The sequence below is a fragment of the Takifugu rubripes genome, chromosome 20 (assembly GCF_901000725.2).
Source record: "Takifugu rubripes chromosome 20, fTakRub1.2, whole genome shotgun sequence".
In the NCBI taxonomy this organism is placed as follows: Eukaryota; Metazoa; Chordata; class Actinopteri; order Tetraodontiformes; family Tetraodontidae; genus Takifugu; species Takifugu rubripes.
Window position 1 is genome coordinate 1158712 of NC_042304.1, and position 120983 is coordinate 1279694.

The following is a 120983-nucleotide window of genomic DNA, read 5'->3' on the forward strand; positions in this document are numbered from 1 at the left end:
AATGTAGGGGGCCTTAAACGTCTGTTCGAGACATCAACTCTGCCGTTGTTCTGGATTAAAGTCATGGCAGAATACTCCGAGATCGCGACAAAAGCACTGAAAATCCTGTTGCCATTTTCCGACATCGTATCTGTGGGAAGCAGGGTTTTCTGCAGTGACGGCAACCAAAACCAAATTACGGAGCAGACTGAACCTAAGTAGCACACTTCAGGTTTCATTGTCTCCCATAAGCCCAAGATGGGACCATTTTGTTGCAGCAAAACAAGCTCAGGGCTCCCACTGATTCAGTGCTGCTGTGAATAGCAAGTATTTTCATGCACTTTGTTTTTGTGTTGTGTCTTATTTTGAAGGTATGTTTAAACGTTACCATAGCGATCAGAGTGTGTTGCATTGTGTTGGGGCAGAAATGATGTTGCTCTGTTGTTGGTGCGACGTTACGAGGACGCCGCTAATAAAGTTGCACACGATTACATAGTGGATTTACGTTCATTATTATTATTATTATAGAGAAAATACCACAGTTTTTAATGCCAATATTGTCATTTTATTTTGTTTTTATCTGCTACACCTTAAGATTGGGCCACGACAATATTGTCAGACATTAAACCGGTCCGTGGTACAGAAAAGGTTGGGGACCACTGGTGTATACTACCATTGAGACATGGCTGGACACTGAGACCTCTGGGGAGGCCAAATACACTGGGATCATCAGGATCCATGACCACAGAGATTGCCCCAACCCTGGCAGAAAAGAGGCTCTACCCAAAGGCTCAGGGCTCTCAGGCCACCTAAGCCTGAGCCATCTGTGTGACAGCATCCCTAAAAAGCTAAAAATAGGCTTTAGCTATTTCAAGTTTCTTTCACCTTTTTGGTTCTGTGTGTGTTCCACATTTATCTCCAGAAGTTTCTTCCATAGCAGCTGCTCAGCAACACGGTTTACAGTGTGGGTGGGGACCTTCTAACCTCAACTGGGGATATTGTCAGGCGGTGGAAGGAATATGACGATGGAATTGAAGAGCTCCTCAAATTTGAAGGAAGCAGAGGCTGGGGACTCCAAGGTGGACTCTGCCTTCACCCAAGGTGAAGTCACCAAGGTAGTCAGCGATCTCCTTGGTATCAGCACGTTGGGGGTGGATGAGATCCACTATGAGCACCTCAAGTCTCTGGGTGATGTGGGGCTGTCCTGGCTGACACACCTCTGCAACATTGCATGGCAGTGCATTGCATGGCATGGTACCTTGTTTTAAAAAGGGGGAACGGAGGGTGTGTTCGAACTATAGGAGGATTATGCTCCTCAGCCTCCCTGTAAAGGTCTCTGCCAGGTACTGGAGGGGACAATTTGCCCGATAATCGAACCCCGGATTCAGGAGGAATAATATTTTTTTTCATCCCAGTTGTGGAACTCTGGACCAACTCTATACCCTCCCCAGACTGCTTGTTTAAAGCTGCAGCTTGGTGACGTGTCAGTGCATCTCATTTGAGAACCAGTGAGCACTACGCTGCAGATGAAAGGAGAACTGGATTGAAGTTTTAACTGGAGTTCATTAACCCTGGGCACCAACTTAATGTGTGCCTGAGGGACTCTCCAGACACGTTGTACTTTTCCAATCAGGATTAAATCTTTTATCTGTTGGCCATTTTAAGAGCGTCAACAGTTATATTTGAGTGAAGGTGTGGAATTTTTGACCTTGTCATGGACTACACCGCTCAAGGTTTATGTCTTCTCTTATTCTACATTTCACAAGTCTCCCCTGAGATGCTTGGACTGACTCAGTGATACCACTATTGTGCTTCACGATGACACCTGTCAAGCAACGTCCACTGAAGTCCAGACTCAGAGCTGCTCCTGCTGTCCTCACTCTCCCCACTCCCACTCAATATTCCACAACTGCAGCTCTGCTGTTTCGCTTTCACGGCTTTTGATATCTGAACAAATTCTGTGGATTCTGTTGACACCCAGGGGTGACATTAAGGAAACAGACAGATAATTATGTGAATGAACACAATTAACAACTTCTGTACTAATGATATGATTATTAGAGTGTGTCACAGACAATGGCTCCACACGTTCATGCCTCCTTCCTGTACCGATCACAGCAAATGTGTCATTCGGATTGCCTGGCATTAATTTTTATTTGTCCTATTCTTCCTTCACCTCCCACCAATCACTGCTCATTGTTCATCTCTTTAAAAGCTGTAGCCCAGGGAGCGGTTAGAACCTCAGCGACAGATTCCCTCCCCGCTCAGATGGCCAATGCGCAGGTGTGCACGAATCAACACTGCCCCCTGCTGGATTTACACTGATTGACTCGAGGTCTCCACAGGCAGTCTTCAGGGGCCGTCAGACAGCAGCGAGTGTGCGGGAGCTGCAGACGATCCATTCGATCTGTACTGGAGAACAGAAACAAGTAACAACTGCCAGTAATAAAGTTAATGTATGAAGTGAATTTTTCATCACGTCACTGCAGACTTTTGATGCTTAGAATCATATCAAATATCGGAATAATGTTCTTAGTTTCACATTTGGTGAGCCAGGAGGCACTGTAAGGCTCTGAGAATTGGAGGGAAGATGAATAAAGAATTTGCAAGAATAACAAAATTATTTGAAGCATTATTGTAAACTGTAATCATAACATCAGTCTACATGTTACTGCTCTATGTTTGGGAGGGGTGTAGCTTTGTGAGCTCTGGGGTCTTCTGGTTCCCTCTGGTGGGGCTGATAAAGTTGGAGGCACCGTGTGTGATGCTCAGTAATCCACAGCACCAATAAATACTCTGTTTTGTGTGAAGTTGAGGCTTTTTGTCTTTCCTGAAGGTCTCCGGTGAAGGATCTGAAGAATGTGATCAGAGATTTGATTTCCTAGGGGTGTGAAACAGACATTCATTTTTGTAAGCACAACACAACAGGATCAGTCCAAACATATCTGGACTACATTGCTCTGCCTCTCCAACCACAACATGGTCCATCTCCTCCTGACCTGCAGGCAGACATGAGAAAGTGCTGAGGCTGTGCTGAAGTGTGAAGAGGAGGAGGAGCACTGAGACAAAGCTGGTATGTCCAGGAAAGCTCCCACTACAGCTTCAGATCTGGATGAATTCACAGACATGACACATCTCACACACACAGCTCTCTTACATCTCTCTACTGGTGGGTTGGTCTGAAAACTACAATAAACCTCTCAAAACATGGACATCTTCAGACTGGGGAGGATGCTGATGGATGTGGACAGAGCCCTCTACCAGCAGGCCAATACACCCAGACAAGATCAGAGCACAAACAGGTGCTACTCTGAGGAGTAGGTTTTCATTCAACAAGCCTGCGTCTGTGTGGAGAGGCCTGCAGGACACACTCACAACCAGCTCACAACCCTCAGCAGCTCTCCCACCACTCCCCACTGGCCCCCAGCTTCACTCAGGATCTGCCAGCTCCTCAGGACACAGAAGACCAGGAAGGTTCCAGGTCCAGATGGCATGACACTCTCCTGTCTGAAGGTCTGCACTGACCAGCTGACCAACATCTTCACTCAGACCTTCAACAGATTGCTGTGTGGAGCTGTGTGAAGTCCTCTCCTGCTTCAGAACGCCTTAATCGCAGGATGGAAAGGCTACAGCTCTGCCGCCCTGATGTCTGTGGTCCCAATGACCTCCCAGGAACCCTGTTGGACCGTCTGCAGTTTGCATATCAGGAAAACAGATCAGTGGAGGACTTGTTTCAACACAGGACAAGACTACATCCTCCAGATTTAGCAAATGATAATCTGAGAAAGCTATTCCATCATCAGACAGAGTCCCTGTAGGCACATGAACATGATGCAGAGCAGAAGAACTGTTGCGCTCTCAAGTGAACCCCTACAAAAAGCAGATACACACAAACAGAAAAGACTCAGGTTTGGCTTTGGGGTGTGAAAAATTCCATAGTAACATTTATGGACTTCCTAGACTTATCCTTGAAACGGACCACAAGCCTTTGCTCGGGACTTGCTAAGAACCTGTGTTGCTATGGCTACAGAGACTAATGATAAAACTGCAGCCTGATGATTATGAACTTGCATATGTGCTGGGAAATCAAAAGTCGTACACAACTCTCAGTCAGAGGAGGACGTAGCTCTTCAGGTGGACAAGGTCTATGCAGCATTGGCAGCCACACAGTGGCAGCCACACAAGTGTTCAAGTTAGCCACAGAGATAGCAAAGGATGCCAATGTGAAGAAGGTGATGAGAAATTTAAGAGAAGGGCGAAAGAAGGGGCCATGAAAGCAATATGATCACATTCAGTCAGAGCTCTCGGTGGTGGACGGCCCTCTGCTTAAAGGAGACAGGATTGTCGAACGTGCATCCATGTGTAGAGAGATGCTCGCCAGGATACACGAAGGGCATCTAGGTGCGGAAAAATCAAGGACAAACATGAACTCTGGCATTGACCAGCTGGTTCCTAGTTGTGCTACACGTCAAGAGCATCATTACAAGCTAACAAAGGAAGTGCTCGTTAGCACAGAGCTCCCATGGAAAAAGGAAGAAAGGAATATATTTCACTGTAAGAGCAAAGATCATTTGCTAGGAACAGATTACCTTTCAAATGATCCCAAAACACCAGGAGCTGTCAAAAGTCAGTGAAAGGCAATCTTTTCCAGGCAGGACATCCCACTAACACTGGGTTTTGGCCAGAGTGCAAGTTCAATCAAGTGACCTCCAGTCCTCTTTAAGCGCAGGCAAACAGAAAGGCAGAAAAGACTATAAACAAAAGCAGTGGATAGCAATAGTGTCCCACCTGGTCCTGATGGCATACAGAGACAGGAGGCACCAGAGGATGGTCTGAAGCTGGATTACTGGTCAAATGAGCAGGGGCACAAAGAGACAAAGGAACCCAAGTTCCATGCCATGAGCTGTGATGGTAGGGAACACATCCACATTCGGAATGTTCACCATCCTTAAGACTCACCTGATGGACAACCCCATCCACTGGCTTCTATGTCTAGCTGGCACGTGTTAACCATAGCTCTTCATGATAACCCCATGATGGGCATTCAGCCCCTTCATACTGTACTGACCCAAACAGGTTCAAGTCCCACTAAACCAGTCAGAACTAAAGAAGCCTTTATCCATCTTCCAGGTGCTGTTGACCTTCATAGATCACCTTTAAAATGCTGACTGTACAGGAACATCAGAAAGTCAAGGGCACTGACAAGGGAACTGCAGGTGAGCCAAAACCGATCCTGCTGTGGTGGACTTATTCTGGAGCTGCGGCTGAAAGGGTCCGCTCTTATACCAGCAGCTTGTATTATTGTATAATGTATTTCCCTGATCTCTGCCTATTATCTCCTCTACCTGTCCTCCCCCTTCTCCTCTCTCTCTACCCAGCCAGCCATCAGCAGGAGGGTCCCCCTACATGAGCCCGGTCCTTCTCAAGGTTTCTTCCTGTTAAAGTTTTTCCTTGCCACTGTTGCTTGTTGGGTGTCAGGCCCTGGGATTCTGTAAAGCTCCTAGAAACAATTTTGATTGTAACAGATGCTATATAATTAAAGATTGATTGATTGATTGATTGATTGATTGATTTCCAGGAGAAACCTGGCTGCTATTCTCCTTCAGCAGGAAGAAATCCAGATGAATAATGGATTTCATCTGTAAACTCCTCCAGTGAGACCAGCAGTCAAGTATCTCATAACAGCAAGAGGGTCGGAATGGTTTTTCACTGCAGGTACGACGACAGATACAGGAGGCGTGGAACACAGAACCGCCATTCACCTCCTACCACTGTAATCAACTTTTGCTCTCGTCCAGCTCTCAGCTGGCAAAGGTCCCAAATTGAACTGGAGCGGAGACCCACCTCGTTATCATAGCTGCCGTCTCGTTTGCTCTCTGGGGGGGTCTCTATTGTTATGGAAGAAACCATCAGCACATTTGCAAAAGCTCGACTCTTTCACTCACACACAAATCAACATTTGAAAGTCTTATCAAAATATATTTTATTCTGGACTTTTGTTTCATTTATCTGGCAGAAAAAAGAACAGATGGAGGTGATGAATCTGCAGACAATCTGGAGAAACTGTGGGAGGGGTACACTGACCCAAACGCCTGTTGCACAGAACACTGTGCTGTGTGATGTCATTTCCTCTCAAGCTAATAACACAGCCATGTCAGTTCCTTACCGTCAACCCAGAAGATCAGAAATCTCTCAGAGGTGTTCTGGACACACCGTGCAGGTTGAACTTCACATCTGAGATAGGTAACAACTTTTCATTTGGTTGGCTGGGCAACATTATTACATTGTTGGATCATCAGTGGAGTTAACAAAACCCACAAAGCAACAGTTGGATCCTGCTATTGTTCTTTGGTAGAAACCAGACTAATAAAAGCAAAGAAAATGTCCTCCAGATGTGAAATTATCACTCTGGTGTCATCGGTAAGGAACTGGCAGGTGAGTGAACACGTGACCTCCTGCACTGGTTAGAAAACTGATCTGACTGGAATGAGGGTTTCATATTGCTTTAATATTTTTCTTTCCTGTGTGGAAATAACAAACCTCTGAAGGCAGCAAGTAAGAAAGTTTAAAAATAGTGTTGTGAGAAACCGGTCACGTTTGAGCCGACAGGCAGGTGTTAGTTTACTGTCTGACGAAAGCCAAAAAATAGGACCTTTATTAAAAAACAAAAACCCTGAATTCCATTATCAAACCATTAATCAATCCTCAATGAACAAGTGGATTTTCTGTTTTGTCTTAGTGGTAGTATCAAAAGTATTTGTAGAATAGTGAGACCATCCAGAACCACAACAACACTATTCTTAAACTTTCAGGGGAGCAGAGCCAAGGAACTCAACTCTTCTTTCATGTTTCGACCCAGCGGCACGGCTTGGATCAGAATCTATAACTAAAAGAGCAGGAGCCGGAGAAGGGCCCTCTGATCACACATGCCAACCTTAACTGTAAACACGAACAGGCCGACTGTCTGACACTGGTCGTCATGGTACCCTCCTAATTTCTTCACAATAGAAGTGTAAATCTTCCCGTACTGACTGCACCAACATGTTCATCAAAGATACAAATGCAGTCCTGAAGACGGAGCAACATTTTAGAGCCACAGTGGAGTTCAATATGTTGAAACATGTAAGGATGAAAATATTCAACCTTCTATCTTCATGACTGGTGACAGACCTTCTCTTTGGCCACGCCCTCAATGATGGAGCTTCTGCCATCTTACTTTTGCACATGGTTGTCTAAACTATTTCATTCCAGAAAGGTGAGCAGTGGGTCCGGACCATCACAGGTAGCTCAGATAGTGCAGTCTTTAACATCATGGTGGAAGTGAAGAAGGCTTTCTGGTCAAATGGCCAGCCTGGCCCCTCCCCCAAAGATAAAAAATATAAAAATGTTGAGATTTGAAATTTAAAAAAACTAAGTGCCATCCTATTTCATGGTGATATGTCTGCACAATGAAATCCATTTAGTAACAAAAATGAACACTTTTATCATTGTTCTTCATTTCCATGATGACAAGCGTTTGAGGGTCAAAAAAGCAAAATAGCTTCAGATTTTGGTACATATACACATGTTTAATCGTCCATCTGTATCGCTGGAAGAGTCTCTCATTTAGAGGGGGTGTCCCATCTGTTCAGCCCAGTCTGGACCTGCTGTGCCGGCTGCTTCTTGTTCCCCTTCCCTGCTGTCTTTCTGTCGGTGAACGGGGCCAGAGTCTAAGCGCAAGTAGCGCGCTGAGCAGGTGAGGAGAGTCGTTTGGCTATGTACACATTCATGGTCGGTCCATGGCTTTGACACACAGCAGCACTATTTCCTCAGGTCCAGGACACACACCTGCAGGGAAACAGAGGAGCAAAGAGACGGGTTGGGACAAGCTGAATAAGACGGGGTGGGGAGCCGAAAAGGAACAAAGAAAGGAAGGCAGGATGGACAGAGAACTCAAGAAGAATCAAACCTCAAGGCCTACTGGTACTTACTGATCCATCCGAAGCACTGGCACCCACTTTGTCTCCTGCAGCGTTCCAGCAGACCTCAAAGATGCCCCCAGTTCCTCTGTAACTGTGGACCAACGCTCCAGTCTGCAGAAGGACAGGAAAATGAGAAGGAACACACCTTTCAACACACTGCTCAAACTGACCAGACTGTGCGGTCTTGTGTGTGTGTGTGTGTGTGTGTGTGTGTGTGTGTGTGTGTGTGTGTGTGTGTGTGTGTGTGTGTGTGTGTGTGTGTGTGTGTGTGTGTGTGTGGTCTAAATGCAGAAAGTTGGACAGAAAAGCAGACAACGGTCTGCTGAAGAATAAATCACAAATCCCATCTGCTTAAGAAACATGTTAGCAGTGCCAAGCTGCTACGCAAAACCACAACAAGGGCCTTAAAGACAATTCAGATCACGACCACGGGCAGTCAGGAAGTATTATTCCCATCACTGAACAGAAGCTGAGATGAGCAGCTTCAAATTAAGCTGGCCTCAAATTAAGTTATCAGTAATCTCTTATGTCACCAGACTTCATCTGATGTCGGATGACAGCCTGGACTAGAGTGGACCAAAAGCCTGCTGAAGCAGGAGTGAGAGATTCTTCACTCACTCCCCATCTTCATTATTCTCTGAGCTCTAAATCTGCCCTGGGATGACACCCTGACTGAAACTGGGCACACTTAAAAAAACAGCTGTGATGAGGTGGAAGCAGCCATTTCCCCTGATTGGACACACTCTGCCTACCTGCGTGTTCCAGATGTGCACACATTTGTCAAAGGAGCCACTAGCCAGATGTCGGCCGTCTGGACTGAAGGCCACACTGTAGACTGGCTCCTGGTGCTTGGTCAGTGTGTGGATGCAGATTCCCCTCTCCACATCCCAGAGACGGACTGTGGAGTCAAATGATGCGCTGTGGGTGGACGACAGTGAACATGCCATTAAAACCAGTAGAGTGCTCATGCGCTCACTCTGTCAGATCCAGTGAGACAGGACCAAAGGAATCATGTGGGAGGGTTTTATGTTTCTGAAGGACATGGAAACACAGGTGCCTTTCAGCTCACCTAAAAGTCAAGTCAAACACAGAGACTAAATGTAAAACAAACAGCAGAGCAGCACTTCAGTGGTTTGTGTGCCCCCCCCCCTTTACCCGTTGAGCAACGCGTTGCTACATTTAAAATACTCTCAGAAGATTGAGAAGCATCAAAGACATAAAGAACAAAGAGAATCACAGCACTACTCTGGACACACAACTCAATGCTACTGTTTGTTACATTATAGTATCATATAGTATATCTCAATGATCAAATATCTACAGTAATCTGATTTTCTCTTCTAAAGTTACTGAAAGACTAGAGAAATGGGGACTTTTCTTTAAATAAAGTGCTTTAAATCATTTTTCTGTAACAGTCATGATTTTCACAGTTTCCCAAAACTGCCATCCCACACAAAAATGGCAGGAACCCACTGGCCCCTCCAGCTTCATGGCTGTGTGTACCCTCACCCACTGGGGCGCCGCGGAGCTAGATGATAAAAGCTGCTGCTACTCCCAGAGATCCTAGCACCTCAGAAAAAGCTGACAGGATCATTAACGTTGAACTTAACATTCATACAGGAAGTGCTGTAGTTTCAGTCTCTCCTCAGAACAAAACTATTGTGTAACAGGATGTGACGTGATTTGAAAAAGAAAATAAGAGTTTACAGGCTGTCATCGGTAGCACCGGTGTAGCAGAGCGCCGTCACACCAGTGTAGCGGAGGGCCGTAGCACTGGTGGAGCCTCTGCTGGGAGGCTCCAGAGATGCCGCGCAGCGCTCGCTGCAGACATGCAGCTATTTGCTAGATCCTACTACATGGTGCACGGCGCTGATGCTTCTGGGGAAATCAGGGGTTGGCTAAGTCCCTCAGAATCAGCAAAATTTTGAAGGCGTAGTTTTGGGCCCCCAATTGAAAAGCACAGCACTCGAGAACAGTAGAGCAGATAGAATTCAGAAAGTCCACTGAAAAGATGAGGATTCAACCAGCGGAGGATTCAACGACAGGAGGCCGCCGTCACAGACTGTTACAGCCAGCATTAACCCTTATTACTGAGGGCGACACTCACCTGGCTAGCATGAGGTTAGCACTGGGATTGTTGGTTCCAGGACCCGTGGGACTCCATTTGATGGTGTATATTTCTTTACTGTGGGCCTGCAGGTCATGTACACATGAGTCCTGCTTCATACTCCAGATCTGAAAATAGATGAGCCCCACAGTCTGAACATTTGAATAACACTCAATTTGACTTTTGCATGATTTTCTTCATTAGTTCGTGTAATAAAAACAAAATTTAACTGGTTTTTGTTGAAGGAGGCTGCTGGAGTCTATCCCAGCTGAATTTGGGTGTAAAGGCAGGTCCACCCCACGGCGCTCTGAAGGTGTTCTGGTACCTTCCCCTACCACCAGAACACATTCCACGTTTTGTCCACACTGGGGCTCGAACCGGGAACCCTCCGTTCTACAGCGCACTATTTTTTGAAACCTCCAATGTACACTTCAAAGGTTTCCTTACATTTGAAGAACTTTTGAATCACACTAATATTTAAGAGTAATTCCACTGAGACCAGATGTGAGAAGATTGATAAGTGAGCTCTGCCCACAACAGTTTGACGTTTGGGCTTCACTTGGATGCACTCAAAGAAGTCAACATATCTTCCATTTATGCTCATTTAAACTCCACAAGCATCCAACAAGGCCAGACGTTGGTTTGGGATGACAGTGAGTGCAGTGAGGCACACGTTCAGACTCACGTCAGCTCACCTTTAGTGTCATGTCATCAGAACAGGAGGCCAGCAGGTTCCCGGTGGGGTCCCACTTGATTGCATTGACTTCATTCTAAAGCAGGAGAAGAGAGAACAAAGAAAAGAGAAAGTTCTACTGAGAACAGATCAGAACTGAATACAGAACGTTCACACATGCAGTGTACCGTATTTTCCGGACTATAAGTCGCACTATTTTCATAGTTTGTCAGGGGTGCGACTTGTACTCCGGAGTGACTTAAATAAATACATTATTACAGAATTTCACAGGTTCGTTATTTTCACACTGACAACCACAAGAGGGCGCTCTAGGCGTGTGTACCTGAGGAACGAGTTCCTTTAGCGACGCAGAAGAAGAAGCGGCGCTTCATCTATGGAGTTAGACTTGATTGTTTGGTAACCTTGCTCGGATGTTCTTAATGCTATAGTTATCTGAATACAGTGATCCCTCGTTTATCGCGGGAGTTGCGTTCCAAAAATAACACGCGAAAAGTGAAATCCGTGAAGTAGTCAGCTTCATTTTTTTTAATTATTTTACAATGCAATACTGAACTATAGAATGAAACCAAAAATCAAAACCTGTTTTAAAGCCCAAAATTTGTTTAAAACAATAATTTTAATATAGTAATACAAGGTTGGAAACATTGTCACTCGCGTATTTCAGTCCCAGCTGTGCCTCTTTGTCCTGACTCCGCTCCGCTGTAGCGTCTGTTTCTACTGAAGGCGCAGGAGTCTTTCTCCGAGAGAACATTGTTATGGGTAGTTGTTGGCGCTCTTTCTTTTTCTGAGCAAGAAGATTTTTATAAACGGATATGCCACCTTCGATTATATTTGAGAACTGCAATGAACGACTCGCAAAAAAAATCCGTGAAGCAGCGAAGCCGTGAAAGATGAAACGCGATATAGCGAGGGATTACTGTAACTGTTAATATGTTACGTTAACAAAGCAGACACGTACTCAGTTCGTTGTGGGTCATGTAGCTGAATTTGTTACGTTAGCATACCGTAACCCTATTGCTAATCCATGCTAATTGCCTTTCAAGATGAAATATATGTTCTTGGTCTCGGATTTTATCAAATAAATTTTCCCCCAAAATGCGACTTATAGTCCAGTGCGACTACATCTATTTTTCTTCTTTATTATGCATTTTTTGGCTAGTGCGACTTAAACTCCGGAGCAACATATAGTCCAGAAAATACGGTAATTCTGCCTGTATTACAGGAATCTGAAGGAGCTCTTCTTCAGGTTTGAAGTGTTTCATCCCATTTAAACTGGCTGAATTGTTGAGCCAAGGCTAAACACTGAAAGAGTCTCCACCGCTGATGTGTTGTTAGGAAACCAGAACCTGACAGAGAGGAACTGTGGCTACTGACATGAAACACTTGTGATCTGGATATTGTCCTCTATGTTGAACCTTGAGCGTGCATAAAGAAATTTTGAAAACCTCTAACTTTATAAGAGAGGTTGTAAAAAGAGCTTAAGCTAATTATAATTCTGTCCTTTAACGAACAAAGAGCCACAGTGCAGATCACCTGTTTGAATGTGCACAGGTGTAGTGCAAAGACATAACCCTGGTATATCAGGAATGATGCCCAGAAGCAGCTGTCCTACAGCCCCTCTGGTCAATGCAACATCAGCTCTTTGATGAGATAATTGAAGGAACCATGTGGAACCACAGTGAGATGCTGTGTGGAAGACATGAGAGAAGCACTGACTGTGTGTCCCTGGAATGTCTTGATGGGTCGGTCCTGTCCCAGTTTACAGACATGAATACACATGTCTGTGCTACAAGAGGCAAATGTGTTGTTGCTCTGCCAGTCCACATCCAGAGCTGGAGCTGAGGGGAGCAGAAACACCATAAACACCTCGTCACACATGTTAACTGGCTAAAAGCGCCAGAGGACAAAGACACTTCTCTGTACCTGAATGGAAGGGGAACTGTTGTTTGGCTTCTCCCGTGTGAGCGTCCCATATGATGGTTGTCTGGTGAGACATCAGCACAGTTAAGAGGCAGAAGCCACTGTTCTTTTGTCAACTATGGCACATTTAAATGGCTACCTGGCTACAATTTCATGGCAACAAGGCAGGTAAGAAACTAACACTTCAATAAGGACGCTGTTAGTTACCTTGTCTACCCCTGCACTCAGGATAAAGTTGCCCTTTTTGTTCCATTTCAGAGCAAAGATGGGACCTTTGTGTTGGCCAAGCGTACTGGCCAGGTTTCCTGTGGATAAGCAGCAAACAGGAGCAAAGCTTCAGCACCAAAGCTTTAATAACAAGACAAGTGAGACGGCAACAACTGGAGGTGGAGCTGTAAAAAGAACCTGGAGGTGGCAGCATCACACAAGGACCCCAGCCACAAAGCTCAAAGAGGAGCGCTACATGAGATAATGGCTATGGAACACTGAGATGTGTAACATGACAAATAATTTCAGAATCAAAAATATTTCAAAAGAAATCATATTTCTCACCATCTTTTGTCCATATTCTGGCAAAGCCGTCATAAGAGCCTGTTGCTAGCAGTGTGCCTTCACTCTGTCCCAAACACAGACAAGTGTGTAAGAATGTTATTGTTGCACTCAGATGTCTGGAGCACCTGCAACAGTCAGGTGAGTGAGAGCTGACAGGGTCACAAACACTCCTGGTGTGTGTATTCCAACAGGTCTGACGTTCACACTGAAACACAGAAATTCACCAAATGTCTTTGTGCGCATAAATGAGGAGATGCTTGCTTACATTCCAGTCTAATGAGGTGACGTCTTTGTTGCTGGGGACATCCTGACCCCCCTCTCGAATGCAGTGTCTCAAAACCAGCTGAGTGGAACTGCTGCTACTGTTCTCACTTAGGTTCCATATTCGAGCCGTTGAATCTCCAGACCTGATGGCGAGAACACAGCCTGTGATGTATGAGGATGTTGAGGGCGAGCCAATAAGTGTTTGTTACCAGATAAGTGCACAAGTCTGGCATGACTGCTTCAACCACGAAGCTAAAACACCACTGGGTCCTGTCCATCCCACTCCCAACCAGAAACGCAGCTAGAGACCTGTGTCGAGAACAGGCAAGGTACCAACCCGGATGCTAACAGGTCGCTCACTGGGTTCCAGGCACAGATGAAGACCTCTGACTCGTGGCCTCTCAGGACCATGGCCTTGTTTTGTGGGATTTCAACATCTCCGTCCACCTCCATCAGGTCTGAATGATTGTCTAAGATGGGCACCAACGTTATATGGTTATTAATCAAACATAAACTTCATCAATATTGGAGAATGAAATAAGCTCTGACTTATATCATCATTACTGACTAGCTAATGTGTGGCCTCCATTCTCCTCTCCGTTGGCAGTGTTCTCTCCATTCTTGGCATTACTAGTCACGCTGCCTCCTGTGGCTGAAGCTGGTGCTGCACCAGCTGCCTGCTGCTGGGCCATTTTGTCCCGGTAGGCCTGCTGCCTGGTCTGGACCACATCAGGCATCACGGCATCGATCAAAGACAAAGACTCAATAGGCCGACCATCAAACAACGTGCCATCCTATGGTGGACAGGAGAAAGGTTAGAGAGGAGCATAGACAAGAGAAGAGGAGAAAGGGAAAAAGCAGAGAGGAGCACCACCTCATTGATGCTGACTTCAGCCTCAACATACTGGAGACCCTTCTGGATGATGCTAATAAGGGCAGCAGGAGGAACCAAAGCTCCATTGATATTAGACTGACTGATGTGACTCTCTATACCAAATGTGAAAGCTGAGTGGGAGAACCCTGGAAAAGAGAAGAAAGGAAGAACATCAGAACATCAAAACATCAGATTTGAACACTCATTTAACTTGTTTACAGACGGGATAGAAGCATGTTCAAACAGAAGCCTGCTACATGTCCCACGTCACATCCACACCCTCCACCACTGTGTCACATACAAATGGTGTCCATGCGCTGAAGAACCCAGCCACATTTAGGTGGTACTCAGTGGTACCAACCCAGGAGGTGATGTTCTGGGTCCTCTGGACTGTAGCAGGATCAGAATCTGCGAAGACTCCACACCTTCTTGTGTGCCTCAGAGGGTGCCTGGTCTTCAACTGAGCCTGTATGTGCTGGTCCCATATCAACCAGTCACACAGCACAGACTGGACTTCAAACACAACTTGCTCAAATCATTTACATTTTAATAGCACAAAACATGGATCTCAACAGTCCAAGTTATGCCCCCTGGCCTCTTGGCCCCGAGCTGGCTGGGGTGACAGCACCATGCTCCACGCCAGCAGAAGTCCACCCCGAGCAGCCTCGGCTTCACGTGGATACTGGAAATGTGGAGCAACTCTCTGCACGCAGTGACTTTTAGCAACGATGAAACACAAACGTCGACTTCTAAAATATGCATTGACTCTTTCCTGAAGAGAAAAAATTTACATCAACTTTTTTACAACAATAAAGTCCAAGTCAGTTGCAATTAAATCTGCTCATGTGACCTTTGACCCAAATTAACGCACTGCCAGTGACAGCAGCTGATGGACCCGGCTTTAGCACCCAGCACCACACGTGCAAGGCCCAGTTGTGATGGGAAGGCCTGGAAGGCCCAGTTGTGAAGTGGAGGGTTGTCGGTTCGAGCCCCTGGGCAGACAAACCATGGAAGGTGTGCTGGTAGTAGCGGGAGGGGCCAGAACCTCAACACAATATTGGGCGAAGCTAAAATATCAAAGACCGAAGGACCGAAGTGGGCTGAATGGAAAGGACCGGAAGTGGTTTCGCCATTTCTAGCCCGGTCGGGAGGGAAGGTTGCCTCGACTCGGCAACAAAGTTGTTGGAAACTTGAAAGAAGGTCGGAGAGCTCTGTGACTTTTAGCATCTTTACGTTGTTGTTTGGACACACAGGTAGATTGAGAATGTAACGCTGTTGTTTCTCTTATGTGGACAATGAGCTGGCTAGTTAGCCAGCAGTGCTAACTCCATCTTCTGCTGTCTTCTGTCCCTTTGACTCAATCCTTATTGAATGTCTGTGTTTCTGCTCCTTTTTTGCCTTGAGGACGTAACACCACATTTTCCATTTCTCTCTTCCTGCCTCAGGGTTCATTCTAACGCCAAAGACACCTCTTCAGATCGGCCGACCCCTTCACTCAAGATTATTTTACCTTCACTTTTAGACATTTAAGGTTTGCTTCTTGCCCTTGATTTAATATATGGTTGACTGCTCTTACTCTTCTGTACAGGGTTCTTGAGAGTTGTACAAGCCGCTCTTGAATAAAATATAAGATGCAACATATTATGATCATAGAATTATTGAACAGTTGAGACATAAGTCTAATAGACGTGAAGGGAATACCTGACTCCTGTAGGTATCTGTAGACCAGGAAGTTGACCTCATCACTGCTAATGCTCATCTTTAGTCCTGTTACACCATGAGGTCAGAACGCATACACCAAGCCTGAAAACAGAGAAGAATAATCATGCACAAGCTTACAAGCACACCAACCCTTCTTCCTACGCTGTTCTCTCATCGACAGGAATTTTGAAGCGTTTTTTCTTCACTACAGTTATATTTGTGGTCAACATGACTTAGACACTATTGCTGTCTCTCTGTCAGTATCCTTCCAGTTCACTAGCAGGGGTTCCGTTACCCTAACAAATGCACAAAATTGAAAATTGGTACTGTGAAAACTTCTCAAATATTGCTAAAAGCGTTTTCCAGTCTCACGAGAAATTTCAGATGTTTTGGGATAGAAATATATGGCAACAGAGCAATGGAAACACTCTTTTCATATTTAGATCACACAGGACTTGATGCAAATGGTCACATGACCAGTTATCTATGTTGTGAATATGGACAGAAGAGGAGAATATTCTACTAGAGTCATAAGGGAGAAACATAAAAGCAATGCAGATTGTAACACTGAAATAGAGAAAAGTGAAGGCGAATTGGGTCAACAGGCTGGGGCGACTACTAACTACAACAGTGACTACAACAGTACCAATAGGTGTGAAACATTCACCTTTCTTCCAGGGATTCTAGAGAGATTAATGACAAAGCTTGTGCCCAAAACAACCTTCAATGGAAACGTGTACAGAGCACACGTGCGCTTTATGGAGCGTTCAAAAATATCATTGTAGCCTTGCCTAAAACGGACCTTACGGTTGAAGTCAGTAAAAGGGAAGGGTTAAACCAGTTGGAACAGCTTTTTCAGAAAGAAGACAGGAGGTAACGGCTGCTGACTGCACAACCTTAAACTGGTGTTGCACGGCAGAAATTCCAGTAATATAAATCAAGTTAATCCATTGTATCTGAGCTCATCGAACCGTTGTCAATGTCATAAAAAAATCCATCCAGGAATTGTCTAGGTCCAGGATCTTAGCATATATATTACAGATAGTCTGGGTTGACAAAATGTCAGTGATAATGTGATGAGGTGACACAAGATGCACCATGAGCATCTTGTGTTTGGCCAGGGCAGCAGCAGATGCCCCCTTGGGTGTCACGAGTCGTTCAGAGGAAGGCTTTACAACCTCGTAGCAGCAAAGAGGAGCCGCCGCGGTGACATTAGCAGTTAAGATTCAAAGTCCTTCTGCGTGTTTTTAATCCAGGATTATTGCAGATCTTAGAAAGTAACCTTTAATTGCAGCATTCAGCAGAGATTTTTGTAGGCCCAGCAGTGGTCTCAGGGGTTATGTTAAGAAGCTTGATCAACAGTCACATGACTGAGAAGTGCAGCGCATAAAAACATTCCTGACACACTTTTGCAACACTAACCAAAAAGAGTGTAATGTGAAATGCAGCCACAAATTGACTGTCTGACTTTGTGAGTCACCAGATCTCCTGAAATGGTGTGAATGTTTGGTTTGTTGTTGGAAGGAGTGGAGGACTGCATTGTATGTGGGTGATAGGAAGTGCCTTAGCCCACCACCTCTGATTAAGGATGGCTTTTCCAATTTGACATGGATAGCTTCCTTGACACCTTGACACATACCGGTGCAGTTTAAACCCAGCAACACTCTCAGACAGAGGCTGGTACACCCGAAGGACAAGACACCAAGATATAAACAAAGTAATGTTGTTTATGCTGTACAGTGCCAGGAGGAATGCAAGGAACTGTACATTGGTGAAACCAAGCAACCCCTCCACAGAAGAATGGCACAACACAGACGTGCCACCTCTTCGGGTCAAGATTCAGCAGTCCACTTACACCTAAAGGAGAGTGGGCACTCCTTTGAGGACAGCCAAGTACGGATACTGGCCAGAGAAGACCGCTGGTTTGAGAGGGGTGTCAAGGAAGCTATCCATGTCAAATTTGAAAAACCATCCTTAAACAGAGGTGGTGGCCTGAGGCACTTCCTATCACCCACATACAATGAAGTCCTCCACTCCTTCTGACAACAAACCAAACGTTCACACCATTTCATGAGGCCTGGTGACTCACCACCATGTGAGCCAGCAGACAAAGGGGAGACACCTCAACAAAACTAGGTGAACGACCCTATCAACGGCTCTCAGGTGACCACCCAGATTATTAGCATGCTAATGGTCCACAAGGGCTATATATTTTCAAGGTCTGTCTCCAGTGAATTCAGAACTGAAGAAGCCTTCTGGATAGAAGGTGAAATGTCTTCAAAGAGAAGAAACACAGTCCAGTTGACACAGAAAACTACCTTGGATAACCATGACCTGAATGATTGAGAATCTACACAGACATTTCTTTCTGTCAAAAATAGTTCTTTTTTTTTTTGCCCCCCCCCCCAAAAAAATTAAAACATGAAAGTGCAATTTTTTTTTTATTAACTTGCTTCCCTGAGCAGCAGAATTAATCAGGCGGTTCCCATCATGTGATGCTTAATTGCACAAATGGGATTCCCAGACTTTAGGCTTCTCCGAGCAGGAAGAGAACACAGAGTCCATTCAGAATCGGCTCATCTCTCAGTGTGCATGCGCACGTACACGCACACACACACACGCCCACACGCACACACACACACGCTCTCTTACGGCACACAACCTCCCTTTGGGACCGAACCTTCCAGAGCAACACAACATGAAGTGAATGGATACACATAAATAAATTTGAATTTCAAAACAAATGAATTTCAAATATTCTCCAAATGCTTCCTTGTCATGGACATTTTTCCTACCATGAAACACTTATTAATTCTAATCAGTTGTTCATTCTTTGAGACATATATATTATTTCTAAAGTAAGAATGGCTAAAGTTACAATTGCAACAATTTGACAGGAATGGCACCAGCGCTCTTTAAATAAGAATACTGCATCACCTTTAAGAGACTATATTCATGGCTAATATTGCTGACTGGAAATCAGTCACCGGTTCTTCTGGTCATAATTGAGGACGTGGTAAGGACCAAAAAGCTTTCAGCTCAAATGAGCCAGAAACATTTGAGGCCTGGACCCACTTGGTCCCCTAAATGATCCCTGACCAGAGACGACTGAAGATTAAACACAGGGAACATCTGCAAACCTGTCATGAATGAACCCATATTCAAACCAAACGTCTCCTTTCATCCCAGTCCAAAGAGTTGGGCCAGTGTCCTGCCACTCTACTGGTCGGTGCTGTAGGTAGAACTCGGCCACACTTCACTTTGAATGAGACATGCAGTCGAGAATCTTTCAGAGGACAGCAGGTAGAATTTGTTCCACACTAGAAACGAGACTAACGTAGCGCTGGCACTGAAAATACCAGACATATTTGTGAACATTCTATGGCTCAGGGCCACACACGATGACATGTGACGGTAAAGTTCATTATTAACACAAATGTGTCTCCCTGCACACAACATCTCGAGCAGATTTGACATAGTTTCTTTCAGCCTTTCAGATTCTCTTTCATGATCTGGTAACCTCCCTTATTCTGTGGTTTTCCCTAACTTGGTCATTTTTGCATAATTGGATTATTTCCTGGCTTTGGTGGACAACTTCAGTGAGAATGTGTATTTCCAATCAAAAAGAGTGTTGGTGTGTGAGTGGAACACATAAATGACCTTCAATATTCTAGAAAGACATTTGCTTTTCATAGTAGAGCAACACCGGTGAGTCAGTTCATAATTCCAAGCCCACTGTGGACGCACACACAGGACAAGGACTGCTGGGACAGGCTGCAGCAGCAGTAGATGATGGACATATGGATGAATGGAATATGGAATACTGCTACTGGGAACTTCGCAAAACCAAAACCAACATTACTGGTTGCTGTTTGAATTGATTAGTGATTAGTAAAATGATTAGTAAGCAGTGTGCTGTCTATCTTCCATAGTGTTGCTGCTCTCGGAGCCTCACACATAACACGCCTGCTCCCTATCCAGGACTGTAGGCCTAATGTGGCCTTCCTTCTGGACCCTACTAACCTGCTGTGATGGGACGCCCCCCTACAAGTTGTTGAGTCAAGGATCAAGTCCCTGACATGTATCAGCGGCTCAGCCATTCACTCATCCAGGTTTGTCACTGGAATATTTCCTTGACATGATCACAGAAAGACATGTTTGTTTGGATTTAGGTTGACATGATCATTATCAACGCCCCGGTTCTCAGTTCAGCACAAACCAACTTTCCCCCAATCCAAACGAGACCAATGTGGCTTCTTACACCGTTGGCACGTTTAACTGTATTATCTGGTTGCAACTTGAAATAATTCAGGTTATTTATTGCATTGGAAGAAGGCAACAACAACTGCGCTGGAAAAGCAGCATCGTGCAGCCTGTTCACAGCAGACTTTCCAGGCTTTTCCCATTGAAACCTGTTTAACTCTTTCAAGAGGTATGAAGCTCAGTGTGTATCGCAGCACAGATACTCATAGCTGTCACAAAATGGCATAACTGCCGTAAACATGCCACAAGTTCTCCAGGTCGGAGTAGCCAAAACCTCAATCAAAGCCAGGATACTTGAGTCCACGTAAGCAAGTTCTGTGATGTGAAATGAGAGACTTATGGCTCTGTGCACATTCTGGATCAACTCAACCCACCCAAGGTTGAGTGGCAAAACAGCTGCTACTTAGCTGAGATGTTCCTCACTAGCAGGGGTCGGCAACCCAAAATGTTGAAAGAGCCATACTGGACCAAAAAAACAAGAAACAAATCTGTCTGGAGCCGCAAAAAATTAAAAGCCTTATATAGGGCTTATAATGAAGGCAACACATGCTTTAAGTGTCTATATTAGCTGTATTAGCCTACTTTCCAAATGATAAGTAGGCTACAAATACATAATGAGCATTCATGATGAAATGTTTATTTTCCCCGCAGCGCATCCTGGAGAGAATGACGCACCACGTGGCCACTCTGCTGTACGATGGCGCTTTAAGTTTAACTTCCATTATAATGAGATGTTGAAATTAAATATTTATTATACACATTTATACAGGATTTGAAAACTAAGAATGATTGTCACGTTATTCCTCCTACTGAAATTATATTAAAACAATTTCCATTTTCATATTTTTAAAAAGCTCCAGGGAGCCACTAGGGCGGCGCTAAAGAGCCGCATGCGGCTCCAGAGCCGCGGGTTGCCGACCCCTGCTCACTAGGGTTGCCACCTCAGAGTGAAGGGAGGGACGTTGGACCACCGTTTTCCAAAATCACAGCATTATGAGGAGAAAAAGGTGATGCAGCACAAAGGATTCGGTATTCCACGGAGGGGAATATTAATATCAATGCAAGTGTTCATGCAGGTCAATGACCCCATGTGACCGGTACACACGTGCACATGCACAAACGGCCTGGGGCTTTTGTAATTTGAATGTGTTTTTCTCTTCAGGACAAAGGAAATGGGATGAAATTCTTCTGAGCATCTGAGTCATGGGAGAGATTTTCTTGTACTGGGACAGCTGTTTTTTTAAAAAAAACAGGACAATTCAGGAAGAAACAGGAAGGAGGGCAACTCTCTTCTACACTGGCCAGCAGCAGAAATGGAAAAAGGCTTGAAGCAAAGAATAAATGGATCAATGAACCAATAAAAACAACAAGAGCAGGGGTTTTTAGGCTTCTGGGGTTTCAGCAAAATAAATGACAACAGTAAGAAAGTATCAAACCATCAAAAGCAAAAAGTTTGACACCACTAAACAGACACAGGAACTGGTTTGAGAAAAGCACACCAGCGTTTCACAGGGAGATGTTCTGGATTCCACATCAAAGCAAAGCAGCATTGTTTCTCCAGAGGGCCTGCTAACATGTTAGGAGGCAACTAAAGAGCTGTTGAGAGGGTAACTGGGGTGTAATGTAAAGCATACCAAAGGTTTCCAAAAGCCTTTAGATCACTCTGAACTAGGTCTCCCAATCAGGCACATTTATAGTTGATGAAAACCTGGAAACAAACACCATTTAGAGTATGTGTACTAGAAAATTCAAGACATACATAGGTTGGTTTCCCATTCAGGTGTTTAGCCCCTCCTCTGAAAAGTGACTCTCTCCAGTTCGAAGAGAATCTAATCGCACTCTATGCTAAAAATGTTGGCGTTCTAGTGGGCATCTGATGTGAGGAACCCTGGTCTCTCACTGGTACGACACAGAGACAGCTTAGAAGTCCTTGACTGAACCAACTACCGAGTGAACGGGTCTATCAACAACACAACAAACCCAAATCAATGACAAAAAGCCTTGTAGGGGCACCATCTAAACATTAGTGGCCGCGCTGTTTCCCCAAACACTCCTATGAGAGCTTTCATGCACATGTGAACACGTCAATAAGGAAATACCTTTCAATGACCGTTCTAGCACAGAACAAGAACATCAGCCATCCCAAAATCACTTCACAACAGGCATGTTGCTCTCTCAACAGGCATGTTGCTCTCTCACTCTCTTTGTATTTCCTATTCATAGTCCATATATTCCTCTATATCATTTAGCTCTTAATGCTAATTCCATCAAAGACTTTTATTTTCCTGCTACATGAAGGCTTATTAAAGTCTTAAACTGACATACTGTATAAACACATATCAGCAGAATACTGGAAATAAAAAATATAGTCAAATTATATATGTAAAAAAAATAAGAGTTGCACTATTTTGACAATAGAAACATTGACCAGATATTTTGAATCAATATTGTGTTATAACTTATAACAACTCTGCCATCAAGTCAGCTCACTCAAACATAGAAGCTGTTTTGTAGACAGCTGGTTTTAATGCTAAGAAAGATGAACAATGTGCTGTTGTGTTTCATGACTTCAACATGTGCAGCTGACAAACACTTCCAACACTCACCACAGTGTAAGTTTCTCTCCAGCAGCACGACTGATCAGTCAGGAGCTTCAACCATGAGTTCAAAACCTACAACACAAGGCAGAAAACAGTTACTGCTTTGACTGACTGCTCTTAACGACGCTCCATACAAACATCATTGATATGAAAGCCCAAAACAAAAGAATGAAGAGATCAGTTTGAATTATCCACTTTGTAATACACCAGGAATATACATACACGGATTTCCACATTGAATAACACTTTCTGAAAGAAATGGCATGTATAGAACAACTAATGGGAACTACATGATTTATAAAAGACAAAGTGAGTTGAGATGAATGCCTCCTGTGACATCAGCACGTATTAGAGGACTTTAACAAGGACACGTGGGAGCCTTACTGCGTCGGGACATCCCCGATCCAATCAGGTGATTGGAAATCGGGGCCATTCACTTAATTTTTAAAGGATCGTTATCAGTGGAAAAGATCCATGCTCCATGGTTGTTGGAAGCACAACACATTTGCAGAGAGCGGGCGCATAGAAATATACAGGTGACCAGCCCGAGTCATGTCACCAAGGATTCCGGTACCCTGAGTGGACACGGTTCAGATCACATGACTGGCAATGAGCTGGTCCCTGGACAGGCCAGGTGAGTCCATTTGAAAAGATGCCAAGATCAAATAGTCAAAAGTCCATGATTTGGATATATTTCCAAGTCAACCGCGATGGCCAGATGGGGACTGATTGTGGTGAGAAGGAAAAACAAACCTGAGAAACAAGCACCGGTTCCATTCCACTGCAGCAACTCAGACAGACACAGAGCCAGCCAATGTATTTATATCTTCTCTGAAATAAATGATACATTTTTAAAGGGAAATCCATTATGTGGCTCTTTAGTATTTTGTTTTGACACTGTTTCAGGAATAATTCAAGCTAAAGCAACGTGGAGCGGCCCACACGTTCTCCTCAGGCTGTAGCACAGTTAAAATGTCTCATTAACCAATATTATTCTTGTTTTACTGCACTACCAAAGTATCGGATTGGGACTCGGTATCGGTGGATACTCAATATCAATAGATTTGGACTCAGGGGCAAAAATGTGACCGGGACATCCCTATAGCCTAGAAACCATGCGTGTACTGTGGCTGGCCTCGATAATTCACCGGTTGCATTGCATTTCAGCTCCATTCTCCACCAAAACACACGGGCTGCGGCTCCAGCAGGCAACCACAGTAAAGGGATTCACGGACGATCACGCGACATTGCTTTGTTTATTATTTTGCCCATCCAGAGCTGCGGCGGAGTGAGAAGCTAACAGAGCTGCACACATGCATTCATCTGAATCTGTCTCAGGCTGCTAATAGCAACATAAATACACATGACCAGCACACAGTTAGACTCAAATATGCTGCTGAATTCTTCTCCACAGAAGCTGAGCAGATCACAGATCTCCTGATCTTGACAGTTTGCTGCCATGATGGATAAAAACGTGCGTGAGGAGCTGCAGGTATAAAACGCTGCTGTGAAAGTGAAGAGGTTCCCTTGTTGAATTTTGCTACCTAACATGTGCAGAACCACAAGGTAGCAAGATGTCTCTGTGGATTCTCAATCATCCAGGTCATAGTTATCCAAGGTAGTTGTCTTTGTCATCTGGACTGTATTCTCTTTGAAGACGTTTCGCCTCCTATCCAGTTGACAAAGAAAACTACCTTGGATACACGAGGTAGCAAATCTCCAGCGGGGCTGAAATTCAAATCAACACAACCAGACAGGGTGTAATTCTTTTATTAAGAATAACTCGAAATTGTGCTGGATTATTTCATATTTAAATTGTTGGTAACATAACCGTTTTATTAAAGAGACACATCACATCAGGTGCTATATATGCGCTCATTCTAGCACAGCCAAGGGACGTTCTTCAGCCGAACACAAAGTGGAGGACCAAAATATCATGGCCCATTGTGACGGACTGTTGAAATGAGCAACACCGACTTAGGTATCAGCTGTCTTTTATACAATCAAACCACTGGTGAGCTTCAAGAAAAATCTCAAGAAAACAATTGCAAAATTCAAAATCCCATTATTATAATGACCCCAACACCCACATAATCAGTTGTTAAGGGTTAAGAATGGAGGGACAGAATGTTCTGAAGATCAAATAAACAGAGACCCGCAGCCAAGTAGCAACTGCAGTCAAGCTCTTACATACACCTCCAGGGAGGAAACTGCTGACCTCTGACCTTCATCAACTGTCATTCAAGCCACAAATGTATAAATAATCTAAAATGTTAATTTGTCTGGATGAGACCACGAACATGACTTTGGGGTGAATATATAAGCACAAAACTCCTCCCTGAAGGCTAGAGTTGGGGTTAGGGTCTATACAATTAAACCCCAAAACATGTAAATGGAAAAGAAACACACAATACAAAAGCCATACATTACAGCACTCAATCAGTATAAACTAGATACACGTTCCAACACCTGCTCATGTTTACAGCTATTCCATCAAGTCAGTGCTTCCTACAAGAGACGTGTTGCTTTCCCACAAGCACATAAATACTGTACAATGTGCCCCCAATGTAACACACAGGTTTTCTCCCTTACTTTCTCACACACACACACACACACACACACACACACACACACACACACACACACACACACACACACACACAACAATGCTGATTCCACCCCTAAATTGTGCAGAACATATCATAAAGTTATCCAAAGATTCCACACCTTTGACACGGAAGAGATCGCCAAACTGTGTGTAGATTATAAGCTAGTGTGCTCAATTACACCTGTTGACAAGCTCACTGTTAAAAATATAGGTCATTGAATGTAACCCAGTTTATAAACATGGCATAGCCCTGGGGTCGGCGACCCGTGGCTCTTTACCATCGCCCTAGTGGCTCCCTGGATGTGTGAATATATTTGTTGTTTTAATATAATTTCTGTAAGAGAAAAAACATGACAAACATTCTTAGAGTTTTCCAATGCTGTAAAAATGTGTATAATAAATATTTAAATTCAGCATCTCTGTTAACGAAGATTTACGTCATAGCCTGCGACACACCTTTTGTTCAGCTCAACGTGGTGCCAGACAGGAGGCAGTTGCAAACAAAAGGGCGAGTGTGTCATGGGCCATGGATACCAAAGGGAAAAAGAGAAAGATAGCTGGGGAGAACAGAGTTCTTGGACCAAAACATTTGGAAGTTAAACTTAAAGCACCATCGGAGTGGTCACGTGGTGCATCATTCTCTCCAGGATGCTCAATATGTATTTGTAGCCTTAGCTAATATAGCTAATATAGACAATTTGTCGTCATTATAAGGCTTATGTAAGGCTTTTAATTTTTTGCGGCTCCAGACAGATTTGTTATTGGTTTTTTTTGGTCCAATATGGCTCTTTCAACATTTTGGGTTGCCAACCCCTGGGCTAGCCTAATTGAGAAGGCACCAGACCAATCTATAAGTGGTCATGGTTTAATGAGCGAGTCTAAACCCTATAAATAAAATGAATTAATTGAAAACACAGCCCGTTTCTTAGGTCTGTGGTTCCTAGTTGGTTTTGATTTTTTTACTTTTGGCACACCAGCCAGCCCTGGAAGTACCGCAACGCAAACTGGCCAAGGTACGGAAGAAGTTGATACTATATTATCAAAATGAATTTATTGAAACCATAGCTTATGTCTTAGTAATATCCATGCTGGTTTATTGCAATAAATATAAAAATATTCCCCCATGATGCCGAGAGAGTGGAGCTCTCCAGAACAAACACAATATACAAGATTGTTAGAATAGTTGAAATGTCCAAAATAGCATATACCGTATTTTCACGACCATAAGGCGCACTGTATTAAAAGGCGCAGTCTCAGTTATGGGTGCTATTTCTGTATTTAAAACATACATAAGGCGTACCGTATTATCAGGCGCATGCTGAAACATACAGTAAAAAATGACAACGGAAGTAAAACAGTGAGTTTCGACACATTTATTGAACAAAATATTCATTCTTCCGCCACAAAACCATCAAAGTTTTAATCTTCTGTATCTGAATTAAACAGCTGAACTATTTCAATGTCCAACATCCCGAATTCCTCTTGTTAATCATCTGAACCGGACTCACCGACCGGTTCCGGTTTAGCATTGATTTTGTCAAAGCTCTTACAATACATGAAGACGGTATCATAGCCCATGCGTCTACAATCCACCCGCATATGGTGGCATAACTTGCCCGCCGCTGCCTCATAGTCTTTGTGTCTGCCTTCCGTCATCCAGCGCTCTGTCCGTTTCCGTGACAGCCAAGAACCACGGTGAACGACGACTTCTCGTGCCCCCTTGTGCGTATCGCCACCATGCTGGTCCCTTTTTCTCCACTTTGTGGGTCAAAGGGATGTTAAAAGTCAGAGGAATCTCATCCATGTTGGTGATGTGGCTGGGCGCGGTTATCTTGTCGCGGCAGTAGGTGCGGAAGATGGCCACCCTCTCCTGGTAATCCGCTAGCAGCCGCTGCGCAACAGTTGTCCTTGCGCGTATGGAGAGATGCCGCTGCCTCATAAAGCGAAAACATTAAGATTGCTCGATTGCCATTTTCAGCCGCATATTCAATGGCCTGCAGTTTAAAGTAAGCCTCGTTCATACGCGTCTCGCTTGACCGGCACCATTTTAGGGGATCTTTGCGCGTAGGTGTGCCGCTAATCGATTGGTGGAGCGTTTACTGTAGTGCACCCACCAAAGGCGCACAGCAGATTTTGGAACTCAGTCCACACACAAGGCGCACCATATTATAAGGCACACCGTCAATTTTTGAGAAAATCTCAGTGTTTTAGGTGCGCCTTATAGTCATGAAAATACGATGACTGAAGGAGGAGTGCCATTGTGTGACTTGGAGGCAAAAACATCCCATAACAGACGGACTTTGAAATCCAGTACCCTAAAAAAGTGACTCAGCCAAAGGCCAGCATGGTGGAAGAGGAGGACGACACAGACGTCCTGGTAGTCAAGAGGCAGAACACAGTGTTTGCAGGCTCAATTTTTGCCTAGACATGAAAAACTGGACCAAATACCCAAGCTAGTGGAATCAGTGAGAAAAAAGGTCAATTAGTGGAGCAAAAAGAAGAAAGTACACATTGGTGAACTGTTGCTTTCCCAGGTAGATTAGTTATGCAGCAGAGACTCGAGAGACATGACCCCAGCAGTGATCAGTTAGAGGTTACCAAAAAGCTTAACATGTGTCTCCCACATTTGGTACAAGTGTGTTCAGCTTTTTTGATAGGTCCCCTTAAAGAAAGTCGAGGCGCAGGATATTTTCCGACAACAATTTGGTAGATGAAGAGCACAGGGAATGAGCAGCCATTAGAAATAAAAATGCCCCCCACCCTACCAACTTTTAAATCACATCTTAAACCGCACTTTTCTTCTTTGGCTTTTAACTCAGCATGAGAGATGGGTGGTCACTGCTCGTGTTTGTCTTTTACTCCCATTTTTATGTGCTATCTTTTATACGTATTCCTTTTTATTTGCCTAAGTGATTTTTTAAACCCGTATTGTTAACTCTTATCACGCTTTTTTCTTAAGTGTGGTCTTTTATATAAATCACTTGGTTAAACTTCCTGTTCTGGAATTGTGCTGTACTGTGAAAGTGGATCGGATTGGGTGAAACTAAAATGAGACTGGGTGGGCCAAGTTTATTACCGGTTGCTCTCCTCTCGTAGCAGAAGGGGGGTCACGATTTTGATTGATTCTATTTGTACTTAGTTCATGTAAGGGAGATCCTTCGAGGGCAGATACACTTTGGTCCACATAAAAATTTATGGCATGCAACTAAGAATGCCGAACATTTACCACCATTTCCACTGATGGTATTGGCTCTACTCTTTTACTGGGTGAACATTTCCACTGCAAAATTAGTGCCCGTGGGGTAATGTTGGGTGCAGTTGTACTTTAAATTACACTGTAGGTCCTCAGAGGCCTAGCTCCATCCTACCTGGAGGAGCTAGTGATGCCTTATGATCCCAATAGACCACGGGTTCTGCTGCTAGAGGCCAAGACTGCCGGGGTCCACAAACATGATCACCTGATCACCAGGCTGATGGAACCCTGCTGGGTCATGACTGCCTCTCCTCTCCTCTCCCCTTCCCTTCTTCTCTCCTCTCCTCCCCTCCTGTCCTCTCAGCTCCTCTCCCCTCCCCTCCCCTCTCCTAGTTCTTCAACACAACCATTTCTAAAAAACAATTATTCTCTGAATTAAGACCCTGATAACAACAACTACCTTTAGCAATCTGCACTATATAACAAAGCATACAGGCCTTGCTTTCAATCTATCCAGGCAGAAGTAAGGGCGTGTCAAAATCAGAAATCACAGAAAGAGCCTCAGCTGCTGCTCCATTCAAAAAGCTGTTGTTGCCCAATATAAATGTGGAAAAATAAGAATTCAGAATTTTTAACAGATTAGAAATCACATCATTAAAAAAACATCCACAAAAAGTGGAAGAGTTCTCGTCCTCTGGCTATTGTACAGTTTCAGAATTACACTTGTACTTTAAGTTGTGATTTGTTTTTATTTCTAGTCTGATAATCATTTCATTCCTTAATTACAATTTCTTGGCTCCTCTGCAGCCAACAGTCTTCTGGACTGAAGTTACAAATGCACCACAGGCAGGAACTCCTCAGAGCCGTGATTACAGTCGCCCAGGTAAATAGTTAAAAAAATGCCCCATCTTTCATGCATGTAGTAATGTTGGCCCTGCAGCACCAGTGCATGGCATGCAATCACGCACAGTCAAAAAGCAGCGACAGCTGCATGATGTGCTATCCTTGGATATTGCGGTGAAAGTTATTGACGTCTTCACAGCAACACTCTTCATGCTGGGTTGAAAAGCTAGGTTATAAGGTAAGGCAGCAGTGCCGCTCACACTGCATTTCCAGGGACACACCTGCTCAGCAGCTATACAGCACAACCCACTGCTGAGAGAGGACCATGGTTGTCTTCAATGGGACTTGATCTGACCCCTGGTTCATCGCAATACCTTAGCCTTACTTTAAAAGAGTAAATGAGTACCAGTAAATATAAAGATGTCCAGATCACATTCTCTCCTAGTCATGTGATTTTGAGCACCCGGTGATACTAAGTACTTCAGCAATGCAGTTAAAACCAAAGAAAGAACACATCCAAGTTGATCCTTAAGGGTTGTTATTTTTTAATAATTATTGAAACAAAGAACAGATCTACGAGTATCTACTGGTACTTACAGCACCACCTACTGGTGACAGGATGTTACCTGCTTTGACGTACTAGTGCAACAGTTGTAAAACTTTGTACAAAGGTCGGAACTGGTGAAAAATTCAATACTATTGAATGGGTCATCCAAAGCAATAAAGGCACCTTTTTTTGTCCATTACAGTGATCCCTCGCTATATCGCGTTTCATCTTTCACGGCTTCGCTGCTTCACGGATTTTTTTTGCGAGTCGTTCATTGCAGTTCTCAAATTTAATCGAAGGTGGCATATCCGTTTATAAAAATCTTCTTGCTCAGAAAAAGAAAGAGCGCCAACAACTACCCATAACAATGTTCTTCTCTCGGAGAAAGACTCCTGCGCCTTCAGTAGAAACAGACGCTACAGCGGAGCGGAGTCAGGACAAAGAGGCACAGCTGGGACTGTGAAATACGCGAGTGACAATGTTTCCAACCTTGTATTACTATATTAAAATTATTGTTTTAAACAAATTTTGGGCTTTAAAACAGGTTTTGATTTTTGGTTTCATTCTATAGTTCAGTATTGCATTGTAAAATAATTTAAAAAAATAAAGTTGACTACTTCACGGATTTCACTTTTCGCGTGTTATTTTTGGAACGCAACTCCCGCGATAAACGAGGGATCACTGTACCAACATATACATACCGTATTTTCACGACTATAAGGCGCACCTAAAACGCTGAGATTTTCTCAAAAATTGACGGTGCGCCTTATAATATGGTGCGCCTTGTGTGTGAACTGTGAGTTCCAAAATCTGCTGTGTGCCTTTGGTAGGTGCACCACGGTAAATGCTCCGCCCATCGATTAGCAGCACACCTACGCATAAGGATCCCTTAAAATGGCTCTGGTCAAGCAAGGCGCATATGAGGCTTACTTTAAACTACAGGCCATCGAATATGCGGCTGAAATTGGCAATCGAGCAATCTCAGTGTTTTCACTTTATGAGGAGGTGGCATCTCTCCATACGCGCAAGGACAACTGTTGCGCAGCGGCTGCCCGCGGATTACCAGGAGAGGGTGGCCACCTTCCGCACCTACTGCCGCGACAAGATAATAATATGCGGGTGGACTGTAGACGCATGGGCTATGATACCGTCTTCATGTATTGTAAGAGCTTTCACAAAATCAACGCTAAACCGGAACCGGTCGGTGAGTCTGAGTCAGATGATGACGAAGAGGAATTCGGATTGTTGGACATTGAAATAGCGCAGCTGTTTAATTCAGATACAGAAGATGAAAACTTTGATGGTTTTGTGGCGGAAGAATGAATATTTTGTTCAATAAATGTGTCGAAACTCACTGTTTTACTTCCGTTGTCATTTTTTACTGTATGTTTCAGCATGCGCCTAATAATACGGTGCGCCTTATGTATGTTTTAAATACAGAAATAGCACCCATAACTGAGACTGCGCCTTTTAATACAGTGTGCCTTATGGTCGTGAAAATACGGTACTATAGACAAGAATAATATTAACTCTTTTTATTCCCAGAGTACAATGTCTGAAAACATTAAATAATACAAAAATAATGAACAAGAGAAATAAAACTAGTCTAGGACAGAAGAAAAAAAAATTTGTCCCGCTAATTGGAGCAATGACCTCTATATTTGTAAAAGAATAGCAGAGGACCCCCATAATGACATTCTAATTTTCTCAAGTTTTCTCCAGACAGTACAGGGTTAGTGCATATGGGAACGGGGCTGTGGTGACTTCCAATTTGGTCACGAAGGCTAAAAAGTCTTTCTGGAAAGGAGATAAAGATGAGACCACTCCAAACAAGGCGCACAGGAGGGTTTGGGGCAAGTTTCCATTTTCCAATTTTCTTAACCCTAACCCTAACCAATCACATTTGAAACAACAGAAAATGCATCACTCCCATAGCTGTGCAGTCGAGGGCACTACCACAACATACGCATGCGTTCTCTGATTGTAAAAGACATTGTTGGTCCCACATAGAGTTTCAGTGTCTTTGAGTTGCAGCAGTGGACGAATCATATTCAGCATGTGTGCACATTTACCTTCCTACCGCACAAAATCGCCATCTTGCAAAGGTTGTAAATTGCACTCCAGAAGCTGATGACTTGACCTGTCCTCCTCCTCTCAGCATTCAGGTTGTCCTGACATTACAGAGCTAGAGCAACCTTGTTCAAAATCTCTACCACTGGACTCCGCTTCATCTGAGCGTGAAAAGGAAGGCACCATGCCTGCGATTTCAAGAGGTAAGTCTATGTTCAAAACAATCCCGCCAACTTCCTTATGTTTGTTAACGTTCCTGCGACTTAATGCTTACATTGAGTTAAACCGAGAGCCATGTAACGGTGTGTAGCTTTATGTTATAGATATGTGGCTAGCTAAAGATAAGGTTTAGCTTGTAAAAATGTGCTCATCCATTGGATTGGCTGGTGAAAGTGCTCAGCTAATGTTAAACTGTTATGGTCGCTCCTCTGATGTGAGGAGGCCAGACGGAATGGATAAATTCACACTGGCAGAAATAGGAAAAATAACAAAGGAAAAACAAGATGAGTACCACAGGGTAACAACAAACACTGTTGTTCGTGGTTTGCTGCCTTTGTCTAAAGTGGAGGCTCCGTGGTGGAGGTAAGTATGCTGTAAAGGATATTGTTGACCAGTTAAGCCTTTATCAGTCAGCCTTGATAATGGGTTTTGAGCAATTGCAACGCAATTGTTATTGTTCTGTGTTCTAATGACAAATAGGGAGATGATAACAGTCCTAAACTCTGCGAGTCAGAGACATGCGATAAAATACACTCATCTGCATGAGATGAAGTGGAGAAAAGAAGTTTCAAGAGCCCATTTCAACACATCAGCGATGTGAACATGACCACAGATGGGTGGAAAAGTGTGGTAAGAAATGTCCTGTAATGTAGTTTTCCTTTTGGTAGAATTTATCTTATAGACTTATACAGTAGTTTTCACACATTAAGTTAGTAAAGTCCAAATACTGCTTCATGATCATTTGGAATCAGCCATCATCAGTGATCCTGAGCTTTTCACCTGTGTCCAATTCTTTGTGTTTGCAATACAGGTGCACTTAAAACTTTTGAACGGCTGGCTCAGAGTCGCGCTCCACCCGGAGCAAAGGAGAGGTATATTAATAGAAGTATATTAATCTGTGTTTCATTTTGCATGAGAAAACATACTCGGAAAGAAGGGAGTGTGATTTGTTATAAACTGGGTGATACATTAGCCGAGGTGCTAACAGAATCCCAGATTAAGGCAAGCTTAATGTGGTATTTTAAGATAGAAGTGCTTCAGCGAAAAGAACTCCTTTCTGCACAGTGTGCATAATATTTTTTGTCAGTGGTGCGAAAATTCTGCCGATTGTGGAACTGACACACAGGAGACTCAGGTGACTTGAGTTGAAATGAAGTTTACGGATCAGGGGGAAGTGACACCAACACAGCAACAGCGCCATCATGCAGTGCCAGCATCAATTCTGATAAGACATTCATACCGAGATGTTTACGAAGCAAATGGAAGGTCAATGGCTAGCAGAAGATGCTAACCTTGGACCCAAAAGAATCATCTAGCCTAGGTAGCAGAAGATGCTAACCTTGGACCCGAAAGAATCATCTAGCCTAGCTAGCAGAAGATGCTAACCTTGGACCCAACAGAATCGTCTAGCCCAGGGGTGTCAAACAAACGCCCCGCGGGCCGAATCCAGCCCGCCTGGGGGTTTGGTACGGCCTGGGGAATAAATCGGCATTATTAAAAAAAATATATATATATCTTGAAAATGTGTGATTCATATATTGTCTGCTAGGGGGCGCAGCATTTTAGTACGCACAGACAACATGAAAGCAACACTGCGGCGGAACTAGGAGATGGTAGCATTGAACGTCTGTTCAGCGTCTGTTGGCGGCAATTGCATTATCCACTTTTCTGTTGGCCTCGCACCCTCATCAGCGAAATGTCTTTGTCAAAAAGGAGAAAAGTGTGTCGGATTTTTCAAGAAAAATGGACGTATTCTTATATGTTCACGGAGGTGAATGGGAAACCCGTATGCCTAGTGTGCCAGCAGCAAGTTTCGGTGCTTAAAGAACACAATATTCGGCGCCATTATGAAACTCAGCATGGTGAAAAATACAGCAGCTTGCATGGAGAACTGGGAAAAAAGAAGGTAAATGAAATGATCGTGCATCTGAGGATGCAGACAGGATTTCGGAACTATCGGCAGATTTGGACCACCAACTGAAACGCAAAGTGGAGTCATTTCTGGCATTTTTTGTTGCGATTGATGAGAGTACTGATATTACGGACATCGCTCAGCTGGCCATATTCATTCGTGGAGTTGACAAGACTTTGACTGTCAGCGAGGAGTTTCTCGAGCTGGTGTCTATGACCAACACCACGACAGCTGAGGACATTTTCTGCCCCGTAGTTGGAGCGCTGGACAGAATTGGGGCGGACTGGTCACGCGCCGTAAGCCTGGCTACTGATGGTGCGCCGTCAATGATCGGTAAAAAGGCAGGTGCTGTGGCAAAGTTCAGAGATAAAGTAGAAGCCACAAACGGAGGGGGTAATTTTTGGACATTTCATTGTATTTTGCATCAGGAGGCATTATGCAGCAAATCGCTAAAAATGGATCACGTCATGGAGGTGGTTGTCCGAACTGTTAATTTCAGGTCTCAATCATCGTCAGTTTGACAGCCTTCTCAGTGACTGGAACATTACCCATGGTGTGCCTTACCACACGGAAGTACAATGGTTAAGCAGAGGTGCTGTGCTGAAGCGCTTCTTTGATTTACGTGGCAAAATTGGTCAATTCATGGAGGAAAAAAGTAAACCTGTTAAGGAATTACAGTGCCATCTGTGGCTGCAGGACCTTACGTTTATGGTTGACATCACTGAGCACTTAAATAATCTCAACAAAATGTTGCAAGGATGCAAAAAAAATCATAACAGTATTATGACAGCATACGTGCATTCAAGTTAAAGCTCAGTTTATGGGAGATGCAGATAGCAAGCGGTGACACTGCTCATTTTCCCTGTTTAAAAGATATGTGTGCAGCAAGCATTAATTTTGATGCAAAACGGTACAAAGACAAGATTTCACAGTTGTTGAGGGAGTTTGAGAAACAATTTCAGGTTTTTCGAGAACTTGAGACAGAATTTGCCGTTTTTCGCTCACCATTCACAGTCAGAGCTTCTGATTTGCCCGTTGACATGCAATTTGAAATCATTGATTTGCAGTGTGATGTAGAACTGAAGGACAAATTTCCCTCTGTGGGCTTAGACACATTTTACAAGTACCTCCTACCAGGCTATCCTACATTGACAGCACTGGCTGCAAAAATGTTGTCTATGTTTGGGACTACCTATCTTTGTGAGCAAGTTTTCTTACTAACTAACATTAATAAAACGAAGCTGCGCTCAAAGCTCACACAAAAGCACTTAAATGAGATTCTGAAATTAGCTGCTTCTCAGGACATGATGCCTAATATTGATGCACTTGAGCAGGATAAACGATGCCAAGTTTCAGGGGCAAATACTAAGCAAGACGAGTAATTGCTGTGAAAGTTATTCACTTGTTCAAATTGCTTTCAAGATGTTGAAAAAACTGTGTTTTCACAAGGCTGTGACTAAATGTTTTGCAACATTGTTACTATCACTGTGATCAGTTTTATGCATCACGCACTTAAATAAATGTTAAGACTTATTTAGTTACTAAGTAAAAGTGTTGCTAAAATTACTTTTTTAAGTCCTTAGGTTGTTCATAATGTATTTAGTAAAAGGAAAATTCATTTAATCAAGATTTTTTATAATTGATTTCTTCTTTGCACTAATTATTAGTATTAGTGACTAATACAAAGAAAAAATGGTGCTTATTGTTATTGTTATTGTTCGATGTAATTTTGCAATGAGTTTACTGGCCCGGCCCGCTTGAGATCATATTAAGCTATATTCGGCCCCCAGACCAAAATGAGTTTGACACCCCTGGTCTAGCCTGTTTGTCTCTCCAGCATTGCTTTGTCTCTGGGAAGAATGGAAAAAAAGATCTGGTCGCGGAGAGCTCAGAAGCTCTTTCAGGAGACTAAATGAGAGGAAACGTCAAGTCTAAAGTTCAACTTAGAACTTAGAGAGAAGTAGCAATTTTCTTCCAATCTTTGGGTCCTTTTGTACATCTAGAGGGGCGACATGCCGTTTAGCATTTTCCATCTTTATTGGTTGCTTCTGTTGCCTGTCACAAACAGTTCAACCACCTACTTGCACACATGTGTGACACTAACTCTACCTGGAAAATCTGCCCGAAATGCATTTCCGGATATAATATTCACATTTACAGACAGCATATGACATGCAAGAGTACATACATATAAAGCTTTTCTGTTGGTATGTGTAATCAGCTGATCCATGCCCAAACGCAATCACCTCAGTTTGGTCTGAGTTAAGAAGAACAAAATTTGCTGTCCTCAGACTCTGTCTTTAAGACAAGATTGAAGTTTAACTGACTGTTCGGTCCCTTGTGGTTTCATGGATAAATACAGCTGAGTGTCATCGGCGTAGGTGTGAAGATTTATGGCTGCTGCTGAATAATGTTTCATAAGGGAATCATGTACATCATGAACAAGACTGATTCAAGTTCAGCACCTTATGGAACTCCATGACTGACCTACAGAAAACATGAGAAAGACTGGAATCTCTGATAAATACAGTCCAGTTTAATTCCAGTGACCTGCTCCAGGCTCATTAACAGGATGCCTGATCATCTGTATCAAAAGCAGTACTAAGGTCCAAGCTCCAAGAGCCGAGCACATAATCTTCTTGCTCTACCTAAACCGTGAAGAAAATTCTATAGAAACACTGAAAAACATCAAAACATTTAAATCTTGGGAGTAAATGAGTTTTCACACAATGACAAAACAGATGACACCACAACTATTTTAAGGTATCAATGACCTCATATGTGTAATATTAAATATTTCAGAAGGGCAATGTTGCAATAAAGTCTTTGAATACTAAAAAATATGTAGTGTACACATATCCAAATTCTATTATACATTTATGCAAGAATGTTGAAGAGCGGAAACTGTTGAAATAAGCATGGATCGACATATGACAACAATTCAGCAGCAGTGTGGTGTTAGCACTGTCAAAAATAAGATGGCCCCATGGCGCAGAGGATTTAAACCAAGGCGATTTTCAGTAGGAAGTTTGCATGATCTCCCCGCATCCATGTGGGTTCTCTCTGGGTTCCCTGGCTGCCTCCCATTGTCAAAAGACATGCAATGACATGCACTGAAGAGCAGGCAAATTTAGCAGTTAGCTGAGCTGATGTCAAACTGGTAGTAACCAGAAGCCGGACTACATCACCCCACTGCTGGTGACCTACAGAGCACCAGAGATCTTCTCCCTCTTACTTGAACAGTCTTGTTGGAGCCCTTCTACCCCTCGACTCCTCACATGATCATCATCTGAATTGTTTCAAGCGCCTTGAAACAATTTTGATTGTATAAGACGCTATATAAGATTGATTGATTGATTGATTGATTGATCTGGAAAAGCCGTCTGTTGAGGCAAACAATCCAGACAATGCTCACAGCTTTGTTAGAGGAACGGCCTCCAGAGCACTGCCAGAGCAGGAGCAACCCTCTCTACCTTCAAATGCTCTTGAAGAAACATCCCTTCTGAGCATTCCTGCTCTCCTAACAGCACTTATCGTTCTCCCCTCTCTCCTGTTTATATCCCTCTTCACAGCTCTGGTCAGGTAGTTGGTAGTTGCACTTGTACCAGGTAATTTAGGACTGTTAACTGGTATTTTATTCACATTGGTCTCTCTCAGTGTGGCTTTCGACAAAAGCTTCTGCTAAATTACTAAAATATAATTTAAATGAATATAATTTTGACAAATGAAGAGGACACAACTTAGACTGCGACTTCATATCACTAGAAAAATACATTTCTCACTCAAGTATTTGAAGAATTGGTTTCTTCTTCTGGATCTAGTTTGAACCTCTACATTGTGCCTCAGATTGATTTCCATGTTAAAGCCTAGGCTGCAGAATACATTAAACATCATCAGTTTGGGGAATTATTTTATTCAGGTTCAGTCTGACTAAAATGTTTAAAGATGGAGAATCTATTTTAATACGCCCTTACCTGTAATAATGTGGGTTACTGATTTTAGCATTGTCATTAATGCCTGTAGGAAAAATGTAGGAACATTAAAAAGCTAATATGTAAATTTCAGCTTTTCTTGACTGCACACCCTATAGATACAGATATGACTAGTAAGCTTTGCTTGAATGTGTGTTTGAAACTTTACAAAGGCTGTTAGAAGAATTAATGCTAACCACAGTCTGGCACAGTAAAGGTTAAAGGTAACATTTTATGAACCTTCTATGGATCATTTAAATAAAGATTGGCTTGAACAGTAACTTTCAAACACTCCTGGTGCAAGCAGTGAGGACTTGGTACCATCCAGTCTGGCTTGATGGGGATCCTGGATGAATTTGAGAGCAGACTTCCATACCATCAACAAATGTTTGATGGAAAAACTGAGAAATGGGTCATGAAATTGTAAAATAGAACACCAGGCACAGTGCCAAATTGGTGGAGACAAGGTTGAACTCAGTACATCACTTTTAAAATAGCACATGAATGTAGCAAGTTAATCCCAGACAAATAATAACCGCAACTAACCGGGAAAAAAAAACGCAACTTGAATTATACGCAGGATCCCTTCCACGTGACATTACAGGCTGCATCACGACTTTAGGCGCCTTTTTGTGTCATGTTGCTGAAGACACGAAACTTGTTTACATGCTGCAAAGATCAATGAAGTAGCTCATAGCTAGCAGCAGTAGCTAGGAAGCAAGGGCGCGCGAACTGTACTGCGAACACATGCGTGGTGCGCGTGCCCACTCACACGCTGACGCGTACCCATCCCCCACTACCGACTGAAAATGTAGAAATGAATGTTTATAAGCTGCATAATAGCGTGACCGGACATCGTTGTACCGTACGCACAGGCCGTGTCCACCAGCAGGTGTCATTAATAACGGCAGTAGCCATCGAAAGAGCGCAAACACTCACCACAAGCTCAAAGCACACGGGAGGGGGGTGTCTTCTCCTCTCTGCTCCTAATATGGAATCTCCTCCTCCAACGCAACCGCTGTTTTCAAGCTGTAATTAAGCCTGGAAACGCGTTATAACGAAGCCCAGAGCCGCTCGGCTGCTGCTGGGAGTCCCCTCTGAGTGATATGTTGCGCATAAATAACGGTAAATTCCCCACAAAGTAAGCTGAGTCTGGGTTGTAGCTTTGCTTCGCTCGTAGAGAAAAGAGCCAAACGCTTCAGTAGCAGCCAACGGCTCACGCTGACCCGCCAAGCGAAAGTGAGGCCGGCCCGGGTTTCTCTGCAGGAAGCGGCGCTACAGCAACATGGCTGCCGCAGTGAGCGGGAGAATGAGTGGCGCAGTGGCTCCACGGGCTTCATTCAGCACAAAAGCAAACACTCAACCGTGAACCACTTCAGTCTGCGGAGCACTGCACATACCCTAGTTTTACCAGGAGTTCACCTGCTTGAGACTTTCTCGGTTTCAACTCGATTTTGTCCTGTGAACGACATGTTTGCACATGTTTCTTAATTCTTCATCATAGTAAAACATAAGATAATCTTTTTTTAAGTAGAATTATTGAACCAAATGATACCCGCTAAATTGTTGTTGTTGTTGTTGTTATCGTCCATCTCAAACTTAAAGATCATTACGAAATGCCATATTTTATATTTTGTCCTAAACGCCCACTACTTTTGCAGCAGTGAGTAATTTCGCTCCTCACAAAACCACAGCCATGAGCTTAATGCCTGGAACACTGTAGAGATGCAGCACTCGCCTACAGGGTGTTGTTTTCAGACAGACTACCTTCATTCAAGCCAAAATGTAACTTCTCTTTTGCCACTGCAAAGACAAGACTGGAATCTCATCTTCATTTCTCTATACACCGACATCATAGGACAGTAGTTAAAGCAATTTGCATCAGACAATTCACAAGAGAACAGGAGTCAAATACTTCTGATACAACTGTTCAATGTCTCCAACAAGGTTCAAATCATTCATGTAGACAACATCTGGTTAATTCATTATTCTGTGGCTATGCTGTTAGGGAGGAAGAAAGTGATCAGTTTTCTTCCCGTGTCGTTGCCTTCACAGGAATGAGACGGAAGCTTCAGTTTACTTGCTGGAAGGGCAACCACACGTCTGCAGTGTGGGCTACAAGTGTGGGCCCTGGTGAGGTTTATTTTTATACTAGCACACGAAGATTACAATAAGTGTAAGATTACAATAAGTGTAAGCGTCATATGATGAAGCATAAGCGTGACAGCATAAAACAAAGCATGATATATACAAGGAACATATAAGGAAATGGGGGATGGAGTGTCACAGGATGGTCAGGTTGTCTCCTGCTATCCTGAGGCGATAGAACATCAGCTAAGCCAGAAATTTTGTTCCAAGCCACTTCTTGTGATGCTGTTTAATTTAGACCACATCCCTTCAATATTGATTCATCTAATTTTCTTTTTAGGTAATCTTGCTTATTCTTATGATATGTGAAAACCTGTTTTGATACCTTTTTTTAAACTACTTTCAGCCACTTTGGCTCTCAAGCCTACAAACACAGAAAACAAAGTATTCTTCTGTTGGCAGTACCGGTATATGTTTGTTTTCTTGCATATTCACTTTTGGATTGATTTTATTAAACATATTATATGCATTGTCCTCATTATTTTCTGGATTAACTATGTAGTATACCTACTTTCTTTTGCAGACATATGAGAGCAGTTATAATTGTGAGTATCGGGCTTCTCATCATCAGTGGCATCTGAGCCTACTGAGCTGGGCTTTAGCTGAGCGGCATTAAGCCTCTTTCTTTGCTGTGATATGGGAGAGATAAAACAGAAGATAAATATTTCTTCCCAGAATATTGCTTCACTTGATCTGCTTTTAAAAACTCACTCCCATATTGACGTCTGGTCTGACCAGTATTGGCAGCATTCATGTCTTTCAGATATAAATTCAGTTGCAGTTGGTCTACTGTTTAAAATCTGGATGAAGCTGTGACTCACTGTTAATAAAGCCATCTTACCTCATATGAATAATCAGTGTAACTAAAATGCTGCACTGGACACAACGGATTTTCTAGTCAGTGACCTGGACCAAGGCAGTGACCACAATCAGGATCTGAGACTCGGGGTCTGCACAGCGCATGCTCCATCCTCCGCAGGTTAAACACAGAGATCAAATTTCACTGGAGACATCAGACAAATGACGTCTAATAAAATGATTAGACAAAAAAGAAAATCAAAACAATTAATCTAGATACTGTATGTGTAGAAAACCCTCAATAACTTTCCAAATGAAGCAAGGGTTTACACAGAACACATTCAACGCATTCGATTTCCATAGCTGCCGATTTAGCACATGAGGCCTCGGCTTTACTGGCTGTGAGTTGCCTCGAGGATAATTTACTGGATGGAAGCTGAGATGAAAATCCTCTAAAAAGACATGAAGTCCTGCAAATGTGTAACAGCATCCATGTGGCCTCCTCTTTCCTATTTTTCAAAGTCAGTGTTAGGGTTTGGGTTAGGCACAAATGAGGGCCTCATATTCTTAAACCTCCTGCTCCTGTACATCATCACAAGCTTCTGTCTAGAGCAAAATCAATCCAAAGTCAGTCAGGAGAACTGTAACATCAGACTCACCCTTTAACAGATCCATATCAGTGGTGTTTCATATTCACATTATAGCAACGCAGCAATCTGAGGGAATTAGTAATTGACAATAGCACAGTCACAAGAAAGCATTTCTCTATAACACATCTGTCTACGGCCTGAATTATTTAGGGATGGAGACACAAAAAGAGAACATTCAGTCTCATCAGCCTGATGAGACAAAGAGAGGCGAGTCAGTTTCATATCCCCATCCATCCCAAAGCACCTTGTTACACAGCTACTGCACGCTTGTGCAGCTCAGACAGTTAGAGTCATGAGTCTAGGGGTTATTAGGGGAGAACACTGAGAATAAAGAGTCACGCCTCTGGTTTTGGTTCTGACTGCACATGAAGATGTCTTTCTCTGAAATTCCACACACTGATAACAGAAGAGAAATTAGCCAGAGGACATACCCTCTGTGGGCTGGGTTGTGTTTTCTTAACCCTGCAAACATTGTTATAGCCTGTTTACTGGCTTTAATGTGTCCCATAATGCATTGTGAAACATAGTGTACAATCCAAGGGTCCCTGATCAAGCCCCTAATATAGGTCATCATCCTCAGCAGTCACCATCCACTTGACCTAACTACTCATTTAGTGATTTGGCATCGGTGAGTGAGTGAGCAAGGGAGCGAGTGAATGAGTAAGGGAGTGAGTAAGTGAGGGAGTGAGCGAGTGATCTAGCAGCCAGAGACTAGACCGTAAGTCACCATAAACGCTCTTACATGTTAAATAGGTTAAAAAGAAATCTGTAAGAGCCTCTTCACTGGTGTGTTCAGAACTCTTGAACTCATGTATTCCAGTTTCATAAAAGTCTCATACATACTGGTTGGTTGGTTACAAAATGCCTGACTTGAGCTGGGATAGGCTCTTGCGTCCCTTTGACCAAAATGCAGATGAGTCAGGCTCATTACACCCAGCAGTTGGTGAGTTCATCCACATGCGCAACTGATGGACTTCCTCACCAAAAGATCCCAGTCAGTGAGAGTAGGAAACACTATCTGCAGGTCTATGTCCTTCTCCATCGGATCCCCACAAGGATGTGATCTGTGCCCACTACTGCTCCCGCTTTTGACACACAACTGCTGCTCTGCCTCCACCACACACACACACACACACACACACACACACAAACACACACACAAACACATATACATCTATATCCATATACACAAACACATATATAGGTTTATGTTTTACGTTGTTTTAGCTTTTTAGAATGTATGATTAATATTTATTGTATTTTCCTCCTCTATTTTTATTAGACCAAGTTCAGATGAACATTGAACTTTCATCCAAAATAGTTATAGTTCCATATAACAATAAAGTAGCTATTCTGTTCTATTCTATTCTATATGTTGACGACCATAAGACACACATCCGTACTAATGGGACTATGAATAAAATGCTTACAATGACAAATCCACTGTTGTCAGGCTGGTTCTGTTTTCACAGATTCCACTTTTTATTCATATTCCTAAACATCTGTAAAAGAAAAAGATACCTTTCCTAATCCCATAAAGGGGAAGTGACTGTTTTTGTGTTTACTCACAAGATACATGCAGTTTTAAATGAATGTGCCTACATGAACGCACAGTTACTAAGGGAGAGGTGCCCCAGTTGTGGTCGACAACTGGGGCTTGAACTCAAAACCCTCTGACTCTCAGCCCAGGCCAGATTCACTTTTAAGAATAAATCTGTGTCACAATTACCATATGACAGAGGGGGAAAAGATTGTATTCCAATTTTATGGGCTGTTGGATGTTGAAACCCAAAATAAAACCCAAATATTGGATTCCCCTTGAGCAGATCCACCATCACAATTACAGATGCTCCTCACGAGAGCTCAGGACCACAGCATCATGGGCAGTATGTTTGACTCTTCCATTGGTAAACATGCACTGTTAGCTCTATTCTATATTGAAGATATGGAACAATGAGACCAGCTTATGAGGCACAAATACATTTCAATTTGCCCTGAGTTTCCCCGGATAACTCCTTTTACTCAGTGGCCAGTCGGAGCCCATTTCTTGATCACTGCTGCATTTGGTTTTATCCTGTCTTCAATCACAGTGCCTTCTTCTGCCCCATCACATGGATTTCTACATCTAGAACCAGAGTGGGGGCAAAGGAGTGGGGGTGAGGGTCTTATTGTAAACTGTAAGATGTGTGCAGCAACTGGGACAGATTATGTCTGCGGAAACAAGATCTGCAGGATCCCACCCATCCCCCACCACACACACTGACACTCTCTCTCTCTCACACACACACATACACACACACACACACACACATACACACACGCACGCACACACAGCTCTTTTATGCCTGCCTGGTCACCCCTATGCAATAGACAGATTCCTCCCCTCCCCCAGCCTGCTCAGTCATTCAGAGCTGAGTGTCAATAACAAGCTGACATCATCATTGGTTTGTAGCAAACACACTCTTTTTCTATGAGACTGAGGACAGCATCTTCGAGACCACTAATGGAAGGTCAGAGAGCAGAAAGCTTGGCCCTTTCAGACGCAGATTAAGGGTAGCTGTGTGGGGGAGGGAAAGGATTGAGGCTGGCTGGCTCAGTAGCATCAGGATGGATGGTGCATGTGCACACTGCTACTGTAAATAGAAGAGCAATGCTTGAAGAAGCACAGATGCAAGCTTTTTGTTTAGGAGTAAGCTAAAATGAGTGCCAGCCAAGAGATGAGTGAGCAGTCGAAGGAACTTTATTTTATTGATGAAAGAAATGGACAGCTTCAGAACAAAGAGCCATATCTGCACCATTTGTGTTGATCTATCACAACCAATAAAATGGCATCATACTTCTGGCAGCTTGATTTCAGACAGAATTCCACTGATTAAAAGAGAAAGTCAAAAACAGAGTCAATATAATGTGCCAGTTCAGTGTGATGCCTTCCCAAGCAGCAACAACACCATGGGAAGTATTCAGACACATCAGCGTCAGAAGAGCCAGACGTTTGTGTTTTCTCTATAGTTTCAGTGGTTTTTCTTTCTGCTTCTGGACGTTTTTAACTAGTTTCTTGGGTTTCTCATACCAGTAAGATACACACTTTATTTAATTCAATGGCAAATGAAAACATATTGAGAAACTATTTTTTTTATAGGCTTTTAATACATCATCTTAGAGAGTTGCTTCTGGATTTTTCAAAATAAAATCCTTCATAGTGGGGATTTCTGTGGTTTACTGTGTATTTTGCCATCAATAAGAAACAAAGTTCTACATACATAGTAAACATACCAGACATTTCAAAATATTCTGTGTAACTGGCACACAACAGCAGGAAAACTGTGAAACCAACACACACACACACACACACACATACAAAACACTAAAATAAATATTATTGGTGGAAAGATGTTTTTAGGAACATGTCATCCACAGGGCCGTGGGAAGAGATTGTTTATCAATTACTCATTTTTGACTTGTAAATGAGAAAATGAGGCCTAACATTTGGTTTTGGGTGACCCCAGAACAAATTGGGATTTTACCTACTCAGGAGGGAGATTACCTACTCGGGAGGGAGATATCTTACTTGGGACAACTCGACTGCTATGGGGCTGCTCTGGACCTGCCGAAAGGCTCCTTTTTCAGTAGCTACTTAGCAAAACTTTTATTATAGCTCTGGTAATGCTCGGGCCAGGGGATTGCCATCACTGATGTCAGTGTATTAAAATAAACTGCAAAAAGCAGTTTGGTAGATTGCTTCAGTAGATGGCTTTGATGTTTGAAAGATCAAAGGTCAAAGTAGCTCAGGGATCCAAAACATCATCAAAATGTAATCATGTCTTCCTTCCATTGTAAACACATGCAGTGGGGTGGAAAAAAGACTTTCTAGCAGGTCAGATTGCCAGTGGAGGCTGTAGTGAGGCTGACAACAAAGCCCTGCAGAGTTGTGATTGGAGCAACACTCTCCTCAGTACAGGAGATGATCCTGATGTGTTGCATGAATATGCCTCTGATTACTGGCAGAAATTCTTTCCACCCTCTATATGTCCTCCAGCTGGACAGCTTCCTGCAAATCTGTGGGGTTCCTAACCTGCCTTGTATCTCTTATTTATTCACTGAAGTTATGATGATATATTATCAATAAATGCATTATATAGGTAATGACATGATTATATTGTGCCCCGGGTCAACTGGAGATGGAGGCTGCAAAGGTATGTACAGCGATGTCCTGACTTCTCCCGTAAAGCTGGAAGCACCAGCATTTCCTAACCTTGGCCACTTTTACAGATGTTTCATCCACAACTATAGAGCCTTTGTGCCACTCACAGCCCTGACATCATCCAAGACCCATTGTAGTGTCTGTTACAATGTAAATTGTCTCTAAGCCTTTCCAGAATCCCAGGGCCTGACCCCCAACAAGCAACAGTGACAGGACAAACTCACATTTAACAGGAAGAAACCTTAAGCAGGACCAGACTCGTGTAAGATGGGGACCCTACTGCTGATGGCTGGCTGGGTAGACTGGTTGTTTCTTATGTTTGTGTACCCCGGCAGCCTTGGTCTCTAGCAGCATAATTAAGATTTTAACCTAATAATTAGACAATCGTCTAAATATGATAATTATGTCTAGGATAATAACTGGAACTACAGAATTACTGACTATCAGCTTTTTTAAAGAGGAACCAGCATTCTGAGAATGGAGTCTATTGGGATTATAAGGTGTCAGTAGCTCCTCCAGGAAGGATGGAGCTAGGCCTCCGAGGACCTGGTAAGTCAGAAGAAGAATTTTAAAAACTCTTCTAGATTTAATTGGCAGCCAATGAAGAGATGCCAGTCCAGGAGTCATGTGATCTCAGTACCATGGCATCCAAGTACAGATCACTGACATACTTTAGGATCAACATCATATCACCATATGTTTTAGTGTGAGCAATGAAAACCCCAAAAAACCTCTTAAAATTGTTCTGATAAAAAAGCACACTCAACCATCGGTAAGAACAATAGATTAAAGAGGAAAACAACTGACAACTTTGAGCATTTAGTTAGTCTGCTATCATACACCTTCGACCATCATTTACCACCTTGAGCCCTGTGAAGTGATTGTGAATCGAATATTAAATATCTAAAATTAAAAATATGATGTTCTACACTAGTTTCCATGCAACTTTAACCATTCAAAAGATTACTGGTAAAACTTCCACCACCTGGCACACGTCACAATTAATATTGATGTTTTCAGTCATACAGCACAATTACCCGAGCCCAGAAGGGGCAATGTTTAAGGTGGCCTTGCCAAGGTGTGACATTAGAATCAGTCTGTTTCTGTGTCTTTAGCAGTTGTGAAAAACAACCATAGATCCTCATCAACACTCCATGCTTGTCAGTATTTCTAGTACTGCTCATCAGTCTGGGTCGCTCTGTACATTCCTAAACTCTGGGATGTGGGGCGGGAAGAACGAAGATGGTCCAGTGAAAAAGTGGGGGCAGCTCCACTGCAAACATCTGTAACCCTAACCTGGGGTTGGAGACTCAATCCGGGAGGTGCTTTGAAAATGTCGATGACAGACTCAACTCCACTCATTTTCATTCTTACAGCATCTGTCCCAGACTCTTTCCAGGATTCCAGGGCCTGACCCCCGACAACTCCTCTTTAAAAGGAAGAAACCTCGAGCAGAAACAGGCTCATGTAGGAAGGGAGGGGGGGGACCCTCCTGCTGGTGGCCCGACTGGTTGCGAGTTGTTTCTACCCAACCAACCGTTTTTTTAGTTGTGTGCTTCAGGAAAATATATGGAAAATAACAACGGAATGGTTTGTGTAGATCTAATGGTTTTATTGCTTTGCATTGATTGTCCAGTAATGAACCTACGGTATTGTTGCGCTGTCGTCATATAAAAAATAAACAATCATGATATAAAACCAATAAACGTCCTTATTAATCAAAAAAATTGCTGCCATGTTAGAATGTGTGTGTGTGTGTGTGTGTGTGTGTGTGTATTTCCATTTGTGTGTGTGAATTTTCAGTCATGTGTGTGTATTTTCAGTCACGTGTGTAATTCCTGTAATGTGTGTATTTCCTGTGAAGCCTTGACCTTGTCACTGTGAAGGTACTGGATTTGTCCTCTGACTGTGGTCAAGGATTTATTGTGTGATGAGTTCTGAGGTTTGTGTTCAGACTCTGACAATAAAGGAGACAATAGTTCTAAAGCAATGTTCATCAAAGATGAGGAACACGTTGAGAGGGTTGACCACCTTGGTCTGGAAGCCCCTGCCCATATCAAAACAGGTATCATGGTGTCATGGAACACCAACACTGCCGTATCGTGTCAAGTTGAATGTGTAGAGCCGATACTGTGTCGTGGAAAAGCACCTAATCAGACTAATCTGATCTGTTGAACTGTATTACAAAACATGTCTCTCTCTCCCTCTCTCTATCTCTCCCTCCCTATCTCTCTCCTTCTCTATCCCTCTCTCTCTCTCACTCACTCTCTCTCTTTTCCTGTTTGTGCACGTGTGTGTCTCTGTCTCAGCAGGCTGGCTCTCAGTAAATGTAGGTGAAAGGGCATTGCCAGAGCCAGTCACTGCAGAGTGGAGCAAAAATAAGCTCTAATCTCCCCTCCCCCCCGGGAAGGAAGTTTCAGGAGGCTGATCAATTTAAAAAAAAAGAAAAAAGGAGAGTGCAGCACAGCAGAAAGATGGCAAGATGAAATGTGGTTAAGTTTTTGACAGTAGATAAAGTGTCCTCCACATCTTGATATTCTGAAGCAGTGAATGTTCTTAGTGTTGGATAACGATGGCTTCTGGTTCTGGCTCAGTATTGGCTTTTTCTGCACAGGGTTTATGACCTATGCTGCAGCAATCCAACAGGGGGCGATAGAGTTACAGCCGCTTCTATGGGGCTAGTATCAAGTTGGCTAGCATAAGTAATTAACTAATCATCAAACATATTTATTTATTATTAAAGGATTGGATCTACATATATTAGATCACATCCTCCAGGTTGTGGGACCCTTAGGTTGTCTGTGACAACTCACACACATCATATTTATTTCAACAAAACCTCATGTCTTCAAAAATAAAAATAGTGAAGAATTTACTGACTAAAATTACAAGAAAGGTTTGATATTTTTTGCTGAGTGAAAGGTCACAAATGTCAGTTTCTGCCGTCTGGAAGAAAAGCAGCTTCTGTTCCTCTCCAGTGAACATGGCACAGAAGTGACTCCACCTCACCCCCAAGAGAAAGAGAACAAGGACAACAAAACGCCAACAAATGGAACAAAACACACAGGCCATGACACTTTAACCCTACATATTTTTCTGAGATGTCCTTGTTAATTCAGAAATCCAAGTCCACCACCTGTCTTTTAGATCCCATCCCAACACACCTGTTGAAGGATGTTTCACCAATGGTCGGCAGTTCTATCTTGGACCAGATCAATTGTTTTATAGTGACGGGTTATGTACCCCGGTCCTACAAGGTGGCAGTGATTAAGTCGTTGCTTAAAAAAACATCACTGGATCCTGATGTGTTAGCAAATTATAGGCCAATATCCAATCTTCCTCTAAAATTTTTGAGAAGGTGGTGGTGACTCAGTTAGTGGAGCACCTGCTCAAACAGCCTTTTTGAGATGTTTCAGTCAGGCTTTAGAGCTCACCACAGCACAGAACAGCACTTATTAAAGTTACTAATGATCTTCTTAGAGCTTCAGATCATGGACTGGTTTCTAAGGTGGTTCTGCTGGACCTCAGTGTTGCTTTTGATACAGTTGATCACAGCATCCTGTTACAGAGACTGGAACATGTGATTGGGATTAAAGGGGCAGCACTAGACTTTTGCTTCATCAGGTACAGTTCCAGAGGGTTTTACAGCTATTTAATCTTCAAAGGTATGGTGAAGATGGGTGAGTTTCACCCTTTATCTTCATGAAGAGAAGTAAAGTTCTCTGTGTTGAAGAGCCTGATACCCTGATTATCATAGGGATTACGCAAGACTTGCATGTGGATGTGGTGCCCTTGTCAATTATGACAGAATGAAAAAGCTGCTTGGTGAATACCTGGAGGGTTAGGGGGGAGGGGTAATCGAAACACCGCATCAGAGCATTATTGGTGACGATTTTCACTTAAAAACTCTTCATTTCAGAAAAAGTTTAGACTGGTATATAACAAGAGTTGACTCTTTCCTGATGGAACGACTCTGCCTTTTAGTTATTAAAATCGAAAATGCAGAAAGACTTTGACCCCAGATTCAAACTGCCATTTTTATGCCTGATTGTAGGACCCAGTGGTTATGGAAAAACTTTGTTTTGTCTAATCTTCGTAACTGCTTTATCCCTTTTGGGGTCATGGGGAGGGTACAAAATGGCCAAACATTGGAGGGCCCTATATGAGAATTTATGGGTTTTGAACATTGCTAAAGGGTACTGCAGCAGTGTTGCTTCCCCTACTACCAGAACACCTTCCATGTTGTTTTCTGACCTGGGGCTTGAACCAAGAGCCCTCTACTTCCTGCTATTAGCAGGTTGTGTTTCTTGAGCCAGGGTAGACCTAATACAACTGGGGCATGAGGGGAATCAATAATATGGAGCTGAATAAATTCACAATGATTGCCTGAAGTGAGCAGGGAAACAGGAGCAGATATGCGGGTAACATCTGTCGACTTCCTACCGTTAAGAGATCTGGCCACCAAGGTGAAGTGGAGGGGTTAAAGAGAGCTCCAAGTCACTCTCATCAGCTCCACAGTCAATAAAAGCCGTGAGCTGTTGTTACTGACCCTACTGTTGGTGAGCTGTTGTTTCTGTTACTGTTTGGACCCAAATATTAGAGGACAGCTAAGAATGTCCTTCCGTCCTCTGAAAGACATGGAAGCAAACGGACACTGATCCACAAAATTACATGAAGATTTATAACTGTAACTGGATCAATGAATGCTATTTTATGAAAGACATGTAATTGTCTTTCGACTAACTGTCATCTTTCATAGCAGCTGTCCTCCATGTCTTTCTCATTTGGTTCTTTGTGATGCTAAGCTGTGGTCACAGTCACAGATAAGCAGAATTCCTTTTCATATGGAATCTATATTAAATCCAGCAAATTCAAACTGTATTTTAGCCACTCATTGGTGATTCCATAAAGACATTCTCTTCAACAGTGCAGTGAGTGCCTTAAGATGGCAGAAGAAAGGCTGAGAGAAGAAGGAAAGGTGGAGGGAGGGACTTTGAGAAAGGGAATGAATTAATGATGAGCCGCCAAGAGCTGAGAGAGAAGGGAGGAGGAGCAGCATCCAAAAATAGATTACATGACATCTTCATCTTTTCAAATGAAACAATACTTTTTTTTACCATATTTTTGACATGGCATGTCTTCTATCAGGACTCTCTGCAGACATTTTTGTCATTTTAAAAGAATTTAGTTTGTTTGAATAAGTCATCTTTATTGTAAATGTGTAAAGTCCCTTTCTTACTGCAAGACAACAAGGTTGTTTCGGCACCGTGAATGGGTTGTTGTGTAAATTGACCCAGGAAAAGAGCATCTCAGCTTGGCTGCAACATGAAAGCCACCCCGCGTCGTCCCCTAAATACCCAGAAGAAGTTGATGTTCCTGCCTGTTGCTGCTGCTGTGGCCACTGGACATCCTCTCAACAAAGAGTGATCTCTGAAGAGTTTGATTTATTCAGTCAAACTAATCAAATTTCTATCTACACGGTGACGTGCAGTCAGAGCAGGCATCATGGAAAGCGAAAAATAAAATGAAAAAATAAATTAAATGGTTGTATTTTTCCAGTGATTTTATAAACTAATCATCAATATAACTTCACCATTTTTATATTATCTTTTAATTTTCACGTTTACGATTAAAATATCAAGAAGATACTACGCAACGGACGTAGCGCAACATAGCACAGCACAGCGTTGCATCGCCAATATATCTGGAAGCCAGGTTTTAATGGGAGCTCAGATGAGGGCGGTACTCTCTCTTTATGTCGCTATTAAATGTTCAAATACGAATACAATATGAACTAAATTTTCACAGTTTATCTAATTTATATAATGAGCTGTGTTTTTGTAAGCAACTATATTTCTGTAATGTGTTTCTTGTGCCATACAATCGGGGCGAAGAAGCATAAGGGAGGCCAACACTTCTCCGGCCTCATGTTAGGGGGCACTAATGATGCCAGGGATTGGCAGTGGAACAAGCGTTTTACAGGTAGCGTGTCAAGTGATGAGTCATCCTTTTTTTCTTCTCACCTTGTCATACGAATGGAGAATTATATTCAGAAGCTAACACAATTTTCTACTGCCAATTAAATGGTGGAGGGCTCATATGATGTCTTTAAATCTGACTGATGACGTCAGTGCCTCCCCAGCCATGAACCTCACCGCACATCACTGTATCTACACCATCTTTAATGGAAGCCAGCACACTGACCAGATTACGAGATCTGTAATCTGCTCATCTTCTGTGGAGACAAAGAGGTTCTGCAGCAGATTTCTGGCTCTGCGCAGGACACACATATTTATGGTGATAACACCAACCTGGGATGCTCTAAGTGGCCTTGTTAGGACCTTTGAAAATTAATATATGATAATATAATAATTGTAATACTCAGCACTGACTCAGCCCTCTGAGCATCTCCAGTTCAGTTGCTGCCCCACCGATGATATAGTACAACACTGTGGCCTAATAATGACAAGATAGTCTCAGATTATTTAAAATCATAAACATAGACCTGTTGGGATGAACACAAGGTTGCCCAAAAAGTCCAGCAGGGGCGTAAGACACACAGACACACTGTTTGCAAACATAAATTATTTTCAAAGAGGTCTTCAGACAAATTCTTCAAGAGTTATTCCTTTGCTTGGTAGCCTAATCACTGGAGTGATAAATCTGAGAAATTATTAAAATGTCACATATTCCAATCTTTCCAGACTAACAAATTCCATCCCCCCCTTCAATAGATTAACTGTTGAATATGGTTTAATCTGTTCTCAGCTAGCAACTTTGGGAGCGAGACAAAAGTACAAAGTGCATAACAAGAACAGTGACCATCGACTGGCTGATGTCCATTCTAGTCTCTGACAGATTTCCAGCACACGTAACGATGTAATGATGACGTTGATGGGGTGACGTATGAGAGAGGAAGGGAACAGCCACGCCCCTCTCAGTGGGACGTCAGACCTGCTACTGCTGGTGATGCAAGCAAAGGTGGATCAACCCGTGTTCGAAAATCTTGTGTCAACACACTAACTTCAGTGTCAAAAGCAGCATAAGCAAACATATTACATTGCTACATTTCTAGATGACTCTTTTTAAGACCAATTAGGATTATTCTTCTCTGAATATTTGATCTTTTACTGTTTCTATTTCCCCCCTTTTGCATTTCCACTTGTTTTCCCTTCTCTCTGCTCACAGTATTCAAGTGCTTTCGTAACTTTCGTGTAATTGTTAGAGGATAGTGCACGCACATGTCCAAGCTTGAAGAGAAAAATGAAAGGGTCATCCAACTTCTTCCAATGACTCTCAAGGTGCCTTTGGGGATGCTGCAGCAAAATCTCTCTGAACTGAGAGCATTCATGTTTGAGAACTTTTTGAGCTATTTTCTCTTTCATGTTCTTGTTGACAGAGGATTAGGACAGACAGCCTGGGTGGATAATGTCCACAGTGGAGGACTCTGTACAACCCGCTCCCCCATCAAAAAGACCGACAATAAAGGCAGGACCCGTAAGCAGACGAACAACAGCTGACAGTGTTAAAACAAGATTTTTTATTAACTCAGATAACTGCACCACATGGTGAAAAGGTGCGAAGTGCAGATCGTTCCTCCAAATAAGGGGTGCATGGTGACCTAGGAAGAGATGTGAAAAAAACGTGGAAAGTTACTTAAAGGGACAGAACGCGAGAAGCTGCAGGTGTGACGGTCACCAGCAAAAGGTACCCAGGTGAATCCACCACACCCCCTAGTGAGAAAACCAGGAAAACAAAACACAAAAAAAGGCACTAACACACAGGGCATGACAGTCGTGTTTCCAGCATCTGTCCGTTCTGTGGTCTGTCTGAGACAGTTTTTCATGTTTTTACAGCATGCAGCAGACCCAAAGGGTTTTTTCATGTTTTAACAGAGATTTTCAACCGTTGTAATATTTTTTTTTTCTGCATTGGGATTTATTGGTGGGACCACGTGCAAAAAAAACAAAAAAAACTGAATGCAACAAGTGTCGGGTCCTAAATTTTTTAACTGGAGAAGCGAAGTTGCCAATCTACATGACACGGGGACAGAATACAGGACAGGGACACATGTGATGTGGTGGCTGTGTGGAGGCAGAACATTAGAGCCAGATTGAGGCTGGAGTTCTGCTTCTACAAGGCCACCACGAACCTGGAAATGTTTCAGCAGCTGTGGGGCCATGAAAGTGTCCTGTGTTCAGTGTCCGAGCAGAGAGAACTGGAACTCTAACTACCTCAACTGACAATGACTTAATGATTGTTTTATTAGAATTAGAATAAGGAATCAGCTTTATTGGCCAGGTAAGTTTTCACATATGAGGAATTTGACTCCGATTTAGAGCACTCTCTTGTACCAAAACAAGGCAATAAAATTAAAAAGTGACAGTCAGTAACACACAAGGTAAAGAAATAATAGAAATATGTAAAGTTAAATAACAAAACTAAGCAGCTGCTCAATTGAACATAACTTATATTGTGGTATTAAAATGCAAATGGTGCATGAATATAAAAAATGTTTTCCTCCTTAATAGATATGTTATAAACAGGTGGAAATGACATTGTGATATATACAGTATACACAACTGGTAGTAATACCACGGGGATTGTTCCTGACATAGTGACTGGTGTTAAGTGTTCATCAGAGTAACAGCCTGTGGGAAGAAACTGTTCCTATGTCTCCTTATTGTGATGTACAGTGCTCTGTAGCGCCTACAAGAGGGGAGTCCATGGTGTGATGGATCTGCAGAGATGCTTCTGGGCCATTTCCTGACTCTGGACTCGTACAGGTCCTGAACGGAGGGCAGGCTGGTGCCGATGACTCTCTCTGCAGTCCTGACTGTCTGTTGTAGTCTGTTCCTGTCCTGTTTGGTGGCTGACCCAAACCACACAGTGATGGAGGAACAGAGGACAGACTGGATGATGGCGGTGTAAAACTGGATCAGCAGTTCCTGAGGCAGGTTGGACTTCCTGAGCTGGCACAGGTAGTACATTCTCTCCTGGGCCTTTTTCCTGATGGTGCCGATGATGGCCTCCCACTTCACGTCCTGGGAGATTGTAGATCCCAGAAACCTGGAGGTCTCCACAGACACCATGTTGTTCAGAATGGAGAGGGGGGCAGAGTTGGGGGTTTCTCACTGTCATCTCCACAGTTTTCAGAGCATCCAGGTTGTTCTGACCACACCAAATGGCCAGCTGTTCTACTTCCCGTCTGTACGCAGACTCCTCGCCTTCCCGGATGTGGCCGATGACGGTTGTGTCGTCCATAAACTTTAGGAGTTTGACAGTTGGGTCTCCCGAGGTGCAGTCGCTAAAAAGAGCAGTAGGGAGAGCACACACCCCTGGTGGACGCCAGTGCTGGTTGACCGGATGCTGGATGTGATACTCCCCAGCCTCACCTGCTGCCTCATGTAAGTCAGGAACTTTGTAATCCATTGACAGGTGCATTATATGTTTTATTACATTTATTATTGTCAATAAAAGTGGTATTTAAAGTAAAAGTCTCTCTCCATCTGTCTCTCTCTCTCTTTGGCTATGATTGATAGACCAAGGTTATGTAAAAGAAGCCATGAGTGTCTTCTCTTTTTGAGACTAAACCTGTGTTCAAGGACTTAAGCTTCAGAAGATGAGACATTAGATTCAAACCATTTACTTATTGATAAGGTGAATGTGTAAAGAACATATTAATGATGCCCAGATGTCATGTGACTTAATCATGCTGCATATCTTCCATAGCTCTTAATCTAGGATGTTGTATCATTTGGATCAGGAGGCGTGTCTGAAGAAATCCTAAGGTAGTCCTGTATGTGTCCATTCACGGCATTTCTGAAATGCTTGAATATTGTCTTACTGTATAGCTTTGCCTCATCTCTCTTAATGCTGTTCGGTCTGTCAGATCAGTCAGAATCAGAATAGGTTAGCATCACTGCAACTTCCTTCATGGCCTTTTTGGTTTTGAACAATAAGGAAAAAAGATGTTAAACTGAGTCATTTTGGGTGTTCAGCTGGGATACACAGTCAAGTCTGCAGCCGCTGCAGTTTCCTGAACTCCTGTGAACTTTGGACATTTTAACTTAACTTGAACTCAGAAATGGTCGCGCTTCCCTTTTCATCATACTCCCTCTTCATTTGGGGCTTTTACTGACTGTCTTCTGATGTGAGTCAAGCCTCAGTGGATCCGTCTGGCTCCTTTTCAGTCTCAGATGGATAGGAAGGAACACTTCTGCTGAGGATACTGAGGTCCTTTGGAGTGTGCTTAGGACTTTTTATGACTCTGTGGTGGCATCAGCGATCTTTTACGCTGTAGTCTGCTGGAGCTGTGGAAGCTCATAGAGGGACAGGAAGAGACTCAACAAACTGGTCAGAAGGGCTGGCTCACTCCTGGACTGCTCTCTGGACTCTATTGAGGAGGTGGGTGAGAGGTGGATGTTAGCCAAGCTGACATCAATTATGGACACCCCCTCTCACCCCCTACACGAGACTGTGGGGGCCTTAAGCAGCTACTTCAGCAGCAGACCGTTACACCCACGGTGTAAAAGGGAACGTTACCGCAGGTCATTTATCCCAACTGCCATCAGATTGTACAACATGCACAACTGTTAATGTAGCACCAATAACCCAGGGTTGGCATATTTTTCTGCACTACTTAATCATACTACCTAACTAACTAATCTCTTATTTGCACATTCATTTTTCTTCATATAGTCTAATATTCCCTTCTGTATATAATTTCCCCCTCTGTATATCATGTATAATGTACATAGTAATGTACATAACAAAATAGGTTTTTTCCTCACTTCTGTAACACGTGAATTTCCCCGATGTGGGATCAATAAAGTTTTTATCTTATCTTATCTTATCTTATCTTATCTAACAGCTTCAACCTTCTTCCGGAAGAGGCAGAAAATAATATAAATGGAGGTGGAGAAGGAGGTGAATGCTGAACAAGCTGAATGGAAATATTAAGAGTTTTTCTCTCAATTATATTTCAAATGGATTTACATCATGGTAGTCAGACAACATTGGATTAAACCAAATACTTTCTTCCACGCAATAATTTGCAAAATTAGCAGAGCATCAGCATGGCAACATAGAAGCAAGGTTAGTGTCAGTCATTACAGGGAATGAAGAGCAGATGACCCCGACAGAAATCAAAGAAACAAAGCCCACAGGAGGATGCTGGAAGGTGGCGAGATTGAGCAACAAAGCACCGAGCAGGTAATAACACAGAACAACAGAATTGCTCAGAACAGCTGACCACACCAACCTGACCATAACAAGTCCTTAAGAGAGTAAGCAAATAATGAGCAAAAACCTGAAGTATAAAGTGCTATGACTCTCATGGTATTCAAAAATAACGTATGCAACTCGCCATCCCCCTTAGGTCATTTTTCTAACTTACATCTGATTTTATTGTATTTTACACATATGCTTCATGTTCAGAAAGACAGTCACAGTTTGGAGGAGCACCATATTGAGCCGCACACCTGTGTGTGCTTCTCAGCTAAAGAGGGAAGTTGAAACATGGTGCCCTTTCTCTCTGAGACTCAGGGCTGTGGTAAACTCACCTGATGTCCTTGGTGAGAGAGTAAGAACTTATTTGCATGTGCAGACAGCACATTTATCAATATTCATTCTTCAATACCGTAATTTCCGGACTATAAGCCGCTACTTTTTTTCTACACTTTAAATACTGCGGCATATTCTATGGTGCGGCTTATTTATGTTTTTTTTTCGTGGCGCACTATCACAACTATTATGAATCAGTCATTTTTACTAACCCTCATCAACGTGGAAAATACTAGAAGAAAAGCATATGATGCGACTTTTAAGTTACCGGTAAAAGCGATCGCTCTGGCGGTTGAAGAAGGAAATCGAGCTGCCGCACGTAATCTTGGCATAAATTACGGTAATCAATGGCGAGAAGGTGGAGACGCCAGCCTGATCCAAATCAAAAAGACGACAAAAGCTTTTAGATGTAAACATAGCAGGTAGCCCGAGCTAGAAAACGTTTTGGAAGACTGGGTCAACACACAGAGAGCAGGCGGCCGCGGTGTTTCCGCTGTAAAAATCAGACGGAAGGCAAAAGCAATCGCCACCGCGATGAAAATAGAAGATATTAGAGGTGGGCCATCGGAGGTTTTTAGATTGTTCATTGTTTGAGTAAAAAAGCATAAACAACGTAATTTGTGTGTAGCTGATACAAACGTATATTTCAAGGTAGCTGCATTACAGACACCGTTAAAAAAAAAGCATCTACAGGTAGAATATATTTGTTTATGTTGCTAAGAGGATTAAATTAAAATAAAAGTAAAAAAATCCTGACGTAAAAAAAATTGGATTTAAGGACTCTGTATAAACATACAAGTGAAAAGAGTGGCTGTTGTTTCTTACCTGTCTGTTTGTCACTCGTCTGTGACTCGTCTCAATCAATCAATCAATCAATCTTTATTTGTATAGCGTCTTTTACAATCAGAATTGTTTCAAGGCGCTTTCCAGAATCCCAGGGCCTAACCCCAGACAAGCAACAGTGGCAAGGAAAAACTCCCCTTTAACAGGAAGAAACCTTGAGCAGGACCAGGCTCATGTAGCGGAACCCCCCTGCTGATGGCCGGCTGGGTAGAGAGAGAGGAGAAGGGGGAGGACAGGTAGAAAGGTAGAGGATAGAATAGGTAGGAGAGGAGAGGAGAGGAGAGGAGAGGAGAGGAGAGGAGAGGTAGAGAGGGGAGGGGAGGTAGAGGAGAGGCATAGAAATACATACAAAATACATTATATTGAATTAAATTGAATTGAAAAAGCTGCTGGTTGAGTGGGTCAGCGGGGTCGGAGGTCAGTATACAGCTCTGAAGGCGGCGATACCTGTAAATGGATACAGAAGGGGGGGGCAGAAAAGCTACACAGGACATAGCATTACTAGTCTACTTGATGAGGAGGAGGAGAGGAGAGGAGGGAAGAGGAAACCATGACCCAGTTGGGTGACAGAGGCCTGTCAGGTGATCATGTTTCTGGACCCCGGCAGCCTTGGCCTATAGCAGCATAGCTAAGATGTTAACCTAATGATTAGACGACCCCATAAGTATGATAATTTGTCTGTCTATGATAATAATTGGAACTACAGAATTAGTAACAATAAGCTTTTTCAAAGAGGTAGGTTTTAAGCCTAATCTTAAAAGTAGCGATGGAGTCAGCCTCCCATACCTGGACAGGGAGCTGGTTCCATAGCAGGGGGGCCTGGTAGCTAAATGCTCGGCCCCCCATTCGATCCCTAGAAACTCTAGGGACCACAAGTAGACCAGCATTCTGAGAGTGGAGCGGTCTATTGGACTGGTAAGGTGTCACTAGCTCCTCCAGGTAGGATGGAGCTAGGCCTCTGAGGACCTTGTAGGTCAAAAGAAGGGTTTTAAAAATTATTCTAAATTTAACGGGCAGCCAATGAAGAGATGCCAGTACAGGAGTAATGTGATCTCTAACAAATGCATGGACTAACCTTTCAGCATTATGGTGGGTCAGTAGTTTTCTAATACTTGTGATGTTCGTCAGGTGAAAAAAGGCACTTCGAGAGACTAATTTAATGTGTGAGTTGAATGAGAGATTTTGATCAAAAGTTACTCCAAGATTCCTCACAGAGAGACTAGATGTTAATGAGATACCATCTAGAGTGATCATGTGATCTAATCTATCCCTGAGAGGGTCAGGACCAAACACCATGACCTCAGTTTTTCCTGAGTTAAGGAGGAGGAAATTTGAAGACCTCCAGGTCTTTATGTCTTTAAGACATGTCTGAAGCTTCACTAACTTCTCTGTCTCCTCTGGTTTCATGGATAGATAAAGCTGAGTGTCATCAGCATAACATCCTCTCCATCCTCTACCGCTTATCGGGGTCGGGTCGCGGGGGCAGCAGCCTAAGAAGAGAAACCCAGACTTCCCTCTCCCCAGCTACTTCTTCCAGTTCATCCGGGCGGATCCCCAGGCGTTCCCAGGCCAGTCGAGAGACATAGTCTCTTCAACGTGTCCTGGGTCTTCCCGGGGGTCTCCTACCGGAGGGACATGCCCTGAACACCTCACCAGGAAGGCGCCCAGGGGGCATCCTGACTAGGTGCCCAAGCCACCTCATCTGGCTCCTCTCAACGCGGAGGAGCAGCGGCTCAACTCCGAGCTCCTCCCGGATGGCAGAGCTTCTCATCCTATCTCTAAGGGAGAGCCCAGCCACCCTACGGAGGAAGCTCATTTCGGCCACTTGTACCCGTGATCTTGTTCTTTCGGTCATTACCCAAAGCTCATGACCATAGGTGAGGATAGGAACGAAGATCGACAGGTAAATCTTCACCACTACGGACCAGTGCAGAGTCCGCATTACTGCGGACGCCGCACCGATCCGCCTGTCGATCTCCTGCTCCATTCTTCCGTCACTCGTGAACAAGACCCCGAGGTACTTGAACTCCTCCACTTGGGGCAGGATCTCCTCCTTGACCGGAGAAGGCACTCCACCTTTTTCCGGTTGAGAACCATGGCCTCGGATTTGGAGGTGCTGATTTTTATCCCAGCCGCTTCACATGCGGCGGCGAACCGATCCAGTGATCGTTGGAGGTCACAGGCTGATGACGCCAACAGGACCACATCATCTGCAAAAAGCAGAGACCCATTCCTGAGGTCACGAAACAGGACCCCCTCAACACCATGACGGCACCTAGAAATTCTGTCCATAAAAATTATGAACAGAATCGGTGACAAAGGGCAGCCCTGGCGGAGACCAACCCTCACTGGAAACGAGTTCGACTTACTTCCAGCAATGTGGACCAAACTCTGACACCAATCGTACAGGGAGCGGACGGCCCGTATCAGCAGGCCCGACACCCCATACTCTCGGAGAACCCCCCAGAGGACCCCCCGAGGGACACGCCTTCTCCAAGTCAGCAAAACACATGTGGACTGGTTGGGCAAACTCCCATGCACCCTCGAAGACCCTGCTGAGGGTGTAGAGCTGGTCCACTGTTCCACGCCCAGGATGAAAACCACATTGCTCCTCCAGAATCTGAGGTTCGACTATCGGGCGGACCCTCCTCTCCAGTACCCCTGAATAGACCTTACCAGGGAGGCTGAGGAGTGTGATCCCCCTATAGTTGGAACACACCCTCCGGTCCCCCTTCTTAAAAAGAGGGACTACCACCCCGGTCTGCCAATCCAGGGGCACCGCCCCCGATGTCCACGCAATGTTGCACAGTCGAGTCAGCCACGACAGCCCTACAACATCTAGAGCCTTAAGGAACTCAGCATAACAATGAAAATTTATCCCATGCTGCCGAATAATGTTCCCTAAGGGAAGCATGTACAAGGTGAAAAGGATTGGTCCAAGTACAGAACCTTGAGGAACTCCATGGCTAACCCTACTGTATGAAGAGAGAATGCCATGGACATGAGCAAACTGGTAACTGGTAAATATGATCTAAACCAGTCTAGTGCTGTCCCTTTAATGTCAATCACATGTTCCAGTCTCTGCAACAGGATGCTGTGATCAACTGTATCAAAAGCAGCACTGAGGTCCAGCAGAACCAGCATAGAGACAAGTCCATGATCTGAAGCTATAAGAAGATCATTAGTAACTTTAAGAAGTGCTGTTTCTGTGCTGTGATAAGCTCTAAAGCCTGACTGAAACATCTCAAACAGGCTGTTTCTCTGCAGGTGCTCCAGTAACTGAGTCACTACAACCTTCTCTAGAATTTTGGAGATAAAAGGAAGGTTGGATATCAGCCTATAGTTTGCTAACACATCAGGATCCCGTGATGGGTTTTTTTAAGCAACGGCTTAATCACTGCCACCTTGTAGGACCGGGGTACATAACCTGTCACTAAACAACAATTGATCTGGTCCAGGACAGAACTGCCTATCAATGGTAAAACATCCTTCAACAGGTGTGTTGGGATGGGATCTAAAAGACACGTGGTGGTCTTGGATTTCTGAATTAGCGAAGACGCCTCAGAAAAACATATGGGGCTGAAGGAGTTTAAGGGCTCGTTGGAGAACCTGTATGTTCCCACAGTCAGCACATCTGGTGATGGTCCAGTTGTTGGGATGGCCTGGTTAGCTTTTTCTCTGATAGCTAGAACTTTATCAGCGAAGAAGCTCATGAAGTCTTTACCACTAGGGGAAGAAGGGATACGTGGATCTAAAACACTGTTACTCTTGGTTAATTTGGCCACAGTGCTGAAAAGAAACCTGGGGATAAAATTAGCCAAATTACTAGAAATGAGAGAGGCACCATCCCGTGTGGAATGGACACTGTCTCTCCTAATCAGACCAGGTTTTCCCCAAAAAGTGCTCCAATTGTCTATAAAGGCCACCTGGTTTTCGGGGCACCACCGTGACAACCAGCGACGAAGCAATGACTTGCGGCTAAACATTTCATCGCTGGCCAGATTGGGGAGGGGACCAGAGAATGCTACGGAGTCCGACATTGTTTTTGCATAGCTGCACACCGAGTCTTTGTTAATTTTGGTGACCTCCGACTGACGAAGCCGGAGCTCGTTTTCTCCGACGTGAATAATAACTTTACCAAATTTATGTTTACGTCTCGCCAGCAGCTTTAAATTGGTTTCTATGTCACCCGCTCTGGCCCCAGGAATGCACTTAACTATGGTCGCTGGAGTCGGCTTCACGTAGCGCAAAACAGAGTCACCAATTACCAGTGTCGGTTTCTCAGCGGGTGTGTCGCCGAGTGGGGAAAAGCGGTTAGCCACGGGAAGCGGTTGGTGGTGCACCGTGGGCCTTTGGTTTGGGCTACGCTTCTTGCGAACCATCACCCAGCCGCCCTGGCTAGCCGGCTGCTCGGCTGCTCCCGGGGGACCGCTAGCTGTAGCTACGCTAGGTAGCTCTGCAGCAGCTAGCTTCCCCTGGCTACCTGACGCAACTCCAGCTAACTCCAAGCTGCAGAACCGCGTCTCAAGCTCGCTACGTCTCGCCTCCATAGCCGTAAATAAACTACACTTTCTGCACCTATTCCCTTCACTAAAGGAGGCAGAGGAGTAACTAAACATTTCACACGCTGAACAGACAAAGACACCGGGTGAAACAGACGGTGAGGCCATGCTAATGCTAATAGTCGGCGGAGCCCTGTATTTGTTTAATATGGGTTGTTTCTCACTGTTGTTATCAGGTGACTAGAATGTTCCAAGTGTTCAAATTTTAGGTAAAGTGAATACAACACACCAAGTGTTCAATTTTAAGTAAAGTTAATACAACACACCAAGTGTTCAATTTTAAGTAAAGTGAATACAACACACCGTGCACAGTGCAACCAACGAAGGATTGAGAAGACAATATGGTAATAAAAACATATACCAGTACTGAATGTTTTCGATCTAATTTTTCATATTACTACGTGGGATACCTGCGGCTTAAAATCCAGTGCGGCCTGTATAAGTACAAAATTGATTTTCTTTCTAAAATTAGATTATGCGGCTTTTAATCAGGTGCGCTCTGTAGTTCGGAAATTACGGTACTTGATGTGGTTTTTCATTGTTCAAACTAAATACACAAACAAGCTCACAAAAGAGGATCCACAAGGATGCTAAATGAAGAATCATCAAGGGAAGCTTATGTCATATCCACATATGCTGCATTTCTACATTAGTCTTCACTTTCATCTTCAGCCACACACAAACAAGTCTGTCCTGGTTGGTGTGTTTAAGATGATTGACACACATAATATCAAAATAACCAAAGCTAAAATCTGCCAAAGGAAACATTTTTATAATATGAACATAAAAGACGGTAGAGAATATCAATGAATATGTGTTTCACTCTTCCAGTTGTAGCCCATCTGTCCCGAAATTGTACACTGTTTATATTTAATATAAATACAAATAAATGGTTCAGTCCCAGTGTCTCTTTAGTATTAGTTGGAGCTGATATTTGGCTCTTTGCATGTATCACACTATTGTAGCATTAGCATTAGCCTCATTATATTGACAACTGTGCAGATGCAAAATGTGAATTTAGCAGCCAACTAGTTTTCATAATGGTATAAAATTCGTAAATGTGTACATTGCATTCCAATATGGGATTTTGAATATAGCTTATGTTTTAAGAAATGCTTGACAAAATATTTAGCAGTTTAAATCAAGAGAAGTGCAATGCCTGTGGTCTCCTAGGCAACTAGCCAGGTTTCGCTCAGTAACAAATCACTGAAGCTCATTGGTGGGAAGATGAGGAGCTTCCTGCCACATTCCCATGGCAACCATCACTTTGGTCTCTTGTGTTTGACAACAGACTCAAAGTGAAGAGTTTTGCTTGTTCAGTAAGGCAACAACATTTGCGGGACCTCCGCGCTGTTACAGCTCAAAGATCAGCCCAGATGACAGGACAGCCGATTCAAATTGAAGGTCATATTTCAGGCCTTTGGTAAATGCTAGTCAGCATAATGCTAATATATCTTGTTCAAACAAATGTACCGGAAGTGGAGGCCATTCCATTTAACTGTAGGAGGTGATGACATGTGAAACAGTCAAGCTTGTTTTTTGAGAAATGTGCTGTTTTAGACAATTTGAAAGTCTGATTTTGCAGTACCATTACCTTTCTGAGAGATCAATACTAAAACGCACCTATGTATTTAGCATAGATACCCAAATCTTGACTTTTCAAATAGGCTGTCAGCCTATCTGGACATGTTAGGTAACTGAAATCAAAACCAAGGTCATGGTGTTTGGTCCTGAACCTCTCAGGGATAGATTAGATCACATGATCACTCTAGATGGTATCTCCTTAGCATCTAGTCTCTCTGTGAGGAATCTTGAAGTAACTTTTGACCAAAATCTCTCCTTTAACTCACGTATTAAAACAGTCTCTAGAAGTGCCTTTTTTTCACCTGAGAAACATCGCAAAGATCAGGAAACTACTGACCCACCATGATGCTGAAAAGTTAGTCCATGCATTTGTTGCTTCCAGGCTGAACTATTGTAATTCTTTATTATCACGGTGTCCAAACAACTCTTTAAGAAGCCTCCAGGTGATCCAAAATGCTGCAGCCAGAGTTCTGACAGGTATTGACAAAAGAGATCACATAACTCCTGTACTGGCATCTCTTCATTGGCTGCCCGCTAAATTTAGAATAATTTTTAAAATTCTTTTTCTGACCTACAACGTCCTCAGAGGCCTAGCTCCATCCTACGTGGAGGAATTGGTGACACCTTATCATCCCAACAGACCGCTCCGCTCTCAGAATGCTGGTTTACTTGTGGTCCCCAGAGTCTCTAAAGGCAGAGGGGGATATGTCTATCTTAGACATAATAATAATATTTATAGGGTCGTCTAATTATTGGGTTAATATCTTAGTTATGTTGCAAGAGGCCGAGGCTGCTGGTGTCCACAAACATGAGAAACAACTAGTCTACCCAGCCAGCCATCAGAAGCAGGGTCCACTTACATGAGCCTGGTCCTGCTCAAGATTTCTGCCTGTTAAAGGGGAGTTTTTCCTTGTCACTGTTGCTTGTTTGGGGTCAGGCCCTGGGATTCTGGAAAGCGCCTAGAAACAATTTTGACTGTAACAGGCTCAGTATAAATAAAGATTGAACAATTGATGGAAACTGTTAGAATTGCACCTTCATAGGATGAGATCCAGATAAGTCCCGTTTTTTCCTTCATAAGCAGAAGTGTCACTCACTCGTTCACTCGTTCACTCACTCACTCACATATCGTTTCTTCAGTCTAGGTGAAAGGTCAGAAGACGCGCTGGTCCTCAGTCATTCTTTTCCAACAGCCCACGTTCATCTTATCCCGTGACTTCTGCCAGCATGACCTACATTTCCTCTCTTCCTGGATCCTTTTATTCCTCCCCCCTCTCATCTCTCTCTCTCTCTCCCTCTCTCTTACAAACACACTCACACTTACACACACACACACACACACACACACACACATACACACACACACACACACACACACACACACACACAGTCCCAGCAGGGTGCAGGTGGGGGTGGGGTGTCTGTGCCATTTTCAACTGTTAAGGTTCTAAAATAGACTTGCTGATCCATGTTCAACGCCGAGAGTGTGGTGTGTTTGGCGTGCGTCTCCACCTTTGTAAGTAACTCAGCAGCGCCATCTCTTGGGCCAGATTGTCATGTTGTTTCATGTTGAAATCCAGATCACTGCTTCCCCCTGGTGGAATTTCAGTGAAACCTGGACATGATCAGATGAACTTTTACACCTGGGTAAATTAGTGTTGTAACGATTCTGCATGTTCCAAAAAGCTTAAACAGTTAAAATTATTTAATTGATTAAAAACCAATCATTTATTCTAATAAAAGTCACCAATTTTTAGAGGAATGACCAATGTGGTGTGTGACCACCCAAAACCAGAACCAGAGAGAATGAGGAAATCATCAAAAGGAGTAAAATCAGGTGCCTCTAAGCAGTAGAACTGCATGTATGTTTGACTGTTCTTTCGCTGCCATGATGCCAATTAACCAGCTCATGACAAGCTCATTAAAGGTGCACTCTCTGAGCTTGCGTGGTTTCATGGTTCATTTTGGTCTCATTTAATTTCATTCTCAAATCGTAGCTGCCTGCTCCCTGAATACACTGAAAAAGCTCGATCTGTGGAGATCACATGTGCTCAGAAAGGTCCAAACAGCTAAGTGGACAGGCTGCATGCCAAAATATAACAAGCCATGGGCAGTGGGATGGGGTACGAGCACCTTCACATGTAAATATAATTTACTCACCGAACAGTTAGTGTAGATGAATACAGGAGGGACGGGGGGGCAACAGAAAAACTAGACAAGAAATAACATCACTTGTCTACTTGGTGAGGGGAGAGGAGAGGAGAGGAGAGGAGAGGAGAGGAGAGGAGAGGAGAGGAGAGGAGAGGAGAGGAGAGGAGAGGAGAGGAGAGGAGAGGAGAGGAGAGGAGAGGAGTCATGTGATCTCTTTTGTCAATATCTGTCAGAACTCTGGCTGCAGCATTTTGGATCAGCTGGAGGCTTCTTAAAGAGTTGTTTGGACACCCTGCTAATAACGAATTACAATAGTTCAGCCTGGAAGTAACAAAAGCATGAATTAACTTTTCAGCATCATGCCACGTCAGTAGTTTTCTAATCCTTGTGATGTTCCTCAGGTGAAAAAAAGGCACTTCTAGAGACTGTTTTAATGTGTGAGTTGAAGGAGAGACTTTGCTAAAAAGTTACTCCTAGATTCCTCACAGAGAGACTAGATTCTAGGGAGATACCATCTAGAGTGATCATGTGATCTAATCTATCCCTGAGAGGTTCAGAACCAAACACCATGACCTCAGTTTTTCCTGAATTAAGGAGAAGGAAATTTGAACACATTTTGCAGGATTCATGTTGTTGCAGTGACAGTTTAGCAGAGGAAATGTTATTTAGCTTTATTATTCAGAAGCCTCACATCAATAGGCTTTAATCGGATGAAAAGGGGTTTCCTGAAGGTTGATCTTATGGGTTAGTGTAAGAAACATGGAAAAAAGTCCCCAAGTTGCGCTTGTATTGGCGATAGAAGAAAATGTTGTTGTTCATAAAAACAGCACTCTGGAAATAATCTTTTCGGATTCACTAAATTTAGGGTTCACTATCTTGCTAACAGACATGTAAATCGGGGGTTATCAAATCATGAATTGGTTTCAGCAGATCAAAGTGCTTTTACAGCAACTCAAATCAATCTTTATTTATATAGCGTCTGTTATAATCAAAATTGTTTCTAGGCGCTTTCCAGAATCCCAGGGCCTGACCCCCAAAAAGCAACAGTGGCAAGGAAAAACTCCCCTTTAACAAGATGATCCGAGACGGAAGGGTGGAAGAAACGGCTTATAAAGAGGAGGTGGAGGGAGACGGAACAGAGACGTTACCCAATTACACAGGAGGAAGACTTGTCAGGAAGATGCGGATGACACCCACCAGAATTCAAAATAAAACAGGACGTGATTAAGACAGGAACAAAAACCTGTACAGGAGAGACACTTAACACTGGTCCTGACAAATGCTCCTCTGGTCACTGAATTAACAACATACAGTTGGAAAAGCCTGAATTTTTTTCTTCTCCATGTTTAGAATGAATAATGACGTGTTATTAAAATTTACACTAAATATATGTCTGTCAAGGCCACCTGGGTTTCTTTTGGATCAGAGCCTTAGACTTGGAAGACTTGTTTTTTTCATCAGTTCGACACCAAAACATGGGTAACATTTATTGAGTAACCTCTAAAAGCATTCACCCAGCCCCAAGTCCACCACCTGGTCCCCATGTTGGCCCATCTGGGCTGGGTGTATAATACAAATAGTTACCTAGAAACAAAGCAGAGACCAGACACCAGTCATTTTCTCGGGTATTGTGAGATGTAGGAGAATAGTGTGTTTATTTAGGCAGTAGTGATAAATGGTTACATATCATTATAAGGTTCACATTTCCTGAAAATTACAGTAAAATAGAGGGACATCAGCTGTCAAGTGACCTCAGGGCTGTGCTTCTGGCAGGACACTTGAATGGAACCACGGGTGGCACAACATCTGTTCCAGGGTATAACGCTGATCCGGGTTGAATAGCAAACAGCTCTTCAAAAAGAATTGGATAAGAATGTTTTCTAGTTTTAGATCGCGGTGGAAGACGCCTGCCTTATATATTTGAATTGCACCTTCCACCAGCTGCCTCATGAATTCCTGATGGACAAAAAGAAGAGTTAAAGAACATTCAAAAATATTATCAGACTGAGCTCTGCAGCGGTGGGAGGTGGTCCACCCTAACACGATAGCCAGCATTATTACCTTAGCCAGGTCTATTTGGCCATTGTCGTACTCGGACAGGTTCATGCAGTTCTCTGGCCTCTCCATGATCAGTAGGATTTCATCATCCAGGTCAGTCCATGCTAATGGTGATACGACTGCATTTTCCCCTACAGAGTCCCCTGCTGTCATCACCATCAGTACCATCTCCAGTGGGGCGCAGTGGAGCTCACCATTTATCAACTGAAGAGAGGAGCACAAGATGCTTGTCTGTGGTTTACTGCTGGTCATCAATGAAAAAGGAACAGCTCCACACTAAGTTCAACAGCTGATGGTAGGATCAAAGTTAACTACTGACTGGTACGTGACCAAGGCTTTATTGATGTGCTTAATTGCCGCCTGCAGGAAAGAATCATGTGTCAAGGAGATTAGTGAGGATTATATGTGTATGTGTGTTTGGTGTGATTCAAATAAAAATACTTACTGGAAATAAATCGTCCCTTCTATAACCACAATACACCTTTCCAAAACCTCCTTCTCGGAGCTGTGAAACTTCTAAGTAGTGTTTCTCATATTCTTCTGCAAATACAGATTTACTACAGCTGTAGTGCACACAAACACACACACACACACACACATACACCCTCCACAATAACCTCACCTCTGCTGATGGGCACCAAGACATGCTTGGGCTTTGCTGTGGTTGAGGGCCGCAGCTCAGGAAAAGAGAACACATTGTGGGGAACCGTCACTGATTCAGTCTTCTGTCTCTTCCTGGGAGCTTCTGGGTATGACTGGGCCTTTCTCTTTCCGCCCCGGTTTGACACGTCCTTCGGTGCCACTCGAGTAGTGGGTTTGCTGCAAACCGTTCGCCTGCACTCAGAGCCGACCTTCCTCTTTTTGCTCACCGGCCTACCGTCCTCCCCTCTGCTGGTGGTTGGACTGGTTCTGGTCTCTGACTGTGAGGTAAAACCATTCTGCTTTAAACTTTTGTATAAATGAATCAGACCAGCATGAAAAACATGGATTTGGCTTCTCTGATGGTGTAGTCACCTGATTTTGAGGATTCCTCACGTTTGCGTTTATTGGAAGAGACGCCCATTTCTGCTCTGTACGACAGCTCAACAGCCAATGTTGCACAGTTGTTAGTTGTTAGTATATTGAGCAGGGGAACTTTGTTGACTATACCTTTGTCTTTCATGCCAAGATTCTTTCATCCATCTTGACTTTGATGTCTTAATGTATGTCTTTCAAAATGGCTTTGGTATTTCTTTAATGTTTTGACTCTGAACAAAGTCTATATGCTTTGATCCCAGCCATTGTTATGTTTTGCGTGTCTATTCAAGGTAGTTTTCTTTGTCAACTGGACTGTTTTTCTTCTCTTTTGAAGATGTTTCACCTTATATCCAGAAGGCTTCTTCAGTTCTGAACTCAGCTGACAGCTGGATTCATCTGGTTGCCGGTGGTTCCCCATCTTGGTTGTTGCCGTTCCTGCTGGACATTGACCTGGTGTGTTTGTTGGGCTCCTTGCACGTCCTTCTCGTTGGCAGCAGGATTTATTACCGGATCGGGTGGTGAAAGTTGCAGCTGCTGCATCCCTTGGACAGCGATCGTGGGTCTCTGGTTGTGTTGAGTTCACGGACCGAGGGAATCCAGGCCCACAGACATTGGGTGTTTGAGTGTGTGAATTCATGGTGCAGGAGTGTGTGACCTGATGAGGGTTTTTATGAGAATGGTTTAGGTCGGTATTTTAATTAATTAGTATGTTAATTGGTGTAAGCTTTTGTTGTTTTCTGTTTCTGTATCAATGTGTTTTTATTGTCTTTCTTTCAGCTGCTGAGTGCCCGTGGTGTTGGTGTCCTGGATGGTAACATCTCCCCCTCCCCATTGTGCTGTGATTTTGGAATTGGGTTTTTATCTTTATCACAAGATTAGTTTGAGCGTGTGTCATGTGGAGTGTCCCTTTCATTCTCTTCCTGTGGACTGACCACCCCGTCCACCAAGAGGCCTCAGTAGCTGGAAGTATGTGGTATTATTCTTCTGGTGGTAGTCGAGAGGTGTTGATGATGATGGAATCTTCGTAGACTCCGACTTGGTTATAAGAGATGTATAGAGAACAGTCAGGTATCTATCGGATGCTGCAGCTTGCCTGAGGGCGGTTTCGTTGTCCAAATGGTGAAGATCTCTAAAGTGCTTACTTCGATAGCCCCTTCTTATAAAGTCAAGTAAACACATTCTTCTCTGATGACCTCATAACACAATATAGCCACCAAATGGTATAGATTCCAGTTATTACCAAAAATGGAAGTAGGAGGAAGGCTTCATGGTACACATCCTCATTTGAAGAACAATCAGGAGCCTATGTGCCACAGCATCCCCTCTTAGCAGCTCCTCATACAGGAAAAACAAGACATCATCACGAGGTTATGATCAATCTTTATTTATATAGCATCTGTTGCAATCAAAATTGTTTCTAGGCGCTTTACAGAATCCCAGGGCCTGACCCCAAACAAGCAACAGTGGTAAGGAAAAACTCGCCCTTAACAGGAAGAAACCTTGAGCATGACCAGGCTCATGTAGGGGGACCCTCCTGCTGATGGCTGGCTGGGTAGAGAGAGAGGAGAAGGGGGAGGACAGGTAGAGGAGAGAATAGGTAGGAGAGGAGAGGAGAGGAGAGGAGAGGAGAGGAGAGGAGAGGAGAGGAGAGGAGAGGAGAGGAGAGGAGAGGAGAGGAGAGGAGAGGAGAGGCATAGATCATAGAAAATACCTACAGAAATAAAGTAAACTGTAAGCTGTAAGCTCTGAAGGCGGCGATACCTGTAGATCAGGGGTCAAGAAGATCTACCTACTATAAATTTGCAAAACATACATTTATACATAATTATACATTTATACATAATTATATTGAGAATTCTTTATGTGATCCATATATGTTGGTGTACCTCGCATAACTACGTGAATCCATATTGCTCAATACAAATCTGCGCATTTTTTCAGCATACGAGCTTACAAAATGACCAAGTCAAAATGATCTACCCACCACAAAAATGCAAAACATCTAATTATTTTCAAATGTATTGAGGATTCTTTGTATGTACAATGTATGTTGATGTACCTTGCATAACCAAATGAGCCAATATTGCGAAACACACATAATAATTAACTAATTGGCTTAAAATCAGAGGTAATTCGCTGAATAGCTGAGCGCTTCTGACTGGTTGCCCTGTATATCAATCAAGTAGCGGGATTGATGATAGACTGACATCGTAAATTCTGCTGCACTTAGCGTCGTCGTTTGCACTTGATTGGTTACCTGAATGTCAACTTCAGTTGTCCTCTAACTGGCTGCCCTGTATATCAATCAAGTGACGGGATGAATGATAGGCTGATATTTTTTAATGTCACGCCGCGATCGCTCAATACTACCTCCGCGATCGACCCGTAGATTGCGATCGACGTAATGAGCACCCCTGAGTTAGAGTTAGCGAAGTCATCTTAGCATCGTTAGCGTAGCACAGATCTGTTTTCCAATTTCCAATCGGGGGAGGGGGCATGCTTGCTCTCTTTGGTTTTTGTGTTGAAGAGAATTGTCTTTATTTTATTAGCATGTGTTGTACCATATGTTTCTGTTTTCTGTTATAAGCACTTTAGAAGTTAGGAATAGTAGAATGTTTAATCAATGGAATAAAGATAAGCAATCAGTTGACCCTTCCTTGACATGAATGTTGTTTAGACAGTTGGAGCCAGGAGGAGACAGTCAGAAGGAAAGTGGTAGACCCCATCGTAAAACGTGACAGAATAGTTTACTGGTGTTGATAAGTTCCTCGGCAGGAATGACCTCTGACCTGGCTATCTGGGAAGATAATGGAGAAGAAGGACTGCACCAACACCAAATGAGGCGGGAAGAAGAAGATGAGGTCATCCAAGAAGAAGGACTGGATTGGAGTGAATTAGCATCAATAATTTACATATATTGTTCTATAAAAGACTGGGCCAAGGGATAGTTAGGCAGTCAGACTTCATGCCCTGACAATTGACTCTGTTGTTTGTAGGGTTATGAACTGGCCCAGAGCTCTGTAATATTTGTATCTTGAAATAATTTTATTGTAAATACATTTTGAAATTGGCATTTGTTTACTTGAAGTCTTCATTTAAAGAACACGCGGATTGGCAGTGACACACAAGAGGTATTGCAATCCAACAATTTGGTGACCCCGACGTGATGAAGACAGAAAAGACATCTGAGGCAAAGAATTCAACAACGGTCACTTCGGAGGACAACTGACGACAAAGGGATCCCTAATAAAAGGTAAGCAGACACCTGTTTAATCAAAAGTTCTGCACATTGGCAATTTCCAAAAATTTGTCGTCACTGTCAATTGAAGTGTCCTAGTTATAAATTCCAGATACAAATATTGCAAATATTGAAACGACTGCAGTAAGTACGGTTAGAGTCCGTAAATTTGAACGGTTAGAGGCCGGAAGTACTGTTGAAAAAACAGGGAATAGACGGTTAGAGTAAACCGGAACTAGTACAGTGCTGTATTGCATATACACTGCACTGTATATGAAAAAGATTTGGGTTTGGACTCGGAGCACAGTTGACGGGACGGACACTCCCGACGCCCGAGATTTGTATTTTTGTGTGGGTTGAAAAAGTGACAGAGTGAACGTGAATTAAAAGGCTCTTTGTCCTTGGGAATTAACCCCCAGAGTGGAACCGGATCAACGGAGTTTGGTCTAGAAGCTTGTTTCACTGAGGCATTGAGTTGACCGTTGGAGTCATTCACATTCAATCTCACTTGGGAGCATAGTTAAAGATGGAACTGGAAGGTGGTAAAGCGTGTTGGGATCAGGGAGAATGTTCTCCCTATCCTCGGTCTGTGGAAGAACAGTGGAAGTGGACTCTTGATCAGGTGGTGAGTGGCATGAAAGAACAGGACAGGGAAAGAGAATTGGATGCAATAAAAAAGTTGTGGAAGGAAGCTCAGAAGCAGAAGATACTTCCCCCTCCAGAGGTGAAGGTTAATTTAGCTGAAGCATTGTGTAAGTGGGAGTCAGAAATTCACACTAGATTACAAGATCATTTGGATAATCCAAAATTAGGCTTGATAGCAGGAAAATCATGGAAAAAACAGGGTAAGGAGTTAGAAGATAAGCGCCGAAGGATACATGTTGTGGCTGTGACATGTGCAGCGGTGCACTATTGCAGAGCTAGGGGGGTTACACGAGTGCCCAATGTAGAGAAGCCTCCATCAGAAGATCCAAACCAGACACTGACACTTAACACCACTCTTTATCCATCATTACCTACTACCACTTCCCCACCCCCATATCAATTGCCAGTTTTGACTACTAATAGTGGTCAGTTAGATGTGGACAGAAATGAAGAAATGCAGGAGTTACGTGAGACAGTGTGGGACCTTCGGAGACAGGTTAGCAGGATCAAACAGAGACAGGAAGAGGTTGAGGATAGCTTGGGAAAATTTGAATTTAGAGAGAAAGGTCAAGTGGTTCGCCCTAAAATCTCCCAACAAACTATATTTAAGAAACAGGACAGTCAAAAATCTGCATTAAATGTCTTTAAAAGACTTAACAATCAAACAAAACAAGAGAAAAGAGCTGATCCCTCAGGAGGATTTGCCAGGGCTGAGCTCAGGGAGGAGAAGGCAAGACTGATTTATGGCAGTGATAAAGAGGAGAGTGAGAGTAAGACAGACACCCTCAAACTTCCAGCTACATTTATTGGAGAATCGGATCTTCAGGAGCCCGTTGAAGCTCAGACAAAATTATATGAAAAAGACCCAGCTTCAAGTATGGAAAATTATGAATCAGAATCAGGGGAAGAGAGTGAGTGTGAGTACAGAGGTGTACCGTTGACAGGGGCCATAAATAATGAGGAGGTGGGTCAAACAGGAATACACACGAGGAGTAAGGGGCCCGTTTCAGGAATGCCGCAGTTCCAGGCCCCTCTGATACAGAAAAGAGGAGGACAGGAACCAGTATATGTTCCGTTTGCTATCACAGACATTAATTGTTTGGTGGATAAGATGCCCCCACCTGCAGAGGGAGGCGGCAAGTGGATGTCTACCCTTTTCAGTTTAACACAGAGCATGCAGCTGGCGATGGGAGACTTTAGAGGAATTTTAGGGAGACAAGTATCTCTCTGGGATTTGGATAAGGTCGAGGTAGCAGCAGGTATTAAAGACAGACCTAACGCTGCACGTTTTGGCCCTTGTGCAACCAGGGTTGGTGAAGCTATGAGACAGATATTTCCAGTATCTCCAGGAGCAATGCAGAACTTAAGATTTAAGTGGGAAGAAAGTGAGTCAGCACATGGATTCCTTGCGAGGTGTAAAGAGGAATGGATGTGTGCCACAGGGTGCCATCCTGGCTCAGATAATCTACACACCACTTTGTTCCGTCAGGCAATAATTTTAGGACTTCCACAGTCAGTGAAAGAAGTCATGGAAGGAAATCCTGACCTTCCAGGCAGCACAGCGGAAGTCTGGGAGAGACATCTCTCTCACCACATCAACACATTTAAAGTTAAACAACAGGGAAAGAAAGAGGAGGTGATGACAGCGCAGGAACAGCTCCTAAAAATACAGTTAGATGAAGCACTGAAAAAGCTTAATGATAAACAAAAGGAAGAGAAACAGATGGTTCAGCAGTTTTCTCGGCAGGTGCAGCCAGATCAGTTATGTCCGCAACAGGATTTTGCTCTGATAAACCCGTATTGGGTCAGTCCAAGGGGAGGCATGTGTGGGAGACACGGCGGGCAGGAATACGGCTTGATAGGCGGGTACTTAGGCCGAGATCAGTGTCACGCCTGCAAAGGGTATGGTCATTGGCAAAGGGACTGTCCATATCACAACTACGCGGAGGTACCAGGCAGTGTTCCACCATCTCATGGAATTTATCACCGGAGCCGATCTCATCTGACACCGTCGAGCTTGTGGGGTTCTCAGGAAGCCCGGAGAGACTGCCGTTTTCTGGGCCATTAGTGACTCATTTTGCCGGACAGACTGTGTTGCACCCTTTTTTGATTTCACCACATTGCCATATCAACCTGTTGGGACGAGATCTCCTGGTGAGGACAGGAGCAGCTATTCTGTGTGGAGATAAAGGTATTTTGGTGCAATTTCCTAATGGAATGAAACTGAACTGCTGTATTTCACACCAAGGTGTGAAGGGACAAATGCTGATGAGTCCGACACCCTCGCCAGAACAGGGGGTGTGGGCGGACATTTATTGGGGAGAACTTGAGCCTGAGACCTCACCTGGTGTCGGTGTTGTGGCATTGTTTCAGAGCTGGAGGAAAGGAAAGTATTAATGTATGCAAGGATAATACAGTGTAAGGCATGTAGCAGGGGTAGCAAAACTTTTACAAAAACAGCACATTTAGTTACGCTCTGACAGTTCTTACAACACATAGTGTGGTATCACTGGTCAGCTCAGCAGCATTCACCTTGACCTCACTGACCAGGATGGACAAGATTTTAATGGCACCACACATAACATACACTCATGAAGGGATAAAATATGGCAGATGGTATAGGAGAGGGTGAACCACACAGATGTGAGAAGAAAGTGAAGAAAGATGAAAGAATCAGAGTAGACCTCAAGGCGGAGCTGTTAAAGGATCCAGATGAAATACTATTCACAGATAGCTGTTGTTTCAGAAACCCACAGGAGGGGCTGAAAGCTGCCTAGGCAATAGTTAGAAAATGGAAGTGGAAACAGGAAAGATAACAGGTAAAGAGTCAGCACGACTTGCAGAATTGAGGGCAGTTATTAGAGCATTAGAAATATCAAAGGGAAAGAGAGTGACCATCAATACAGATTCAGCGTATGTAGTGGGAGCGATTCACTTAACACAGCATCAGGCTTTCTTATAAAAAATGAGGCAGATATGAGGCAATTGGCACAGGCACTCATTGAACCAGCGGAGGTCATAAATGCAAAGGTCACAGCAAAGAGAACTCTCTGGAGGGAAAAGGTAATGAGGCGGCCGATCAGGCAGCAAAGAAGGCTGCAGGTTATAAACTAAGTTACAATTTGTTGATGGCAGAGAAAACAGTTCATGAAATTCTTCCAAGACACGACAGGGAAAGACTTGGTTGTGATCAAGAAGAAGCTTCTCCACAGGAAACAGTTTGGAAGGAAAAGGGGGGCAATGAAAGTTGAAGGAATTTGGCGGGGCCCAGACGGCAGACCTGTTCTCCCGCCTGGTCTGGTAGAGGCCGTTCTGGAAGAGGCCCACGGCCTGACACACTGCGGGAAACCACGAATGATGCAGAGAATGTTCAATATGCACACGATTTAATGTAAAATCAACAATTCGACCACATGAGGGCAAGTTTCCATGGCAGGGCAAGGAAAATTATAGATTTCACCGATATGATAGACCGAGTCAATGGGTTCCGATACCTCTTGGTGGCAGTGGATGCATACACTGGCTGCCCAGAGGCGGTTCCCGTAAAAGCAGAAGATGCAAAAAGTGTTATTAAATTTTTGATTAATCCGACACATGGTTTCCCCAAACAAATTAGGTCTGATAATAGAACTCATTTTAAGAATAAAGATTTACAAGAAGTAGAGAAGGCGTTAGGCGAAGGTAGAAAGAATGAATCAAACACTGAAGAGCAAAATTGGCAAGATATGTGCTCACAGTGGAATGAAATGGACACAGGCGCTTCCAATTGCCTTGATGTCAGTAAGAAGCTCTGTTAAGCTCCCGAACAGGATTCACCCCCTTTGAGCTCGAGTGGGGTGTTCTCTTTCCGGGACCAGGAGCAGAAAATCCATAGGCCAGCCCAGCACTTGTATGAAATATAAATCTTATTTTGTTCAACTAAAAACAACTCTCTCAGTTTTCTCCCAACAGGCAACCTCTGTAACCACAGTCAGTGAGGATCCAGGAATTCCACACACAGCTGAGTGGGTTCTTCTGAGAGTCATCAAGTGAAAGTGGTCAGAGCACAGGTGGACTGGTCCCTTTGAAGTTGTAGAGTGAACATCACATGTTAACCCTAACACCCTAACATACTAACACCCTAACACATTAACCCTAACTCTGGTATCACTGGAAACAATGTATCCCAGCAGATAATCCACAGAGAATGCTTGGACAGATCCAGGAACATCCAAAGAGGATGGCACCATGATTAAACTTCTATTATTCTTGATTACAGCAAAGGGAGCGGTCAATGAATTGTTATATTGGCCTAGCGTAGGCTAGGCCAAAAGGGGGATTGAAGAGAATTGTCTTTATTTTATTAGCATGTGTTGTACCATATGTTTCTGTTTTCTGTTATAAGCACTTTAGAAGTTAGGAATAGTAGAATGTTTAATCAATGGAATAAAGATAAGCAGTCAGTTGACCCTTCCTTGACATGAATGTTGTTTAGACAGTTGGAGCCAGGAGGAGACAGTCAGAAGGAAAGTGGTAGACCCCCATCGTAAAACGTGACAGAATAGTTTACTGGTGTTGATAAGTTCCTCGCCAGGAATGACCTCTGACCTGGCTATCTGGGAAGATAATGGAGAAGAAGGACTGCACCAACACCAAATGAGGCGGGAAGAAGAAGATGAGGTCATCCAAGAAGAAGGACTGGATTGGAGTGAATTAGCATCAATAATTTACATATATTGTTCTATAAAAGACTGGGCCAAGGGATAGTTAGGCAGTCAGACTTCATGCCCTGACAATTGACTCTGTTGTTTGTAGGGTTATGAACTGGCCCAGAGCTCTGTAATATTTGTATCTTGAAATAATTTTATTGTAAATACATTTTGAAATTGGCATTTGTTTACTTGAAGTCTTCATTTAAAGAACACGCGGATTGGCAGTGACACACAAGAGGTATTGCAATCCAACAGTGTTTACTTGATGTCATGCAAGATCACATATTCCGCCTTTAAACAGCAACATTTACTTTGGCTAGCATTTAATTTATATCTTTTTACTTTAAATTCCTTCAAGCCCCAAACATGCAGATGCTTCTTGTACTCTGCCACTGAAAAATTAGGGCACAGTCTGCTTCTGGCTATTAGGCTTAGCTACACTTTCGAATAACAAGAAATAGATTTTGGGTACTTTTGGGTCATGAAAACATAACAACAAGCAAAAGTTATTGATGTTAAAACAACCCACAGTTGCTTAAGTCCACCCTGATCCTCCCAGTGTGCCATTTCTAACCAACAACAACTGATAACCCTCAACCCCTATAAAAGGAAGGGGGTCTGGTTGATGGTTAACATGGTAAGTTTTCCAGTCCTGGTCCTGTCAAGTGGTCCATGGAGACTATAATGCTCCAAGAGCCGGATTTATATAAAACAGAGAGATCTAACACACACACACACACACACACTCCTGCCGCTCAGGTCCTGGGATTATGTGAAGCTCCTAGAGACAATTTTGGTTGTAATGATAAATATAGATAATTTGAAAGGAATATCATAATGAATTAGTGTATCAGTAAAGAAAAGACAACGGTAGATGCTTCAAAGTTTTCCTTGACACATTTGTCCCCAACAATCATCACTTAATGCTCAACAATCAAAACCAGCTGTTCTTTTAGTCATGCTTCTACAGTTGAAGGTGTTGAGGTGAAGGTGCCAAGAAGGTCAAATATTGAGCCTCTAGAGCTAGTGGCTCATGGAGTTTAACCTGTGTTTAGATCAGGTAATTACTTGTAGAAACCTCCACTTTTGCTGCTGGTCCACATTCAGTTTCCATTCACTTGGTGACCTTAACTTCTTTACTTCAGAGAGATCATGGCCTCAGTTCAGGCTGGAGTGTCCCTGAGGAAGACATGGTCAAAGTGGTCAGAGATGCTGCACAGGGCAGCTGGGGGACATATTCCAGATCTAGTTGCAGAGGTTCATGCACAGCAGACAAGTCTTCCAGCCATAGGAGGCTGTCCCAAAAAGTTCACCTCTGATGAACTAAAGGACTTCAGACTTAAGATAAAATTCCATTGGATTAACCAAATCACTGACTGGGTGTTTCCAATGTGCACATTATAAATGAGGTGGTGTTGATAATGCCAGGGTATTCCTGCAACATCTCCTCAGAAGGCTTCCTTTTTGCTGACTTCACCTCAGGGGTCAATACTGCCCAACACACCCTTCAGCCCCACATCCAGGCTCACTAACGATTTTCAAGGTCCACGGCAGATATGCGGGTTTATTTTGGTTTTATAATGAACTAAATTATGCATCTCTTGTTGCTTCTGAATAAATTGTAAAAAAAAGTCAGGTCACTACTTTATGATTCCTTTAAGACTCCTTTAAGTTCTGCAATAAACTAAGAAAGAGTATTAAATTAGTAATTGATCTACTGGTTGTATAATCAATTGAGTTAATCATTAGTCCTATGTCTTCTATAATAAATGGAAGGTCAGAGCTTCAGCTGTGATCACTGCTGCAGCCATGGAGCTCAGGTGTTGCCTTCTGCTCTTCGGTTTGGGACTGGTCAGTGTTTTACTCACTAATGTTATTAAAGGCTTCTCGGGTTCAGACCAGCCTTTACTTGTCTCCAATGATTGATTCTCTCATCTCTTTAACAGGCAGCAGCTAAACTGACAGGTGAAATAGGTGAGTCAGGAAAATGGAAACTTATAAATGAACCTCCTCCACACCACCTTTCAGAGACAATAGTAATAAAAACAGTAACACTAAAAATATTAATAATGAAACTAACAATAGCAAATGTGGGATAAATCTGTCGTTGTAGAAATTGATGTTGACGAAGGCCATGACTGGGACATCCTTGACATTAATGAAGGTTTGTGGCTGCATCTCTTCTCTTTTTTTACAGCACAGGATAGTTTTGCAGATCTTCTGACATCAGTTTTGTGTTTTGTCCTGTAGTGGCTGGGGTGGACCTGCTGGAAGGAGATATCCAACTGGATGAAGTACGTTCTGCAGCATATATGTAGACTCAAATGAAAGTTTTTTCTTTTCATGTTGGTTTTTTGTCTTGTCCTCTTTTTCCATTATAATGACATCAAAAACTATAAGCCTGATTATTACAGTAGAAGATGACGCAACAGCTTTCATGGTTCAGCAACATGTTCCCATAGGCTGTAAATGCAAAATTCAAAATCAAACCCACAGGTGCCTTCTTTTGTCGCAGTTGTTATGAAGATAGAAAGTCAGTCTGTTAGAGAAATAGTACTAGTATTGCAGTAGTAGTATAGTAGTAATTTTGTTCTCAGTGATGATGCTACAATTATGTCGGAGCGATTATCTGCTTCAGTAAAAGTGCTGTGGAAAAAGTCACCTTTTCCCTCAGGCTTCACACAGAAATACCATAATTGGAGAGCGGTATCGCTGGCCAACACCCATCCCTTATTACCTGGAGGACAGTTTGGGTAGGACACATATTTAGCACCTGTCCCTTACTGTTATAGATGTTCACGACTTTGTTGTTGGCTGTCTCATCTACAGACATGAATGCCAAAGGGGTCATCCTGAAAGCTTTGGATCAGTATAGGCTAAAGACCTGCATTGATTTCAAACCATGGAAAGGAGAGCAGAACTACATTTCAGTGTATAAGGGCGACGGGTGAGTCAAGAGTCCCACTTCCTTTGGAGAGTGTCTCTGAACATGAAGCAAGCTATGCTAACAGCACCTCTGAGCTGGATTTCAAATCAGCACCAGGTTTAGATTGGTCACATGTATTTGTGTTTCTTTTGGAAAAGCTAAGAATCCAACAGAACTGCTTTTGCCACTGGGGTATGAAAACAGTGGTCCAGCATTGTGAGGTTCACTACAGTTGGAGACAGATGCAGCCCTCTAAACTGTACATTATCTGGCTGTAAAAAATCTCGCTGAGGGACAACATGCAGTTTGGACTGATTTTGTTAAAAGCACATCTCTTTTGTGTTCCCTTTAGCTGCTTCTCCTCTGTAGGTAACCAGCAGGTAGGAAAGCAGCGACTGTCCATTGGTAAAAACTGTGATCGTGTCGCAACCGTTGAGCACGAGTTCCTTCATGCGTTAGGCTTACGGCATGAGCAGTCCAGGGCTGACCGCGATGACTATGTCGACATCATGTGGGATCGTATTGTGCCAGGTGATCTTGCATCAAAAGAACTCTCGTCTTCTTCGCCACTTTATCCCTTTCGGGGTCACTGGGAGGGTCCACAGTGGTTGAAGGCAGGTCCCCCCCACCCCCTGGATGAGTCCCCAGTTCATCACAGGGCCCTATATGAGCATTTGTGGGTTTGGTACCTTGCTCAAGGGTACCTCCACATTGCCCTGAGCACCTTCCCCTTCTACCAGAACACCTTCCATGTTTTGTCTGCCCCGGGGCTCAAACTGAGAACCCTCCACTTCTCAGCCCAGACTGAGCAAAAGAACTCTACTTGTTGATTCCTTTTATCCATCTTGAGCCCAAAAAGACTAAGTTCTATCTGATTTTCTTTTGTGTTACTCTCAGGTAAAGAGCACAACTTCAAAATGAATGACGACACGATGACCAGTGCTCTTGGTGTTCCCTATGACTACAGCTCAGTCATGCACTACAATAAAATGTCCTTCGCCACTGGCTCTGAACCGACAATCGTCACCAAGATCCCACACTTTATGGACATAATCGGTCAGCGGATAAGCTTCAGCACCGGCGACCTGAGCAAGATCAGCCATCTCTACAACTGCAGTCAGTGATCTCTTTTGTCTGTCAAGTAAAACTGAGAAATACTGAAGCAGGCATGTGCATCAGTCTGTATGTTACAATATGACAGATTTTAACCCCTTAATGCCTGAATTTATATACATGTATATTTAAAACGTGGTTTTTTTTTACTTTAAGTAGATGCTAAATTAAGCTGAGATTGATTATTTGAAAAAATAATGGCTATGTTGCAAATTTGCACGAACAGGCATTAATGGTTGTATTGTAGAAACAAGTGCTTGCCAGAGACTCCTGGATCTGTGGCTTATATAACCGGCTTACATAAGCTTTCTAACTGGTAGGAATGCAAATGCCATCTCGGTCGATTGCATGACACAACCGGTTTGTCGCATATTTCTGACAGTCGGTGTAAAAGCCCCCCGTCACAAAACATGGAACGTTTGTGACAGTGGTTCTTATATTCATTAATATCAATTATTAATTAAATGAATAAATATCAGGCTGATACCAACTTTATGGTACTTCTTACACAATCTGGCACTATAGGTTAGGGTTGTTGGAGCTTTGGGTTCAACGTTAGGCAAAGGCTGACATACTCATATTGTTTTCTTCCCAGCCAAATCCTCCATGTTTGTTGAAAGTTGCCATTTTGAAGAGGAAAACATCTGTGGCATGATTCAGGGTGCAGGCAACAAGAAGTGGGAACGCCGTGCATCTGTGGATGGTGGCCCTCAGACGGACTTCTCTAACATGGGAGAATGCAAAGGTGACTGTCGGCCATCTGCTTGTTTACTTCCAGAGATGAATATAAACAGAAAGCTCCTGGAAATGACCTTGATCAGGTCATCTTCAGGGTGGTTTTCTTGTGTTTGAATTTACCTTTAGAGCGTCATCCAAAGGGCGTGCGTGAGCCCAGGAATTTAGGGTGCTGTGCTGTTGAAGATTGACCAATGCCCATAAAGATAGGATAATCCTTTGGTATTTAGAGTGGGAAAAAGATTAACAGCCAAGTGCAGGGCACACTTGATCAGTGGTTTATTCAATGCTGTTTGCCAAAGAATCCAGCAATAATAAGCTTCCATCCATTTATTTATAGTATAGAGCCTCTAAAAATGATATGATGACTGGAATTTATAGGAAGAAATCTTGTATTTAATTTCCATACAGGGATGAATAAAGTAAATCTTGAATGATTTGAAGAATGTGTATTTTCACAAAGGTCCAGATGTGCATGGTTGTCTGTGATACTGTGTGTGGTTCCTCAGGAAAAGGTTACTTCATGCACTTCAGCACAACCTCTGCTCAACCTGCTGACCGAGCATCTCTGGAATCTCAATGGCTTTACTCCAAACCTGGGACCCACTGTCTGCAGTTCTTCCTCCACCAGAGCGGAGCATCCGATGACGTCCTCAACATCTGGGTACGAGACTACGACCAAGCCGACCCCGGCAGCAAGCTAAAGCTCATCCGATCGATCACAGGTATGCGTGATGATACGGTACCAGTACTCACATCAACCTTAACGGCATTCTAGAAACGCACACTATTGTTTCCACAATTCATTTAAATATTTATTTATTGATTGTCCTGATCTGTAGAGATTTGTCTTCCCTTACTTTTACTGGGAGATGTGGAGGGGCCAGGAAGTAGTTCTTGCCCTTCCACATAAAGAGAAGCTCCAGAATTGCTCTGAATTACAAACAGCACATAGAACAGAGACATCTCGGTCAAGCACACTCAGCTCTTTTTGACTTCTGTGTCCAACAGATTAAGTAATATGGCCAAGTTTCTGATTGTTGTGGGGCAACGGCATTTATATACTTCTCATATATTGACATGAATATTCTTTTTAAAATGAAAATAAATAAATGTATTAAATCAGAGAAAAGAGCAGTGACAATGACAGAACAAACATAGATCTGGTTGGTTTTCTTACAGGGGGTGTTCGGGGCTCCTGGGAGCTGCATGCTATCACTCTGAACATGACACGGAAGGCTCGTGTGGTTTTTGAGGGCATCCGAGGAAACGGTCCATCGACTGGTGGTTTTTCTCTGGATGACATCAACCTCTCATCTATGGAGTGCCCTCAGCACATCTGGCACATTCGCAACATCACAGGCCTGATGGCCACCACACCCAGTGGAAGGAAACTGTATAGTCCTCGCTTCCTATCACCGACTGGCTACTCCTTCCAGGTCAATGCCTTTTAGCATATTGTAAGCTTTTAGCTTCTAGCTTGGTCAGTTTGTCCATCTGATGTAGCTTAGGTATTTGTATCACCAGAACAGTGCACGCAGCTAGAACTTGAGACCTGGCTCTCAGAAGGCCTCCTCAGAGAAGGCTTTGCATGGATGACACAAGAGGGAGTTAAAGTGTGAAAATGTACATTTACATGTTCCTTTATGTTGTGTGGTGGGGTTATAGGTAGGTGTTTACCTTAATGGGAAAAGTTCCCGTCCTGGCTACATGGGAATCTACTTTTACCTGACCTCAGGACCCAATGACCATAACCTCCAGTGGCCGTGTCCATGGCATCAGGCAACTATGGTGCTGATGGATCAGCAGTCTGACATTAGACAGCAGATGAACATGCACCGAATGGTCACCACTGACCCTGGGAAGATGTCCTCTGATGGTACTGGGAAGACTGCTGTGTGCTGTAGACCATTATGTTGTCAGACATACCAACATTCAGGTGTTTCTTCTAGGCACAGAGTTCTACTGGGATGATCCCAGGAAGGTGGGTTCAAAAGTCTCCGTGTCTGATGGCAGCTTTTATTACCGAGGTCCAGGCCTGGGAACCAGTTCATTCCTCGCCCACAACAGACTGAAGAGCAGAAACTTTATTAAAGGAGACAATGCCTTCTTCCTGTTCAGTCTAGAAGGTGCAGATACAAGCTTATAAGCTAGACTCTATAGCTCATTAGGTCACGTCACTGTTCTTCTTTTCCTCAGACATATCTGCTTTGCTGGTATCTCAGTCCCTGGCTCGTGCAGCCGTCCATGTTGATGATGGTCTGAAAAAGTCTGCAGCACAGGGACCTCCACAGGATACTGCTACACATGCTGTGGTCGTCACTGCTGCGGCAGGCTGTGTGGTGACTGTGGCGGTTGTTCTCATCCTAATCATCAGGAGACGGAGGAGACAGCAGGAGAGTGATCGTGCAGTCATCATACAGGACATGCCTGGATTTATGGAGGCAAGTTACAATTTGTACTATATGCGTTTGTAAAACCTTTCGTTGCAATTCAGACACAATGTCTTTGATGGATTACAGGAGTACCCAGCCCAGGAGTTCCCATCTGCTGCGAGTACCTGAGCTGTTGTCTATCAGCTTTCCTTTACAAAGAACCAATTTTTAACTGGCATTCAGTGATCACTGCTGATGTTCAGGAGCTGAAGATTGTTGTTCACTCATGCTTCTAAATTTTGGATTCATGTGTTGTTCAATAAAGAATGATTCTGACTTTTCTTCTTCTGTCTTCATGAGAAGGAAACAGCATCAGTCAATACATCCTGTTCTATGGATGTGGAGGCTAATGCCGACAGCCACATATTTCTGTCGGCCGTGTTTCTGACACAAGTTTTAATGCTGACAATGACCACCCAACAGAAGCAGTTGGCAAAGGGATATCTACAACCAAAACTAGCGCTTCTTCAGCCATAACGGGTTAAAAAATACAGAGATAGAGGTTGGTAGCTAACAGATCTCCTTAGCTTACCTTAGCTCAGATATTTTGACGGATAGGTTCTCACAAGTGCTTTTTCAATCACAGGACATGCACATGTCACGTTGTGGCCCACGTGGTTGCAGACTTGAAATTTGGGCATACAGGAGCCCACCTCATGCAGATTCCATACAAGGTGACAAAACAATCTAGCTGAAATATGATTGGATATAAACTCTACCATAATATACAACAATGGAAGCAGCAAACAAAGAGGATCTAATATAACACAAGGAGAACAGACTATGGATGACATTTTCTTTACATATTTCTGAAAACAAAAACTAGATTTACTTTTCTGATTATGTTCTTTTGTTACCAGAGAAGACCTTGCTGTCCTGAACAGACCATCATGGACAAAATCATGGAGAAAGCCGCTCTGGTCTCAGTCATCTGAATGGGTTTGACTTAAAAGACAACTGAAAAATGGTCACAACAGCCTCATGAAAAAATATTTGATAAATTAAAAAAAAAGCTAAATCAATATTAATGGTGGTAGCTCAGTCTGTGGTGGACTGGGCTGAGAAGGAGGGTTTTCGGTTCAAGCCCGAGTGCGGACAACACTTGGGCCGTGTTCTGGTATCGGAGAGGTGCCAGGACACCTTCAGAGCACTGCCAAGGTATCGTTGAAAAAGGTAACGCATCCCCTGAGGGCCCTGCGATGAGCTAGTGACTCGTTCAGAGGTGGACCTGCGTGCAGCTGGGATGGACTCCAGCATCCCTCCGTGTTACTTTTACAGGAACTAGGATAAGCACTGCCAACCAATCTACCCTGACTGAACAAACAGTGGATGTAGCTCTGGCAGCAGCTACACAGAGGCAGCACCTCCAGCTGTCTGATCCCTGAATTCACCAAATGATAAAACTTCACATTTTAGTTTATATATCAGTTCTTTAACACAAGAAAACAGCACGGATTGAAAAATAGAAGCTAATATTTCCTGAAGGCTGTGTAGTGTGCACTTTTTCCCATGCCTATATGGAGTCTCTGGCTTCCTCCCACTGTCCACAGATATGTGTTTGGGGGTGAACTGGACACTGTAAATTCGCCTAAAGAGTGACTATGAGTGTGAATGATTGTCTGTGTTTGTTTGACTTGCAATGCGCTGATGGCTTGCGCAGGGTGCACCCCTAACCCCAACACTATAAGAGAAAAGCAGTAGAAGTCAGTAGTCATCAACTGATATTGAAAAAAAAAAAGACTGTCAGAAAGAAAGTCCCCTTAGAATTCTGAATGAAACTACGGACCAATATCCGATTAAGTCAAGCACAGTTTTATTGTGATAAATACAGAGAAAACAGCAGGAGTGACGACAATACAACAGCTGTACTTTATGTTCTCCAGCACAGTTGTACATGGAGGAATATGTACCGTCTGTAACATGAGGGAAGCTGCCAGAGAGCAGCGTTCCATACTGGAGCAACAGCTGGTGGTGGAGTCAAGAACATGTCTAATAACAGGGTTATTAGTTACAAGTTGGTGAGTTGACAGAGATAACAGCTCCTGGGACACTTCAGGAAGCACAACTGCTCCCTAATTAGCAGAAGATGACAGAAGACTGATTTAGGCACACAAAGCTGATAACCTGTGTCAGGTTTTTGTAGTAAGAACAACAAATAATGAATCTTAAACCCTAACCAAATGATCCTCAAGACAGTTATTGCTCTCCTGAGAGCAGGAGACTAAATAAAGCAGTAAACACATCATGTGATTTATCATCAGCGGAGTAATTCATGGTTTTAGCTGAGCAGACCAGGATCACTTGATCTGGTATTGACCAACCAAATGCACCTTTGAGAACTTTATTTTGTCCTCACACACATTAAAGCGTAACTCTAATCCATGATAATTATAGTGATGACAAAAAAAAATGCCAAAGAACCTTGTGAACAAATTAGCCAGAGCAAGGAAATGAGGTGGAAGCTCTTCTAGACTTTCAACAGATGACAACATCCTGGTTCTCATGCTCAGGATTGAATTAATCTGAAAACAAATGCAAGCTGTGATTTTTAATCTTGCCAAGAGAAGTCCTTGAGGAGTCCTAGTGGAGCCCCAGAGGAGCCCTGGTGGAGCCTTAAAGGAGCCCTAGAGGAGCCTTAGAAGAGCCCTGGTGGATCGGTGGATTCTCACATCAGACCTAACAGTGAGCCTCAAACATCCACAATATTTGCACCAATGTGATTAATAATTAGAATAAGACAAGCAAGAAAGACAACAAAGGGATCATAAAGTTACAGCAGACACTCCTTTGGCATCTACCTGCCAATCTACCTACATATACTGTATGCATATGTAGTTTTATACTATATATATACAAATAGGTGTATGAGCACTCTCCCTCTCTCAGCCTAAAGTGGTAAAAGAGTAATATTGTGGGGAAAGTAAGGACTTGATACACCAGCCAAGCTCCCCGACTAACAAAAATGGACAGGTCTGTCATTTTCATGGTGGGTTCACTTCAACTGTAAGAGAGCGAAGCTAAAAGAAAATACAGTCAAGCAGCAAGAATTCTGGCTATACAGACACGTTACGCCTCACCTGGATGAACTGCACCTGTTTGAAGATGAGATCTGTGTTAAAGGACACCCGTGCACACACTCAATCAATCAGACTCCATCGTGGTGAAGACCAAAGAGCTGTCTAAGGTCACCAGGGACTAAATGTAAACCTGCACATGGTTAAAATGGACTACAAGATAGTAGCACAATTCAAAATAAATGGAAGACACTCCAGATGATGGTCACCCTCCCTCAAACTGGGGCTCCATGCCGGCTCTGCTTCGTGGAGAATCAAGGATCATGAGAAAGGTAAGGGACTAGCCCAGAACTACAGGTGAGGATTTGGTCAGTGACCTGAAGACTCGCTATGTTTGGAGGAAGCCGGATGATGATAAGTCCAGTCCCAAGATAACCATCCCAACTGTGAGTCATGGGGGAGAAAACATCACGCAACACTGCTGCAAAGGGGACAGGAGGACTACAGTGGATTGGGGAGAGGATGGATGGGGCCACAATGGCCAACAAACAGATCCCTTCATTGGGGCTCCTGGCTCCAGGAAAACTGTGAGCTCTGTGATTGGAAACAAAGATCTCTGTTTATATTTGGAAGGGATAGCAACATATAAAATTTCTAGTTTTCTATTGTATCAAATACTTAATTCACACAATAAAGTGCAACTTAATTATTTCAAAATAATATCATTTGATTTTTTATGGATCTCTTTCAGATTCGGACTCTCACAGTTGAAAATTCCAGACCTGCAGGTGGGGAACAGCTACTGTATCTAATATTTGTATTCTCCAAATTGCTAAAATTCATTAAAAGGCATTAGACAGGTGGAACAAGCTTCTACTCCCCTCATGGGTGGAGGGTAGACCTCCGCCCATGAGAAACGCTATAAAGAACAGCTAACATGAACATGAGAGAAACACTTTCACATTAGTTTGATTCACTAAAATCTAAAGCAGCCGCTTGATTTTGAACTGTCTTGCACGCACCTCTACCCCACTTTGACTGGTAGTGTAATGGATTCAATTTGCCGGCCATCAAACTCGATAAATGATCGCTAAATGCTACAAAAATGAATAGACCAATCAAAACATGCTGGACATTTAAGAAAGTAATGGTTTGCCTTCGTGTTACGTGGATCAGTTGATATGAATCCGCTTCCTCCAAAAGCGTCGACATGATTTTGGGTTGATTGTTTCTTGGCCAGCTGATGCTGGAGGTCTGCAGCCAAACTGGCTTTTAGGGCTGACTGAGCCTTAAACACCCAGGCCCTGGACTTCAGCCCACCACTAGAGGCAGGCTAGTAGGCATTTGATCTTGAAGGTGAAGAGTCCTAACAGACAATGTGGAACATTTTTGGCTTAAAAAGGTTGGACTACTAGCAAGTTAAGACATCCATTTGTAAGAACAGAGCAAAACTCTGCTGAAGACAGTATACCCACTTTTAGTTTTCCTGAACTGGTTTGAAGGTCTAAGGGCAGAAGGGGTCAAACCTGTGCAGATTGTATTTTTGTCCCTCTAAATTCCCTATAGTCCCTAGAGAAATTCACCCACAGTCGACATGTGTCTATTCCTTAACAATTAAGGCAAAATTACATCAAAGCTAAAATGTAGATGCAGTAATGCTACTTTTGTGCAAGGTGCTAGCTCCAGTTGCCCTTAAGAAACTGGAGTAACGGAGTAAGGCTACACCCGCTACAGGGGATTGCTTACAAAACTAGTTGCCAAGGTTAACATGGGCAGAGTTTTGGTTCGTTAGCTCCATTTAATATCAGCGGGCACTTAACAGACACTGCATATTCACTCTTAAAGCAATGAAATACATTCCTGACCCTTTGTTGCAGCTAACCAACAAAATCCGCAGGATCTGAATGAAGCCCAGGCATCACAGATCCTTTTCACTTATAAAATAAATGGTTGTTAAGGAAAACTCCGCACTCATATTTCCTCCATCACAGAAACTGTAATATTTCTCGGTGATGGTGTTAACTTGTGCACCTGCGTTCACACACTGCTTCATTTCCACACATCACCTGTCTCCATGCTGCTGACATACGAAAGCTACAATCATGAGACATCATTGTCTTTAAAGCAGCTTTACATGCCAGTAACAGGAGTAAAGGGTGGTTAGGGTACATTAGGATGCTTGGCTCAACAGGCGTGAACTGCTTTGATACTCAACTTAGCTGATTCACATTAGGCTGTAGATAGTTATACAATAATTGTAGAATTGGTCAGAGAACCTGTGTCCAATAAAAAAGGGGACGATTCAGATTTCACTGGACAGTTGCTCTGGATATATTTGTTTAAACGTGTTTATAGTATGAAAGAAAATGTGTAAAGTTAAGAGAAACACCATCCCATAGCATGGAGATCTGCACGTCCACGTGTTCTGTACTCTATACACACACTGCAGGAGGCGGGTACGAGGTGCTGCTGTGGGCTCTTCACTCATCCTCAGGCAGAAGAGGGGACAGCCTCTCCAGCTGTCTAAGTGCAGCAGCTATTATACAGGCTTGCACCTAGCAGCAACCTGTACCACAGGCCGCTTCATTGATGCCAACAGAGGGGACGTGAAGCCTGAGCATCACTGCACTAGCTGGTATAAGTAACCTCTTTTGTAGGCACTCGAAGGGTAGAAGGTGGCTACGACAAACTTCCCATCAAAGGTGCGTCCCATAAGCAGCCTCTGAGCCTCTTTGGAGTCACCGGAGTTGGCGTACTCTACGAAAACCTTATGGGAAAACAGCAGAAATTAATAAGGTTACCTGCTTTGGGGGGGGGAAGCAGACAGATTTTGGACATTTGGAGATGAAACAAATTAACAGTCCTGGCCATTTCTTTGCTAATTTCTCTAGGTCGTCCCATGTTCACCCACAGTCTGAAGACATGTAGTGAGGGAAGGGTGGTGATTCTAACCTTGACCTTAGGAAATTTGAGTGTGAATGTGTCCTCTAAGGCATAAGGAAAAAAATGGACACATCATAACTGATGTTTTGCTCCCATCTTTAGTGTAAAAAAAAAATACCCAAAGTCAAAGAAATGAAAATGTATCTGAAAATATTTTGGCACCATACTCAGGCAGAAGTGCCAAGCAGGCAGAGTTACACCACACTGAGCTATTACAAAAGGATTCCCTGTTTAAAGAACACGTATCGGACCTGTCCTTTTCCTGGGTTTTCCCGGGGGATGAGCAAAGAAACCACTGATCCATATTTCTGACACTCTTCCTTCATGTCATCCATGATGTCTGCAGCAAAGCAGAGATACAAAAATTACATTTTTAAACTGTGGAAGGGCTTTAAATCTGTCCACATTTAGCTGTGTAGATGTACCCTCATACTCTTCATCGTTGTTTAGGTGGCTGTCATCGATCAGATTAATCAGTCGCAGAACAGGAGAGGGCAACAGAACCAGCTCCTCAATGTGAGGCGCTACCAGAGACAGAGGGAGAGCAGGCCGTTAGAGGTGACATAACAACATACGGAGAAGTGCTCGACCGTGTCAAACACCGACACATACCAAAGGGGATGCTGAAGAACGGGCTGAGCAGGGCCGCTTCAGCTGTGCATCGCTGCTTGGAGTTGTTTACTACCATGCTGAGCACACAAATAAGTCATATACAGCTCAATAAGAATCAAGTCTGGTCCAGAAAACCTCCTCTGTCAACACAGCAAAATGAGAACATCGTGCAGGAAGGAACCAATCGAATGTAAAGACGGACAAACCAAATTATTAGGATTTGTAAAAGACTAGCAAGATGCTAAGCTAGTCTCCAACAACAAAGATCCTGATTTCCTACATGTTCCTGTTTGATCAAAATTCATTCCAGACACATATGTGGGATGGAACATACCTTTTAATAAGGTCTCTGAGGTGATAGACTGGGATGGCAGGGCACCTCTGGTTGTTACTGGCAAAAATATGGTCTATGATAGCAGCACTGTTCTCCTAAAGGACAGGATATGAAAGAACTTTTAGGAGGTTTCTACCGCCGAGTGAAGCAGTTTGTGTCACTGCTTCTGTTAAATCTTATTTGTTGAAGCATCTTTATCTCAGTTTTGCAATAAAAAAGTGTTATTTCTACCTTCCACTCTTTCGAGTGAACAGTGTCTTTGAGTTTGATTCCTGAGAATATCTCCAGCAGGATGATACCCAAACTCCACAGGTCAACCGCCACTGTGCAGCCAGAGTCCCCCTCCACCTCCACTCCAGCTTGAGCCAGATTGTTCTGAAGCTCGGCCTCGGGGGCTCGATAGCCATCGGTCTGAATGTACTTGACATCCTGGAGGAGGCAAGATTACTGAAGACACATTAGAAACAGTGGACAGTGACCATCCACACACCCAACACGCACCTGGTTTCCTTCTTTGAAGCTGAGGCCAAAGTCGATGAGTTTGAAGCACTCGTCATCAGCACTCCAGAGAATGTTGCGCGGCTTCAGGTCAGCATGGACATATCCCTCCCTGTGGAGGAAGGCCAGAGCCTCTAGGATGTCTCTGGCACAGTGCTGAATGAGCCACATAGAGTGACCCTGCTGGCCTCTGCACAGAAATCATCACAGTGTGATAGAAAACATAACACACTGCTCTTTCCAATAGCTGATTTGAAGTCCTTAGGTCTTTTTTGGGGACATATTCTTAGCACTGGGATATTACTGAAAAGATGAATAGCAAGTTGTTCAATATTTTAGTTAATGCTAGAAAAACCAATCAATCCAAGAGGTGAAGAACTTGGCCGGTGAATGAGTATGAGCCAACGAGATGGCTCAGGAAGAGTTTTCACTATTCATTCAAGCACTTACACACCTGCATAATGTTCCCCAAAGCAAACAAACAAACAAGTATAGCAGCAGGGCCAATGTGTAGCACATCCAGCTAAGTTACAAAAAGAACATTGCAAACAAGCCACCGTTTTTAAAAATAGTCAAACTGGAAAAAATGCACAGAAGCAAGACAAGGAAATCCTTATGATCAACATCTTCACTAATTAAATATGCCTCAAATGAGCTGCCGTTGGTTAAAACTGATGCTCCACACAAGAAGAGAAAATCTGGAGCAAGCATGCCCGGGACCAACTGGGACAGGGCTGCTTCACACATTACCAATCAAGCTGTGTAACCACTGGCAGAAGAATGCAACAGCAAATGTACTAAACACCAGAGAGGCTGAATTCTTACCACAGCCTGAAATAAAGAAAATGTGTTTAAACTTGGAGCAGTATTTCACGGTGTGATCAAATTATATTGTTATATGATCTTATTGATGGCAGCATTGCAGAACCAAAGGAACCACTGAAGTGACGTACCTTCCACTCTCTGGACCTCCACTGCCCCTCACCAACAGCTCAGACAAGCTGACATCCAAGAGCTCCAGCAGAAGGCAACGAGTGGAAACCCCCGTACAGCTGTGGTTGGTGAACACCCCGTACAGCGTCACTAAGAGGACAGGAAGCCCCTCAATGGTCTGGTGTTTCAAGGACGATCAACATTATCCATGTATCACGAAGAACCTTCCTCAGACAGTTACAGTCATAGCGACACTCACAACCTGACTACTTCAGCTCCTCAAACTTTTGCTGGGACCTAAATGAGAGGACCCCAAGGGTATGTGGAAATTCACAAAGCTGTCAGGACAGCAGCAATTCTCACAAACTCATTAAAAGCTGAAAAGGCCTGGTAAGGTGATGGAACGTGGTGGCGTTTTTACCTATGTTTTTGTGACCATGGATGTGCTCCAGAACGGACCTCTCCTTATGATACCCGTAATCTCCTCCCTGAGTGTCGGCTTGGAACTCCTTCACAGCAGCGGTGGCGGCCCGGCCCGAGCTGACCCGGTAAACCGAGGCTGACACTCCCTGGCCAAGTCGTGACTGAACGGTCCATAACTCGCCGAAGATCTCAAACAGCACCGGCTTCATGCTCTGGTCGACCCCTCTAGGCAGTGGTAGGATGTTGTCCGGACGCGGGCTCCTAGTCTTCGTGCTGGGCTCGGAGAAGCCGCGGTAAGCCATCGAAGGCTAGTTGACAAGAGGCAACAGCTGCGGGAGGTGCATTGCAGACGCTCAGCAGTGCCGGGACGGCTCATGGGCAGACAGGGCAGCCAGACCTGCACTTATGCTTAAAGCCAACATCCAGCAAAGACCTATCGACGGCTGGAGCTGATCTTCAAAGACAATCGAGGGACAGAGGGACGCGCATGGTCAATTTGCTAAAATTAAAGTCGGCTAAGTTGCTGCTTTATAAAGAGCTATATTCTGTGCCACAAAAAGTCGGCAGCTAATAACTGGCTGCTTAAAAGTGATCTCTTAAAAGTGACCGAAAACCGCTTTTCGACGCCCTTCGTCCATTGCAATCTTCATATAACAGCGGTAGTCCAAACTATCTGTTTGTTGTTGCTGTTGTTTGAGCAAACTTCCAAAACAGCTCTTAAAGCTCTTGATCGCACTTCCGCTTTTACTTCTGGAGTTCTTCGCGTAGTTTTGTAGGGCGCTCCTGTCGCTTGGGGGTGGTACTGCATATCAGAATCGCTCACTTTAACACCACATTTTTATAGGAAATAATTATGATTTCTGAAAACAATGAAGTGAAAGACTAAGTGTCACAGAAAGAGACGTGTGTATATATATATATATGTGTATATATATATATATATATATATATATATATATATATATATATATATATATATATATATATATATATATATATATATATATATATATATATATATATCTTTCACTTCATATATATAAATAAATCAAAATGGTTTTAGGTAAGACAGATCTATTCCCATACTGTAGAATCAGACAGCAGCAAAGCACATACAGATGAAGAAATAGTGGCTGTCCTTTAATTTTTTTTGTGTGGCAGACAAAGTATGTGATCTTTTTTGGAGAGGTTAAATAAACTTTCTAAGTAACAGAAAAATACAAGGATATGTATGACAGTAGACAATGGTGTTCCTCAGGGCAGTGCTATTACCGCAGGTTTATTCTTAATTATGATAAAATATATTTTTACGATGTAGTGATTACAATTGAAAAACATTTATTCGGTGATGATGGGGGCATTATGGAAACATGGCAGGAATTAATAAGGTGCAATTATAATCATCAAGTTGGGCATTGAGATTTTCATTGGAGTGGACAAAAGTTATATTTCTCACTCAAAAGAAAGTAGCAGAGAAACTGAAGTTTAAACTGCATAAAAATTTAGAAAAAATTAGAAAAGGTGCAAGTTAAGTAAGAAAAAAATGAAAACTGATCAATAAGATCAATCATAAATTATGTAAGTGTGGATCAGCAGCAGAAACACCCTTTACAAAAGTGATGTACAGTAATCCAAAGTACAGCAATGAGGATCCGCTTGAAAACATCATAAATATCAGCACGACAGGTAGAAATGGGGGAAACGTCCTGTGAATTAAAATGGTATCAAATTACAGTTACATGTTGGATATATTTGTAAGGACAAGGAAGACAAGGACATACTTAGGAGGAGTATGCTAGCTTAAAAGAATCTACTCCTCCTAAACAATCTTAATGATCATAGCCCTCGTGGTACTGGTCGAGGAGGGGGAGTGGCAGCAATCTATCACTCCAAGTTATTAATTAATCCTAGACACAAACACAGCTCCAGTTCATATGTAAGCCTGACTCTTGGCATCACCCATCTGAACTGGAGGACAGAAAAGCCACTTTTGTTTGTAATTGTTTATCAGCCCCCTGCTGGGCCACATTCAGAGTTCCTGTCTGAGTTCTCTGACTTAGTCCTCAAAACAGATAAAGTCATTATTATTGGAGACTTTAACATCCATGTAGATGTTGTAAATTACAGCTTTAGAAATGGCTTCATTTCATTACTTGAGTCAGTTGGTTTCCTTCAACAGATAAACCAACCAACTCCTAGCTTCAACCACACCCTTGATCTAGTTCTGATTTACGGTGTTGAGGTAGAACATGTGTCAGTGTTCTCTCAGAACCCACTCCTGTCAGATAATTCTTTGATCACTTTTACATTTATGATTAAAGATTCTTCTATGTTCATAACACAGTCTTACTATAGCAGATGTCTTTCAGATAATGCTGTAGCTAAGTTTAAGGAAGTGATCCCTGTGCTAATCCCAGGATCACCATGTGTTTCTCCAGGGATCAATAATTATAATCTTAACCCTGCCGAGGTCGACTGTTGCTGAAGGTGCAGCATCCTCAATGAGAATCACGCTTGATTCTGTTGCCCCCTGAAAAGAAAATAGTAAATCAGAGGAGGTGCGTCCCCTGGTATAATTCATACATTAGGACCCTCAAGCAGATAGTGCGAAGACTAGAAAGGAAGTGGTATTATTGTAAAATAGATAGCTACCATTTAGCCTGGAAAGACTGTCTGGCAGTTTACAAAAAGGCCCTCCGTAAGGCTAGAACAGCTTATTCTTCTTCTTTAAGTGAAGAAAACCAGAATAACCCCTGATTTCTTTTCAGCACTGAGACCGAATTAACAAAGAATCACAGTGTTTTAGAGCCATGTATCCCTTCTTCCCTTAGTGGTGAAGACTTCATGAGCTTCTTCACTGATAAAGTTCTAGCTCATCCATCCATCCATCCATCCTCCACCCCTTATCCGGGGTCGGGTCGCGGGGGCAGCAGCCTAAGCAGAGAGGCCCAAACTTCCCTCTCCTCAGCTACTTCTTCCAGCTCGTCCAGGGGGATCCCCAGGTGTTCCCAGGCCAGTCGAGAGACATAGTCTCTCCAACGTGTCCTGGGTCTTCCTGGGGGCCTCCTACCCGAGGGACATGCCCTGGACACCTCACCAGGGAGGCGTCCAGGGGGCATCCTGACTAGATGCCCAAGCCACCTCATCTGATTCCTCTCAACGCGGAGGAGCAGCGGCTCTACTCCGAGCTCCTCCTGGATGGCAGAGCTTCTCACCCTATCTCTAAGGGAGAGCCCAGCCACTCTATGGCGGAAGCTAATTTCGGCCGCTTGTACCCATGATCTTGTTCTTTCGGTCATTACCCAAAGCTCATGACCATAGGTGAGGGTAGGAACGAAGATTCACCGGCAGATCAAGAGCTTTGCCTTTTGGCTCAGCTCTCTCTTCAACACAACGGACCGGTGCAGAGTCCGCATTACTGCTGATCTCGCACCGATCCGCCTGTCGATCTCCTGCTCCATTCTTCCCTCACTCGTGAACAAGACCCCGAGGTACTTGAACTCCTTGACCCATAGAAGGCACTCCACCTTTTTCCGGCTGAGAACCATGGCCTCAGATTTGGAGGTGCTGATTCTCATCCCAGCCGCTTCACACTTGGCGAACCGATCCAGCGATTGTTGGGGGTGACGGGCCGATGATGCCAACAGGACCACATCATCTGCAAAGAGCAGAGACCCATTCCTGAGGTCACCAAACCGGAACCCCTCAACACCATGACTGCATCTAGAAATTCTGTCCATAAACTTATGAACAGAATCAGTGACAAAGGGTAGCCCAGGTGGAGACCAACCCTCACTGGAAACGAGTTCTACTTACTGCCGCAGTGCGGACCAAACTGACACCAATCGTATAGGGAGCGGACGGCCGTATCAGGGGGCCCGGCACCCCATACTCTCGGAGGACCCCCCACAGGACCCCCCGAGGGACACGGTCGAATGCCTTCTCCAAGTCCACAAAACACATGTGGTCTGGTTGGCTAAACTCCCATGCACCCTCAAAGACCCTGCTGAGGGTGTAGAGCTGGTCCACCGTTCCAAGCCCAGGACGAAAACTACATTGCTCCTCCTGAATCCAAGGTTCGACCCTCCTCTCCAGTACCCCTGAATAGACCTTACCAGGGAGGCTGAGGAGTGTGATCCCCCTATAGTTGGAACACACCCTCCGGCCCCCCTTCTTAAAAAGAGGGATTACCACCCTGGTCTGTCTATCCCAACATAGAAAACTACCTTGGACTGTTTGAGATGTTTCCGTCAGGCTTTAGAGCTCACCACAGCACAGAAACAACACTTATTAAAGTTACTACTGAGCTTCTTATAGCTTCAGATCATGGACTGGTTTCTATGCTGGCTCTGCTGGACCTCAGTGCTGCTTTTGATACAGTTGATCACAGCATCCTGTTACAGAGACTGGAACATATGATTGGCCTTAAAGGGGCAGCCCTAGACTGGTTTAGATTCAAAAAAATTAGAGGAACACTTAGAAAACACATCAGATCTAAACAAGGGGGAAAATGATCTTGAATATCTTTCCTGATAAAAAGTAGGTGATGTATTAGCAACAAAATGATGCCACGTAATTTGATAGAAATGAAAATGATCACCCTATAGAGGGGGGAAATCAAAGACATCCCAAAAATGGAAGTGAAAAAATGATGCAGCAGACTGGTCCATTTTGCCAAAATGTCATTGTAGCAACTCAAAATGATTCTCAGCAGTTTGTGCGGTCCCCACGTGCTTGTACGCATGCCTGGGGCATGCTCCTAATGAGACGACGAATGGTGTCCTGGGGAATCTCCTCCCAGTTCTGGACCAGGGCATCACTGAGCTCCTGGACAGTCTGAGGATCAACCTGGTGGCGCTGGATGGACCTAAACATAATGTCCCAGAGGTGTTCCATTGGGTTTAGGTCCGGTGAACGTGGGGGCCAGTCAATGGTATCAATTCCTTCATCCTCCAGGGTCCATGGATTTCATCCAGATACCTAATAGCAGTCAGGGTGCCATTATCTAACCTCTAGAGGTCTGTGTGTCCTTGCCTCCTCAGACCATCACTGACCCACCACCAAACTGGTCATGCTGAATGATGTTGCAGGCAGCATAACGTTCTCCACGGCATCTCCAGACCCTTTCACGTCTGTCGCATGTGCTCAGGTTGAACCTGCTCTCATCGGTGAAAAGCACAGGGCACCAATGGCGTATAGTTGCCAATTCTGGTGGTCTATGGCAAATGCCAATCGAGCTCTACGGTGCCGGGCAGTGAGCACAAGGCCCACTACAGGACGTCAGGCCCTCAGGCCACCCTCATGGAGCCTGTTTCTGATTGGTCAGAAACATTCACACCAGTGGCCTGCTGGAGGTCATTTTGTAGGGCTCTGGCAGTGCTCATCCTGTTCCTCCTTGCACAAAGGAGCAGATACCGATCCTGCTGAGGGTTTAAGGACCTTCTATGGCACTGTCCAGCTCTCCTGGAGTAACTACCTGTCTCCTGGAATCTCTTTCATGCTCTTGAGACTGTGGTGGGAGACACAGTAAACCTTCTTCCAATGGCATGTATTGATGTGCCATCCTGGAGGAGTTGGACTACTTGTGCAACCTCTGTAGCGTCCAGGTACCGCACCATGATATCAACAGAGATGTTGATCCAAGCCAAATGAATAACTACAGCAGTAGAAAGTCAGTCAGTTGAAAAATTAGCCAAAAGAGATGAAAAAGCGTATCAGTGGCCTCAACCTGGAAAGCCATTCCTGTTTTGGGGGCTGTCTCATTGTTGCCCCTCTGATGCACCAGTTGATTAAACATTGGGATGTAAGCTGTCTTGATAAGCTGTTATTTTATTTAAGAAAGTGTGGGAGGAACAGCTGTAAAGAAGCAGAAACGACACCTATAAGGAAGCCTGGGAAAGGATACCAGGCCATTATCGACCCATCGTTCTGACGAATAATAAACGAGAGGTTAATATACTAGAAGTGTGTTTAGAAAGTAAGGTAAGAAAAGCTGAAATCGATAAAGAGATTGTGGGAGAAATTTTCTTTGGTGTGGAAGAAGCTTATGACATGTGGAAGGAGGGACTGTTGCTTCTCAAGACTGAGCACAGTAAGAAAAATCATAATATTAAAAGTGAACTGGGCTTCATCATAGACAGCAGATAAAAGCACTGGATTCAGAGGCCGAGCTCCATCCTACCTGGAGGAGCTAGTGACACCTTATCATCCCAATAGACCGCTCTGCTCTCAGAATGCTGGTCTACTTGTGGTTCCCAGGGTCTCTAGAGGTAGAATGGGGAGCAACCAGGCTCCCCTGCTGTGGAACCAGCTCCCTGTGCAGGTACGGGAGGCTGACTCCATCTCTACTTTTAAGATTAGACTTAAAACCTACCTCTTTGAAAAAGCTTATTATCAACTATCGTGTAGTTACAGATACTATCCTAGACAGACAAATTATCATAATTAGGGGGTCGTCTAATTGTTAGGTTAACAACTTAGTTATGCTGCTATAGGCTGAGGCTGCTGGGGTTCAGAAATATGATCACCTGACAGGCCTCTGTCACCCCACTGGGTCATCGTCTCCTCTCCTCTCCTCTCCTCTCCTCTCCTCTCCTCTCCTCTCCTCTCCTCTCCTCTCCTCTCCTCTCCTCTCCTCTCCTCCTCACCAAGTAGACCAGTGATATTATTTCTTGTGTAGTTTTTCTGCCCCCCCCCCCCCCCCCCCCCCCCCCCCCTTCTGTATACATCTGCAGGTATCGCCACCTTCATAAGCTGTATACTGACCTACTGACCTCCGACCCCGCTGACCCACCCAACCTGACTCTACCGGCAGCTTATTTTAATTAATATAATGTATTACTATGTTCTATCTATTCTCTCCTCTACCTGTCCTCCCCCTACATGGGTCTGGTCCTGCTCCAGGTTTCTTCCTGTTGAAGGGGAGTTTTCCCTTGCCACTGTTGCTTGTCTGGGGTTAGGCCCTGGGATTCTGGAAAGCGCTGAGAAACAATTTTGATTGTAAAAGACGCTATATAAATAAAGATTAAAAAGATTAAGATACATACTGATGGGTCAAAGGAACCACTAACAACATGACCTTTTAGTATGCAGGTGATATACAGAAGAAAGGAAAAAGTGATGATGAACTGAGAAAACTGGGAATGGTAGACATGGATGAGAAGAGCATTTTGAGTTATGTAGACAGTTCAGGTGGGAGGAAAGATTTAAAAAAAGACCTTTACTGGACTATGAAAGGGGATTTGAGGAGAACCAAGTGAGGACAAGAAGCTGAAGGTGGCAGTAATGAAACTACACGGATGCCAACTGCCGTTAAAACCCAAGAAGAAGAAGAGGAAGAGGAAGAGGCGCGTTATCTGGGGCGCTTCTTCGCACTGATACTCCTCCACCTCGGTGAGTACGTCTCAATCCAAAATCAAAAGATATAGGTTGAACAAAGTATGGACCAGATGAAAGTTTGCCACGCAGTTGTTGATGAGACAGCACCTGCAGATAGCGGACATTTTGAATAACCTAACCCGAGATAAAGGGTCTTACTAACTCTTAATAACAACCGCTGCGTGTTTTTACTTCCCCTTGGATTCATCGCCTGACAAATGTCACCCTTTTCCAGTCACATTTTAATCACACTAAATCGACTAAACTTGAGTTTCATTGTTAGTTTACGACGGTACTTTATGAATCAAGTTTGAATTATGAAAGAAACGATCATCACATATAAACACTGTAGTGGATTTACCAGTAATTATTCTGAAAAGCAGTCGCATGTTTAAAATTGAAAGACTGGATTTGGTCCGTCTGTCTGTCTGTCCGCCTGCCTGCCTGCCTGCCTGCCTGCCTGCCTGCCTGCCTGCCTGTCTGTCTGTCTGTCCGCCTGCATGTCTGTCTGTCTGTGTGTCTGTGTATTAGCTTGTATGGTAGCTGGGGCACGCACAGCCTGACAGGAAGGGCTCATTTCTGGCGCATTACTAAGCGACTGAATGGTGATGTTGCCAGGCTTCTGCACTCCACGGAGGAATGAATGACTTTGCAGTTCTCAGCACAGGAAGGAAGATCCCCCTCCTTGGCCTGGGAACATGGAAGAGTGATCCAGGAAAGGTAGTGCCTCTGTGCACAGCCCACAGTACACATCTGGCTGCTGTCTCTGCAGTTTGACTTGTCCTCTCATGCTGAATGTGTCCCAAATGTAGCATCTTGAATTGTATGGAGTGCTTTATTGGCTTTGTGGTCATAATTTAGAATATGACACATGTATGGCCCAGGAACACAGTGACTAATGAACTGAATGAAAGTTCTGAAGGAACTAATACCTGCTTAGTGGGTGATTGTGGACCAGAGGCTGTTGTCCAGAGTGGTTTCACAGCTCGTCATCAACAAGCTGTGGATCAGCAACGTTAGATCTCTCACTTCAGTCTTTTACCACAAGACAACATCCAGCTCTCTGTCCAGCAAGGTCAGAACTGTGTGGCGGTATGGGTGGACTGAACCCCACCAACCCACGTACAGCTGGTCCATCATAAATGTCAGAGGTAACACATGTTTTTACTTTTGATTGTTAAAATTATCATTTCATTTAGAATGAAGTCAACAAGTCCTATCAAAAGAGGCCTTTTGCATCCTGTACCGTGACTGTACTGTTCCCTTTTGACAGAGCGTCATCAAGGATGCAGTGGAGAAATCTAATAACTACAGAGAACATACTGTATAGTCTGATTATGACACCATTCATTGATCTTTTTAACAATGACAAATGTCGAGATATTTAATTACCTTATTACAATAACTATTGTCTATGAGAATCCAAAATAAGTGGCTATGCACTTCTGATTTGATTTGGCTTTTTGGGCATTTGGTGAGATGCATGAAAGTACCGTATTTTCACGACCATAAGGCGCACCGTATTAAAAGACGCAATCTCAGTTACGGGTTCTATTTTTCAATTTCCCCACGGGGATGAATAAAGTTCATCTTAATCTTAATCTTAATCTTATTTCTGTATTTAACACATACATAAGGCTTACCGGGTTATTTGGTAAAACATGTATGCTAGCATGTATGCTAGCTTAAAACGTGCATGCTAGTGTGTATTTAGCAATGTACTCACGTACATCATCTTCTGAATCCGAAATGAATCTGAAATGGCTTCTGCGAAAGCCGAAAAGCATTTACAGATTTTGGAACTCATAGATTTTGCAAACATAAGGTGCACCACATTATAAGGTGCCCCGTCCATTTTGGAGGAAATTTAAGACTTTAAAGTGCGCCTTATGCTCATGAAAATATGGTAACTGGGTAGAGAGGTCTGCTGGGTGAGCTGCACACCATGCTGCTGTCAGCGCTTCTCTCAGAGGACAGAGGATGTGCTTTCAAGGAAGTGGGAACACAAGCGCGTCAGCAGAAATCATATCAACTCTATGCATGTTTGCATTGTTTTTCCAATTAAGTGGCCCAAACTCTGAATCACTCTGGCCTGTTCAGGCCGCTATGGAGAAGATTCTTCTATATCTTCATCCAGCCGCTGGCCCTGTTTCCATTAATCACACCTTATCTACATCAACCACAACTGTTCACCATGGCTCTTTGCTGATGAATCAGTGTACTTGGTAGCTGCTAGGAAAAAGGTTCTGTAGTTGGTCTATAAGTTGGCTTTTAACTTAAAAGCCGCATTATATGCTTTTCTTCTAGTATTTTCCATGTTGATGAGGGTTAGTAAAAATGACTGATTCACAATAGTTGTGAAAAAAACATAAATAAGCCGCACCGTAGAATAAGCCCTAGTGTTTAAAGTGTAGAAAAAAAGTAGCGGCTTATAGTCTGGAAATTATTCAATGTAAAACAGACCGCTTTAATTTACCGGTCATACCACTAGGTGGCTTCATGGCATGAAAGATTAATTGGAAATGTTGTCTTTCCTCTACATCAGGTTAAACAGGCCGTCATTTGGGCTCTCCAGGCTGGATATCGCCACATCGACTGTGCAGCCATTTATGGCAATGAGGCTGAGATTGGAGAAGCCCTGCATGAAACAGTTGGTCCAGGGAAGGTAAATCCATACAGTGTCCCGATCAATGGCTGGCTGATTTGTCTGGGACCATAATCATTGAAGATATTTCACTTTGGAAAGGAGAAGCTCGTGATCTTTAATGGGAGCTCATACATGAAGCCCGTCATGCTCGGGAAATTCCACCGATCAGGAATTGTTTATACTTGTGTAGTGATATGACACAACTTTTATATAAATCATGGAAGCCCATTGACGAGATCGTGGGATGTGCAAAGTGTTCTGCTTCTGCAGAAGAGAAGAGATCTGGTGGAAGATTTCAGGCTCTGAGCTGGAACAGTTATTGATGGCAGTATTACCGGCCGGAGATGCTCTGAGTGGCCATATTATCACCTTTTTAAAATTTTTGGGCACCGAGCTCTGGTTATACCTCTTGAGCCTCTCTAGCTAGCTGCACCGCCGGTGGTCACTGCGCCCTCCACTGTTGTCAGGAGCGTAAGACACTCAGACACACTGTTTGCTAGAATAAATTATTTTCAAAGAAGTCTTTAGACAAATTCTTCAGGAGATACTCCTTTGCTGAATAGCCTAATCACTGGAGCGAAAAATCTGAGAAATAAGTCAAATGTCATGTGTTCCAATCTTTCCAGATTAACCACAAATTCCATCCCTTTTTAATCTGTGCTCAGCTAGTCCACTTTGGGAGTGAGACAAAATTACAAAGTGCAAAACAACAACAGTGACCATCAACTGGCTGATGTCCATGCTGGCCATCGTTTCCCTGACAGATTTCCAGAACTCATAACGATATAATGATGACGTTGACGGGGTGACGTATGAGAGAGGAAGGGAACAACCATGCCTCTCTCAGTGGGAGGTCAGACCTGCTACTGCTGGTGATGCAAGCAAAGGTGGATCAACCCCTGATAGAAAATCCTGTGTCAACACATTAACTTCCAGTCTTGTTCATAACTACTGTACAGCCTGTCCCAAGTCCCACTTCCACTGAAAAAGATCTGCTCCCCAAGGTTGATGAATTATGCACAATATCCATCCATACATCCATCCATACATCCATCCAAACCGGACCCCCTCAACACCATGACTGCACCTAGAAAGGAGTGCCTTGACCCGCACAATAGAGTTTCAAAACATTTTATAGATTGTAAAGAACTGAAAATGGTCATTTGTTGAATTGGCACAATTAGAAGGTCATATTTAATGAAATCAAAAGCTATTTCAATCAAAAACATCTCAGCAGTTCAAGATAGACTTTAACATAGAAGCCCTTATTTTGAGAGCAGCTTCACCATTCTTCTATCCATTGAACTTGTGAGTTTATGGAGAGTTTCTGCTTGAACTTCATTGCAGGATGACAGAATAGGCTCCCAGAGCTGCTGTTGGGACTTGAACTGCCTCTCACCCTCATAGATATTTTGCTTTGTCCACACCATTTTCAGTTCTTTACGATCTATAAAATGTTTTGAAACTGTTGTGCGCGATAATTTGGAACAGTGTATTTTAAATTTTTTTTGTTTTTGAAAGAAATACTGCAATCATTGCGAGGTTTTTTTCTATGACATTCAATTGATACTCAAACGGTTAATGACATGAAAATTATGCTGACTGTCATTGGCATCACCTGTTGAGAAAAATCTCATCTGCATAATAATTTGGAACGCGGTGTGGTGTCCAGATTGGAGCACCAGTTGTTGTGTATCATAAAGCTGTGCGTGTATGTGAAAACTAGGTCATCGGACGAGAAGACGTGTTCATCACATCCAAACTGTGGAACACCAAGCACCACCCAGAGGATGTGGAGCCAGCCCTACTGAAGACACTTAAGGACCTACAGCTGGAGTACCTGGACCTCTACCTGATCCACTGGCCCCATGCCTTCCAGTGAGCTCAGTTTTAACCATAAAATGTTACAGTAGGTTCAAAATAAACCAAACAGTATTATAGTTGGTACTTTTTAATTCCAAAACAGACACCGGAGGAAGTGAATAAGATGCATAGATCTTTGAAGTTCATTTCAGTTTTCCTGCATTCTCTTTACCTTACAGACAAGGAGATGACCCTTTCCCTAGAAAGGAGGATGGCAGCCTGCTGTACGACTACATAGATTACAAGCTAACGTGGGCTGCTATGGAAAAGCTGGTGGAGAAAGGCCTGGTCAGGTCCATCGGTCTGTCCAACTTCAACAGCTGTCAGATAAATGACATCCTAGCTGTGGCCAGCATCAAACCCACTGTTCTGCAGGTGATGACAGACTCATATCCATCGTGCTTATCACTTTGGATAAGAATTTTTGGATTTGGGTGGATTTACAAGGATAAATGTAATCTTTTTGACTCAACCATTGCCCACTACGCTCTATTCTGGAAGGTTCAGCAGTCTTGATGGGGTTATTTATGTTACAAGGTAGCACAGTCTACTGGTACAGATACTCTTCCCAGCAAGAGTTAGGCTTTAAAGGTATTCTAGACAAGGCCTGGTAAGACTTGGGATGAATCCCAACTCGTTGCTCGTATTTTAAAATTGTTATAACAGTCGAATCCATCTATATCTAATACAAGCTAAACCGATGTCCAATTCACAGCACAGGACTTCACGACCATGACTTGCAACTCACGAAATGCTTGAAAGGTGTAGAAATAATCCCAGAACCATGTCAGCTATTGCTCTTGGCATCTTGTCTGCTGACGTAGCAGCTGGCTGGTGTTGCTTGAGGACTCAGTGGTCATGCCACTCTGTTTAGAGGGTTAAGGCAAAGGGAAAGAGCCTTGTGCCCCTGTGTTTGATGTCTTGTGTCACATAATCACATTCTTACAGATTGATCTGTTTCTGAGGCAGGAGTTTTGGATTAGATTTTTTTACTACCAAAAGAGTGATCTTAATGACTAAAATGTACACAAGTTACATGGAATTTAAATTTATCAGGGATAGGAGAGTACCAATACTGGTCTAATTTCAAAGTATCAGGACTCATAATGACTGTCAAGACCAGCCACTAATGCTTAAGGCTGAAAACCCAAATTTATTTAGAGTAGTACTCTTAGCCAAATTTCACCCTGTCAAAGACAGCCACATTGTTTTGAAGGGTGAGGGGCAGGTGAAATGATGAGAGGGGTGGCTTTGTCTTCGTGCATTTGCCTTCCACACGTCTACATGAAAACCACATTTCAGTCAAACAAAATCTCTCTCTTCTCTTTTGTTGTGGAGCACATAGAGCTGTAATCTTTGTAAGAAAGATGCTGTACAAATCAAGTGTGCTTGTAATTAACAGCAACAAATTCTGCTGTAGTCTGCGTACAATTCCTTCTGTCATCACGGAAATCATGGGGCCCTGATTATCAACACAACCTATTTATGTGTCTTACAGTAGTTTCTACTCAACATTACCATCATGTAGTAGGCGTCTAGGAATGTTTGACTTTTGTTTCTGTGGGCAGGTAGAGAGCCACCCCTACCTGGCTCAGGTGGAGCTAATGGGCCATTGTCGGGACAGAGGTCTAATGATGACTGCCTACAGCCCTCTGGGCTCACCAGATCGCGCATGGAAGCATCCAGATGAGCCGGTGGTCCTTGAGGAGCCGCTGCTTGTTGGACTTGCAAAGAAATACAAGAAGTCCCCTGCTCAGATTGTCCTGAGGTGATTTAGCAGGAAGAGTTAATTGATCATGCATCACCATGCAGCTAAGTTGCATTTTGTGGCTTTTCACTCTGTTTTTAAAATCTTAAACCCAATGATTATGTCATTTTTCAGGAAAAAGATTGACAGTATTCATCAACAACATATATTTTCTCCCTCACCCACCAAAACCTACCAAATCCCTTTCTACCATCCTCTCTGAAGCATCAAACTTCCCTCCCTCTGTTACTTACATTTAGAATCTTATCCCCAACTCTACGCTAAGCTCGATCCTCTGACCTTGAAGTGTGCAGCTCAAACTATGCCTGGAAAGTTCTCGTGCTGATGTCAGACATCATGGAAGGCTGCGCGAGCTGCTGAAATAGGTCACCTTGACCCTCTGAGGAACATGGGGAGAAAGGAACAATGTGCAGTCAAGGGAAAATAGACAAAATAAAGGTGATCTTAACAGTATAGGGATCAATGTGTCGTTCAGTCCACCTTTGCACAACCACTTCTGACTTCAAAGCTGCCATGCTAGTGTTTCGGTCCATTTTCACGTTCATCATTTCAGCCTTAAAGTGTGCAGAAGTCACGCTGGAGGCATCAGTTTCCTCTGCAGCAGGTTGATCTCAACACCCGGAGCTACAGATGCAGCCAGAGGAGTGGGCCATCGTAGCGTAGCCATCAGGTTGCACAGTGTAAACATGTGGGGTCAAAATGTAATGAGAGAGAGTTGGTGGAGATGCTCTAATGTCAATATGTTAATGCTAATGTGTTTTCCTATTATGTGTTTTAGTACGTAACACAACACTATGCACATTTGTAAAGATATGTTTGATTTTCATCAATGACAAATAATTATTATAAGTCCATTTTGTTTGCAGATGGCAGATGCAGCGAGGGGTGGTAACCATCCCAAAGAGTGTGACCAAGACTCGCATTATAGAAAACATTCAAGTAATCTTTTGTATTTTTTTGTAATGCATTTATTTATCTTTATTTTATGGTCATTGATAAGTGCCTCTACTTACTATTAATGTGCTTTTTGTATTTGTTCTCCAGGTGTTTGACTTTATACTAGAGCAAGAGGAAATGAAAAACATCACAGCACTGAACAGAGGGTGGCGCTACATCGTACCCATGATCAAAGTGTGTAACCTCTGCAGTTATCTTTTGAACTCCTATTGAAATTCTGTTTTGCTTAATCTGTGGTTAAGGCTGTTCATAACATAACTTCTAGCAAGTCTGGCGTATATTTAAGGAAATGTACACTTCATTTCTGATGTAAAAACAAAGTACCATATTTTCCAGACCATAAGGCGCACTGGGATATAAGATGCATTAAATGAAGTAAAACAGTTAGATAACTAGGCGATTTCAGCATAAAGAACGCCGGATCCCTCTCGTCATTATCCCAGTCAGTCTTGTTGCTGTTAATCAGCTGTTCAGTGATGATTCCAGCCTTCATGAAAGCTCAGACGACACTTGAGACTGATATTTTAGCCCAGGCATCCATGATCCACTGGCAGATAGTGGCGTAACTTACTTTATTCCCCCTGAAACTCTATTTCGTTTTCTTTACGTGGCGCAGTTCATCTTCTTGTTTCTTCCACTTCTGCACCATAGATTCATAGTGTGGGTGTGTGTCTCCTATAAGTGGTGCACTTGTTTTAGAAATGCAAAACTACCTTGGATAACGATGACCAGGATGACTGAGAATCTACACAGATGTTTTATTTGTAGTTTACCAAAGTCACATTAAAACATTTTGACAGATTTTAAAATTGGTTTGACGTCAGGAAGAACAAACAGAATTAATCTATACACAAGCTGCACTGGATTATTAGGCCCACAGTCAATTTTTTTTACAAAATTTAAGGATTTTAAGTGCGCCCTATAGTCTGGAAAACATGGTAAATTAGGTTAGTCATGTATTTCTTCACTATCTCTAATCTGCGGTGAAGAACATTTGGTTTGTACAAATCTTACTTGTTTATACAAATAGTCTAATAATGTTGCAGGTGGATGGACAAAGTGTTCCCAGAGATGCAGGACATCCCCACTATCCATTCAATGAGTCCTTCTGAGGGGGCATTGTGCAAGAGGAACAGTGCCTTAAATCACACATCACTAATAAATGTGACAAATGTCATAAATGCACTCCTTGGTCTTCTATCATTTGGTGTGTGTGAGGGGGACAGGCAGCCAGAAAACAGGCTTTATGAGCTATATTTAATTAAATTTAATTGATATTCTGTTACAAAACTAATGATGGTGAGCTGGGTGGAGGAGAAGGATCGATAGAACAAAAAACAGAAGGGCAATCAAGTACCAGATTTTTTTATTTTTTTATTGTCCCTAATCATGCATACAATGAGAATAAAGTCCTTTCAAAAGGCAAACATGTACTGCAAGCATAGCATTACAAAATGGAGGTGAAAAGTTTGTCAAGTGGCATTAAAATAGGGAGCTACAGTTGGTCTATTTCCCAGCAATCATGATCACTCATGTCTCCATGGACAGTAAGTATTTTTCTTTTGTTCATGGCAGAAATATTTAACTAAGTGGCTTTTCTTCCTGAAATTTTTTTTAACTTACAGATCGACTAAATTCCTGGTGGCGCAGTAGCTAATCATAATAGAGCCTATGGGGTAAATCAGGAATACCAAACCAACTAGTCTAGTATTCAGGAACAAAGACTACCATTATCAAGGACGGGGTGGAGACTAAGTAGACAGAAACAGTGAAGCCATTTTGGGAGTCATAATCTGTATCCAGGCTGTGCACATCTTGGTCTTTGGGACATGCCAGGTCACACCTTGCACATGACAGGAAAAACTTGGACCTGAGAGAAAAATCTGTGTTTAGTGTACGTGATAACATAGCACAAATTTGGTTGCCCATGAAATCCCCCATGGATATTGTTCTGATGAAACAGCAGGAGGTGCCTTCTTCCTACTAACTGTTTTTTAATTTAATTTTGTTAGATTGATCCCTGCCGCTGACATGTGATTTTAAAAAAATTACAAATCAAATCAATCTTTATTTATATAGCGTCTTTTACAATCAAGGCGCTTCCAGAATCCCAGGGCCTGACCCCAGACAAGCAACAGTGGCAAGGAAAAACTCCCCTTTAACAGGAAGAAACCTTGAGCAGGACTAGGCTCATGTAGGGGGACCCTCCTGCTGATGGCCGGCTGGCTAGAGAGAGAGGAGAGGGGGAGGACATGTAGAGGAGAGAATGGAGAGGAGAGGAGAGGACGGGCACAGAAACATACAAAGATACACTATATTGAGCAAGCTGCCGGCCGAGTGGGTCAGCGGGGCCGGAGGTCATCATGCAGCTCTGAAGGCGGTGATACCTGTAAATGAATACAGAAGGGGGGGAGCAGAAAAACTACACAAGAAACAGCATCACTAGTCTACTTGATGAGAGGAGAGGAAACCATGACCCAGTGGGGTGACAGAGGCCTGTAAGGTGATCATGTTTCTGGGCCCCGGCAGCCTCGGCCTATAGCAGCATAGCTAAGATGTTAACCTAATGATTAGACGACCCCCTAATTATGATAATTTGTCTGTCTATGATAATAACTGGAACTACAGTGGGACTAACTCCGATATATATGTTGTGCTCAGAGCCACCACCCAAGCAAGAGTGGCAGGAGAAACTTACCTTTAGCAGGACAAAAACTTGAGCAGGATCAGGGAGGGAGGCGAGGCGAGGCAGCCATGACCCAGCAGGGTGACAGTAGCCTGGTGATCAGGTGATCATGCTTGTGCACCCCGGCAACCTCGGCCTCTAGCAGCAGAACTAAGATATTAACCTAATAATTAGATAATTACCAGTATATCTAGGATAATAACCGGAACTACAGAAATACTGACTATCGGCTTTCTCAAAGAGGAAGGTTTGAAGTCTAATCTGATAGTAGAGATGGAGTCAGTCTCCCCTACCTGGACAGGGAGCTGGTTCCACAGCAGGGGGGCCTGGTAGCTAAATGCTCGGACCCCCAGTGTACCTTTAGAGACTCTGGGGACCACAAGTAAACCAGCATTCTGAGAACACAGCGGTCTATTGGGATTATAAGGCACCACTAGTTCCTCCAGGTAGGATGGAGCTAGGCCTCTAAGGACCTTGTAGGTTAGAAGAGGAATCCAGTACAGGAGTCATGTGGTCTCTGTCAGAACTTTAGCTACAGTATTTTGGACCAGCTGAAGGCTTTTTGGGGAATTGAAAATAATACACCTAATCTTTGCAATGTTACTCAAGTGAAAAAAGGCACTTCTAGAGACTATTTTAATGTGTGAGTTTAAGGACAGATTTTGGTCAAAAGTTACTCCAAGATTTCTCACAGAGAGACTAGACGCTAAGGAGATACCATCTAGAGTGATCATGTGATCTAATCTATCCCTGAGAGGTTCAGGACCAAACACCATGACCTCGGTTTTTCCTGAATTGAAGAGAAGGAAATTTGAAGACATCCAGGACTTTATGTCTTTAAGACAGGTCTGAAGCTTCACTAACTTCTCTGTCTCCTCTGGTTTCATGGATAAATATAGCTGAGTGTCATCAGCATAACAATGAAAATTTATTCCTGCTGCTGAATAATGTTTCCTAAGGGAAGCATGTACAAGGTGAAAAGGATTGGTCCAAGTACAAAACCTTGTGGAACTCCATGGCTAACCCTACTGTATGAAGAGGGTTAGAGCAAACTGGTATCTATCAGAAAGATACAATCTAAACCAGTCTAGGGCTGTCCCTTTAATCCCAATCACATGTTCCAGTCTCTGGAACAGGATGCTGTGATCAACTGTATCAAAAGCAGCACTGAGGTCCAGCAGACATAAAGTCCTGGATGTCTTCAAATTTCCTCCTCCTTAACTCAGGAAAAACTGAGGTCATGGTGTTTGGTCCTGAACCTCTCAGGAATCGATTAGATCATATGATCACTCTAGATGGTATCTCATTAACATCTAGTCTCTCTGTGAGGAATCTTGGAGTAATTTTTGATCAAAATCTCTCCTTCAACTCACACATTAAATTAGTCTCTAGAAGTGCCTTTTTTCACCTGAGGAACATCACAAGGATCAGGAAACTACTGACACGGCATGATGTCGAAAAGTTGGTCCATGCATTTGTTACTTCTAGGCTGGACTATTGTAATTCTTTATTATCAGGGTGTCCAAACAACTCTTTAAGAAGCCTCCAGCTGATCCAAAATGCTGCAGCCAGAGTTCTGACAGGTATTGACAAAAGAGATCACATTACTCCTGTACTGGCGTCTCTTCATGGGCTGCCTTCTTTTGACCTACAAGATCCTCAGAGGCTTAGCTCCATCCTACCTGGAGGAGCTAGTGACACCTTACCAGCCCAATAGACCGCTCCGCTCTCAGAATGCTGGTCTACTTGTGGATCCCAGAGTTTCTAGGGGTAGAATGGGGGGCGAGCATTTAGCTACCAGCCCCCCCTGCTGTGGAACCAGCTCCCAGTCCAGGTACAGGAGGCTGACTCCATCGCTACTTTTAAGATTGGACTTAAAACCTTCCTCTTTGAAAAAGCTTATTATTACTAATTGTGTAGTTGCAGTTACACAGTTGCTAGACAGACAAATTATCATACTTAGGGGCTCATAATTATTAGGTTAACATCTTAGTCATGCTGCTATAGGCCGAGGCATGCGGGGCCCAGAAACATGATCACCTGACAGGCCTCTGTCACCCCACTGGTTCAAGGTTTCCTCTCCTCAAATCAAATCAATCTTTATTTATATAGCGTCTTTTACAATCAAATTGTTTCAAGGCGCTTTACAGAATCCCAGGGCCTAACCCCAGACAAGCAACAGTGGCAAGGAAAAACTCCCCTTTAACAGGAAGAAACCTTGAGCAGGACCAGGCTCATGTAGGGGGACCCTCCTGCTGAATGTCTGTAGCTGGTTTACAGAAACACAGGCTCATGCGCAGCATTAGCAGGAAAAAACTCCATCTTTGGCCCTTGCTCAGATGGACCCTCCTACCGATAACCAGTCAGGTTAGCAAAAGGGCAGAGTAAAAAAATCATGCATATTAGAAAAGCAGTAGAGGATGGATAGATCCTGTTTTTTTCAACTGTCCTATTCCGTGTTTTTTCAACAGTACTTCCGGCCTTTCACCGTGCTTCCCAGCAGAATATATCTGGCCGTACAAATTTCCGGACTCGAAACTGACGACAAAATTTTGGAAATTGCCAATGTGCAGAACTTTTGATTAAAAAGCTCGGATTGCTTCTCCGTTTTTTACTTCTCTTACTTCATCACGGCTGATGACGGAACTTCCAGTAACGTATTGCGTCACTTCCTGTCTTCTCAATTGTTCGTTGGTTGCACTGTGCACGGTGTGTTGTATCCACTTTACTTAAAATTGAATACTTGGGACATTTCAGTCACCTGATAACAACAGTGAGAAATAACCCATATTAAACAAATACAGGGCTCCGCCGATTATTAGCATTAGCATGGCCTCACCGTCTGTTCAGCGTGTGAAATGTTTAGTTACTCCTCTGCCTCCTTTAGTGAAGGGACTAGGTGCAAAAAGTGTAGTTTATTTACGGCTATGGAGGCAAGACTTAGTGAGCTTGATCCTCAGAGGCCTAGCGCCATCCTACCTGGAGGAGCTAGTGACATCTTCCAATAGAATAGAATACTTGTGGTCCCCAGAGTCTCTAGGAGTAGAATGGGGGGCCGTGCATTTAGCTACCAGGCCCCCCTGCTATGGAACCAGCTCCCTGTCCAGGTATGGGAGGTTGACTCCATCTCTACTTTTAAGATTAGGCTTAAAACCTACCTCTTTATAAAAGCTTATTGTTACTAATTCTGTAGTTCCAGTTATTATCATAGACAGACAAATTATCATAATTAGGGGGTCGTCTAATCATTAGGTTAACATCTTAGCTATGCTGTTATAGGCCAAGGCTGCCGGGGTCGGAAACATGACCACCTGACAGGCCTCTGTCACCCCACTGGGTCATGGTTTCCTCTCCCCTCCCTTCCTCTCCTCTCCTCATCAAGTAGACAAGTGATGCTATTTCTTGTGTAGTTTTTCTGCCCCCCCCCCCCCCATTCATTTACAGGTATTGCCGCCTTCAGAACTGCATACTGACCTTCGACCCCGCTGACCCACTCCGGCAGCTTATTCAATTCAATTCAATATAATGTATTTTTGTATGTATTTCTATGCTCTATGCCTCTCCTCTCCTCTCCTACCTATTCGCTCCTCTACCTGTCCTCCCCCTTCTCCTCCCTCTCTATCCATCCGGCCATCAGCAGGAGGGTCCCCCTACATGAGCCTGGTCCTGGTCAAGGTTTCTTCCTGTTAAAGGGGAGTTTTTCCTTGCCACTGTCTCTTGTCTGGGGTTAGGCCCTGGGATTCTGGAAAGTGCCTAGAAACAATTTTGATTGTAAAAGATGCTATATAAATAAAGATTAATTGATACATTGCACATAATCGATTAAGGCCTATATACGACTGCTTGATTCTCTTACTAGTCACCCAGAGGGTGTCGAGGGTCAAAAACTTGTTTCAAGCTTAAAATATTATTTATTAGGCACATAACACTCCGCAATAAAATTATATTTCAAGGTGTACAGTGGCCTCATTTTTTTAAAAGGAAGAGACTGAGCAGTCTGACTGCAAGGGCCTTGGTAGTCATTGGTTCCTCCAGCTCAGCTCTAGAGATGATGCAAACACATGACAACAGGGAAAGGACAGATTTAAAGCAATGATAACACCAAGCACAATAAACAGTAACAGCATCACAGTTTTTCCTCTGAAAGAAGTTACAGACCATCACTGTCTCTATCCTGGAATGTGAAAACATTACATATTTTAGATAACAGCAGTTGGTGCACTTGATATGTTGCTTTTGAAACACTGATTCAACAATATCAATGTTTTGCAACATCAGGTAGCATTTATTTGCTCAAATAAAGCAACAGTCATCTCACGTCAAGTCAGTAAGAAGAAGCCTCTCGGATGAGGCAACCTTCTTCCATTTCTATCAACAGTCCAATTTACTCTCTGCTAGACCTCCAGGAAATCTGTATTCAAGTTTTGCACCATACACCATACATCTTTATTTCTTGTACCACCTACAATAAATATTAGATTCAATTTGCTTCATCCAAGCAGACGTTGAGGTCAGTGGCTTGTGCTGTCAGCATAACAGTTGGACAGTTTCCTTCAAGTCCTCAACGACTGCATCCACATCTGCTTTTGTCGTTCCCCTGCCCAGGCTTAGCCTCACCGCATTTGCTGCCACCGCAACAGGAATGCCGCAGCTTAGAAGAATATCAGAGGGCCTGATAGACAGATAGATGGTTTCAGACCTCTAACAACATGAATGTCATGTATGAAAAAGAACAGCTGTTCATACTTGTCGCCGCTGTCTGAGTGGCAGGCAGCACCAACACTTGCCAGCAGCCTTGTACAGTTGGACAAAACCCTCCAGCCTAAATCACATGACACAGATATTAATCATAAAAAGATGTTGGTAACAGTCTTGGAGCAATGACGTTACCTTGTAAACCTGGGCCTAGAATGGACACATTACAGGTGTTGGGGAGGATATCGGACCCCGGGTAATGGCTGTTGAAGTGGATCTTGTCCTTAAAGACAGCCTGCACAAGAATGACAGTCATTACATTTCTTTTACTAGGAAGTTAGCTACACAATGGAGATTATGCTTTTTACAGTCAGAACAAGAACCTGCAGAACATGCAAAAACACAGGATTAACTCCTCAAAATGACAATTTTTTAAATCCTACCTTCAACCTTTCTTCCAGGTAAAGTCTAGTCTTTTGCATATGAGCCTCATAATCCAACAGGTTATTGGTAACCAGTTCTGCAGCCTGATAGAAGCACAGCAGAGCAGAGATTATAGAGACCCAAAAGTATTTCAAACCCTGCACTGCATTTTTCACTCAAAGTGAAGAATTTCTGCAATCTGCCTTAAACACACATGGAGAGTCCTTTCAACCTTGTCTACAGAGGGTGTCCTGGGATCTCTCTAGAGTCCTCCTTGCTCCTCATTCCCTTGCAAGTTCAAGATGAGGAAGTGCACAAGACAAGATCAAATAAAAGGCCTGGAGGCAACAGTACCTTCAGTCACCACATTAGGTACCCCTGTTCAGTTCTAGGTAATGCAAATTTCTGATCAGCAAAACCATTTGCATTTAGGCATATAGCTATGCTCAAGACAAAAATCCAGGGGCAGTTCTTGGGGAATAAATGCAACGTTGATGCCAGATGTCAGAAGACATTTGCCAGACTGGTTCAAGCTGAAACAAAATCAGTAACAGTAATGCAAATAACTGCTCAGTGCACCAAGGTATGTAGACAAAGGCGTCCAAGAGCAGACCAGGTGCCACTCCAGTCAGGTTAGAGCCTGAAAGTATGTTACTGACCACAATGCATCTATCTACTGATGTCTACTTACAACTCATGCAACATAGCTCAGGTTCACAGTACTCCAGTGGCCTCCATAGCCACCAGATCTCAATCCAAGAAAGCACATTTGGGATGTGTTGGAATGCGAGGTTCACTTAACAGAACTGTGTTTCCATCATGTCAATATGGAACATGTTTTCAGAGGAATGTTTCCAACCCTTTGTTGAATCTATGGCAAAATAGGGGGCCCAACTTGTTATTAGCAAAGTCTTCCTAATGAAGTGGCCCCTGAGTGTACATACTAAATATACAAGATCAACAGTGAAGACAGATTGGTTATATTTACAATTACAGTCCGAATGCTTCTCAGCACATGAAAAGGGAGGTAAATGATAGATGCTGCATTTTTGTGATTTTTCAACTCGACCTACCAACAGTAGAGGTCAGATTATTAGAGCACACTTAAGAGGTATCAGCGCCCATCAAAATAGAATAGTTTTCAAACTCCTGACAGACACAACAATCCATAAAATGAGTAGTCTGCTGGAATATGCTGGACTGGAAATCTAGAGACTTCAACACCGTTGAGCAAATTCGGGGAGTGTGACTTAACCTGTAAAGACCTACTGCAAGTTCAGATGGGTGGATGGATGGACAGACAAACCGGTAACTAACTAACTAACTGACTGACGCATGCACACACACACACGCGCACAGACAGACAGACAGACAGACAGACAGACAGACAGACAGACAGACAGACAGACAGAACCTACCTTCCCCAAACCTGCGATCATTGCTGTGTTTTCTGTGCTGTAATGTACAGACAAGAACAGTATTAGTGCTAGGGTCTAACCACTGAGTTCACTTGATTTAGTTATTAACAGTTAATGCCTTCGTTAAAAGATGCTAACTGCGGTGCTAATGTGGGCTGTTGTTAGGTGGTCAGTGGTAGAAGGTAATAATAAATATATTTGTTCAATATAAAAGAGGACTGGGGACATCGAGGTGTACACCAGAACAGACGGAAGCTTGCTACAAAACTCTGCTTTTAATTCAACACTGTTCATCTTTGAAATGACTCTCAGGTGGATGCTGATGTCCCACATACCTTCTATCTTATTTTTACCTTTATTTTGCTTTTATTTCCCAGTATAAAGAGGGTTGATTAAGTTTCCCCAATTGATTGGCTGCTATTTTATTTTCTCCAGACATTTGAAAAGACCTTTAGCTTTGTTTTTTCCACAAGAACTCATCATGAGTATTCCCTTCCTTTTTTATCAATGCAGTTTGTTACCCAGGCCTGAAGGTTTGCTCCTGTCCACCACCAAACAGCATCGGGTACAGCGGTGTCCTTGTGTTGGGACCATTCACATACAAAGCACCAATCCGAGGACCGTAGAACTACAAACATAAGAAAAGTCCTCAATTAGCTGGATTGCTCTTCCTTCTGATGCTCAAATAAAATAATTTAGACACCAGTTAAACTATACCAGATTCCAGACCTTGTGTCCCACTATAGTGAGGAAATCCACTCCTAGTTCACGGGCATTGACTGGGATTTTTCCGAGAGCTTGAGCAGCATCAGTGTGGAGTAGAATCCTGAGCTTCTCTCGCTTCTTATTCATAGCTTTAACCCTGCTACAGATCTCCTGGATGGGCTGAGAAATAAAGAAAAGGTTCAAACACATTTAATATAGATGTATAGGAGCATGTGTTGTGACATAAACACTCTTACCATAATGACTCCCGTCTCATTGTTTGCCAGCATGATAGAAATCAGACACGTGTTGGGGCGCACTGCAGCAATGATGTCCTGCACCTCCACATGAGCGGTCTCTTGAGACACACTTATAAACGTCACATCTGGAACAGAAGTTTTTAAATGCTCCCATCTTTTACCTTCTGCTGTCTGTAATCTCAACACTTTGCTGCCTTCAGGTCCCACCTGCCTTGCGATTTTCCTGAAGGTACTCAGCTGCTAGTTTGACTGAATCGTGTTCTACATTTGAAGTGACAATGTGTGGAAATACTCTGTTTTCATTTAGGTGCCGATGAGTTTCTTGTGCAGCCTCCCAGTTTCTCCAGAAGTGTTCCACAGCAGTGTGAAATACCATGTTGTTGGCCTGGAAGATAATAAGTCAGACTATGAAGTATAGATTAATTTATACAACTGAACAAACATCAGTCTCATAAATGTACATTTAAAAAAAAGAATTAAAATGTGCACCTCGGTTCCCCCAGATGTGAAGATGATGTCATCTGCTTCGCCCCCCACCAGCCTTGCCACACTCTCTCTGGATTTCTTTATCATTGCTTTAGCTTTGACTCCTATAACAACACTCAAATAATAACTGTAGAAGATGTTGAGTTTGAAAGATCACATTGTGAGTGGGTGTAAAGTTTGCGTACCTGCTGGATAAGTGCTGCTGGGATTTCCCCAGGCTTCCTGGAGGGCTTCAGTAATGGTCTGGACCACTTCTGCTTCCAGCGGAGTGGTTGCATTGTAGTCCATATAGACTCTGGATTACAATGATTTGAAGAAATGCCTAATCATTATATTTTCTAAACTGCAAAGTCAAAAAACAAGTCACTGGGATTCCAAATAAAGCTGTATTGTTAGTGACATTCACACAATGTCAGAGTTTTGTTGAAAAGGTTGACTATCAGATAGGAGTTCCTACCTGGTGGGATCCATTTCTCAATAATGGTGAAGGTTGTAGCCAGTGGTGATGGGATCCTTTACCAAGGGAATAGGAACATATGTACATTAGTTTAAAAGACAATGTTACTGGAAGTCTCCCATGATGCAAATTATTATTATTATTTTAAAGTTCTGTTTTGTGTTTCGGAAGTGCTGGTTTAGTAAGCTTAGCTAAATAAAGAAAACGAATAAGAAAAGGTCCTTTAATAAATTCCTGACATTAATTTATGACATGAGAGAATTATTTCATTCATTTGTGTTTTGCTTTGACAGAATCCATTATTACATATTCCACATTATTACATATTATTACATTATATTAACGTTTCCAAAGATGCCTGGCATTAAGTATTAGCAGCACCTCCAGAAACAACTTTAAAACGTGGTCTCACTCATCACTATATTAAAATTATGTTCGCAGGTTAACGCCCGAAGAGATCAACATCTGTTAGCTTTCCTACCTCCAGTCCCGTCCACAAAAGATCCCGATATTTCTATCTGTTCTCCAGTGAAACAGCCGCTAACGAGCTTAGTTTCAGACCCGCCGGCTGCATGCGGTACATGAGCTTCGAGCGTGGCCGCTGCGGCTCAACTAGCCCACGTCAGTTGTTGTGATTGCAACCGGAAATGCGTCACTGGGTTGCCAGATATGCTCCACAGAAACCTGCAAACTGAAGGGAATACTCTCTATAAAGTGTAGGATTCCGGGGTATTTGTCAATGATGAACCATATACACTTTAGACATAAGTCTAAAAATATGACCTCTCCAAGTGTCCGAACTATTCATTGACTCGTTAAGATTTATTGGATTTTGAAACCTCGCTG

General features: G+C 43.3%; 5 protein-coding genes and 1 long non-coding RNA gene across 12 annotated transcripts; 2 read left to right on the plus strand and 4 right to left on the minus strand.

The window, feature by feature from the left end:
- Window positions 1-5947: 5947 nt before the first annotated feature.
- On the minus strand, window positions 5948-39539 carry tbl1xr1a (TBL1X/Y related 1a). Of its 3 annotated transcripts, XM_003976528.3 has the most exons (16): window positions 39218-39538; window positions 22922-22987; window positions 16053-16154; window positions 14352-14497; window positions 14046-14271; window positions 13815-13947; window positions 13479-13620; window positions 13214-13277; window positions 12869-12966; window positions 12665-12725; window positions 12458-12579; window positions 10743-10817; window positions 10048-10175; window positions 8693-8858; window positions 7950-8051; window positions 5948-7806 (listed from the first exon to the last, which is right to left on the minus strand). In XM_003976528.3, the coding sequence occupies exons 3-16, from the start codon at window positions 16108-16110 to the stop codon at window positions 7780-7782; spliced, it is 1548 nt and encodes a 515-aa protein (XP_003976577.1). In that variant the 5' UTR covers window positions 16111-16154; window positions 22922-22987; window positions 39218-39538; the 3' UTR covers window positions 5948-7779. The 3 variants fall into 3 exon arrangements, with proteins under 3 accessions (XP_003976577.1, XP_029683903.1, XP_029683904.1); XM_029828043.1 differs by lacking the exon at window positions 22922-22987 and having other exon boundaries at window positions 39218-39539; XM_029828044.1 differs by lacking the exons at window positions 22922-22987; window positions 39218-39538 and adding an exon at window positions 15928-15965.
- Window positions 39540-53595: 14056 nt separating this feature from the next.
- LOC115247352 (uncharacterized) lies at window positions 53596-65889 on the minus strand. Its single transcript, XR_003886423.1, has 2 exons — window positions 65755-65889; window positions 53596-53696 (listed from the first exon to the last, which is right to left on the minus strand). It is a non-coding gene; the product is annotated as an uncharacterized lncRNA (long non-coding RNA).
- Window positions 65890-80202: 14313 nt separating this feature from the next.
- Window positions 80203-85917, plus strand: mep1ba (meprin A subunit beta a). The gene is made up of 15 exons (XM_029828892.1): window positions 80203-80280; window positions 80376-80403; window positions 80543-80593; window positions 80680-80723; window positions 81104-81182; window positions 81259-81376; window positions 81708-81886; window positions 82253-82471; window positions 83064-83213; window positions 83713-83928; window positions 84386-84642; window positions 84872-85082; window positions 85156-85332; window positions 85403-85647; window positions 85726-85917. The coding sequence occupies exons 1-15, from the start codon at window positions 80239-80241 to the stop codon at window positions 85765-85767; spliced, it is 2058 nt and encodes a 685-aa protein (XP_029684752.1). The 5' UTR covers window positions 80203-80238; the 3' UTR covers window positions 85768-85917.
- A 1517-nt stretch (window positions 85918-87434) lies between these two features.
- On the minus strand, window positions 87435-95158 carry uhmk1 (U2AF homology motif (UHM) kinase 1). The gene is made up of 9 exons (XM_011619719.2): window positions 94394-95158; window positions 93993-94122; window positions 93043-93229; window positions 92773-92970; window positions 92542-92636; window positions 92208-92284; window positions 92021-92119; window positions 91847-91935; window positions 87435-91419 (listed from the first exon to the last, which is right to left on the minus strand). The coding sequence occupies exons 1-9, from the start codon at window positions 94695-94697 to the stop codon at window positions 91273-91275; spliced, it is 1326 nt and encodes a 441-aa protein (XP_011618021.1). The 5' UTR covers window positions 94698-95158; the 3' UTR covers window positions 87435-91272.
- A 6516-nt stretch (window positions 95159-101674) lies between these two features.
- Window positions 101675-110192, plus strand: akr1a1b (aldo-keto reductase family 1, member A1b (aldehyde reductase)). 3 transcript variants are annotated; one of them, XM_003978405.3, is made up of 9 exons: window positions 101675-101787; window positions 102391-102492; window positions 104318-104437; window positions 106146-106297; window positions 106462-106657; window positions 107851-108050; window positions 108917-108989; window positions 109095-109181; window positions 110054-110192. In XM_003978405.3, the coding sequence occupies exons 2-9, from the start codon at window positions 102412-102414 to the stop codon at window positions 110117-110119; spliced, it is 975 nt and encodes a 324-aa protein (XP_003978454.2). In that variant the 5' UTR covers window positions 101675-101787; window positions 102391-102411; the 3' UTR covers window positions 110120-110192. The 3 variants fall into 3 exon arrangements, with proteins under 3 accessions (XP_003978454.2, XP_029683851.1, XP_029683852.1); XM_029827991.1 differs by having other exon boundaries at window positions 101745-101791; XM_029827992.1 differs by lacking the exons at window positions 101675-101787; window positions 102391-102492 and adding an exon at window positions 102838-102923.
- A 5392-nt stretch (window positions 110193-115584) lies between these two features.
- scly (selenocysteine lyase) lies at window positions 115585-120755 on the minus strand. 3 transcript variants are annotated; one of them, XR_003886241.1, is made up of 14 exons: window positions 120619-120755; window positions 120138-120193; window positions 119866-119975; window positions 119684-119784; window positions 119402-119579; window positions 119192-119319; window positions 118947-119114; window positions 118751-118857; window positions 118230-118266; window positions 116832-116915; window positions 116584-116683; window positions 116440-116515; window positions 116160-116365; window positions 115585-115735 (listed from the first exon to the last, which is right to left on the minus strand). XR_003886241.1 is itself a non-coding variant. In XM_029827996.1 (13 exons), the coding sequence occupies exons 2-13, from the start codon at window positions 120149-120151 to the stop codon at window positions 116221-116223; spliced, it is 1236 nt and encodes a 411-aa protein (XP_029683856.1). In that variant the 5' UTR covers window positions 120152-120193; window positions 120619-120755; the 3' UTR covers window positions 115585-116220. The 3 variants fall into 3 exon arrangements, 2 of the variants coding, with proteins under 2 accessions (XP_029683856.1, XP_029683855.1); XM_029827996.1 differs by having other exon boundaries at window positions 115585-116365; window positions 118959-119114; XM_029827995.1 differs by having other exon boundaries at window positions 115585-116365.
- Window positions 120756-120983: the final 228 nt, after the last annotated feature.

What these genes read in the sequence shown, in the direction of transcription:
- tbl1xr1a (XM_029828043.1), bottom strand. Translation starts at nt 16,110, where the DNA reads ATGAGCATTAGCAGTGATGAGGTCAACTTCCTGGTCTACAGATACCTA. An exon ending in TCACCTCATTAGACTGGAAT is followed by an intron (nt 13,278 to 13,478) that starts GTAAGCAAGCAT and finishes TGTTTGGGACAG; the next exon opens with AGTGAAGGCACACTGCTAGC. An exon ending in CTGATGACATGACACTAAAG is followed by an intron (nt 10,176 to 10,742) that starts GTGAGCTGACGT and finishes ATCTATTTTCAG; the next exon opens with ATCTGGAGTATGAAGCAGGA.
- mep1ba (XM_029828892.1), top strand. Translation starts at nt 80,239, where the DNA reads ATGGAGCTCAGGTGTTGCCTTCTGCTCTTCGGTTTGGGACTG. An exon ending in CATCCTTGACATTAATGAAG is followed by an intron (nt 80,594 to 80,679) that starts GTTTGTGGCTGC and finishes TTTGTCCTGTAG; the next exon opens with TGGCTGGGGTGGACCTGCTG. An exon ending in ACATGCCTGGATTTATGGAG is followed by an intron (nt 85,648 to 85,725) that starts GCAAGTTACAAT and finishes GATGGATTACAG; the next exon opens with GAGTACCCAGCCCAGGAGTT.
- uhmk1 (XM_011619719.2), bottom strand. Translation starts at nt 94,697, where the DNA reads ATGGCTTACCGCGGCTTCTCCGAGCCCAGCACGAAGACTAGGAGCCCG. An exon ending in CTCAGAGACCTTATTAAAAG is followed by an intron (nt 92,285 to 92,541) that starts GTATGTTCCATC and finishes TTGTGTGCTCAG; the next exon opens with CATGGTAGTAAACAACTCCA. An exon ending in GTTCTTCAGCATCCCCTTTG is followed by an intron (nt 92,120 to 92,207) that starts GTATGTGTCGGT and finishes TGTCTCTGGTAG; the next exon opens with CGCCTCACATTGAGGAGCTG.
- akr1a1b (XM_003978405.3), top strand. Translation starts at nt 102,412, where the DNA reads ATGAATGACTTTGCAGTTCTCAGCACAGGAAGGAAGATCCCCCTCCTT. An exon ending in CACTGGCCCCATGCCTTCCA is followed by an intron (nt 106,298 to 106,461) that starts GTGAGCTCAGTT and finishes TTTACCTTACAG; the next exon opens with ACAAGGAGATGACCCTTTCC. An exon ending in ACATCGTACCCATGATCAAA is followed by an intron (nt 109,182 to 110,053) that starts GTGTGTAACCTC and finishes ATAATGTTGCAG; the next exon opens with GTGGATGGACAAAGTGTTCC.
- scly (XM_029827995.1), bottom strand. An exon ending in TCACATCTGGGGGAACCGAG is followed by an intron (nt 119,580 to 119,683) that starts GTGCACATTTTA and finishes ATTATCTTCCAG; the next exon opens with GCCAACAACATGGTATTTCA. An exon ending in ACCTGGAAGAAAGGTTGAAG is followed by an intron (nt 116,684 to 116,831) that starts GTAGGATTTAAA and finishes ATTCTTGTGCAG; the next exon opens with GCTGTCTTTAAGGACAAGAT.